The following is a 143,357-nucleotide window of genomic DNA, read 5'->3' as shown; positions in this document are numbered from 1 at the left end:
ATGTTTTACGCTTGTCTGATGTCTTATTTATTCCCCCTGGGATGTAAATTATTTGAGAACATTAACAGCCTGAGGTAAAGAGCTAAGAGAGAAAGAAACGCTGAAGCCTCAAGAGAGAAGAATAAAATGAAAATGATGCCAGTAGGCAGGGGAGGCTATGGAAAAGTCAAGATTCCCGAACGAGCTCTGCACACCCCCCATCCTCCACGGGCCTCTGAGAGACTCGCTCATCAGCCAACTGTAAATCCTGGGAGTTTACAGCCCTTTTGAGAATTGTAAAAATGGGGAACTTGGAAAATGGAAAGAACTGTAAAAATGGCTGTTCTTTCAAGTTTGGTATCTGTGACCTCTTTCATGTTTACCATTGCTCATGAGATGGGACGGGTTAGCATAGGTAAATAGCAATTCATATATTAATCTGGTTTGCCTGGAAAAATTCAAAAGTCAGTGAGAACTTTATGAAAATCCTCCTATTTCAAAACCAAATCAGGGACTTCCCTGGTCCAGTGGTAAAGAATCTGCCTTCCAATGCAGGGGACGTAGGTTTGATCCCTGGTCAGGGAACTAAGATCCCATATGCCACGGAGCAACTAAGCCCGTGCGCCACAACCGCTGAGTTCACGAGCTTCAACTAGAGAGAAGCCCGTGCACCACAACGAAAGATCCTGCATGTCTCAACAAAGATCCCGCATGCCGCAACTAAGACCCGATGCAGCGAAAAACATAAATAAAATAAATTTTTTAAAAAAGCAAATCAATACTTGCTCTATGTGTCCCTTTTTAGGGGATGGCAGCTTGGACACCCTCTACCACAGAAAGTCGACAAAGAAGGGGATGTGGTTGGAAGATACAGTGGAGGCAATACTGAAAGGACATCAGGATCTAAACTACAACCCAGGTTAGTCTCCTTCTGAATCTAGTTGGCTGAACAGCCCTTGCATTTCATTCAATTTTCCTATAACATAAATTTGTCAGGCCGTCTGTTCTCATTTTATTTCAGCGCATATGGCTTAAATAGAAATAGGATTCTCCTTTTTTTCTACATTTCCATCTAAATGAAATTCTATTTTTATTCAAGTGAAAATTCATTGGTGATCAGAGTATGTCTGTTCTAAAGATAGAGTTCATTGCCTAGCGATTCCTTAGGTGGCCTCACCTCGGAGTGGAGCCTTCAGCCGCTATGCATGTGCGACAGTGGGTTTCTGCTGCGGGTCTCTGAGCCATCCAGTGCTACTCCTGAGGCAGACTTCATGGGTCGTTTCATTTTAACAACTGGAAAACAAGAGGTCCTGATTAACAGAACAAAATATTATATTGGGACCACCTGCTTCGTTAAATTTATGTTAACATTGTCTCTATTTTCTGATTCAGCTGTACAGTTTTCCTTTCAGCAAAAATGCATTCTGTTTGCCATACAACATTGTATGGGGGATTCTCTGGTGGCGCAGTGGTTAAGAATCCACCTGCCAATGCAGGGGACACGGGTTCAAGCCCTGGTCCGGGAAGATCCCACATGCCGCAGAGCAGCTAAACCCGTGTGCCACAACTACTGAGCCTGCGCTCTAGAGCCCACGAGCCACAACTATTGAAGCCCACACACCTAGAGCCCGTGCTCCGCAACAGAAGAAGCCACCGCAATGAGAAACCCACGCACCGCAAGGAAGAGTAGCCCCTGCTCGCCACAACTAGAGAAAGCCCACGCCCAGCAACGAAGACCCAACGCAGCCGAAAATAAACAAATAAAATCTATATTTAAAAAATCGCACATATAGTCAACAATAACGTCTTGTGCACTTAAAATTTTCTTAAGAGGGTAAGTCTCATGCTAAGTATTCTTACCGCAATAAAATTTAAAACTTTAAATGTTATTTTTTTCAACTCAACAGGAATTTCTACCCTTCTCTGGCTTTAAATTTTTTCAGAGTAAACTCAGGAGCAACACATAGTTTTAGCTTTTTTTTTTTTTTATGTTCTCAAATCTAAATTTTTAACTCTATCCTATAAAAGTGAGATTTTGTACAATATCTTAATATGACAATTTCTTTAGTTAAGAAACAAGACCTTATTATCATCATTATTAATTTTATAAAATCACTAAGTTTCCTCATCTGCAAGTGAACATGCATTTGTTTGGCGATTCCAAGACGAGTGCCTTAAAGAAAAGCAACTGAAATTTTATGCCAGATTGGTGGGAAAGAAGAGTTACTTAAATATAAACTGTGCCTTTGGGGCCCATTATTCCTGCAGTATTTCCTATTTTACAAGCTCCACAGAATGCCGAGATGTGAAAGTGGCTGAAATGGGTTAACACAGGCTGAGGACACTGTCCTCTCATTGTCCTGCAAAAGCCCTGATGCTTCCTACCCTCCAGGAAGCATCAGCATAGGTGTACGTGTGCGGAATAGGTAATTGGACCACAGGAGATGTTTCAATATTGGGGGGAATCTATTGGTCCTCCCAAACCCCAATATTACTTATTAAAATAGTGTTTTGGTTAATGACACATAGCCTAACGACCACAACTTACATTATTCAATCTACTCTGTGCCAGACAAGTTAAAGTTCTTTCCCAAGTTCTGACTTACTAGTTCTAGTTGAATAGGTAGAGTCCTGATGCCACAGAGTTCTCAAGTGTAGAGACGGAGACAAGGGCAGAGGTCTTTCATGCTCTGCATGAAAAATGAGAGAAATGTAGAGAGACCTGAGGTGTTGGGACTGGATGGTGGGAGGGGCCGGGGGAGGTGAAGATGGTGCCCTGTGGGGCAGTGCAGACACAAAGCTCAGCAAAGGGTTTTTCACTCTCCACCTGTGAAATCAGGTTTATTTATGTTAATGGAATGATCTCAAGGTCTTGTTGGGGGGTGCACCTCGTGCTCACAAGGACCAGAAGTCACCTGTTGTCCAAGGAAGCTGGAGCGGCAGATGGTGGGCCACTTTGAGTTTTAAATGCTCTGGGCTCTTTACTGTGCATCTCATATAATAAGCACCTAACAATTATATGCAGATTGAATAAATAAAAAGTAAACAAATCTATGAAAAGACTTAGGAAAATGTATATCAAAACATTGCAGATACGATCCCTGAAAGATAGAAATGTAGACAGTTTTAATTTTCTTTGAGTCTACCAAGTTTTCTACAATGAACGTTTATTATTTTCATGATTAGAAAAAAAAAAAAGATTTAAAAACAGCATCAACAACAAACTCATCAAGTGAAAGTAGCATCAGGGTAAGAAATGATGGCAGGCAGGGGGACAGAGGAGGCACCGAACACACCAGACTCTTGAGCACAGGTGTCCTGGGTGTGCGGGGCTCTCAGGGCAGAAACTCGGTGCTCCGAGGTGACTGCTCCTGGCCAGGTGCAGCTGCTGGGCACTTGAAAATGCAGATGTGCTGTACATGCAAATTACACACCAGGCTTCAAAGAAAAAATGTAAAGTATTTTATTATGATAATCCATGCATTTATGGCTTCTTTAATTCTCTCTGCATGTTTTGTAGTTTTCACTATACAAGTCTTTCACCTCCTTGATTAATTCCTAAGTATTTTATTCTTTTTGATGCTATTGTAAATGGATTATTTTGTAATTTCCTTTTCAGATTGTTCATGGTTACTGTATAGAAATGTAACTGATTTTTGTATGTTGACTTTGTGTCCTGCTACTTTGTCGAGTTCATTAATTCAAACATGGGTTTTTTTGGTGGAATCTTTAGGATTTTCTACATATAACATCATATCATCTGTGAACAGAGATAATTCATTTCTTTTTTCTTTTTTTTTTTATATAGCAGGTTCTTATCAGTTATCTGTTTTATATATATTAGTGTATACATGTCGATCCCAATCTCCCAATTCATCCCACCACCACCACCACCCTGGCCACTTTCCCCACTTGCTGTCCATACGTTTGTTCTCTACATCTGTGTCTCTATTTCTGTCTTGCACACCGGTTCATCTGTACCATTTTTCTAGATTCCACATATATGCGTTAATATACGATATTTGTTTTTTTCTTTCTGATTTACTTCACTCTGTATGACAGTCTCTAGGTCCATCCATGTCTCTACAAATGACCCAGTTTTGTTCCTTTTTATGGCTGAGTAATATTCCATTGTATATATGTACCACACCTTCTTTATCCATTCATCTGTCGATGGGCAGTTACGTTGCTTCCATGACCTGGCTTACTGTAAATAGTGCTGCAATGAACATTGGGGTGCATGTGTCTTTTTGAATTATGGTTTTCTCTGGGTATATGCCCAGTAGTGGGATTGCTGGGTCATATGGTAATTCTATTTTTAGTTTTTTAAGGAACCTCCATACTGTTCTCCATAGTGGCTGTATCAACTTACATTCCCACCAACAGAACAAGAGCGTTCCCTTTTCTCCACACCCTCTCCAGCACTTGTTGTTTGTAGATTCTCTGATGATGCCCATTCTATCCGGTGTGAGGTGGTACCTCACTGTAGTTTTGATTTGCATTTCTCTAATAATTAGTGATGTTGAGCATCTTTTCATGTGCCTCTTGCCCATCTGTATGTTTTCTTTGGAGAAATGTCTATTTAGGTCTTCTGCCCATTTTTTGACTGGGTTTTTTTTTTTTTTATATTGAGCTGCATGAGCTGTTTATATATTTTGGAGATTAATCCTTTGTCCATTGATTCGTTTGCAAATATTTTCTCCCACTGAGGGCTGTCTTTTTGTCTTGTTTATAGTTTCCTTTGCTGTGCAAAAGCTTTTAAGTTTCATTAGGTCCCATTTGGTTATGTTTGGTTTTATTTCCATTACTCTAGGAGGTGGGTAAAAAAAGATCTTGCTGTGATTTATGTCAAAGAGTGTTCTGCCTATGTTTTCCACTAAGAGTTTTATAGTGTCCGGTCTTACATTTAGGTCTTTAATCCATTTTGAGTTTATTTTTGTGTATGGTGTTAGGGAGTGTTCTAATTTCATTCTTTTACATGTAGCTGTCCAGTTTTCCCAGCACCACTTATTGAAGAGACTGTCTTTTCTCCATTGTATACCCTTGCCTCCTTTGTCACAGATTAGTTGACCATAGGTGCGTTGGTTTATCTCTGGGCTTTCTATCCTGTTCCATTGACCTATATTTCTGTTTTTGTGCCAGTACCATATTGTCTTGATGACTGTAGCTTAGTCTGTAAGCTTAGACTGTAGTATAGTCTGAAGTCAGGGAGTCTCATTCCTTCAGCTCCGTTTTTTCACTCAAGATTGCTTTGCCTATTCAGGGTCTTTTGTGTCTCCATACAAATTTTAAGATTTTTTGTTCTAGTTCTGTAAAAAATGCCATTGATAATTTGACAGGGATTGCACTGAATCTATAGATTGCTTTGGGTAGTATAGCCATTTTCACAATATTGATTCTTCCAATCAAGAACGTGGTATATCTCTCCATCTGTTTGTGTCATCTTTGATTTCTTTCATCAGCGTCTTATAGTTTTCTGAGTACAGGTCTTTTACCACCTTGGGTAGGTTTATTCTTAGGTATTTTATTGGTTTTGTTGCAATGGTGAATGGCATTGTTTCCTTAATTTCTCTTTCTGATCTTTTGTTGTTAGTGTATAGGAATGCAAGATAGTTCCGTGCATTAATTTTGTACCCTGCAACTTTACCAAATTCATTGATTAGCTCTAGTAGTTTTCTGGTGGCATCTTTAGGATTATCTATGTATCATATCATGTCATCTGCAAACAGTGACAGTTTTACTTCTTCTTTCCCAGAAAAAGTAAAAGAAAATCTTTTAGGATTTTCCACATATAACATTATATCATCTGCAAACAGAGATAATTTATTTCTTCCTTTCCAGTTTGGATGCCTTTTTTTTTTCCCCCTGTATAATTGCTGTGGCTAGAACTTCCAGTACCGTTTTCCTCACACATTCTTTTCTTGACTTTCTTCACATCTTCTTTTAGTTCTTTGAGCACCTTTAAGGCAGTTGTTTTAAAGTCTTTTTCTGGTGTATCTGCCATCAGGTAAAGGTACAGTACATTCAGGGATGGTTTCTGTTGAATTTTTTTCCCTTTGAATGAACCATACTTTCTTGTTTCTTTGTATGTCTTGTGATTATTTTGTTGAAAATTAATTTGAATCTAATAATCTTGTAACTCTGGAAATCAGATTGTTTTCCCCTTCCCTAAGGTTTGCTTTTTTTGTTACTGTTTTTGTATATTGCTTTTGTTTGGTTTGCTTTGGTTGTTATAGGCTGTCTCAGTGCCAAAGATCAGCCTGAGGTGTAAACGTAAGATGTTCTCAGCTCTCTTCTGAGCCTGCACCTTTCCCAGGCATGTGTGGTCACTTTCTAACTTACCCTGTATATGCAATTGTTTTTGAATGTCCTAGTCTTAATGTCTGGCTCCCAAAAAGTGAAAAAGAGAAAACTGTTCAAGCCTTCAATAGGCCCAAGAGAGTTACATCAGACAGATTCTGCCAGTTCAGCTGTGGTCTAGGTGGGGGACAGCCTCCTGCTGCTCCTGCTTCACCAGTTTCCTGGAGCCCCCTGCAGTCAGCTCTGATGCTTTCTGCCTTTCCAGGAACCTGTTCATTTCACCCGAGTTATCAGCTGCTCTTAGTACTTCCTTGTACCGCCTTTCATTTCATGAGGTCAGTAGTGATGTCCCCTCTTTCATTCTTGGTTTCAGTAACTGGAGTCATCTTTCTTATTCACCTGGTCAGTCTAGCTAAAGGCTTGTCATATTGATATTTTCAAAGAACTGACTTTTTGGTGTCACTGCTGTTTCTATTGTTGTCCTATTTTCCATTTCACCTGGTACTGCCTTAATCTCTGTCATTTCTTTCCTTCTGCTTCCTTTGGGTTTATTTTCTCTTATTTTCCCAGTGCCTAACAGTGAAAGTCAAGGTTATTGATCTAAGATCCTTCTTCTTTTTTAATATAGACATTTAGAGCTATAAACTTCCTTCTAAGAAGCATTTTAGCGGCATCTCATAAATTTTGGTATCTTGTGTTTTCATTTCCATTAATCTCAAAGTATTTCCGAATTAACCCTCTGACTTCTTTCTTGATCCATTGGTTATTTAGAAGTGTGCGGTTTCATTTCCACACATTTGTGTGTTTCCCAAATTTCCTTCTGTTAATGATTTCTAATTTGATTCCGTTGTGGTTGGCAAAGATACTTTGTATAATTCAATACTTTTAAATCTATTTAGGCTTGGTTTGTGGCTGAGCATATGGTCTATCCTGGAGAATGTTCCATGTTCTCTTGAGAAGAATGTGTATTCTGCCGAGGTAAGGTGGAGTGTCTTAAAGATGCTACTAGGACCCATTGATTTATATTGTTGTTCAAGTCTTCTGTTTCCTTGTTGATCTTCTGCCCAGGAATTCTATCTAGTATTTAATGTGGAATTCTGAAGTTTCCAACTATTATCCTTGAATTGTCTATTTCTCCCTTTAATTCTAACAGTTTTTGTTTCATGTATGTTTGGAGACATGTTGCTAGGTGCATATATGTTATAATATCTTCCTGGCTGGTTGACACTTTAATCATTATGCAACATCCCTTTTTAATCTCTAGTAACTAGTTTTGTTTGTTTTAAAGTTTATTTCATCTAATATTAGTGTAGCTATTCCAGCTCTTTTATGTTTGTTCTTTGCCTGGTATGTTTTTTCCCATTCTTTTACTCGCAATTTGTTTGTATTTTTCAATCTAATGTGTGTTCTTTTGCACAGTACATAATTAGATCTTGTTTGTTTGTTTTTTAATCTAATCTGACAAATTTTGCCTTTCAACTGGATTATTTAATCAATTCAGTTTGAATGCTATCATAATATTGTTGAACTGACATATGCCATTTTGTTTTTTGTTTTTATATGTTTCATATTTTTTGTTCAAGTATTCCTCCCTTATTGCCTTCTTTGCATTTAGAGAATATAGTGTAACATTTAAATTCTTTTTATTATTTTTGAATATAATTTTTGTGTTATCGTCTTAGTGTTTGCTCCAGGGCTTACAGAATACATCTTAACTCATCGAAATCTACTTCAGATTTACACTAATTTATTCCAATGATGTATAGAAACTTTATTCCTATTTAGCTCCTTTCCCTCCCCTTTTTGTGATATTACTGTTATATATGTTCCAAGTCCAATGATACATTTTATTAATTATTGCTTTATATAATCTTATGTCTTTTATCAAAGCTAAGGAAAGGAGCATAAGTATGCATTTGTGGCATCTGTCATATTAACCTTTTTAATTAATTCTTTTTGGTTTTCTTAAGTTATTTCTGTGGATTTGAATTAGTCTGGTGTCACTTCCTTACTCCAATGCACTTTGTTCCCTCCCAGTCCATTGTACAGTTATTGGCCAATATATTACATTTCAGTATGTTATTGGCCCCCAAATTTATTATATACATATTGTTTTATGCAATTATTTTTAATCAAAGGAAAAATGGAGAAGAAATGTGCAGTGTTGCTGTATTTTGTAATTGGCTACATAATGATCTTTTCTGGTGTCCCTTTCATGTGTGCATGGATTTGAATTACTGTTTTGTGTCCCTTGTTTTCAGCCTGAAGAACTTACTTCTTGCAGGCAAGTCTTCTAGCAAAAAAGTCCCTCCGTTTTTCTTTATCCAACAAGGTCCTTGTCCTGACTTTATTTTGAAAGATAGTTTTGCTGGACGTTTTTTAGTTTCCACCCTTTGAATATGCCATTTTGCCTCCTCTGGCCTCAACTGTTTCGGATGAGAAGTCAGCTGTTAATTTGAATGTTTGGGGATGAGTCGGCTTTCTCTGGCTGCTTTCAAGCTTGTGGCTGTCTTCAGCTGTCAACATTTCAGCCATGATGTATCTATTTGTGGATTTCTTGGCTTTTACGCTTCTTTCTTTTCCTTTAATTTTTTTGATGGGTAGATTAATAGTTTTCCTCACGTTTGGGAGGTTACCAGTTATCGTTTCTTTGAATAGTTTTTCATTTTCTTTCTCTTCTCCTCAATTGCCTCCTTTGCACATATGTTGTGCACCTAATGGAGCCTCGAATTTGTCTTCAGCTTCCCCCCTCTGTTCTGCAGTGTGTGATGATCTTTCTTCAAGTGTGCTGATTCTTTCTTCTGCCAGCTCAGATCTACTGTTGAGCCTCTCTAGTGAAGGTCTGATTTTGCTTATTGTCATTTTCATCTCCAGAATTTTTACTTTATTCTTTTCAATAATTTCTCTCTTTATTAATATTCATATCCTCTGTTTAACGAGACACTGTCCTCCGACTCGCCTTGAGTTCTTTAGGCATTTAGTTCTTTGAACACCTTTATTATCGCTGCATTGAAGTCTCTGCTAAGTCTACCATGTGGGACCCTTCAAAGGCAGTTTCTCTTGCCTGCTTTTCTCCCTGTTTATGGATCACACTTTCTTGTTTCTTTGCATATCTCAGAATTTTTGGTTAAAAACAGGATATTTCAGATAATACATTGTAGCAACTCTGGATACTGATTTTCCCTCCCTGGTGTTGTTGTTTGCTTGGTTGTTTATTTGTTTAGTGCCTTGGCTGACCCAGTTCTCTGAAGTCTATCTCCCCACCAGTTTGGCCCGCTGATATCAGGTGCAACCTCTAATATCTCCAACCAGATTTTCCCCCCATTTATTTTTATTTCTTCTAGTCTGGCTACCTAAGTTTCACCTCTGGGTCAGCACAAGTCACTTTTTTTGTCAAAGGCCGTGTTTAAGCCCCCTTAGGGAGATTTTTCACCCTTTAACATGCTATGTGTGTGGGGCTTGGAAGCAGCTAACACAGCTCAGAAAGTTTACCTTCTTTACCTCCTATTCATCCAGACAGCGGTAGCTTGTGCTTTCCCTTTCTGACCTCTCCTGAGAGACACTGCATGAGGCTTGAATACGGTCTTTCTGCTGCCAGGGTTGACTCACTGTTACTTACAGGCCTGGCTCCCTAGGAGTTACCACTGGGTCAGAACAGCTTACTGTTTGCAAAGTTTTGATCACAAGTCCCTTGTGCCTGTGTGACTTTGCCATGTGTTGATGGTCTGTGTGTGGCTGGGAAGTGTTTTCAAGTCTGCTGTTCTTGAGGTGTGCACAGCCTCATCGATGCCCAGAATTGATGTGAGCCCAGCAGAGCCCTTGCTGTCCCTGGTTGTCTCCACGAAACTTCTGGCTGCTCTGCCACTTTGCTTACAGCGTGGAGCTACCAGCCCTCTTCTTAGTTTCTCTCTACCAAGATGTCTATAATTGTTGACAAGGCGCTTGGGCGAGGGGCTCCCGGTGAAGTCAGGCCATCGCGCAGGCTGCAGGGCTCCTCCAGGTTATGTCCTGCCTTCCTTCTGCACCACTGCCGCAGAGTGGTGTGGGGAGGGGGCCCTCTTCTCCTGGAGTGACACTCCTGCTCTACAAGTGGGTGCCAGGAGGGGAGAGGGGGCAGCCCTGATCTTCTTGCTTGGTTGCCCTCCCAGCATGGAGTCTCTGCCCTCGAGTGGGTTGGGGTGCAGATCATGGGACTCAGCTGCTGGGGAAGAGCTTCCCTCCTACAGATGGGAACTGAGGAGAGGAGAGACTGGTCCCTTCGGCTGCACCTGCTTCGGCCACGTGGTGCAGGGGGAGAATGAGACATGGCGGCAGCTCGTCCTTCCTAGGATGAAACCACAGCCCCAGCCCGGGAGCTGGAGGAGAGGGAGCCCATGTGCTCAGCTGAACCTGCCCAGGATGAAGCCTCTGCAACGCAGAGCCTGGGGGACGGGAGGAATCGGCCTGGTCGTGGCTCAGATGTCTCTACATTAACATGGTAAGAAGCAGGCAGAGAAGTTTTAAATCATCGTGGCCAATGCCAGTTGAGGCTCAATCAGAAATCATGATATTAAGTCACTATAGACGCTTGTACCTCAGCAACGAGTGCTTTTGCAGAGCTTTAGTAAGCTAGTCTCAATTTCCTAAGCAGATGAGAGTTTTTGACAGGGCCCCCAAGAGGCAAGAGGAAACATGCAGGGCAGGGTGGGCTTCCCTCTGGGACAACCCAAGGCCCCCAGGCAGCTCAGTGTGCACAGGAGTCCCAGACAGCTCGGAGAGGAAAGGTAACAGAGCCAGAAGTCACGATGACCTGCTCAAAACTGTGCCCACAATTGACTCGAATAAATCAGGAGCCTCCTGCATTCCTGGATGAAAAATCTGCAAACTTTAAGAAGCTAGAATTTCTTCTGTCTGGAAAATAAAATCATAAATCCTGGTCAGGCAGGTCAGTCCACCCACAGGAAGTTCAGAAGCACTTTCTCTGGCTTGGTGTGTAGGAGTTTCTGGCTTAGATGAGGCACCCAGTAACGTACTGCTTTTCAGGGAAGATGGAAACTAGCAGGGCCCAGGCCCCTTGTTGTATTAATGAGGCCCAGAGAGGTGAAATGATTTGCTGACGATCCCCCAGGCGTGGGGGCCAGTTCCAGCTGCAGTCCCTCTCTCTGATAGAGGAGGAGCTTGAGGACCCAGCATCCCTCCAGCAGCAACTGGGCCAACAGGCTTGAAAGTGGAGACGTCTGCTCTCCAGCAGAGACTGTGTCGGACTCAGGAGGGCTGGTTGGTAAGAGAGGCTTTCCAAGATTAAAGTGAAATTTTAAAGCTTAACACGTTAGCAAGTCTAGCCTCTCCCATCTCCACTTACTTTCTTCCTTCAGCTTTAATTTTTTAAAACTCACTCCTTCGGGTTAAAGCCTTGGAAGCTGGTATGAAAAGCCAAAAGCAGGTCACCTGAGTGGCTGCCATTGGGACCACCATTAACAGCTTGATGTTTAATACTTTGTTGGATTGACGCTTGCCCAGTTGAGGAACGTTTGGGAAAAGGCTCAGTGTGAGGAAGACCCAGGCTGGTCAGTCCACATGGGAGCCCCCGGGCAGGTGGGGAGGACGCAGGTGGGGAGATAGACCAGGGCCGTTAACAGAAGCAAGACCACCACGAGCAACTGCTAACTCCTGCCAGGTCCTTACTCTGTGCCTGGCACCGTTCTTATTTATGTTTCATCTTATTTAGTCTTCACAGCAACCTATGTCAGTGATATTATTATTATCTTCATTTTGCAGCCCAGTACCTCTACTGCCTTGCACACAGTGATAGCATTGGGATAAACTCAGGTTACGTTCTGGGTCAAAAGCTATGCTCCGCTCCACTGCCAAAGCAAAGCAAACACGATGATTTTCCCTAACACCATCTCCATGGATTATTGTCTCCCGGGGGTAATCTTTATAAATGACTCTCAGTGACATCCCAAGTTACATCCAATGCCATAGGAAAGGCAAGGTGAAGGAGTACTTGCCAATGTGCAAATCCATCTCCACCGCTAGAAGAGTGAACCTAAGTGCCAGGCTTAGCATCAGACCCCTGGTTGCATTTAGTAAAGGGCATGGAGCTTTATATGTTCCCTCAGTTTATTCCAGAATGTGACAATATCAGTTTTGAAATAGGCAACGGTAAATCTCCCAGGGCCAACAACTGCATCTCTACGGTTTCCAGCCACCCAAACATCTTCTGGAAATTGGCCTGAAAGATGTAAACTTCAGAGCAGTTGCTTGTATTTCCTGGTCTTTTGCGGTTGGTCCGGCTCCCTGCCAGACCTCCTGCGATGAGGGCTGTGGTCTACACACAGCAGGCTTTTGTGGACTGAACTGAATTCTGGCTGTTAAGAGTAAATAGAAAAATTTTTTGAAGTGTTGCTCTCTCCTGGAAATAAATAAAACTTGAGCTTTGGAGGTCTTCACAGAGTCCTAACGGCTTCACCTTGCTGTGCGAAGCACTGGGGACTCTGTGTGGAAGGAAGACCGTGAGAGAAGCGGCAGACGCGCCCTACACCCCCCACACACCCCGTAAATGAGACATTCAGGAAAGGACTTCATTTGCACCAAAATCTCTTAATTTTTTATATCAGGAGTAGGGAGATATTGCCTGAAATACCTGAGTAATTATCTCCACTTCACTTTAGTTTTAAACCACAAATTTGTGACTTAAGAAAAAGTGACAAAGGTAAAAAGAGGTTTTTTTGTTTTGGTTTGGTTTTCATGTGGGCCATTTTTAAAGTCTTTATTGAATCTGTTACAATACATCTTCTGTTTTATGTTTGGGTTTTTTGGCCGCGAGGCATGTGGGATCTTAGCTCCCCGACTAGGGATCGAACCCGCACCCCCTGCATTGGAAGGTGAAGTCCGCACCACTGGACCGCCAGGGAAGTCCCAAAGGGAGTTTATTTTTATTTTCAGCTGTAACTTAGAAGCAATTCTGATGTCTGAGCACAGGGTGCATTGGAAATGCTCTCACGACCTCAGCATCCCCATCTCCAGGACATGTCCACCTCAGGCAACCCCAAGCCTCCACCTGGGACCTGGGGCAGGGGGAGCCCCAGTGGCACGTGAGAACTGGAGGAGAAAGGCCTTGGCATTGGTGCCCCTTGGATGGGACGACCCTGGGGCCTCTCCCAGTCATCCACAGTGATACTCTGCTTATTAATGACCTTCTCCTCCCCACGGCCCCACCAGTGACTTGGGGGCCACCTCCCAAATAAACCACTTGCTCAGAGTTAGCTGCAGAGTCATTTGTGACATAGAGAAAAAGCTATAATTTCCTACTGATGGAACCAAGAAGGGCATTGTTAAGAAACAGTGCCTGCTATTTGCTTCAAGAACTGTTTTTGATTGGCTTTTGTAGTATTTTCACTGTCTCTCAAAGCCATGTGAATGTATAAAAATATTAAAATATTCTTAAAATCCAACTAACTGGCTGAAAAGTATGCAAAAAGTTAAATGTTAGAGTCCTCAGTCCTTCTCCAAGTGGACTTGAGTGGACGCCATGATCTGGGCAATGAAGCCACTTCCCTGTGACGATAAAAATTGCTGCTTCAGGGGCTTCCCTGGTGGCGCAGTGGTTGAGGGTCCGCCTGCCAATGCAGGGGACACAGGTTCGTGCCCCAGTCCGGGAAGATTCCACATGCCACGGAGCGGCTAGGCCCGTGAGCCATGGCTGCTGAGCCTGCACGTCCGGAGCCTGTGCTCCGCAACGGGAGAGGCCGCAACAGTGAGAGGCCCACATACCACAAAAAAAAAAAAAAAAAAAAAAAAAAATTGCTGTTTCAAATTTCTGGAAAAAAGCACATAAAATGAGCAAATTGTAAGTACATAAGTCAATGAATTTTACACACACATACAACCCCATGTATCCAACCCCCAGATCAACATATAGAACCTTTCTGACACCCTCGCCACTCATGATTCTGACCTCTATCACCATAGTTAGGATCTTCTGTTCTCAAACCTGGTATTGCTGGGCTCACCCTTTCTAGACTCTTGTGTCTGGCTTCCTTCCCTTTCTGGTTTTCCTTTATGAAAATTCTTAGGGTGATAAGCTGACAATGAGCTGTCCTGTGCCTAAATGATCCCAGATGCTGAGCCACTGAGTCCCACCCACGAGAGTTCGCATGAAAATGACACATACGGGGCTCAGCCTGGTCCTACAGCTGTAGAGTCCTTGGTCCTGTCATCTGCGTGACTGCGGTGGGTCACGTGGACATGCAGGCACAGGTTCTGCCTTGTTGAAAGTTCACAGTTCGTGGCTACTGCGCTTCACCTACAGACACGAGCTGGGCATCCAGGTGCCCCCCGCTCCCCTCCCGTCCCTTCTGTCTTCTCAGAAAACAGCCTCGACTCCCATTTCCATAGCACCGTGCTGTCTAAATGCAGCCCCATCATGATTTGATTTGTTCCCGTGGTGACCTTTGAGACAGATGACGGGCATGACACGGCTGATCTCCATGGTGAAGCCGCGTCAGAAGAAGAGCGGGTTCCTGGCCGACGTGAGGCTGCGGGGCCTGGAGGCAGGGCTGCGGAAGGGCCATGTCTCTAACCCTGGCAGCTCTTCCCTGCCCCACGCGTCACCAGGTGGCACCCACTCCTCCAGGCACCGCCCACCAGGTCACAAGCAACGGAGCCCTGAGGCCACCTCCCCTGCTGCTCAGGGGCTGGGAGAGGCCCCAGGTAGGAGAGGCCACGTGGAGAGACAGGGAGGCGGACACACGAGTGAGAAGCCGCGTGAGGAGTGGCTCCTCCGGCCTCAGCCAAGAGGGTCAGACAGAGGCCCCGTCCTTCCTGCACTCCTGACCCAGAGTCACGTGCAAAAGAAAACGGGTGTTTTAACCCCCTAAGTTTTGCAATAACTTGTTACAGAGCAATAAGTAACCAAAACACACCCTGGTGGGGAGGGGTGCTGCCCACCTACGTGCTCTTCTGAGCACCCGATGCAGCAGGGAGCAAACACCCAACCACTGATTTCATCCCAGAAAAGGCACTAAGATCTCTGCCTGGGGCTCAGCGACATCGTGTCTTCTGCGCTCTTCCCGTCTCGTCTTCAGTGACGTAAACCTCAGGAGTGGACATCGTGGAAGCTGAGAGGGGCTTCCGGTCAGGCAGCTGTGGGCTCTGCCAGCTCCTCCAGCAAAGTGAAGACAGAGGCTCGAGCCTCCTTCCTTAGGAACAGCCGTGCAAGTGTGCAGTGAAGGGCTTGGTAAATGACACCCTGGTAACCAATGGCTCTAATTACGAGCCGGCGACTCTTCTCTTTTAAGGACTTCTAGCTTGAGGCCTAAGGATAACATCCCTGGGGCTGCGTCTGAATCAGAGGCTGACCGGAAGCCTTCAAGGAAGGTGCTGGGTTTGTGGTCCCCGCTCACCTGGAGGCCTTGTGTTTGAGGCCCGAGCAGGACCCCTCCCTGAGGATCAGGTGAGGAAAGGGATCATCTGTCAAGTTCCTTTTGCAGCTGCAAGATGTTCGACATCACTAGGACCTGTTTCGGCTACTTCTGCAGAACAAATCACTTCACAACTTAGTGCCTTCAAACAAGCACTTTATTTTGCTTTTACACAAATCTGGGGAGCCAGGAATTTGGCAAGAACGTGGCTGTGCCGTTTTCACTTGGGGCCTTTCACGTAGTTGTGGCCCAATGTCAGCAGAGGCCGCAGTTGTCCAAGAGCCCTGGGGCCGGACACCCGGGGGGGGGGGGGGCAGGGAGCTCACTTCTGGGAGCACGGCTGGGCACGGAGCAGAGACCCTCATCCACACGGGTAACTCCTCACACAGCCTCCCAGGCTGGCTCCCCCACTGAGTGTCCCAGGAGAACCAGGTGGAAACCATGGTGACCCAGCTTTTAAAAAGTGAAAAATTCAGAGTTTATTTTTAAGGACAAATTGGAAGACTATATAAAAATACAGTGAATAAAATAAATTTAAAGAGCAAAATATTTCATGAACTTTAACTTCAAAAATAAGTTACAATTTCATTGGTTATTAAATTTACTGTGAAATTATTTCTTCTCGTGTGGACCTTTCCCAAGCTCATCCAGACCTGCCGGAGGTGCGTCACTTTGCTGGGCTGTAACTGCCTGGGGGGCCGAGGGAGGGCAGACGAGAGCAGAAGCGATGGGGCCACGTGGGCTTGGTCACTACAGGGTGATTCTGAGTATTACTAAGGAAGGAACAGAGAGGAAGGAATGCCAGCATGGGAAATGGCTCCAGAGAAGTTGTGCCGGGTGGGAGTTCACTACTTTTACTTGGACTGAGCAGAGGGTCGGAGTGAGAAGGTAACAAAAATGCGTAGCGTAGTGGAGAAGTCAGGAGAGGGAAGAGGCCAGCTCTCGGCACTGAGCCATGTGGCTTTGGGGAAACACTCAAGGAAGAGCCAGCAGGGCTCCCCAACCCCCGTCCCTCCACCATCACCACACCGACCTCGCGAGTCCCCAGCCTTGGTCTCCAGCTCGAGACATGGCGCTTTCGTTTTCTATTTTCCTAGGAATTAAATTCTAAGAAGATGGCATTAGAATTGCATTTTCAAAAGGGCATTTCATAAACGGAACTGTAAGGAAATGGGAAATTAAAAGACACATTTTCTTATTCAAAGGGAAGAGAATGAGAGCGGTGAAATTGCATTAATAAAGGTCACATGGGCCTGTTTCTCATGGATTCTTCAATCTCTTTAATTTGTCCTTACTCTGATTCCCTGTCCAGAAATTAAGGGCTTGCTACAAGCCTTCTGGGTGACTATACACTTTGGCAGCGAAATCAATAATTAAAACTATATATATAGGGCTCCCCTGGTGGCGCAGTGGTTGAGAGTCTGCCTGCCGTTGCAGGGGACACGGGTTCGTGCCCCGGTCCAGGAAGATCTCACATGCCGCGGAGCAGCTGGGCCCGTGAGCCATGGCCGCTGAGCCTGCGCGTCCGGAGCCTGTGCTCCGCAACGGGAGAGGCCACAACAGTGAGAGGCCCGCGTACCGCAAAAAAACAAAAAAACAAAAAAAAAAACTATATATATATATATATATTCCTTTTCCACCTAAAAAGCAAAGAAAGAAAACGGGTCTACAGTATCTGCATCAGTGGCTGGCCTGGGCCTTGCCTCCAGCTGCGCAAGTCATGCGGCTTCTAAACGATAATGACCGTTTCTGGATAACTGAGGTTTTCTTCTCCGACGAACAAGCAAGGGCCCGAGCGTGGAGCCGGGGAACCCTCTCTGCTCGAGGACGAGGCGAGGTCGGCGGCCCGCTGAGCAGCGCGGGTCCCTCCGCCCCAGTCCGCCTGCTGGCTGCGCAGGCCTGATGCGGCTCCCACCCCGGGCCGGGCTTCACTCCGGTCCGTGAAGGGCAGAGGCTCAGCTGGTGCCAAGTTAAATCGCCAGGTCCTCCTTTCTGAACCCCAGAAACGAGGGGCCTCAGGAGGAGGAAGCATGAGGCAGACGTTAGTTACGGCCCGAAAATCAGACGCTGGGCCTCCACATCGGGCTCGCCTACCTCCCTTTTGTTTCCTTGTCACTGAAACGGGGCCACTGAGGTGGGGCTGAGGGCGTTTCCTAGGACAGTCACCGGAAGCGCCTCACAGTAAATACTAGCCGACGGGCCTCTCGGGCGGGACCAAGGACGGAGCCCTCCCTCGGGAGGGGCCGCCCCCGCCCGGCTCCAGCATCTCCCAGAAGCCGGAGCCGGACTGAACGCCAGCCCTGGGCGCCCGAGGCCTCTCCCTTCTTCCTGCCCTGACGGAGGCTGGTCATCCAGCGCCGTCCTGCCCTCCGGGCTTGGCCCCCAAATCCTTGCAACGTGCGTGGCCTTCCAACAAGGTTCGACCAGCGGGTCACAGCCAGCCACGGCCTAGGAGGCGGCCTGGGGGGCTGCGAGGCCGCTAAGCGTCCCCGCCCGCGGGTGAGGCAGGCAGCCCTGCAGCAGGCCGCCCTCCGCCGGCCCGGGCTGCACACCAGGGCTATCAACACCCTGGTGGTGCCGAGAAAACACCAGCTGCTGCGGAACCCGCGGGGAAGCTTACCCGGTGACGACATCACCACGTCCGCCGGTCGCACACAAGCCGGATACAGCCGCCCACACGCAGTGCGGAAATCGCCTTCCGCGGTCCTCCACGCAGGCGGAGGCGGGCGATGAACCGTCCTGCCCGCACCGTGCCTCTCGGTCTCCTCTTCCGGTTCCCAGCGTTCTCGTACTTTACAAGCTGCAGAGAGAGCGCACTGCAGAAAGAGACAAAGCAGGATGTGAACCTCTGAGGGATGAACACCTTAAAGCAATCAGCTAAAGTGCCCTCAGTTACAACAAGGCCCATTCTCAGGAGAAGCGTGGGTTGCTTGTGGGTTTAACGCAGCTTCGTTTTCTGCAGTCACATCACGTCCAACTTGGTTGTTGACTCATAAAGGCATTTGAGTTAAAGCTCAGTGTTTACTTCATGTATAATCATCTGAGTTCTCTGGGACGGGCTGGTTGAGTTTACCGGAACAAAGCACAAGGACCGCACAGCTCTTCCTGTCTCCCAGCAGACAGTAAACCCTCCGAGGCCCGTGATAAGTCTCCAGTTCTCAGGGTTGTTTCTCCTCAAAGGTCGAGCGCTGCCTTGCATGCACTGGGCTGGTTGCTAACCAGTTGGACATTCAGGTTTTCTAAACGGCATGCTCCTCCGAAGATGGGCTGGGGGTAGAAAGTTGCACATCGATATGCAGCGAATACTGCATATTTAAGGCTTGACCCTCACCGTAGGGGGTAGCAGAAATGTGGGTCACGGCCCGCCCCTGATGACTTTTCAACCCGGCTGAGAGGGGCGGACCTAAAGCAATCAGACAGCTGAGCAGATTGGCGTGTGATTAACTGTCAAAATGAGTGGGACAGACTCCAGCCATCATCTCTGCTGGACGGTCAGTCAGACCAGGTCCTAGCAGTGTTCTCCTTGCTGCCTTGCAGCTTCTGCACAGCTATATGGGGCGGTGAGATGGGACAGTGATGGGAGGGGGACAGCGGAGCCCCTGGGTTCTGGAAATGCCCTTGATCTGGTTCCCCAGCTGTTTACATACGCAAAACTCGTCAGCTGGACACTTGTGCGTTGTGCCCGTAGCTGTGTGTGATTTATGCCTCAATTTTTAAAAGTAAAGAGGGAAATGGTGTTTTTAAAGTACGGCCACGTGCACCATTTAGTTCATTCTGGAAACTTGTATATTCCTGCCGCACAAAAGCCTTGCTGGCGCCTGGCAGTATCCCTGGGGAAGTGACTGGCCACCGCCATACTTTTTCTCTCAGGTGAAGGGCTGACACCAGATTGCAGGTTGTAGGTCACATCGCACAGTGAGGGTAAGACCCTGCTTTGATAACAGGCTGCTTTCTCTGCTTCCAGGTGTGAAAACAGCCCTGAGCTTTTGTCTTTTAAAGATGCATAATAAAATAAATTATAGTAAAGGAAATTTTTTCCAGCTTTGAAAGCAAAGAAGGTAAAAAGCCGCATTCTGTTCCATTAAAGACTTTAAATAAATAAGAAAATGCAGCTGAATCTAATTTTAAGTATCGGTTTAGCTCGCTTCCAGAGTGTTGGAGGTATTCAGAATAACCTATGAGCCTGTCTACCAGCTCACTGTACAAGTGGGAAGGCTTATGTCCAAGAGGTAAAATGATGATACCATGGTCACGTGGCAGGACCGAGACAAAATTCCTGGATTCCAAGGCCCTTTTTGGTCAGCTACCACAGCTTACTTAGGGATTGGGCAGCTTTGTCCTTAGTGAGAGGGAAGCTCTAAGTAGCCACTAGCAGTACGAGGTCTCGGGAAAGCCTTATGTAGCTGTGGACAGTGACTGAGAAAATATTCTGTGTTCAGCGCGTGACTCGCAGGACCCTCTCCCCTCCCTTTGCCAAAGTGCATCTGGAATTATGGAAAGGACCTCATAACAGGAATTAGAGAATAGGAAAAAAGACTAAACAACAGCAAATATACAGAAATATTTTAATGAAAGGAAATAGGACCAAACTTTCCGATATTTTTATTAATACCTCTGGTTTTTTGTGTAAAAGGAGTCAGGGATGGAGAATCATTAGGCAAGAACATCCTGCACTTTCACGTGGTGCTTCAGATGCTCCTGGGAGAATATTGGTAACCATCCAAAGGGACCTTGAGTCATTAATTATCCTCCACTCTTCACTTTAGAAGCAAACTTTTAAATTTAGTCCCATTTGCCAGTTTACTCCCCAGAGTCTCATTTCTGCTGAGTATGCTGTTAAAAACATTTCTTTATTTCGTCTTCCTTTAAACTTACTCATGTTCTTCTCTTCTCCCTAAAAAAAGACAGAAACAAGTCATTCGAAAGGCAGCACCATCTCTCAGATCCTGCGCGTGTGCGGTCTGTCCACGCCGCGGTCAGAGCTGCCCCTGTGAAAGAAACACCAGATGGGGCCCTTCTCAAAACCTTCCAGCCCTTTGCCCGTGGGGCTCAGCAAATCCCACCCCGCGGTGTGGCCCCCGGGTCCTCCAGATCTGCTCCCCGGTCCCAGCCCCACGCTCCGCCGCCCCCCGGCCCTTCACTGCCCAGTCCCTCATCTCTGCCCTCCCCATCTCTCCCTTTTCTCCTTCTGGCCCTCCTCTCTAGACCTGTCACCCCGTCGGTGCCCTCTGGGTACCCCCCCCCCGTCTCCCCGCCAGCCAGCTCTAAGGGAAGGACCCTGCTCTTGCACAGAGCAGACACGTGACCAGCCAAGGCTCCGCCATGGACGTGGATGGAGTGATGAGCATCCCCCCTCCCCACCCCCCAGGGCCCTGTGGCAGGGTGCTCGCTGCCCAGGCTTCTCCTCTCAGAGAGGAAGGGTCTGAGTTACCAATTCATGTTAGACATGGGTGCTCTAACATCTGTCACCTGTGCCCCAAGGCCGGGGCCTGGCGTAGACCACAGCTTCTCCTCGCAAGAGCTGCCGGCTATGCCTCTGCAGGTCCCACCCAGCCTGGTGAGGGAAAGCTGGCACAGGGGACACTCCCCTGGGCCCCTTCGTGCCCAGCTCCCCGCTCTGTTGGGTGAGGACCCCGGCCTGGCCTGGCACTAAACTCTGCTTAGATGGGTGGAGGGTCTCCATTTTTCCCTCAGCAAGGAAAAACAAGATTACTTGCCAAGCCTGGGGGTCGGGGCAGCCTCTCCTGTAGCAGGGACCCTGGAGCTGAGAAGGGAGGAAGGCGAGGTGCTCACCTGGGGCTCGGTGGGACCTCAGATGGCCCAGTCAGAAGGAGCAGCTGTTAGACAGCAGTGGAGAAGGGGGTGAGGGTAGGGAGGGACCAGATCACCTGTGGCCTTAAAGGTACGGTGACTGTGGAATAAGTACAAACCAGGACAGGTCTGAGAATGCAAGGGGCACTGGTAACGGTGGTGCTGGGGCAGCGGGAGGGGCAGGCATGGGCTCAGCTTGTGGTGCTGAAAGGCGTGTAGGTGGGCAGTGTAGAAGGGTGCTGGGCTGGGAGGTGTCGTGCGTGGTCACTGTGCATTTTGAAAGTGGGTTTGGCGGGTGTTCAGCAGCGCCTGTGTCTGCAGACCTCCCCCTGCCCTCCGCCCCATCCCTGCAAGGAGCTCATCATCAGGGCTGTCCTTCGAGCTCTGCAGGGACTCCCGTCTCACGCGCTCTCCTGTCACGGCCCCCGACCACCTGCGCGGTGCCTCCCCCGGTCACACCATCAGCACCTCTCACGGTGGCCTCGGGTAAGGTCCCCACGTCACTAGATCTTAGCTTTCTAAGCCGATGATGAGTTTCCGTCGAAGGCTGTGCCTCTCCAGCGGCTTTGTTGACGGTTTTGGAGGGTAGGTCTTTACGGTGAGGAACTGTTTGCTGCATCTCAGGGTGCTGTGCCCCGGCCTCACTGCGCTGAGGCTCCCAAGCCCCGCCCTTGCTGCACACAGCCTGGCGGGACGGCTCCACCGAGACAGCCAGTGGTCTGAGGCCTGCGCCCCCTCCCTCACAGTTCGTCATCCTGGCGGCCAGCGAAAGCGAATCTGCCTTCCCGGTGGACCCTAGAGCTGGGGCTGAGGAAGAGAGTGCGGGGAGGACGGTAGTCGCGCAGGGCAAGTTCTGCCTGTCAGGACGTCAGCTTCGGAAAGGCTGCCCCGCCCCGACCCAGCGTCCTGGGTAGAAGCGGCCCTGAGCCCTCGCCGGTCCCTTTACAGAAATATGTGTGACTCAGGCACCGGAGACGCTAACCGCCACGGAGAGGCTTGTGAAAGAAGAGCTGAGGAGATGACAGCTTAACGTGGAAGCAGCTGCCTCGTGGGGCAGTGACCGGCAGGCAGCAGAGGCCCTCGGAGCCCCCGGGGCCCCTCTGACGGCTGACCAGCCTAGGCAGCTCGGGCGCGAGCAGGCAGCCGCGGGGCAGTCACGGCACCGTTCGGGGTCATTTAGAGCAAGAGGTGACAAGCACGCGTCCAGACTGCAGAGCCTGCGTCTTAGGAGGTGCGTTGGAAGCTTTGCTCTGCTCTCCCCCTTCCCTCCCGCTGGGAGCGGTGCAGTCTGCGCTAAGTCCTGAGGATTTGACCGAAGGGAGTCGGCGGAGCGGATGCAAAGGGCACCGTTCAGTCGAGGTCCCTACGCTCTCCAGGCTCTTAATCTTCAGCTTTTTTCTTTAATTCATCAGCCCTGGAAAGTCAGCCTGCCATGTAAAACGTTAAAGCTACAACTACCAAGGCTTTCCTGGTCTTAAAAAAGTACGGAATATCTCATCGCTTTGTCACTTAATCTGCTGATTGGTTAATCAGTTGATCCGTTTTCTCTGAACTTAACCAAATGTTGAGTAAAGGTTGGAGTCCATCTGATTTATACTCTGGAAAGCACTTTGAAAGGTAATCCAGTACATTTATGAAAATATCGTGCTATGTTCCACCCACCTCTGGCTTCCATAGGCTTCCAGTTTCTAATTCGGGGTGTGGGGAGCTTGGAAGCCATTGCTCCTGCCTGCATAGCAAGAAAGAGCTGAACAACCTGGACATCAAAAACTCATCTTAGACACATCAGAAAATTGAGGTCAGAGGGCAAACCACTGGCCCCCCCAGACGAGAGACAGACCTGCTTGTACAGAGAACCACAGCTAACCAGACAAAAGCTCAGGTGCAGACACCTTCGTGGGAACCAGGGCTGGGGTGGGAAAACCTAATCTGTAATTTATTGATTGATGAAGGTTCACTGTGGACGAAGTTGAGAGTTAAAAACTCCGGGGGGCCGGTACCAGGGGGGCCTCACACTTTTGTGACTTTTACCTTCCGGAGTGGACCAGGTGCTCACAGTGAAAATCCCTTCGTGCTTCCAGCAGCAGGTGGAAAGAAGGAATCATTTTTCAGTACTCCAGAGCACCCTGTTCCTAACGAGGCCTGCCTCTGGGGGAGCTGGTTAGCCAGAGCCTGACCTACCTGCAGGCAGGGAAATACTCAACTCCAGCCCCCTCTGGCCGCCCCAGCCTGCTTAAGGGGAAGAAGAAAACTGAGAAACACTTGTGAAGTTCAGTCCAGGGACGTGGGCTTCTGTAAAGACTGAGGCCTCTCACAGGCCTGTAAGCCCCCTCCCCACACCTCACCTCTGCCTCATCAGTAGGACCCCTGTACAACAGCGGGGAAATACACTGAAAGACCTGCACACCTCAGACCTTTTTAAAAAAAGAGATCTCTAAGGAAAACCAGAGACAACAGAGGAGAGAAAACCAAGGGCACAAGAGGAAATTTTAGCCTCCAATACCCACAGCTATAGCAAACAGTAAACATAGCCCAACTCCTAGCCAGATGATCCTAGAAACTAACACCAAAGGCCAGTTTACCTTAGTTGTTTTTTTGGGTTTTTTTGCGATACTTGGAACTCTCACTGTTGTGGCCTCTGCTGTTGCGGAGCGGACGCGGAGGCTCAGCAGCCATGGCTCACGGGCCCAGCTGCTCCGCGGCATGTGGGATCCTCCCGGACCGGGGCACGAACCCGTGTCCCCTGCATCGGCAGGCGGACTCCCAACCACTGCGCCACCAGGGAAGCCCTACCTTAGTTTTTTAACCAAGTACATCATGTCCAACTTTTAACCAAAAAATTACAGGACAAACTATAAGACAAAACTCAAAGTTTGAAGAGGCAAAGCGAGTGTCACTGGAATTATCAAACGTGGAAATTAAGACAACGTGATTAATATGCTAAGGACTCTAAGAGAGAAGAGGACAACATGCAAGAACACACAGGCAATACGAGCAGAGCGTGGAAATTCTGTGAAAGAATCAAAAGGAAAGTCTGGAGAATTAAACACCATTAACAGAAATGAATGTCTTTGATGGGCTCATCAGTAGTCTGGACATGGCTGAGAAGGAATCAGTGAGCTTGAAGAAATGTCCATAACAATGTCCCCAACTGAAATGCAATGAAGAAAAAGAATGAAAGAGATGGAACAGAAGCTCCAAGGACTGTGGGGCAATTACAGAATGTGTAACACGCACATGACGGGAAGAGCAGAAGAGGAAGAAGAGGAAAGAGAGAAATGAACAGGAAATATTTGAAGCAGTTAGGGCTGAGAATTTTTCAAAACTAATGATGGACACCAAAGCTCCAGGAAGCTCAAGAACAGCAAGCAGAGTGTGTACCAAGAACGTCTGCACACAGACTTATCACATTCGATTGCAGAAAATCAGAGACAAAGAAAAAATCTTGAAAGAAGCCACAGGCAAAAACTCTCTTACATATAGAGCAGCAAAGACAAGAATTACACCTGACACATCTTCAGAAACCATGCAAGGGAAAAAGCTTCATTGTGGACTCAAATCAAGATGGCAGAGTAGGAGGACACGGAACTCGCCTCCCCCTACAAACACACCAAAAATGCATCCATGTGTGGAACAATTCTCCGTGAAAACTAACTGGAAACCGTACAACCAAGGCTGCAAGAAAGATCCTCATGGAATCAGGTTGGGAGGGAAGAGAAGCGATCAGGCCAGGACCTAGGCCCCTAGAGAGGCTCAGAGGGAAGGGCAATCGCTCAGGCAGAGACCCTCCCTGGGGCACGAGCAGATCAAGCCACGTACTGAGCACCTCAGTCCTGGGGTCCGACTAAGGAAAGACAGCCCCCTTGGCTGGGTGGAAGACCAGTGGGACAAACGGGAGGGCTGTGGGAAGCCTGGACTCTTGTGAGGAGCTTCTGGGGGGGGGCATATGAGTGCTGGCTCCTGAAGCTGGGGCCGGGGGGTGGGCAGAGAGGGTGGGTTGAAACAGTGGCTAGCTGACTGCCCAGGCGCGTGCCCCAGCCCGAGCCCAGCAAACACTCCAGCACCGCTTGCCTCACATGGCAGTTCCACACAGCAAGGGCCGCCATGACCAAGGAAGAAGCCTGGCTGAAAGATGCAGAGGAAACCCTATTCAGCGTCTGGGCAGGAAGGGCACAGCCATTGCTGGTGTTGGCACAGGCAGTGACCAGAAGCAGACCAGATCGGTGGGCAGACCGCCACAGCCCATGCCCAGACTCTCGCGGAAAACCCACAGCAGACCCTCTTGCTCCAGCACTGCCCCCCCTGGGCTCCCCTCTGGTGCCAGTGCTGGGAGGGGGAAGAGCATACGTTTAAAGGAAACTGAGCCAGCTCAGACCTGAACCTCAGGGCTCCTATGCCAGCAACCTGGAACCTGACCCTAGCCCTGATAGAGTGGCGAAGCCCCTGAGCAGAGGGAGAACGCTGCCTCACAGCTGGCCCCAGCCCTAGCCCCTCCTCTCCAGCCCCACCTACCACCAAGGGGACAGCTGCCAGCACTGCCTGAGGGAAGACATGACGTGTTCACATCAAATCCAGCTCTCCCACCGAAGCCACTGGGCACACGCAGACTCTAGAGGGATGCTCCCACATAAGGACACCCTTCAAGACTGCCAGAGGAAACTGTTTCACCTAATTTCATAGAGAGAGAAAGATAAGCAAAATGAGAAGAGAGAGGAATTTGCCTCAACTGAAAGGACAAGAAAAAAACTCTGAAGAACAACAAATGAAACAGAAATAAACAATTTACTAGATAAAGAATTCAAAGCATTAGTAAGAAGAATGTTAATTGAATTAGGGAAAACACTAGATAAACACAGTGAGAATTTTAACAGGAACTAGAAAATATTGGGTGGGCCAAAATGTTTGTTCGAGCTTTTCCATAAGATGTTAAAACCCAAACGAACTTTTTAGCTAACACAATATTAAAAAGAACCAATCAGAAGTGAGGAATACAATAACTGAAATGAAAAACACACTAGAAGGAATGAACAGCAGATTGGGTGATACAGAAGACCATATAAGTGATCTGGAAGAGAGAATAATGAAAATCCCACAATCAGAACAGCAGAAAGAAAAACAAGTTTTAAAAAATTAAAAGTTTAAGGGATCATTGGGATAGTATCAAGCATACCAAAGTTCACATTATAGGGGTCCTAGAAGGAGAAGAAAGAAGGAGGTCAAAAATTTATCTAGTGAAATTATGGCTGGAAGCTTCCCAAGCTGGAAGGAGGAAACAAATATCCAGGTACAGGAAGCACAGAGGGTCCCAAACAAGATGAACCAAAACAGACCCACACCAAGACATATCATAATTAAAATGGCAAAAGTTAAAGAGAGAATTCTAAAGGCAGCAAGAGAAAAACAAAGAAATATAAAAGGGAACCCCCATAAGGCTATCAGCTGATTTTTCTGCAGAAACTTTACAGGCCAGAAGGGAGTGGCATGATATGCTTAAAGTGCTGAAAGGGAAAAATCTGCAACCTAGGATACTCTACCCAGCATGATTATCATTTAGAAAGGAAGGAGAGATAAAGAACTTTTCAGACAATAAAAAATCTAAAAGATTTCATCAATACCAAATCTATCCTGAGAGAAATGTTGAAGAGTCTTCTCTACGTAGAAAAGAAAAGGCTATAGGAAGAAGTGTCTACAGGAAAGGAAAAATTCCACAGTAAAGGCAAGTATATAGTAAAGGCTGAGAATCAACCACTTAAATAAGTTAGTATGAAGATCAAAAGACAAAAAAATGTAAAATCAAGAATAGCTACAGGGACTTCCCTGGTGCTCCAGTGGCTAAAGCTCCACGCTCCCAGTGCAGGGGGCCCAGGTTCAACCCCTGGTCAGGGAACTAGATCCCACATGCATGCCGCAGCTAAGAGTTCACATGCCGCAACAAAATCCTGCACGCAGCAATGAAGATACCACGTGCCACAACTAAGACCCGATGCAGCCAAATAAATTAAAAAATAATAATAGTAACTATGAACTGTAAAGGGATAAACATGAAGATGTATAAAATGACATCAAAAACACAAAGTGTGGGGGAAGGGAGTAAAATATATAGAATTTCAGAATGTGTTTGAACTTAAAGGATGACCTGTTTAAAACAAATAGTTATAGGTCAGGATATATGAACCCCATGGTAACCACAAATCAAAAACCTATAATAGATACACAAAAACAAGAGAGAAAGGAACACAAGCATACGACTTCACCACGAAACCACAAGAATAAAAACAAAAAAAGAAGAAAAGAAAAGGGAAAAACAAAAACAACTAGAAAACAACTAACAAAATGGTAATAAGCAGATACCTAGAAATAATTGCTTTAAATGTTGTCAACTTTAAAAAAATGCACAACGTGAGAGGTGCGAGTTAAGTATTATCTGGGGCAAAATGAGGACTGCAGCCCGGAAGACAGCATCCCAGATAGCTCTGAGAAACCGCTCCAAAGAGGCAGGGGGAAGGTCAGTATATACGTGATTTTGGTGAAGAGGGAATACATGCAATCAAGCACATATTTTTTACAGAAGATTTCTGTTAGTCTCGTGCAGGTTACTGCTAGTCACGAGGACCAGGCATCACCATGAAGGATTTTAGTGCTTTTCTAGATATGAGGAGATACAAGAACTGGGCTCATAAAGTTGGCTCCTGAAAATATATAACTATCTGAAGACCTGTTCTGCCAGTTTTTCCCAAGCACAGAGGGCCTCATTTCAGCTCTCCACGCTGAACTCCTTTCAGGGGGTGTTGAAAGTCAGCAGCTGCAGCAGCACATGATTTAATCCTTGTAGATGAAGGTGGCAAATGCCAATGGAAAATGCCAGTTTGTAGTTGACAATGTCAATGGACTAAATGCACAAATCAAAAGAGATAGGGTGGCTGATTGGATAATTATTAGAGAAACGCAAATCAAAACTACAATGGGGTATCACCTCACACCAGTCAGCGAGGCCGCCATCAAAAAGGCTACAAGCAATAAACGCTGGAGGGGGTGTGGAGAAAAGGGAGCCCTCCTGCACTGCTGGTGGGAATGTGAACTGGTGCAGCCACTGTGGGGAACAGTATGGAGGTCCCTTAAGAAACTACAAATAGAACTATTGTGTGATCCAGCAATTCTCCTCCTGGGCATATATCCAAAGCAAAGGAAAACACTAATTCGAAAAGATACAAGCACCCCAATCTTCATAGTAGCATTATTTACAATAGCCAAGATATGAAAGCAACCTAAGTGCCCATCAACAGATGAATGGATAAAGAAGATGTGGTATATATATGCAATGGACTATTACTCAGTTATTAAAAAAAATGAAATTCTGCCATTTATAACAACGTTGATGGACCTGGAGGGTATTATGCTTAGTGAAATATGTCAGACAGAGAAAGACAAATATCATATAATATCACTTATATGTGGAACCTAAAAAAGTAAAGCAAATGAATAAAAAAAAACAGAAACAGACTCACAGAGATAGAGAACAAACTAGTGGTTACCAGTGGGGAAAGGGAAGTGGGGAGGGGAAAATAGGGGATTAGGAGACACAAACTACTAGGTATAAATTATGATAAGCAACAAAGATATATTGTACAGCACAGGAAAATATAGCAATTATTTTGTAATAACTTTAAATGAAGTATAATTTATAAAAATATTGAATCACTATATTGTACACCTGAAACTAATATGATATTTTAACTATACTTCAATTACAAGAAGAAACCATGCAAGCAAAAAGAAAGTAGAGGGAAATATTTAAAGTTTTGAAAGAAAAAAAAAACCCATCAATCTAGAATTCTGTTTCCAGCAATAACTTTCAAAAGTAAAGGAGAAATAAAGACTTTCTCAGACAAGCAAAATTGAGGGAGTTTGTTGGAAACAGTCCTGCCTTGCAAGAAATGTTAAAATAAATTCTTCAGAAAAATGACAAATTATAGGTTAGAAATCTGAATCTCCATAAAGAAAAGAATAGTGTTAAAGAAGGAACAACTGAAGGTAAAATAAAATCTTTTAGTTATTTTTATTTCTAATTGATCTAACAGGTAACAATTTGCTCAAAATAGTAAAAGAAACAGTGTATTTTGTTATAGCTGATGGATGAGTAAATTGAATGACAAATTATAAAGGACAGAAGGATTTATGTGGGATACTTCGTTATAAGGTACTTGTGTTATTTTTGGTTTACTGTTGGGTTTTTTTATATATATATAACTTTGTGAAATAAAACTTACTCAGAAGGACACTTCTATACTTTAACAGTTTCCCCCAAAAGACTTGTTAAAATTTCAAAGTGTTAGAACCAGAGTAGGGCTTGAGAGGTTGTCTTGGCCAAATTTCTTATGTTACAGATGGAGACTCCCAGGCCTGAGAGAGAAGGGCCACACAGTAATGCCAGTCCCCATCTGGGATGCAAACCCAAAGCTCTTGACTTCAGTGAGTTTTCTTTCCCTGTGTTTTGACCGTCTTGTGGTTACACCTATGCAGGGATGTGTCCTCTTTCATAATATAGCATTATTTGAAAGTGGACTTGAATAGTTGTAAATGTACATTATATACTCAGGGCTATCACTAAAAAGTAATTTTAAAAATGTGTAATTGACATACTAAGAGAGGATAAAATGAAACCACATAAAATGCTAAAATAAAACCAGAGAAGAAGAGCGTGGAAGACCAAAAAACAAAAACAAGCAAAAACACCCAAAAAAGGCAAGGAATAGAAAACAGTAACAAAAATGGTAGATTAATCCAACTATATCAATAACCACTTTAAATATCAATGATCTTAATATACACCAATTAGAAGGCAGAGATTGTCAGAGTTGATTAAAAAACAAGGCCCAACTATAGGTTGTGTACAAGAAACTCCCTGGTGGCACAATGCTTAAGAATCCGCCTGCCAATGATGGGTTCAAGCTCTTGTCCGGGTAGACCCCCCGGGTAGACCTCAGAGCAGCTAAGCCCGTGCGCCACAACTACTGAGCCTGCGCTGTAGAGTCCGTGAGCCACAATGACTGAAGCCCGCGCACCTAGATCCCGTGCTCCGCAACAAGAGAAGCCACTGCAGTGAGAAGCCTGCGCACCGCAACAAAGAGCAGCCCCTGCTTGCCGCAACCAGAGAAAGCCCATGTGCAGCAATGAAGACCCAACGCAGCCAAAAATAAGTAAATAAATAAATTTAAAATAAATAAATACATAAAGATACAGCTAGATTAAAAGGAAAAGAAAGGAGAAAGATACATCTTGCTAACACTAATCAAAAGAAAGTTTGAGTAGTTATTTTAATTTCAGACAAAGCAGACTTCGGAGCATGGAAAATTATCAAGAATAAAGAGGGGCATTACATAATCATTAAAGGGTAAATTCTGAAAGAATATATAACAATCCTGAATGTGTATGTGCATAGCAACAAACCACCAAAATACATCAGGCAAAAACTGATAGAACTGCAAGGCGAAGTAGCTGAATCTGCTATTTCTGTTGGACTTCAATACTCCTCAGTGAGTGGTTGGCAGATCAAGCAGGCAGGTAATCAGTAGAGACATAGTTGAACTGAACAACACCATCCATCAACTGGATCTAATTGACATTTATAGAATATGCCATTCAACAACAGCAGAATACACATTCTTCTCCAGGTTACCTGGAACATTCACCAAGATAGATCACATTCTGGGCCATAAAACACACTTTAACAAATTTAAAATCATAGAAATCATACAATGTGTGCTCTCAGACCACAGTGAAATTAAACTAGAAATCAGTAACAAAAAGATAGTTGGAAAACCCCCAAATCTGGGGAGATTAAACAACATACTTCTAAATAACATGTGAATCTAACAGAAGTTTTGTGAGAAATTTAAAAATATTTTGACCTAAATGAACATAAAATCCAACTAATGAAGTTTTCAAGATACAGAGAAAACAGAGCTTAGAGGGAAATTTACAGCATTGAATGCATACATTAGAAAAGAAAAAAGCTCTAAAACCGGTCATCTAAGCCTGCACTTTAGGAAACTGGAAAAAGAAGTGCAAATTAAACCCAAAATAAGCACAAGAAAATAAATATAAAATTTAGAGCAAAAATCAAAGAAATGGATACAGGAAATTGATAGAAAAAAATCAATGAAACCCCTATGCTTTTTCTGCAAAGATCAATAAAATTGATAAGCTTCTAGGCAAGTTAACTCTGTGAGTTAACTAAGGAGAGAAGACACAAATTACTAATATCAGAAATGAAAGAGGGGCTATCGTTATTGATTCCATGGATATTAAAAGGATAACAAATATTATGAACAACTCTGTGCCCACAAGTTTGATAACTTAGATGAGATTAACCAGTTTCTTGAAAGACACAGTCTACCAAAACTCATATAAAGAGAAATGGATAGGGCTTCCCTGGTGGCGCAGCGGTTGAGAGTTCGCCTGCCGATGCAGGAGACACGGGTTCTTGCCCCGGTCCGGGAAGATCCCCCATGCCGCGGAGCGGCCGGGCCCATGAGCCATGGCCACTGAGCCTGTGCATCCGGAGCCTGTGCTCCACAACGGGAGAGGCCACAACAGTGAGAGGCCCACGTACCGCAAAAAAAAAAAAAAAAGAAAAAGAGAGAAATGGATAATCTGAATAGGTCTATAACTATTAAAGAAATTGAATCAATAATTAATACCCTTCCAATACAAAAGCACCAGGTCCAAATGGATTGATTGGTAAATTCTACCTATCATTTAAGGAAGACAGTATACAAATATTCTACAATCTCTTCCAGAAAATAGAAGTAGAGGAAATATTGCTAACTCATTCTATGAGGCCATCATTACCCTAATAACAAAACTAGACAAAGACATCGTAAGTAAAGAGAATTACAGACTAATATCGCTCATGAACACAAATGCAAAAATATTCAACAAAATATTAGCAAATCAAATTCAACAGTGTATAAAAAGAATTATGCACCACAAACAAATGAGATTTATTCCAGGTATGCAAAGCTGGTTCAACATTTGAAAAGCAATTAATATAACCTTTCACATCAACAGGCCAAAGTAGAAAAATTATATTCTCACATAAAGTAGATGTCGAAAAAGCATTTAACAAACCCAACTCCCATTCATGATGAAAACTCTTAACAAAGTAGGAATTGAGGAGATCTTCCTCAATTTAATAAAGAATATCTAGGAAAAAAATAAAAACCTACAGCTAATATTATACTTAATGGTCAGAAACTAGGTGCTTTCTTGCTAAGATCAGAAAAAAGGTAAGGATGTCCCCTCTCACCACTCCTATTTAACATCATACTGGAAGTCCTAGCTAATGCAACAAGATAAGAAAAGGTATACAGATTAGGAATGAGGAAATAAAACTGTCTTTTTCACAAGTGACATCGTTGTCCATGTAGAAAATCCCAAAGAACCAACAAGAAGAAAAGATCACTTGAAACCAATAAGTGATTACAGCAAAGTTACAGGAAAGAAGCTTAGTATATAGAAGTCAATTGCTTTCTTATATACCAGTAACAAACAATTGAGACTTGAAATTAAAACACAAAATACCAGTAACATTAGCACAAAAAAATCTTGAACTACTTAGATATAAATCTGTTTATCAAACAAAATATGCACAAGATTATATACAAGGAAAACTACTGAATTCGGATGAATGAAACCAAAGGAGAACTAAATATCAACAAATGGAGTGATATCCTATGTCCCTGGGTAGAAAGACTCAATATTGTCAAAATGTCAGTTCTTCCCCACTTGATCTGTAGATTCACTGCAATCCCAATTTAAATCCCAGCAAATTATTTTGTGGATATGGACAAACCGATTCTAACATGTATATGGAGAAGCAAAAGACCCAGAATAGCCAACACAATACTGAAAGAGAAGAACCAAATCAGAGGACTAATGCCACCAGACTTCACAACTTACGATAAAGCTACAGTAATCAAGACCAGATGATATTGACAAATAATTATCAAATAGATCAGTGGAACAGAATAGAGAACCCAGAAATAGACCCTCACAAACACAGTCAGCTGATCTTTGACAGAGAAGCAAAAGCAATTCATGTTGGTCTTTTCAGCAAATGTTGCTGAAACAACTGGACATCCACGTGCAAAAAAGTGATTCTAGACACAAATCTTATACCTTTCACAAAAATTAACTCAAAATGGATCATAGACCTAAATGTAAAATGCAAAACTATAAACTCCTAGGAGATAACATAGGAGAAAATCTTGGTGACCTTGGGTTTGGTGATAACTTTTTAGATGTAACACCAAAAGCACAATTCAGGAAAGAAAAAATTGGTAAGTGGAACTTTATTAAAATTAAAAACTTCTGCTCTGAGAAAGACACTGTTAAGAAAATGAGAAGATAAGCCACAGACTAGGAGACAATATTTGCAAACCACTTATCTGATGAAAGACTAGAATCCAAAACGTACAAAAAAATCTTAAAACTCAGCAATAAGAAAACAAATGACACAATTTTTAGAAATCAATAAAAGATCTGAATAAACATTTCACCAAATTAGATAGACAGATAGTAAATAAGCATATGAAAAAATGTTCCACCTCATATGTCATCAGGGAAATGCAAATTAAAAGAATGAGACACCACTATACAAACATTAGAATGTCCAAAATCCAGAGCACTGACAACACCAACTGCGGGCGAGGATGTGGGGCAGCCGGAACTCTCATCCACTGCTGGTGGGAACGCAAAGCGGTGCAGCCACCTTTGAAGAGTTTGGCAGGTCCTTACAAAACTAAACGTACTCTTTGGGGCTTCCCTGGTGGCGCAGTGGTTGAGAGTCCGCCTGCCGATGCAGGGTACACGGGTTCGCGCCCCGGTCCGCGAAGATCCCACATGCCGCGGAGGGGCTGGGCCCGTGAGCCATGGCCGCTGAGCCTGCGCGTCCGGAGCCTGTGCTCTGCTACGTGAGAGGCCCGCGTACCGAAAAAAAAAACAACTAAACGTACTCTTACCATACGATCCAGCGGTTACCCCCCCTAGGTTTTACCCACCCAAATGAATTGAAAACTTTTGTCCATGTAAAAACATGGTCACAAATGTTTTTAGCAGCTTTATCTTTTTTTTTTTTTTTTTTGCAGTATAGTTAATCTACAATGTTGTGTTTGTTTCTGGCGTACAGCACAGGGATGCAGTTATACATACATATATATATTTCTTTTCCATTATATTGACAGTTTATTACAAGATACTGACTATAGTTCCCTGTGCTGTACTGTAGGACTTTGCTGTTTATCTTAGCAGCTTTATTCACAATTGGAAGAAACCCAGACGTCCTTCAGTAGGGGAGTGGATAAATAGACTGTGGTCCATCCAGATACTAGAATATTATTCAGTGCTAAAAATAAATGAGCTGTGAAGCCTCCAAAAGACATGGAGAAAACTTAATTGTATTTTATTAAGTGTAAGTAGCCAATGTGAAAAGGCGACACGCTGAGTCCAGCTTCATGCCATTGTGGAAAAGGCAAACATGGCGACGGTAACCACAGACTTTAGTTAATAATAACATTGGCTCATCAGTTTTAACAACGTGCCATGGTAGAGCAAGATGTTAATAAAGGGAAAATGTGTGTGGAAGGGTGAGGGATACGGGAACTCGGTACTTTCCACTCAGTTTTACTGTGAACATGTAACGCTCTAGAAAATAAAGTCTGCTTACAAAACCACAACTTGCCAGATGCGTCTCATACACCACGACCTTGCTTCCTTTCCTCTTGGGAACCCCTGAGGACAGGTCTCTCTCCAGATGTCTCTGAAGGCCTCCGGGCCGCGGGCCTGAGAGTTAATGTAACAGACGTCGGGACAGCTCAGCCAGTTATGTCAGTGTTCAAGCCCAAAGGCCAACACAGTTATGATCAAGTCCCCCACATCCAAGTTGAGGGGCTAGACCGTCAACAGCGTATTGCCAGGGGCGTGAGCCCGAGGGTCTGTGAGCTCCGTTCGGGACCCACCTCCAGGCTGGTCAGAGAAGGCTCTGGCGGGGGGGATTCTCCGCAGCAAGTGTCCACGGGGCTCAGCATCTCCCTTCTCCATAAAGGTGCTGGGGGTACTTTCCCGCCCTCAAACCAAGTGGAGGGGCCTCAAGATCCATTTGGGGAGTTCGGCCTGAGTCCTCTGCGGGCGGAAGGGATGGCTCTGACTCTGGCCTGGGAGTCAGAAGGAGAGGCCACAGCTGGCAGGCTGCCCAGCTGCCGCAGCCCGCTTCTCGTTTGGCAAAGCAAAGGATATGCTTTTCTTCTCATTAGCCAGATGCCGGCACCGGGGACCATCTGAAAGTCTTCTCCTGAGAGGACTGTCTGGGGAGGGAGGCTGATCCCGACGGAAGGGAAACCTCTGGGGGCAGCAGGCATCCTAAGAGGCATCCTCCCTCTGCATTGAGGGGCTGCAGGACGCTGGGTCAGGAGAGGCCTGAGGAACTCACAAAAGCAGCCCCAGCTGTACCAGTAAGTAGGGCGTTCTGACGCCTCCCACCCTCCCTTTGACCCTGGAGGACGCCCAGCCTGCGGCAGTGGAGGGGGCAGAGGAGAGATGCCCCACCTCGCGCTCACACCGCTGTCCACAGCTCCTAACCGCAGTTTCAGGGCCTGCGGCAGGACTGGGTTGTGGCGAGAGACCTTTCACCTTTAAGGAAGTCAAGAGCTTTGCCATCCCTAGTACTGGGCTTTTTCATGTCTGGAAGAAAGACTGTCACTAGAAAAGGGCCCAGGACCACTGGGATCTTGCAGGGATGCAGCTGTAAGGGAGCTTTGCCCTAGTGAATCCGTCTCACTGGACAGGTCGGTTAGAGTTGAAAACAGAAGGGGCTGGAAACCACACAGGGCAGATGAGCAGGTCAAGCGGGTTGCTGACCTGTCCTGAGGCCAGAGCCCAGGCTTAGCCTGTGAGTGCCGAGGCAGGCACAGAGCAGCAGTGGGCCAAGAGGGGCCCATCCCCAAGGCAGTGCTTCACATCTGTATACTTTAAAAAATGTTTGTGAAGCCTTTCCATGGCTGGTATTTGATTTTATCTTCATAATCATCTTGAGAAGGAGGCCAAGCACGTATTAGGAATTCTGCTCCATGGCGTGGGGATCTAATTCAGTCGATGTGACAAGCACGCGTGGGACACCAGCTCAGTGCCACAGTGTAGCGCGAGTGCTGGGGCCACTGAGGGGCCAGGATGCCCTGTGCCTATAGGAACCAGGACACAGCCAAAGAAGACATGCTCTAAGTTTTCTTCCAGGAACCCACAAGGCACAAGGCCAGAGTCCAAGCTCAGAAGAGTGCTCCCCCGACCGCGTGCACATCCCCCCAATCACAGCTGTGAGTGGGCAAAGGACTTAAAGCTCCAACTCCCCTGTCTTTTTTAGGGGGAGGAAGAAGTAAATTTTTCATTGAAGTCTGGTCTCCCAGCTTTCAAAAGACACGAAAAGAGGGACACAGGCAAATGCTGTGTTTCTTCATAGTTACAAGTTAAAGATGTACCTGGGGGCTGTGGGCATGTCCCCTCCCTTCAAGCTGATGTGGTCCCAGAATTACTCATCCAGACAGAGCAGAGGGACCAGGCGAACCTCAGAGAGTCATGTGAGGCTTCCGTCCTCTTTTGGACAAAGTATAAAGTACCAGCAAGGCATTTATTTCTGAAGCGATTTCACTCTCCTGATCACGAAGGCCCAAGGCTTCTCTCACTGAATCCATAGGTTTCCAGGCTTCTGACATGTGGGGTCAGCTTCCACCATCAGAGATTTGGTTCTCTCCCCTCAAAGCTCAGCCTGGAAACCCGGGGAAGCCGCAGGTGTGGGAGCGGAGAGGGGCGAGGGTGTCCAGGCAGGAGGGTGAGGAGGGCAACTGACAAGTGCCTCACAGGGTCCGCCCCACCTGGGGCCTCAGAACACAGGCAGGCAGGTGCTGGTGTCCAGGGCCGCGTGGTCCAGGTCAGAAGAGGCCGCAGAAGCAGGAGACAGAAGTGGGGTCCTTGGGACCAGAGAGGGGGCAGGGACCCACGCTTCCGCAGACATCAGCACAGCACAGCCAAGGGGCTGCCACACCTTAGGGGGCCAGTGACAGAGGTCCAGAGACAAGACCACCAGTCCCACCACATCAGGCACCCACAGAGGAGCCCTTCTCCCAGAAGCCCTGGGTACACACAGACCACACTCCCTGCAAGGGGAAGTGGAAAAATTCTTGGAAGAATGGCCATTTACCCAAAAGAAACAGAGTAACCTTTAATTGACAAATATAAGTACCACCCATCCTAACATCCATTCCGAACAAGGAAAGAACAGTCAGACTATAAAGAACCTTGTGCTGTGCATTCTCAGCGTTTAAAAGTTTCTACTCTCATATAATCCAGATTTTGCTCTCCACTGAGTGAAGATTGTCTTTCAGGGCCCCAGGCCGCCGGAGTTGACCATCTTTCTTACTCTGATGCGCCCAGCACAATCCTTGTCCCTTGGGCTTCTGTCCAGGTGCTCCATCTGATTGAGATGCCATCTCCCTCCATTCTGATCTCTCACTCTTAACCATTTTTCAGTCCCATTTAGACATTCACTCCACCAAGCTCCTCCCAGGAAAAATGGACTTCTCCTCCCCCTCCCCTCCCCTTCCTCCTCCCCCTCCCCTCCCCCTCCTCCCCTCCCCCTCCCCCTCTCCTTTCCCTTCCCCTCCTCTTCCTCTCCCTCCTCCTCCTCCCCCTTCACCCCTCCTCCTCCCTACCCCCTTCCCTCCTCCCCACCCATTTGCCTGTATCTCGTTCTTACCACACTTTTTCTCGCAATCACACACCCCCATCTGCTGGACTAGAGCACAGTATTTACACACACATAAAGAATCTAGATTCTCACTGCAACCTGACCCTCGAGGTGAAGAGCAGGTATCGCCACTCTCATTTACACAGGCACTTGGCTCAAAGTTCATTGCTTGTCCGGCTTCAAACAGTGAGTAAAAGAAATATTTGTCAAATTGGATCCAGAGTCAATAAGCTTCCAGATCCCAAGCTGCATACCCAGAGTCCAGATCTCAGCCCGAGTCCAAATCCTGTCTCTGCTACTGTTCCCCACCAGACAGAAAGACAGATGATAGGTGATAGATAGAGGATTAATGGCTGATAGAGAGATGACAGACAGACACAGTTATTGATGGATCTATTGGGGGATGAGTGTGGTCAGAGAGAATACAAACGACAAAGCCAGTGAGGTAAAACTTTAATAGCTGAATCTAAATAAAGGGTGAAAAGATGTCCTTTGTCCTAGTCTTACTTTTCTGTTAGTTTGAAATTATTTTCAAATAAAAAGTTAAAACCACAACAAAATTTCCTGTTTTATTTTTCATTTCCAGCGCTTCTCCTCGTGCTGGATAACTACTGGCTTTTACGCCACACTATCCTTCGGGAGGTTCCGAGGCAGGTGTGGGATGAGGCCGGGTCCAAGGCCCCTGCAGCCAGCGCCACCCATGGCCCACCTCTGCAGCAGGGGGAGACACGGGCAGGACTGAAGACCAGCCACCGCGCCAAGTCTGCCCCCACCAAGATGCACTCCACGCGTCTTTTTCTAAGTTTTCGGTTGCCCCAACCAACTCCAGTGGCTTCCAAGGCAGCCCACATGCTCTTCCTGCCACCTTCTTGGGGGTCTTTAGGTTGTTTAACAAGGACACAAGTAAGGACCGGTCTCTGACCCCAAAGTGGGTCCCCCCCGAGTCGCTCTCCCGTCCACCTCTTCCTCCGAGTTGTGCTGGCCCAGCACGCCCACCTGTTCGCACCCCTCACCCGCTGCTGAACTGTCGTGGGGAGCGAGCCCAGCACGGGGGTTACGAGGGAGGGGCCAGGGGCGCGGGGAGGGGATACCGACGGGGGGGGCGGTAAGGGAGCGGGGCGGGACGTGGGGCGGATACCCGGCGCCGGGACGGAAGGGAGCTCGGGGGCGGGGGGCGCGGGGAGCGCGGGGCGGGGACGGGGTACCGCGGGGGCGGAGCGGCAGCCTCGGGGCACAACCCGGGCAGGGGACTTGTCGGCAGCCGCCGGGCGCCGCGCAAGCACCTCGGGAGGCGGGAACCGCGTCGCTGCGCACGGGCTGCCCGGCCCAGGTCCGTGCCGCGGAGCCGGGATGAGGGCGCCCGCGCTGCTGCCGCCCGCGCTGCTGACCTGCTGCGGCTGGCTGCTCGCCCCAGTGAGTGCGACCCCAGCCCCCGCCCGCCCTGCCCTGCGCGCCGCCCTCCCCGGAGGGAGCGCCCCCGCGCCCGGCTGCGCTGCGCTCCCGAGTCCGGCCGCGGGCTGGGCTGGGGGCGCGGGGAGCGGGGCTGGTCTCGGGGTCCCCACCCGCCCGCCGGGCTCGCGGGAGGGAGCAGGGCCGCCGGGGACGCTCTGGACCCTCCCCGCCGAGCGCGAAGAAGCGAGCTCCCCGCCCGGCCGGGTTGGAGACGGGCTGGGAGGATGCGTTTGCTCTGTCGCCTCCACCGTCCCGGGTTCGCTGGGAATAAGATCCAGTTTCTTGGTCGACGCCCTTCCCAGCGGAGCGGGTCCGACCGCGTCCTCCCGGAGGCTGTGGCCGGCGAGGACGGTTCTCGGGCCCAGGGACGCCCGAGTCGGGTGGTGGGTAGGGCTTGGTCACCTCCGCAGGCCTCACGTTTCCGAGGGAAATTGCAGTTAGCTTTGTCTTTAACTACTTCCCCTTCCGTCTCCTAGTACTGTTGCTGCTTTTTGTCTTGCTTCAGTGTGTGTCAGGGAGACGCGATGTAGCTTCAGAAAGTTGATTTTTTTAATCATTATTTAAGAGCACCGGAAGAAACGATATGCTGAATAGAAATTTGTTAAATGAGTGTATTTGTAGATTATTTAATTCTCAGCAATTCTTCCTTTTATTTGAAGACCCTTGAAAAAAAAACCACAAAAACTGTGAACCCTATTTCTTGCTTCCCTCTCTGACAGACTGGAGTCAGTGTTGGCGTGTGTACACGTTCGCATTTTCTATCGCGGCCAGATCACTGTCTGTATTGACTCATATCCCCCTTAAGGTTGTGGAGCCAAGGATGGAGCTATTTAGAGAAAGTTGTCATTGCTGAGGATATTTTGGGTTCCAGGAGGGCATGAACCTAGCCCACCCCTCAGGGTTGCCAAACTCCCTTGTCTAGTGTGAAGGCAGACCAAGTCTTTCCTCCCTCAGAGGGATGCTGTGAGGATAAGAGCCTCCCTACTAATTTTAGTGCTTTGAAAGAGCTAGTTCAAAGTACCAGGAATTATTACGGTTAATGCTGCTTTAACGTCTAGGATGTCCCCAAATAAGTCATTGCTGTGCATATTCCAAGAATGTCAGATATCATGGTGTCTTTTAATACCTTAACAGAAATCCATTTTTCTTTTTAAGGCAAAATAATTTCCCTAATTCTGAAATTTAAGCTGTTGACTTGTTCAGGTGTGAAAAATACAGCCTGAAACCAGGAGTTTGTACAGTGGTGGCTGCCCAGTGATGAGCCGGGGGGGGGGGGGGGGGTGAGGGGAACCCAAGCTTCAGGTCTTTTTAAAAATGAGGGTAAATGTGGCAAAAGTATTCAGCATTAAGTTTCTTCTCTTAATTTTGTTAGGAAATGTTATTCCTGGTTAGAATTCTGTTGACTTATTTCAATAGTAGGATAATTAAACATAGATGGCCATAATATACGCAAGAGTATGGTTTTCTTTAGTAAAAAGTTTGTTCTTACATGAGAGCAGGGGGGCACAGCTCCAGCCTACAGCGTATTTGTGGGCAGTGGGAGGTGGCCAAAAAAAAAAAGAGAAAGTTGGACCTTTGTGAAAATAGAGACCAGAGAATATTATCTTCCAAGACTGAAACAGTATGTGGCTTTGTCTTTTGCGCACGTTGATGGACAATGTTGTTCACCGTTTGTGTCACATCTTTAGTTCCCGTGATGGAGCCTGACGGGAAGTCCCCCACGTCTTGCTCAGTGGAAACCTCAGTGCTGTGACTCTCACCCAGGCCTCTCCCTACTCACCCCTTATCTTTTTGAAAAGCTCCTTCACACCAAATTCTAAAGTTCAGTTTTGAATGTGACCTGCAGCCTCTAAAAATAAAGTTATCCTATTAGGGCTTTCCAGGGAACGCAGAGCCTGGCCTTAGATGAAGCACGCTGGCGTCTGGGGTTGTGTGCAGTCATTGAGAATGGGCTTAGGAGTAAACATGTATTTACTTTGATTAAATCAAGGGCTATGAAGTGGAGGACTCGAATATTGAAAGATTATTGGATTAAAGAGCTCTATTGCCACCAAATTAGTACTAACAACATAAAATGTATTATGTTAGTAAGTTTGTTTTCCTGCCCAGAAAAAAGATGCTATCAGGTTTTATATTTGTTTACTAATTCCTTTACAAAGTAAATAGTGAAGCTTTTTTTCAAATAACCATGCCAAAATATGAACGTGATTGCTTTTAAATGAGTGTTAGTTTGGAAGCAGTTTAGAACTGTGAAGTTTTGAGGGCTTTTATGTAGAAATTTTACTTGACTTCCCCATTATAGTGGAATTTTCAGTTATTTCTATCTCTTTTAACCTTGAGCAGGTGAACAGCATTCACCCGGAATGCCGGTTTCATCTGGAAATACAGGAGGAAGAAACAAGATGTGCAGAGACTTTAAGGGCCCAAACAGAAACATTCAAAGGTAAGGCAGGTCCCTGGCGAGTGAGCCTGTGCCCGGATGGTGCGCACGAGCCGACATGCAAGTAGCTTGCACCTCACTCGGAAAACTGGTGTTTAAGGTCACCTGTGTGTTTTAAAAAAAGTCTGCTTCCACTGTCGTTTAATGAACTGCTGGCAAAACTCATAGCATTGTGAGTAGTGGGCAGCGGGGTGTGTTTGGGGCGGGGGGATCATTCACACAAACCTTTTAAAAGAAAGCCTCACCCTTAACAGTGATAGTTTCCGTGGTCTGAGATAGTAGCAGCAGTTACTGAAGTAATTTAATGGGCGTTGTTACACTTTGCAAAAGCAACTCCATTTTCAATGGAATGAGTATTCATGCGATTTCTTGCATTTAAAATTCTTAAGTTACATCACAGATGATTTTGATCCAGTTAAGAATGGTGGGAATTTATCAGAAACCAAACAGGAAAATGAGACTTTTGCTTTCCTGAAGGACAGACCGGTTATGAGTACAGTGAGCTTGCTGACTTTACTTCTCTACGTCCCAGAAGCAATGCCAGGACAACGTGCACTCACCCTGGGCACCATCTCGTATCTGTAAACTTTGAAGGCTCTGGGATAACATCCAGATCATAAACAATAGCAAAAACCTCTTATCCTTCCGTTTTCTTTTTCTCTGTTCTGTGTCATCATTTGTTCTCCTCAAGAAAAAAAAAATTAAAATCAAAGTACAGCCATGTGTTCAAAGTCTGGTGTCCTGCGGAGGCCTCAGATGGGAGTCACAGACATGGGCGTGTTCAGACCTGTGCTGCCCAGTAGAAGCAGGGTGCAAGCCTCACGGGTGATCTTGAACTTTCTAGTAGCCACGTTAAAATAAGTGAAAAGAAACGTGATTTTAATTTTTAAAATATATTTTATTTATCCAAATATATCTGAATCATGATCATTTTAACTTGTAATCAATATAAAACATTGATGAGAAATTTTTCTTTTTTTTTTTTTTTTTTTTTTTGTGTTACGCGGGCCTCTCACTGTTGTGGCCTCTCCCGTTGCGGAGCACAGACTCCAGACGCGCAGGCCCAGCGGCCATGGCTTACGGGCCCAGCTGCTCCGCGGCATGTGGGATCCTCCCGGACCGGGGCACGAACCCGTGTCCCCTGCCTCGGCAGGCGGACTCTCAACCACTACGCCACCAGGGAAGCCCAAATTTTACTTTTTTGTACATTAAGTCTTGGAAACTCAGCGTGCATTTTGCACTCACGGTGCATCACAATTCGGACCACACATTTCAGGTATTCATAGGTGACCAGCAGCTCTGGTGTGCCCCTTCCTGTGCCCCTGGAGCCTCCACTCCCTCGGCTGAAAAATGAAGACTCTGGCTGTAGGGTTCCTTCCAGCCTTCAAGACCTGTGATTCTGCAGTGTACACGAGATCCCGAGAGCCATGTGTTCCAAAAGGTCTGCTCGAACTCTGTCCAGAGGAAGGCAAGCAAGGTGGCTCAAACGTGGCCTGAGGATCTACGCTGTGCAAGGCCACGTGTGACCACTAGCCAGCTACTAGGATCCATGAGGCCAGGTCTTGCCAACCAGGGTCTCAGGACAAGACAGTTGTCATGGCCACTGAGGTCTGTTCCCTCAGAGAAATTTAAGAGACTTAGGGGAGCTAAATGCCGAGAGGAGACAGGCTGAAACCCTTGGGAGCACCTAGTCGGTGGCAGGGACCAGGTCCAGTGAGCACAGCACACTGTCCACGAGGCCTCCTGAATGGGGGTGGGGCACTGTCTGCCACATCCGCAGTGGGTGACCCTTGGCCTCTGTTGGGAGACTCCCGAGGGAGGGGCCTCTGCCCCCTCACGCCATTATCAGGCAGTCTAGTTGTTGGGCTCTAAGGCTGCCCATAAGCGGCGTCCGCGCACTGGCATGAATTGGGGGCAGCCGTGAACAGAACCCCTTCTTCACGTGGGGCATCTGCGGGCACTGAGCGGGCTCACAGCTCTGCTTCCTCTTCCCGGGGCTGAATACCTCCAGTTCCTACAGCTGTCACCAGACACGCTGCCGGGCCCTCGGCCACAGGCTCCGGACACATGCAGACACTCTCGGAGCAGGAAGGGAGGAGAACTTTCCCACTGACATAATGGAAGGCATACTGACTTGTAGTCAGTTGATGACTGTTGATAAATCCTCTGCCCACAGCCCACCTGTCCCTCACGTTCACCTGGGAACTGCTCCCCTCCCCTCGCCCCTCTCATAACTGCTGTTTTGGGGGAAATCTCCCGAAGTGCCATCTTAGTGTTTCTTTCTTGTCACTCTTCACTTCCCATACTCACCAAGAACGTTTTGTTAACACGACAAAACTGGCAGAGCAGGCGGCAGGGAACACGTAACTTTTAAGGAATGGAGTTTGGCCGTGACTTTCCCTTGGAGGAGACGCCCTCGCGCTGGGTCAGGGTTGACCGGGCATCGGGTGCAGCACCTGCACGTTTGTGTCCACAACTCACCTTGACAGACGTGGCACCTGGGGGAACAGGGCGAGTCCAAGGAGGCTAGTTCTGTCCATTGTGCAGTAGGGTGTGTGGTCCTTGATCAGGTTTCTTTAATAAAAAGACTCTTCATCTCTGGTTGGCTCCGGTAGATGGAGTGTGGCCTTAATTAGCTCAAAACAGTGTCCTTTTAGTTCTGCTCCTTCCAAGGGCTCGGGTCTGTCCCTGTTCCCTGGCCAGCAGTGCCCGAGTGTGAGCCGTGGCGTGTGGCTGGGCAGGGTGGCGTTTGGCCGCAGGGATGTGGGGAATGTCCCTCACCACCTACTTCTTGCTCTGGAGAAATGCAAGCGCCGAATTGCCCAGCTTCCTATTTTCACAGGACGTCAGAAATGCAAACTCTAGGTAAAATGCTCCAGTTCTTAAAGTTTGCAACGAGTACTTTTTAAAAAGTTCTTCAGGAGCAGGCAGACCTCCTGTGTGGTCGCTGCCTGAGCTGCCAGGTTGCTCTCTGCGTGGCAGCTGGGCCAGGTGGGCCCCAGTTGGGGAGCCCCTCGTGGTGCAAAGATGGGCCGGGACGTTTAAAACACTCAACAGGGCTCCCTCGCAGGCTCTGCTGCCTGGTTCAGCGTTCCTCAGGGTGACCTGTGGGTGACCCACACAGACGTGCTGGACAGTGGACGGCACAGCCTGTGAAGATCTTGGCATCAGCTTGAGCAGAAAGAACGTCTTAGGTAAAGGCCATAAAACATCTCCCCTGTTTGGAGCCATAGGGAAAGGTGTCATTCACTCTTTGCAATGACAAGTATCAGTCCTTGGACGTTTTCTTATATTGAAGGCTCTTATTTTAATAATAGCTCGACAGCAAAAATACCTGCCCCTGAGCCCTTTCACCTTTGACCCGTGGCAAGAGCTCGCGGATGGCAGCCGCCCTCGGGAAGGAGGTGACGCCACGGTAGCCGGCCTGGTGCCCTTGGCTTTCTGTAGAAAGGCAACTCGTGTTCTAAATTCCCGTTTTTCTTGTTGCTCTTTGAGATCTGCATGGCTCGAATACCAAGGATATAAATAGTACTGAGTTACCAGAACGAAGATACTATAGATGAAGCGAGCTGGGAGCTGAGTGAAGGCCTTGCAGCTGGATGGGGTGCGGGCGATTCCAGGGCCAACAGTGTGCACCTGCTTCACGAAATTGAAAGTGAGATGAGATATTGAGGGTCTGTAGGAGCTACAAGCAGTGGGTGTGAAAGAGCACCAAAGACGCAAGAAAACAAGTTTTCAGTTCTACTGAGATAATTTGTATAAGTCTAACAAGGAATTCTTTTTATTACATGTTGAATCCAAATTCAAACAAACCAACACATAAATCTAGACAAAACCAATTTTAATTCTAAACCCCTTTAAGGGATTCACTTTGTAAAAAAGAAAAGCTTAGGAGGTATTTAGAGCTTTGTGAGTTAATACTGATTCATAGCTAAGACTAACTTAATCCTGCCAATGAGGCAGTCAGGCCACGGATGCCTGAGAGTATAGCTCAAGGCAGCTCTGTCCCCGCACGGGAGGTGCTGACCGCGGTGGTAAGCAGTGACTCAGCTCTCCAGCTCTGCCCGGTGTTCCTGCCTGTGCGTGGGTCACATGGGAACTTTCCTGTGACTTCACATCATTTTTGCCCAGATCGGGGCGGGGAGGGGGGGCGGTGGTGGTGGTGGTGGAATGTGACCTATATTTCGGAAGGACAAGGAGGTACCCATGTTTCTTGACAGCTCCACAGTCTGGGCCAGGTCCTGAAGGACCCACGGTCCTGGGCCGTGGCTGAGGTGGGTATGACAGTGAACATTAACTCAAGACCGGGGCCCCGGGAGGTGCTAGACGAAAGAACTTACTTTTCTCTGACGTTTCGCAAACAAAGAATACTGGACTAACTTTGATCCACTTGTCAAGGAGCTGTGGCGGGCATGGATACTGCCCCCTTCAGGCTAACAAGTCACCCTGCCACGGTTTCCCGGATGCCCGCAGAAGGCACGGGCCCTGTCAGACAGCATCATCAGAGGGAACCTGCCCCTGGCAGCGCGGGCAGTGTGGGCGCCACGCTCCCACTCCTGTGGGTTCCCTTTTCCCCAAGCCCCTCAGGACCTGTGTGGAGAGGCCCACGGTGCGTTTGTGTCCTGGCTGAGGAGCCTGAACTTGGGAGACCCCAGTGTCACAAGGAGGCTGCTGGTGTCCTGCCCAAAATTCGCTCCAGAGAAAGAAGCATTCTTGGTTAATGAGATCAGCCTGAGGGCCGCACTGTCTGTCTGCCAAGGCTGTTGCTCTACAGACGTCCTCAAAAAGAGTCCGGAGCAAAGCTGCCAGTGCCTTTTCCCAAGACACGCCCATGCAGTGGGCGTGCTCCAGCTCCAGCTCCCAGCTCCAGGAGGGCGACTCTCAGGAGGCGTGGACATCCTGCTTCTCTTCTCCAGGGCGTGCTGTGGCCTCTGGGCCATAACTCCCCACTCTGTGCTGTCGGTCCCTCTACGACGTTGTCCACTGTCCTTGCAGCCACAAGATCCTGCACAGCACTTGGCATTTAAAAAGGTGTCAAATAAGCTTTTGCTGAACAAATTAATGAAAAACTTCATATTAAAAATTGTGATATATGCACATAGAAAAAATGCCATACATACACAGCATGTGTCCCTCCCTCTTAGAATTCACGTGTGCACAGTGTATGTGCATCCCTCCCCATTTCACTGTGCAGATGGAAGCCAGCTCTGGTCTGTACTTTGTTTTTCTTTTTTTTTTTTTTAACTTTAGCAATGTATTTGGCAACCGTTCTGAATTGGTTTATACTTTCCTTTTAAGAGCTATGTAGTATTCTAACAGATTTCCTTAGTCTGTCCCAGGCTCCTGGACTTTTAGGTAGCTTACAAGCAATACTCTAGTGACTGCATTTCTTCATGACAGTAAAATATTTCACCAGCAATTGAGGGTTGACTATGCATGAAATCAGAACGTCCTTCTCATATGACTAGATAACATCATTTTAAGAGACTTGCTTATTTCTGTGATGGTTGTGTCACACAGAATATAATTAATTACATCCCACTTTTCATCTCGTCTTTCCTTCCTGCATCTCTTTGTCACAGAGGAAACTAGGCAGCTTCATGAGCGTGTTCTCTTCAGAAAGTCCCGTGGCGGAGTGACCCTTGTCTGCAACTCTTCTCTGACCCCCCGCCCCGGCCCCGCACCGAGGCAGCGCTGCCTCTGGCCCAAGGGCAGGTGGTGGTTGCCCCTCTCCCTGACGAGCGTCTGTTCCTGGTCCTTAGCTGACCTGCGAGTGGGACTTGTGAGCAGACTTCCCTCCATCTTACCTCCTTACATCCATGTGGGTCAGAGGGCGCCTGCTGCCCTTCTGAGGTCAGCGTGATGTGAGGCCCATCATTCCCTTTCAGTTTTCTCTCTGATGTAGTACGTTCTTGTTCTCGTCCAAATAGCTCTTTGAGCTGATAAGGCAAACAGCCTGATCTGTTTTTTTCCTTAGGGTGGGTCTTTTCGTATGCAATGTCTTCTAACTTCTAAACTCAATAAGGTCAGCTACCAGCCTTGGATATTTAAATAATAATTACATATTGGTTTGATTTTCTGAAAGTAATGGCTTTAACTTTACTTTTTATAGGAAACAAATCTCGCTGAAAAAATTTCTACTCTGAGTTAAACTTTTATGCTTAAACTCATGAAAGGAATCATGCGCAAGAAGTCAATTACTAGCAGGTAGAGCATCAGCACACCTGGAAGCCACAGGTGAGGAGGCTGTAACCCGTGCTCTGCTGGGTCACAGGAAGGAGCTTGGTGCCACTCGGCATTGCTGCTGTTGGGCCCCAAGCTACTTCTCCCGCGCATCTTTCTAAGGTGCTGGTGACCCCAAGACACAGCTCAGCCAGCTGCTCGCAGCCGCCTCCCCCGCGAGCACCTCTCCGCCTTCCATGCCCCCACTTAGTGTCACGCAGGCCGCGTCCTGAAAAGGTCCCGTCACTCTTCCCGCCGGTGGGGCTGGTTCTGAGGCTGCGGCTCCCTGTCCAGAGGAGCCTGCAGTGCAGGTTCAGGCTGTTGAGTGGTTTCCTGCAGTCCACCGTCTCGCATCCTGTGATGTGAAAGCGCAGGGTCCCTTTCTGGGGTGGGGGAGCCTGCAGGAGGCTCCTCGGCACACTGCACTTCAGTCACAAGCGGCCAGTGAAGCCGCTGCCCCTGCTGCAGCCCCCGCCGTCTGGCGCTGGCTCATGGGCGCACAGCTGGTGCTGCCACGATGGGGGCAGAGTTACAGGTGTCAGCCACGCGCCCCCCCAGGTTCCCGGGGCTTCAGCTGTGCATGTTTTGGTTGCTTGGGCCGGTCGCAGCCCTTCCCAGGCACCCATTCACTTGCGAGTTTTTGTAGAGTTTTCTGGGTCAAGCATCCATTCCAGTGGTTGTCTCTGAGCCCTCGTAGCTGGCCTGTTCTTGGGGGGTCGCCTTGGATCATGGAGTGGACTGTCATTGCTGGAGCCTTGGCTGGCTCTGTCGTTCACTGATTTTTCCAGCATGTTCTTATTGAGCAGATACCAGGCTAGAAGGGTGATGAGAAATTGGGCAGGACACGTCATCCCCTCTGGGAACTCCAAATCAAGCCCCCGATGGCAATGCACAGGGCGGGGAGCAGGGATAACGGGGCTTCGAGTCAAAGGACTGAAGGGTTTCTGGGGGGAAATTGGAGAACCTGAACATGGAATAACGCCAGTCTACTCTGAACGAGAAGCTGACAGTGACAGAAAAATGGCTGAGGGCTTGTTTTATTTTCACTCGGAGATTACGGCAGGAAAAACGTGAGTGGGGAAGCCACCAATAAGAATGGGAGCTTTTTGATCATAAGCTAATTGGTCATCGGTACTTTGGTAATTGACTATATAAACTTGCTGTGTGTTCGGGGACGGCGGTCTCGGCTTCCATGTGTGTCCTGTGCTCGGCCCTGGAGTGGATTCACTCCATGCAGCCCTGTCCCACCTGCAGCTGATCACCACCACCCAGCCCCAGCCGCCTCCTTGGCCTCTGCACTGGGTGTGGCCCTCCTCATGATGATGAGCGCACCCCCTTGTACTCCAGGGTAGGGGCCCATCTTGGTTCCTCAGCCTCTTGGCACCAAGGCACCTGCCAGGGACCCTCCTGTCCGGCGTCTGTTGACCCAGGAGCAGACATACGGACCTTCCCAGTGCCCAGGACGGAGGGAAGGCTGAGAGTGTCCACTCTCAGGACAAGGACGGGAGATGTCCACAGAGCAGGCGTTGGGGGGTCCCAATCTTGATGCTGGAAGGTGGTCGTCAGCCCATCAAGGTGAGGAAATGGGAGTGGACTTTCCAGTCTCTCATCCAAGCTGGTGGCAGAGCCCAGCTCCCTGGACCCTAAGTCAAGCACTCTTTTCACAAAGCCATACTTGGCATCTTAGAAAGAGAGGCATGCTTTAGATGAAGGTCTTCCTCTCCAAAGCCTGCTTCAAAGTTGAGGGGCCTCCTCTGAACTGCCATGGCTACAGAGAGATTGGGCTCATGTCCATCTAGTTGTCTGCACCTTCCACTGAAGCTTCCCCTTGGGGTGAGGATCCCCACCAGTTCACTCACTTTGTGACAACAGCCCCTTCTCTCCTCCGGCCCACGGCGAGGGCTTTGGGGCAGCACGTTCATTTGGTGAGTCCTCCTTGACTTCCTGGCCGTCAGCTTCCTCATGACACGCCTGGTTCTCTGTGTATCAACAGGAACCATCAGAGGCGGCCGGGGTTCAGCTGCAGGCGGAGGCCCCGCAGTGCAGGATGTTGAGTCAGGGCCCAGAGCGCCCCAGATGTCTGCACCTTAAACATCGCCCGGGCTGTGACCTGCCCTGGGTAGGGCTTCCGCAGCTCAAGAACTGACACTTTCAAGGCACCTCTTATCCACCCCAGGGAAGGGCTACTACTGCTTTGCGAGCAGTCTCTGACTTCTTACAGCTACTTCCTTCTCTGCAAGGGAAGGACTGAGGCCTGTGTGAGGGGACACAGGGTGAGGCCAGGCCTCCTGGCTGCCCACTGGGCCCCGGCGACAAGGACAGCACGTGCCTCCTGTGTCCCCCCGGCAAGCGCTGTCGCTCTGCTCCTGTGTGGCCCCGTGCAAGGCACCCGAGCTCACCAAGTTCGGGGGGGTGGGGAGCGTTTGCTCCTGGGGCTTGTTGCAGAGCTTGGAGCTGGTGGGCTGGCCGCGCGGGCAGGTAGGAGAGGTGTGTGTCGGCACCCAGAGCAGCCGGGTCCAGCCGTCGGGTGGGCTGGGGGCGCACACAGGGGATGCGTGGGTGAAGGAAGGAGCACAGCGTTGACCCGCAGCCTGGAGCTGGCCCCAGGGGAATTCTGAAAAGCACGCTGTCTGCTATGAGCTGTTTCGGGACGGTTCACGGAGCAGACACTTCTGAGAGGAGCTTGGGGGGGGCTCGCAGGCGGGTCACGTTTCAGGTGGAGGTGACGCAGGCGTGCTCCACGGCAGAGGACGGGAGGCTGGCGGAGCAGAGGCCAGGCCGCAGGGAGAGGGTGGCTGAGAAGGTGCCGCGGCCACATGGTGGTGGGGGCAGCCGCCCCAGGAGCGCAGGAGAAAGGAAAGCACACAGGAGGAGCTGGGGCCCGGGGAGGGCGCCTTCGGGGCTGTGGTGAGCAGCGGCTGCTTCTGGGGAGCCTAAGCAGAGGCAGAAGGAAGGGCTGGGAGGGAGGCTGGAGCCTGCTCACCAGTGGGACCATCTGGGGCAGCAGGTCCTGGAGGCAGGGGGAGTGGCCAAGGGCGGACCTGAGGGGCTCGGCCCAGAAGGAGGGGGAGAGAGGGGACTGAGCGCCCGGCACAGCTCCCGGGGTGGACGGGGCTGGAGGGGCCAGCAGGATGGGACCCAGGGCACTGAGCTGTGGACGTGCCAGGGGCCCCTGGCCCCCAGCCCTCGCACACAGCCTGGGAGGATGGTCCCGCAAGAGGCCGGTCTGGGCCAGGAGCTGTAGACGCCACAGCCAGGCGTCCTGCCCTGGGGGGCACGTGCAGCTGTGCGTCTGCTGTACTGTATGAGGACGATTTGTCTTGGCGCTGGTAGATGGATGTCCCGGCCCGATCCCAAGACACCGCCCAAGTCCTGCTCATAAATCCACGCAAGATTACCCTGGGAATAACATGGCAGGACTCCCCACGCATCCAGTCCCAGCCCGTCAGCTGAGTCCAGACGTCCCCTCGCGGACGCGGCTCGGCTCTGCTAGCCTGGGAGCTCATGTGACACCACCAGCAATGCCCCAGGTGGTCACAGACATTGGAGGGAAGGTTGTTGAGAATGTGTACACAAGACACCAGCAGACATCTCGACGGTGAAATGCACAGCATCTGCACAAATTTACCTCCCCAGCAGTTTTCCTAAACTGACCCCGTAGCAGGACCTCACCGGGACTCCCGAGGGCCCCGTTGTACGGATGTCGGAAGAGAGGCGTGAAGGTGCTGGGCCCGTCTCGGAGGGATCTGCAGTCAGTCCTCGGGCAGCCGTGCTGGCCGGGACGCCGACCGCAGGCACTAGGTTCACCCAGTTTGGAGGACATTTTGGTGTTTGGGGTTTACTGGATTCAGCGTGTTCTTTAGACAGGTTCAAACTGGATCTCCGGATGTTCCTTTGAAAAACTCTTCTGTTCAGTTAAGAGCTTTGGTTAGTTCTGGGTTCTGAGTCTTGGTTTAACGTTAGTTCAAGTCCCAAAATACGACTCCAGCTAATGGAATCCGTCTGAACTGAAGTTAAACTTCGCTACTTCCACATTCAAAGCTCCAAAGTGATTTGATCGAGGTGCCGTCTGGTGGCACTGCCCCCCCAGGTGGTCCTTCCCAGGCCTTGGTTCATAGGTCGCCTCTAGCCCAGCAAGGGTGGGATCATTGTAGCACCCTAGTTAGGATATTGGGGTGTCCAGGAGTTGTCTGAAGGATGAGTTCCCGGTAAAATACTCCTTGCAGCCCTCTAAGGCACTTGGAGTCGGAGCTGTGTCGCGGCGCCTGGGTTTGCCCCTGTGTAAAATCCAGGCTCTCACGCAGGGGGCCTAGGGAGCAGCATGGCCCTGGGCCTCGGTCCACACCCGAAGGCTTGACCTGCTGTGTGGACTCAGTTACAAGCAGGGGGATGTTGAAGAGCCAGCCCGCCTTGGTGCCCTGGTCGGCTTGTGCACTTGCAGTGTTCCTGCTGCAGGAAGACCTGGTGAGGCCCTCCCGGCCCAGGGCCTCCATCAGGTACCTCGGGCAGCCTCAGACCAGTGGGCGCTCGGTGAACATTTGTTGGAGAGACGAATGCTCGTCACTGCAAGTTTTAAGAGAGCATGGCTGCAGCGGTCCAAACACTGTGCCGAGTCATGAGGAAAGGACAGTCTGCTGTTTCTGCTGTTTGGAAGATGAATTGTTCCATCTCTGTCTGCACGGGCAGGGGTTTGTTATCAAACGCCCTGAGCTTGTTCTGTAAGTTGCTTTTGAGTCCTGATTGCAGCAGCTCCCCTCCCAGCATGTGGCCGGATTTCACCTGCACTGACTGTCTCTGAGAAGCGCGCAGCCCAGACGTAGGCTGTGATTAGTTCTGGTGGGTTGTCACTCGGGGTGTTTCCCCTCAAAAGGCTCCTTTCCACTCTGCTTCTGCCACTAGCAAGTACTGTCATCATGCCTGACTGCAGCATTACTAGAAAGGCATTTGGCTCAGTACCCAGCATGCCTGTAGCTCTCCTTATCTCACTACATGTATTTTAGGAATAAATGATGTAGATATGCATCCTTAGAGCAACAGAAAGAGAGATTCCTCCATTTGGTAGAGTTTGATCATCACTGTTAGTGGAGAGATTAGCTGGACTCTGTAGGACGCAGAGAAACAGGATATTTGTAATTGGACCCCTGAACAGGAAGCATCAAAGGTGCCCAAAGAGCAAATCCAAAGCTGAGGGCGGGGCTGATGGGGATGTGGACCAGTGTTGCAGAGCTTCCAGGTCCAGGGCAGGGTTCGCAGCGATCGCGTCACCGTCCGCAGGGCTGGGGGTCTGGACCCGCTCAGCATCATGTCTGCTTCCGCGGTGAGCCCTGAGACGCCAGGATGCAGCAGGTGGAACAGTGGGGCTCCCTGTGCCGCCGCTGCGGGGATAACGTCCGCATCTCGACCCTGCCAACCCTGAGGTCAGGAAACAGACCCCCGGGGTCCTTCTTGTGCTGTATGGCCAGCTCAGACCGCTGGGGAACAGGGACTTGAGTGTCCAGGAATGGGAGTATTTGGAGGGGTGGTCTCAGCAGAAAGTCAAAGCAAGGTGATGGTGAGGATATGGCGAGATTTCTGCCGCTGCCCTTTGAAGGATCCAAGCGCAGGGCCAGGGCTGAGAGGAGAAGTTGCACACAGCCCCGTTTTGGCCGTGGGGCATAGGACAAATTTGACAGTGACCGGAGCCCCAAGGGGATGGCTGCTCGTGGCCGCGCTGCTCTCGCGGCCCTGGGAGAAGTGAGAGGGTCGGGGCCGCCCCGGGCCACCTCTGTGGCCTTTTGAATGCGGGGCGCCCACTGGTCTGGGAAAGCATGTTTGTTGGTCAGAGTCCTCCTGGCCCCGGGGGCCTCAAAGACTGGCTTGTGTACTTACCTGCAGAAAACAGTAACTCACGTCCCCCTCCATAAGCCTGAAGCAGGGCCCTCAGACAGGCAGGTGGGCAGGAGGCAGCCTGTCCGGTGATTCGGGTCAGAAAAAATGGCTGGGTTCACAGAGAAGCACCCTTTTAAAAAAGGATTTTTCCCAACTCAGTTGGTGAGCCTGTCCATCAAGTTTTCAGTCTTTTAAAGTGATACTAGGCACGGGGGCGCTGGGCACAGGAGATGGATCAACGGCTTCGAGGGCCACAGTGAAGATAATTCCTCTCTTTAGAACTGTTAAAGCAGAGTTTTAGCGCTCAGAGGATCCATGGAAATCTCCTGGATCAGCACGGTCCCCTCACGGGAGGAGAGGCAGGCGGCTGCCTGAATGTCAGCATTCTGGTGCCCGTTATGGCCCACAACATCCCATTATGCTGTTTGGTCACCGCTTGAAAGTGACTCCAGGATCTTGAAAATGAAATTCTTCTTTCCCTTTGCAGTTGGCAGGTGGTCTGTGGGGCTGCTGGGCTTTCCCAGGCTTTCCCACCTCCTGGCTTTCGTGCCCTGTGGATGATTCACGCTCGGTCAGCCAGTATTTAAGGTCCAAAATGTCAGCTTTTAAAATTCTAGCCATTCTTTACATGTATTAATTAGCGTTCTCTTGAAAGAAGAGCTGTTCCTCATCATTTGGGAAAGAACTACAGTCCCTTCTGCAAGAGTGGGGTAAAAGTCCAAGCACCTCGGGGGCATCTATTAAGTACTTAATAACTAGAATTCTGATCAGACAATTATTTCATCACTGCTATTCACAGCACAAGTAAAGTGGGTGTTGGAACATGTAGCCATTAAAAAAGATGGCACACGCCACAAATGGCATGAAAAACACGACATATTGTATATTGTTAGGTGAGAAAGCAAAGGATACTCCAGCATATAGGGCGCCCTGTGTTTGTGGGAAGAACGCACGTGACGCCCCTGTGTATGCGGTGTATGGGCAGGTGCATAGGATGCCATCGAGCCCTGTAGGGGCAGGAGCCAGACGCCCATGAGGGGCCAGGAGGAGGCCGCTGGGAGGGGGTGTTTCCCCAACACTCTCAGCATGGAAGGCAAAGGGGGCGGGGGCAGGACTGTTTGGGGAGAGGGTTTCTTTGGGGAGAGTCCTTGGAATGCTCTGTGATGTCTGCTCTCCTGTGGAGGGGAGGGAGGTCCCCCACCGGTGAAAGGACTTTCATGTTGCTGGGGGACACAGGGATGAGAGGTGGCTGGCAGCCGTCTTGGTGCAGCTGGGCAGAGAGGTCCACTGGGTCTCTAGTTGTCCTCTACTCAGGAGGACAGCCACCAGGGCGAGGGCCAAGAGGGGTCAGGGGCCACAGCTGGGGGGAGGCGGCCCCTGGTCCATGGGAGAGGAGGTGCTGGCTTCCACCACGAGCACCTGTGCCAAGACCCCTGAGTGCCTCCAAGCCCCCTGGAGCCCCGAAAACCACCACCAGCAGATCCGAACCCAGTCTGCCCTCCACTCCCACTAGCCTGAAATAAGTCAGGTGGAGAAGGCATGTTAACTAAGCAGACCAGGCTGTGCCTTAGACCAGAGTGATCAGAAACACGAGGGGCCTAACCTGAGTTTCCTGCAGGACAGAGACTGTGCCCTGAGCCAGTGGGAAGGGCCCAGCTCCACCTGCAGCACAGACGTCTCTCCAGGTAGTCCATAAACATGAGCGGGTTCACCGCCGCTGCAGGCTGCACACGGGCTCGCAGCACGGGCCACACCGCCTCGTGCCTGGACTGACGTGCTGTGTGATTGCACGGTCCAGGGCGTGTGCTGCTTTCGCAATTTAAGATCGCACGCCTGGAAGAGTCTGTCGAATTTTAAGGGTGTCTCAGTGAGGGGTTCGTATTGTTCTCTTAGGTACTGAGAAGTTCTTAGTGGACAGAGGCTGGTGTAACAGGATGTGGCGAAGGCTCTGATGTGCATGTAATGGGTCTCAAGACCTTGGGGGGTCATTGAGCCTCTTTAGGTGTGGACCCCCGCTGTGAAGCAGCGTGTTCACCGAGAGCCAGAAGGTCCTTCCCAACTCTGAAGTTCTGCGGTCCTTTTTTTTTTTTTAATTTTTTTTATTTTATTTTTTATTTTTGGCTGCGTTGGGTGTTTGTTGCTGTGCACGGGCTTTCTCTAGTTGCGGTGAGTGGGGGCTACCCTTCGTTGCGGTGCGCAGGCTCTAGGCGCGCGGGCTCAGTAGTTGTGGTGCATGGGCTTAGTTGCTCTGCGGCATGTGGGATCTTCCCAGACGAGGGCTCGAACCCACATCCCCTGCACTGGCAGGCGGACTCTTAACCACTGCGCCGCCAGGGAAGCCCCTCTGTGGTCTTTTGAATGACCCCCAGCTGGCCCTCTGCCCCGAAGTCCTTGTTCACCAGGCAGAGCCCCAGCACTTACTTAAGGGGCTCACGAGGAGGATGACAGATGGAGTGAGGAAACGTGACATTGCTTCTTAAAGTGCTTTCTTCCTGTTCAGAGATGTCCAGCAGTTAGTGTGGCCTGAATCAGTGCAGACGGAAGCACAGGAAACAAGAGCAGCCCTGACAACAGCCCCTGCCCCCGAGGCACCGCCCAGCCGGCACGTGGCCTCTGCGTCCTCGGCCCAGCAGTGCGCTCTCGGACCCCACAGCAGGGAGAGCAGCCCTCACCAGGGGCTCCAGGGTCAGGGGCCCCTTGGGGCCACACTCCACCCAGGAGGTGCAGGTGGGTCGGCGACGTTCCATGCTGCCCAGCCCCAGGCCGGGCTCAGTGCTGCCAGGGACGGCCAAGGGCGAAAGCGGCCTGGCTGGGCTGGGCCCCCGCTGTGTGTCTGTGCCCCACCCAGCCCGGCCCACAGCACAGAGGCGCTGTGGGCAGGGCTGGGGAGCCTCCGGCAGCTCAGCCAAGCTCCGTTCAATGCCTCGTTTACTCGTCTGTGCGATGAGACTTGGGGACACCCCGGGCCTGCGAGTTTGGGGGATGAAATGAGCTCATGAGGGTGGGACCCAGCCCCGCTGCTGCTGTCACTGCCCGTCCCGAGAGCAGTGCTTTCCTCAGTGGGCTCGCGGGATGCACTGGTCATCAGCACTGCCTTCTGGGTCTGTGGAGGTGCTGGGGGCCGTCGGGTGGAGCGTCCAGGGACGCCCGGCCCTTCGGCGGCGGCGTGAGACCGGGAGTCACCCCGCCGGCCAGACAGGCCTCCCTGTGCCAAGCAGGCCCCTGAGGAGCCGCCCGGTTGGCTCACCAGCACTCACCCGCCCTGCACGGGAGGAAGCCAGGCTTAGCGAGGTTGGGGCTGTGGCCTGGCGAGCTGTGGGCTCCGAGCCCACCCTCCTTCCCGTGCCAGGTAGGGCGTGGCTGCCATGAGCCCCTGAGCGGTTCAGCACCACCGCAGGGACGGGGGTCAGCCTGGGTCTCTGGTGCAATGGCCTGGGGTGGGGCACGGGAACTTTCTAACAAGTCGCCAGGGGCTGCTGCTCTGGGGCCCCGTCAGCACCGCACTCGTAATCCTTGAGGTCCCTCCAGCGCCTGCACCCCAGGACTGTGGGTCTCAGCCCTGGGTACACGTTGGAACCTCCAAGAGTCTTAAAAACTGAGAAGTGCTGTCCAGGGGAATCAAACCAGAACCCTGGGTATGGGTACTAACAGCGGGCCCCGGGGGCGTGTAGGAAGGACCCGGCACACCCTCCACTGCCGCTTGGCTGCCCCATCACCAGCCTGGGCTGAGGGGCACTGACCTGCCCTCTGACGGGGTCGTCCACGGGCACACGAGGTGCTGCCGGTCAGGTGAGCCTTGGAGACCGCGTCGTTCTGGCCACGGCAGATTCTATACAAGGAGTGGCCGGGGGGCAAGAAGCGTCGTTTCTCTGCTTCCTCTCGAGCAAAGGTTAAAACAATGAAACGCAAATAAAAATCTCCGTAATGAAGGGGCTTGGCCTGGAGGGTGTGCTCATCACGGCGGGGGAGGCCAGTCGAGCTGAGCTGACCCCAAGCTGAGGCCTCTGCGTGGCTCTTCCTGCCGTCGAGCAGCAGCCACTCTTCAGTGTCCCTCGCCATCTCCCCTTGTGTCGTCTTCACACTGACACCCGCGCTCGGCCGCCTGCCCACCGGGGTCGGAGCCAGGAGACAGCAGAGGAGGTGATGGGCCCTTCTTCCCATCTCGCTGCGCCTGTTCTCACCTGTTCACCGACACAGGCGTGGCTGATGCACAGAAGCGCCTGGAAACAAGTAAACGGTGTCCAGTGCTGTGTCCACCACAACCAGCAGTTGAAAGTCCTCTGACGGGACTGGACTGGGCTTCCCTGGGGCTCCGGCTTCATCACCAGGGGCAGAGGAAGTGGGATTGTGAGACCCCCCACCCCAGGAGCTGCGGCTTGAGGGGCATTTACCCGCCCGGTGATGAGGTCCCACCAGCCCATCCCAGAGGAGGACGGGTAGACCAGGTCAGCACCTGCTGTCTGCGGGCTGGGGATCCAGTGACCAGCATGGCTCTGGCCTCGGAGCCCAAGAGCACTTCCTGGGCTTCCCTGCAGCTTCTGATTCTGGAAGAAGCTTTGCCACTTATGACTTCAAATTTAAACTAAACTTTTGAACGGAAGGTGTTATTGGTAATGTTAGCTGTCGCCTGGCCTCGTACGTTAGTGCCAGAAACAGTTTTCTTTCTCCTTTTCCTTTGCCCATGCCTGCTCCTGCAGCACTTCCCCTGCGCTCCGTCTTGAGCAAGGTGACCCAGGGGACGAGGCCTCCCGCCACTGGATGCCCAGGTGCTGGTCCGCCCACCCTCTCCTCACAGGCCGGGCCGCAGGAGCGGAGACCCCTCCCTGGAGCTCCTGGTCACAGTGGGAAGCACCTCCATCACACTGTGGCCACCGTCAAGAGTCAAGCCTGCCTGGGTACCTCCGCTGTCCCACTGCTGTGCTGTCTCTCTCTGTGCGTCGGTGCTGGTAGGGGACTGGATTTCTCTCTTGGTAAAAATGTGGACAGATCGGAGCACAGCCACTGCTGGGGATGCCCCAGGAGCCTCACCCAGAGAGGGCGGGAGACCACGTCAGTCGTGGTCACAGCCTCGCCTGAGACGTTAGCCCTGCATTCGCTGGACGAGTGCTCAGAGCCGTCTTAGTCTGCTTGCGCACCTGGACTCGGTTCATGCCTCTGGCTCTGTGTCCAGGGCTTTCATCATAAAACACCTTGAACGTGGAAGACTGGAGTGGTAGGAGCACATCTCCCCAGGTCCCAGGAGGTCACAGAGGGCCAGTGGGGACAGTGGTCTTCCAGGGAGAGGGCAGTGACAGCGAGACGGGTTCTGGCCCCAACCTTGCTCTGCGAACCCATGAGCAGGAAACATAGTGTTTGTAAAAGCTCTGCCCTAGACGAAGTGTAACACCTAAGTAGTGACTCACCTGATTTTCTTGAAAACGAATTGCTGTTTATATCATTGAAATAATGAGAAAATAAACCCGGGACTCAAAACAACACGTGTACCATCATCTGTGAGAGTATGACTTGCCGCGGATATTTTGGAGAGAGAGTTGGTTTTTCGGGTACAAGTTTCTTTTCCATGGTGGTCGGTTCCTCCCCCTTCATAAGACTGCTTCAGGGGCTTCCCTGGTGGCGCAGTGGTTGGGAGTCCGCCTGCCGATGCAGGGGACACAGGTTCGTGTCCCGGTCCGGGAAGATCCCACATGCCGCGGAGCAGCTGGACCTGTGAGCCATGGCCGCTGAGCCTGCGCGTCCGGAGCCTGTGCTCTGCAACGGGAGAGGCCACGACAGTGAGAGGCCCGCGTACCGCAAAAAAAAAAAAAAAAAAAAAAAAAAAGACTGCTTCGGGCCAGGTGAACTGCAGCTGTCTCCTCTGAGTTCCAGAACACAGACACGTGTTCTAATAGCAGCCTTTCCTGAGCACAACTCATCCATGTCCCGAGTATGTTCCGTTCAAGTTGCCGTGAAGTTTAAGAAATTTCTGGAGGCTGCACCGTGCGTAAGACAAGTTTTTCTGAACCTCTTGATCTAGAATGTTCCTTTCAGGGGACTAAGCTGCCTTCCCAGGAGGAACTTAGGAAGCCACCCCCGCCGGTTTACGCTGGGCTCCTGTGCGCTCTTTCCTGCGAAGCCTGGCGGTTGGTTCACGGAGGCACCTGGGTCAGGCCCTGGTCGGGGCTCCTCCGCCACCTCCTCTCTGCAGCTTCCGGGACACTTTGCCAAGTGTACAACGTGTCAGTGCCTCCCGAGTCTGTTACTCACCCAGGTGCTAATTAAACAGTATGGAAGCTGAGGAGTACAAAAAAAAGCACTTGCTTCTGGGAAAATCAATTTGTGTGCTTTGGAAAAACTGAAAAATTGAGTTGCTAAGCAGCCGTAGGGTTGGAGGTGAGCATGACGGCTAGGATTGAGTCTGGAAGCCTAGCTTTGCGGGAGCCTAAGTCAGCCCGCTTCCAGTGCTCTGAAGTTGGAAATCACGGAGGACAGGTCAGAGTATGATTTACACAAGAAAAGCGAAGAGGAGCCCAGTCAATAAGCCCACACGCAAAGGAAAGGCTTTGGCTGTGTGTTCTGTGTTGAAGTGATAGAAACACACTTTGTATTTCAATCAATGGAAGATACTTAAGGTATTAAGCACCTACCGTGCTTTTCAGGTCCCCAAGCCACTGACCCCCACTTTGGATAAGAGACCTCCTCCTCCTTGTTTTGGGTTTTGAAAGACGGAGAAGATTTGTGTGATAAGTGATGAATAAATTTTTACCAGAAAATTCTCATTCTTGTTTATAATTTATTCATAAAATATTTCAGGTGATTTATACGGCCATTTTTAGCTGAAAAACCATGACTGAAGAAAGTTGCATCTGTTTGGGCTAATTTACCCCCAGCGATAGTTTATGTACAGTAATGATGGGTTTGTTATTCTCTCTCTTTGCTTTGTTTCCTGATAGTTTGTAAGAGTGGCTTTTTAGTTTTACTTTTTGCTCGTTTTAGCTACAGCTCGAGGGTGACGCTGTCCTGGGATGATGGAAATGTGTGTCTGAGCTGTGAGACGAGAGCCACCAGCCACATGTGGCTGCTGAGCATTACAAGTGTGGCCACTGCAGCTGAGGAGCTGAATTTTCAATTGCATTTAATTTCAGTTGATTTAGGCTTAAACGGCCACATGTGGTGACCACGTTGCAAAGTGCAGTTCTAGGGTTTTTCCTCTTCTTTATTTTAGCGAATCTGTTCAGTTCATTTTATCTATTGTTTTAGCTAAAGCGGTAATGTATCGTTGAAGCATGATGGTGACCGCAAGTGCCCAGTAGGGTCCTGGTTTGGGTTGTACACTGTGCTTAACCGTTTCTAATAATAGCTACTTCTTTTAACAAATGGTCTTTGCTACGTTAAGGCAGTCTCAGTATTTCGTTATTCTATTTAGAGCTTTTAAAAACTAGCAATGGCTGCTGAATTTCGTCAAGTAACTTTTCAGTCGATTGATGTGAACAAAATTTTCCTGTTTTCAGACTGAGACTTGATTTTATTATCACCATCTCAAATATCTAGGTTGCTACGATAGTGTAACAAAAATAAATTCTCACGCAGACCCTGCTTGCCTCACCCACGCCACTTTTTCTCATGCAGTCTGGACTATTCAGCACTTTTCAAACAAGCCTCCTCTCCCCAGTTTGTCCTGGGTCCAGCTGAACTCTGCTGGGAGTCGCCCCTGCCTGGCAGCTCTCTCCCCTTTCTCCAAGCTGCGCCCCCGCCCCCGGCCCCGCCCGCCGAGTCCCTTCACGGTTGTGGTTTACGTTATTATGACCACAGTTGACCCTGTAACAGTTCCAGGCTCCTTTCCGGTGTAGCTCTATGTTATTCCTGGAACTATAAGTTAGTTTTCCACCTCTCTATCAATAATTAGCATCAAACTTTGTACCAGAACAATGGCAAGACACTCTCGCAATGATCTAGTACACAGAGTGGTCACCAAGTGCTGTTCTCGGAGCCACTCCTGTGCCCTCCATCCCGTGCCAGGCGGCCTGGTTGGTCCGGGGCTCCCTGGTGCTCCTCCAACAGAGCTTCCAGAAACACCCAGCAGGGCAGGGAAGTCTGGAGTTCTCAGAGTTCAGAATTCAAACTCGATGTGATTCTCCCAAACGTAGGCCCCCTGTGCCCTTTAAGGGCACCCCCATTGCTCACCTCCTGCGGGCTGGGCTGCCGCCCCCTTTGCTGCACCAGAATCTTTAACACACATACATGCTGTCTGTCTTCAGTTTTATGACATCTCTAGGAACTGCCATTTCAAATTTCTCAACTGCCATTTTCGTGAGACTTGGGAAATGGAGCGAGAAGCTCGTATGTCCCCAGTTGTCTGTCTCTTGCCCTCATCGCGTAGGCACATCCCTCCTTACCACCCTGCTCATCCGTACACTCCCAGGTCTGCAGGCTGCACTGCCCACCGGCCGGAGGTGTGTTTCTAGTGATGTCTTTGTGCTTGATGATGTGTCCTAAGTAGTTTTTCAAAAAGCAACGTTTTCTTTAAATATGTAAGAATGTTAATATAGTATGAATTTATGTACTCAATCTTCGGTAGGTAATTCAGTTTTTAGGATGAATGTATTTTCATTTTATTTTAAAAAGCCTTTAGAAAGTATTTTCATGGTTTTTTTGTTTGTGTTTTTAGCCGCACTGCGTGGCATGCAGGATCTTAGTTCCCCAACCAGGAAACGAACCCAATTCCCCTGCAGTGGAAGTGCGGAGTCTTAACCACTGGACCACCAGGGAAGTCCCTATTTTCATCTTTTTTTTTTGCAAAACTTGGTTTGTAGCCAACTTTTCATTACCTCTGTTCTTAGAAGTAAAACATTCCCGTGGTCAAACCAAAAATGCATAACTCCATTGATGTGTTTGCACAGTTATCGTACAGTTGCGCGTGGCGTGTCAGAGAGCAGAACTGTTGTTTCTTTCTTTGTTTTAATTGAGGCTAGCACCCTGCTCCTCCAATACTGAAGTTTAAATGAAGTATAAAAGTTTAGAGGTCACAAAATACAGTAGAAACACCTTGGACTTGTGATAAAAATTTCCGGGGTTCAAACGTGGATTCACTTACTGTCTGTTTAATGTTGAGAGGCCCCTGGACCATTCAAACCTCAGTGCTCTTTGTCAGTGAGATGACTAATACAGTGTTGGTATGAATTACTGTCGTGGGGTGGTTATTAAACCGAATAAGAGATCTGAAAAGTGTTTTAAGCTATAACATAATGCAAATTAAGTTTTGATAACTCCATGAGGGTAGCCTAAGATTTCACCGCTAATATGTCATCTTGACTGCTGAAATCAACTAAATCTTTTCAAATATTTAAATTTGCAAATTGTCCTGGAAGTCAGAATCCATAAACGCACAAGTATATGTGCATCTAGGGGACCCTAACCTCCAAGACTTACACAATACTCAGTGTTGCCCATTTTATCACATGGGGGGTGGGCGGGAAGCACTTCAGCAGGAAAAAGCAATGATTCTACTATAATTCGAAAGTGCGCAGTGCATGCTGGGTTCTCAGAAACGTTCTACCGCAGATCTGCTTATTCATCCAAAGCTGATTACAATGAACCCATGCCAAGTATATTCTCAATAATATCGTGGTGCGAGTTTCACAGAAAAATAATTTGCAAGATAATTACCTAATTAACAGGCTTTCTATTTGAAAAGCTTCTGAGCAGATCCGGTCCCACCACCCTGGGCACCCCACACGTGGCCTGAGGGTGCTGCCCTTGTGCTGGGCAGAGGGCCCTGCTCACCCCCGTCTCCCCTCCAGCCTGCAGCGGCCTCTGGGACAACATCACGTGCTGGCTCCCCGCGGATGTCGGCGAGACTGTCACGGTGCCCTGTCCAAAACTGTTCAGCAACATTTATAGCAAACCAGGTACTGTTGTCTGTGTTGTTTCTGAGCTGTGCGGGGGGCGGGGGGGGGGCATACGAGGGGCCGGCTTCTCCATGGAGGCACAAGAAGCAGGGCGTCAGTTTCTTTGGCCCAGTGAGTCAGGGAGCAGCTGTGCTGAGCTGGCCTTAGAGACTGGGAGCACAGAAGGCTTCCTGCCAGGTCGTCCACCCTACAGCAACATGGCGGGGCGGACAGGAGACCCTGGGCAGGAGCCAGACACACAGGCGCCCAGCGCAGACGAGGGGCCGCGGCACCAGGCAGGGAGAGACTAGAAACACCTGCCGCACTTGGGCACCCGTAACCCCCAGAGAGCGTCCTCCAGGGTGTCCCTTCTCGGCCGGGAACGCACTTTCTGCTTCACGGGAATCCTCTCCTTTCCTGGACCGACTCTCTGGGTTCTCAGCCCCACCCTTGACCCGGCCCCCTGTCACCTGAACACCTGCAGTCGCGGAGCTTCCAGCCTCAGAAGGTGCTGACCGAGATGGGCCGCCCCCTCCTTCCGGGGCTTGCTCTGCACACAGGCCCAGGAAACCCAGATGTTCGAGAAATAGACCCGTTTTTTATAAAAAGTTGTAAGTGGGAAATTGGGGGGTGTCTCTACACATCAGTGCGTGTTGTCATGGCAACCAGCACGTTGCTCTGCTGTCCCCATGCGGGTGAGCCCTGGGGCCCACGTGAGGTCCCCCTGAGCCAGGCTAGGAAAGGGGATGTGAACAGGCGGGTGGGAGACTCTACTTCTGTGGGAGGGGAGAGCTGGGGGACTGGGCACAGTTCCGAGAGCAGGTCTTTGCAAGGGACAGTATCAAACCATCAGGTGGCGGAGGGCCAGGTTCCAGGACTCGGAGGTTTATTCTGACGAACTGGAACCTTAGGGCATCATGGATGCCGTCAAGTATCAGTGTTCTCTCAGCTGGGGAGAAGGCGCCTATGCTCTGCGTCCAACAACGACACAGCCAGGAGCCCGTGCCCTCGGCCAGGCAGCCCAGTTCTGAGTTCTGCTCCCCGTCTTCTCCAGAAGCCACCTGGCCAGTCCCCAGAGGGCTGCGAGGGCCCTGGCCCGCCCCTGACTCGTAGCTGAAACGGCCCGCAATGGGAGCACATCCGGTGGACCGGCCTCAACCTGGAGCCTGCCCATCACTCCTGCCTCGGCCCAAGCCAGGACCCTCCTGACAGGGTCTGAGCCCAGGTGGCCGTGCTCAGGGCCAGACGTGTGACTGTGGCCTTTTCAGGACAGTCCCACTCAAGCATGCACTTAAGGACTGAGGACAGGAAGGAGTGTGCAATCAGCTTTAGGGAGCTGGGGTGGGGCTACCTACACCACTGTGCTGAGGCCCCTGCACTGCAGCTAAATTGGGGCCACAGTGGGGAGAGGCATGGAGATTGCGGGGTCCTCACAACAGCTGACCAGACTCTGAGTCCTAAGCTGTGCCCCACTTTTGTTCTCAGGTCCCTCTCTCACCTCCCCTCACCCTCTCCCTGAGCGTCCCCTCACTTCCCTGCCCTCACCCCCCGCCCCTCTCCCTCACCTCCCACACCCCTCTCCCTGAGCTCCCTGGCCCCGCTCTCACCCCTTTGTCCATCTCTCCCCCGATGCCTCTCTCACATCCGTGACCCGTCCCTCACCTCCCTGCCGCTCTCTCATCTCACCTCCCTGACCCCTCCATCACCTCCCCAGCCCCTCTCTTTACCATCTCAGGCATTTCCTGGAAGCCCACCTTCCACTTTTGCCCAAGGTTTCACTGAGGAGTGTGAAGCCAGGAAGATGACAACCCTGTGGGCGAATCTCGACTTCGTAGGATGAGGTTTATTTAAATGTCCTCCTTAGTGTTTGCCATATTATAAGTGAGGAATGGCTAGCTCAGCACTCCTTGCCCTTCCACAGAGCTTAGGGTACAGGTCCCAGGAGCAGGTAGGCAGCAGGTGGGCTGTGCAGGTGAGGAGCTGACTGCCCAGGTCTGCAACGGGCGCCTCGCTTGTAATCTGGTAGCTTTGGGCGGGTGACCCAGCTTCTTTAAGCCTCAGGTTTCTCACCTGTAAAATGGGATCATCAAAGGGCCTCCTCATGTAGCTGTCAGGATTGCATGAATTAAATACGGAAGAGCCGGGAGGAGCCGGTGAGCCCTACGCTGCCGACACCACTGTTGTTCTTGTCCTTTCTTGTTCCCGACTCTGACGGGCAGGTCATTCCCTTCTGTGGGCCTCGGTCTCCCTTCTGTAACGTGGGGCAGGGGAGCCAGACCTCAGCAACCTTGCCCCTTTCAGGTCTCTGTCTGGCCCACTGCACTGCAGTTCCTGTGCCCGAGCTGCCCGCAGGCCCCCCGGGAGCTGGAGCAGGAGGTTTCGGGTCTGGAATCGGAGGACCCAGGGGATGGCGGTGTTGGAGTGAGGCTGGGCCGGGAGAGCCCAGGTGCTCTTTTCCAGGGGCTTTGCTGAAACCGACCCAACCCACTTCCTCTCCAGCGGGTTGGGGTCTGGACTCCCCCGGCCTCTCTCCCCACGGGGAGCAGAGTGGCTTACGCTTATCTCCTCCCCAGGGCGGACACACCGCACTCTTGGTCCCACCTGATTCATCAGTCAGAGCAGGTGAACCGCTGCGCTGCCCTGGGGTAGAAGAAATGAGGGATTTTTAAGCACAAAACTCAGTTGTTACTGACCCTCAGAGCCTCACTTTTCCATCTATAAAATGGGAACAGTGATGCCACCAAGTGTGCAAATAAAAAGAGATGGTGTGAGGAAACGTTTGCTATTCTGAAAGCCCTGGGCCTGTGGTCCCAGCAGGAAGCAGAGACAGCAGGGCCAAAGTCGCCGCGCCAGCCTGGGTCCGAGCTCCCGAAGCCCACCCAGCAGGTCCATCCCCTTTCCCTCACCACCCTGTGTGTCATCTGCTAAAGACGCCTCTTCCTGTGCAGGGGACCCTGCATTGCTGAGTCTGACGTGCACGTTAGGTTCCTAGGGGCAAACAGTGGGGCTATAAAATCAAAGCTGTCTATTTCATGCCACGTGAACCTGACGTCCACGGCCTTTCCTGCAGCCACAGCGGCCAGTGGTGCCTGCCCTGGCTGCTCTGGTCACTGTGCCTCGGGGCCGCGAGGTGAGGACTGGCCCAGGGGAGCAGGAAAGCGCAGGGCAGAGCAGGGCAGAACGGCCAGGGTCTGCCCACGATGCCTCTCAGTGGACGGAACAGCCTGTTCGCTTCCACCCCGCTCCGTAGTGAGTAGAACACACCGGCACCTCTGTCCCATCATAATTGCCCCGGACACCGCGCCCGTGCTTTGGCACCGAATCCGCTCCCTCCAGCCGCCGAGGCCCCGGGGATGCAGGGGCCACTGCCCAGGCTTCGTGGGCGAGGATGCCAAAGAGGGGGACGCACCCTGAGCAGCTGCCCCGGGTTCAGGCCCCTAGCCGGCCCCGAGGGAGAGGGAGCCTCTCAAGCCAGCGTAGGTGCAGGCGGGGACCCTGGCCACCAGGCCAGTCCTGACGTGCAGATCAGACACCTAGCCTTTACCTTCCAGGAAACATAAGCAAGAACTGCACCAGGGACGGGTGGTCAGAGACGTTCCCGGATTTCATGGACGCGTGCGGCTACAATGACCCCGAAGATGAGAGCAAGGTAAGGGCTGCGCGGGCCTCCCTTTCTGGTCGTTTTTCCGAGGTGCCTGGTAAACTGCGACCATTTGCTGCTCCAAGCCTAACTCAGGTGTTCTTTCACTTCTGGCCAAATCTGGCCAATGAGGTCCCTGGTTTCAGTTCAGCCACCCAGCCTTTGGAATTATGTGCTGGTTCCGTAGTCTTGGAGCTGGGAAAGGCTGGTTTTCTCCACCTGCTGTGGTATATCTGGAAGGTGACACCAAGAGTGGCTCTACCTGCCGGACTGAGCTTAGCCAGTGTCCCTTCTGCCATGAGGGTTTCCTTGTTCCCTTTAGGGTGTTGCCACCCGTGGCTGTCGAGAAGCCACGCGGTTGTTCTCTTAGCCCTGAGCCGGCAGCGGGGATGGAACCAAACTTGGAGCAGCTCTGCAGACTTAGAGCCCGCGTTGCTGGTTGGGCTGCCCAGGCTCGGCTGGCCGCTGCTGCCTCTCTCGGGCCGTGGTGGAGACTCGGCGTGGGGCAGGCATAGTGTGAGGAGAGCCTTTCTCCGGGAACGCGGTCCTTTAAGCGGTGGGCATCCTCAGCCCGGCACCCGCACCCGGCCGTGCCCCGTGGTGGGGTCTGTTTTGTTTGCCACCGGGAAGCCAGGTCAGCGTCTCCCCTTGAAGCCCATCGCTCGCCCTGTGACCCCGTGTGGATGGGTAAGGGCCTTGGGAGCCGGGAGCCGGGCTGTTTCAGACGTGCTCCCTGACGACGGGTGTGAGGCCCTGGGGAGTGCCTGCCCCCGACGCCTGAGCCCACACGGTGCGGGCAGACCGTGTCTGTGCCGCCGAGGCCCATCTCCTGCCCCCCGCCCATGCCACCTCACCTCCGCTGCCCCTGGGTCCTGCCCCCAAGTGAGGCCCTTAGGGATGTGGCTGTCCCATCACTTCTCCTGGGTAACAGAGGGGCTTTCTTTGCTCTCCTCACTAAGAGTTACAATTTAAAGCCGGTTCTTTTCCTACCAAATTAGTAAACCCTAGGAAAGGAAGTTCATTGTATTTTAGCTGGTATCCCTCTAACTGGATGACAAGTGACCTGTCACCGGTGGTCAGTGAGGGTAATCATGGTGGTGCAGCTCTGAGCCCTGCATCATGTGCTTCTTACTGATGGACGTGGTATATATTTAACGTACACGATGTGATGTTCTCACATGTATACAATATGAGATGATTCCCCAGTCCATCGCCTCACAGATTCCCTTTGCTTTTATATATATATATATATATATTTTATTTATTTATTTTTGTCTGCGTTGGGTCTTTGTTGCTGCGCGCGGGCTTTTGCTAATTGCGGCAAACGGGGGCTACTCTTCACTGCGGCGCGCGGGCTCCTCATGGCGGTGGCTTCTCTTGTTGCGGAGCATGGGCTCTATGTGCGAGGTCTTCAGTAGTTGTGGCGCACAGGCTTAGTTGCTCCGCAGCATGTGGGATCTTCCAGGACCAGGGCTTGAACCCATGTCCCCTGCATTGACAGGCGGATCCTTAACCACTATGCTACCAGGGAAGCCCCTCCGTTTGCTTTTGGTGAGACACAGAACCTATTCATCTTATCACTGCAGGTTTGTGCTTGTTGACCGATGCCCCCGCCTTTGCCCACCCCTCATCTCATTTAGTCTGGGTGACAACCCACTTTACAGATGGAGAAACTGAGGTTTAGAGAAATGATGTGATGTGGCCAAGGGCCCCGCCATTCTGACGAGAGCCAGCCTCTTTGACCCCCTCCTCAGGGGCCGCTCCCGGGCCCCCCGCTCTCCCTACACAGGTGGAAGCAACAGCAATGGGCCTGGGACACACCTGGGCGGGCAGCCAGGCCAGGGCTGTGCTGACTCTTCCCAGCCATTGTCTCCCCCACCACCGCCCGTGGACTTGTGCCCCTGGGGCATTCTGCACGAGCCCCTTTTGTTCTACAGGATCCCACAGAGAAGGCCCAGCCTTTCCCCATGGGCGTGGCCAAGAGGCAGGTCTCGCAGGGCCCCCATGACAGCAGCACAAATGGTGAAGCCCCCCAACGCTGGGCCCGAGGCTTGGGCAGCGTTTAGCCTCTTCCGCCGTCAGCCATTCCCCGCCCCCACCCCGCTCCCTGGAGGATGGGCGTAAGTGCCACTGCCCACGTGCTTGCCGGTGGCCGGGTGCACAGCCAGGTCAGAGGCCACTCGTGGAATCAGGGTCCAAGCACGTTTTCATTGGACAGTGAGGGGATCTCAGGTTCCAGACTCGTAGCAAACTGCTGTTCAGCTACTTAAATGTGTCCAAACCAGGAAGCCGTCCTATTGGTGTCTAAGAATAAGACCTTAACTCGTGTAGAATTTAACCCCAGTTTCAGGGCTGTTTCCATAAAGAAAAGCGTCCCAGGCCCTGTTCTGAAAACCCTGAACTCTGACCAGGGGTGATGACAGACCCACGGTGGCCGGGACCCTGTCACATCCCACCTGCCTCCCAGGTGGCCCTGCAGGACGGGGGCAGCAGCTGGAGAGTGTCCAGACTTCTGTAGGGGTGGGTGGGGTGGGGCCCCAGCAGCCGCCTTCCATCACCCACGTCTCCCTTCCACCTCGGCAGCCAGCCCAGCGTTCGTAACTCCGAGGCCTCAGGACACACGTCAGGGCGAAGAACACAGCGTCCTGAGGCCTCGCCAGCAGCATTTATTCAGAGCCTGTACTTGTTCCACAAGTAAACATTTCCCGGAACCGTAACGATCCGACTCTGTCCTTGGGTTACAGAGAGCCCAAGGTGGTTGTAAAGGACATCGTCGTGGGAACCATGTCAGCTCAGAGCCCACGAGGACAGAGCACCTGTGATCTCCTAATGCTTTTCTGTCCAGTGCCAAGAGCTATTTTTCTTCTCAATTAAACATTTCAGAGATTCTGCAGTTATCATGAATGCATATTCTCTGCCAATGGATTAGAAACTCAAAATATTTTAACGTGCGAAGGTGAGGAGAATGATGGCACAAGACCAACATGAATAATTTTCTTCCTGGTTGCAGCTTCCACTGCTCTCACGCTTCGAATTCTTGGTTGTTTAAGGAGTCGCTTGGAAGATGAAAACCGCAGCTCGCTGAGCTGCCCAGAGTGAGGCCGGGATGGTCTTCCCCGGGGGGAGGGAGGGAGCGGCCCCTCGATCCACGGGGCCTCCTGCTTCCACGTCACTCTTCATCTCATCAGCCACTCTCTTCCTTCCCAGTTTTACGATTTTAATTGGATTTCCTGTGCTCGTGCAGCCAAACTCTGCCCTGGGCGCTGTGTGTGCAACCTTTGTTGGTTTCAAAATTAATTAAATTCAAGGGAAAATATCAGCTTCCACAAAAGCCACATACAGTGAGGGAACTGAGAGACAAAGCAGTTGGGAATGGGAGTCCCGTGAAGGAAAAAAGAGTTTGAAGACCCCAGAGGACCCCTTGGATGACACGGGAGCTGTGATTGCGAAGCTGCTCCTCGTTTGGACCATGGGAGCCCGCAGAGTCGTGGAGGGGGGGTGGCGGTGGCCCAGACCTGCGTGTCCTGGTGCAGTGAAACCCTGACGCCAGCCAGGCTCGGCTCGGGGCGCCCCGTCACCACATCCCGCTTTCCATAAAGCAATGTCTCCCCAGTCTGTGTCGCTCTCCCAGCAAAACCTGCCTCAGGTGTGCGCATCTTCCTCTTAGGCCTTTTTTCTTTCAATCATTGGATAAAGGGTTTAATCCCATTAAGAGGCTCTCAGGACCCCCTGCCAACCCCAGACCCACGGGGGCCACACCGGCAGCTCCTCTCCCCCTTTTGCCTTGTCCCAGCCTGCTGAAGCCTGCAGGGAGAGCAGGCCAGCCGGAGACCACGAGCCCCTCTCGCTGCCCCCACCCTTATCATGGGAGCCTACGGGTCTCCGGAGCCGAAGAGGCTTTCCTGGCATCAAGGTCTCAGCCTCAGGCGGGCGGTCGTTCCACCTGCTGCCGTCTGCCTGGTCACCTGACCCCCCAGGCCCCCTGACCCATCATGCCCCAGACCCGGGGACTCTCCTGACCCGGTGGCTCCTACTGCGGCCCGTCGGGTGGACCCTGGTATCCTGACCTCCTTCCTCCACCGACGGCTGTCTGGAGGCTTCTGGTCAGAGCACTCCCTGGCCAGCCTCCCTGCCTCAGTGTCCCACCCGCTGCCCAGTGTTCCCGTCTCTCTGACCTCCCAGGGATGCTGAGAGATGGCAAAACATGAAAAGTGCTAGAAATGAGCACGCATGACAAGTCTCGTGGGCCCAGGGTGGTCTCCTTTTCCCTGTTATTGGGAGTCTCCCAGATGAATCTAGAAGGACCCCAGGGCTGTCCCCACTCCATGGCCACCACCCACGACTCAGTCACCACATAGGATTCTGCGCCCGACCTGCTGCCGCGCCGCCCTGCCGAAGAACAGCAGCGTCAGTGACATGCAGGCACCCTGTGCTGGGTGGACACACCAGGCAAAGCGGTCCATATGTCTCCTGCATTATATATTTGCTACTATCGTTCTTAAATAAAGAGCACTTCTGCTAAATTTAGCCAAGAGAACTGTTTGGCATTTCAGCCTTCCCATGCTCCGAGTGAACACATCTCTTCCACGTTCTGCCATATTCCCGTGCTTTGAGTGAACACATTTCCTCCACGTTCTGCCATGTTTTCCTAAAAATAGTTTTGCAGTCTCTTCTCAGCTTTCGGACCATTGCAGTAACTCTTTGCCACTGACCGCTAACGTCACCTCCCCAAGGGTCCCCATCCCTGGCGTGCTCAGTCCTTCCATGTCAGGCGCCCTCGAGCTCTCACTCCCAGGCCCTGCAGGACCCCTGACGTACCCATGTGAGAGGACGGTCGGGCAGGGACATGCTGAGCAGCCTGTGGGAGGTGGAGGCCAGGACTGGAGCACCTGGAGGTGCAGGAGGGCCTCACACTTGCTTCCGTTTCGGTGGCCGATTGCGTTCCGCTTCCGAACAAGCACCAAGGGCGGTGGCTTCGCTTCATTCTGCATCAAAGGGCGGGAAGGAGCTTCGCCGTGGCTTTCAGGGGCACGTGAGGGGCACACTCCCGCGTGGACCACTCGTCGAACGATGGCGAAAATCCATTTTCCTCTGACCCGTCCGCACCAACAAAGGAGCGCTCCCCACAGTGACTGAAGACAGGGGCAGGTTGGGTCAGCGGCAGCGAGGCAGGCAGGGCAGAACCTGGGGGTTCAGGACGGGGGAAGCGGTGCCAGTGGGACTGGGCGGCAGCCATAACCAGCACCACATACCACGCCGCCCGCTGACGGTCCAGGCAGAGATGTGACCGCCGGCAGAAGCGTGATCAGAAGATTCGCGAGACAGACGCGATTACTGGCCAGTTTCACCTGAACCTGTAAGCGTGATGCTTAGCACTTGCCCGATAGAGGAGTGAGTCTTTCCAAGGCCAAAGGAGAACCAGGGCGAGGGAGAGGAGGTTAGCCAGGACATCTGCAGAAGCGGGGTAGGTGCCTGGCTCCGGGAGGTTCTCCTACAAGAAAGGAGAGGAGGGCACAGAAATTAGGGTCGAATAATGGAGAAGAAGCTCAGGAGCGCGTAGGAAGCAATGCAGGTGTCCAGGGAAGTACAGAGAAACAACCCGTCTTCGGGGAAGGAGACACAGGGTGCCTGCAAGTCAGGCAGCCCCAGCCTTGCAGGGGTGAGGGGCCGAGCCAGGAGCCCACCCCACTGCGGACACCAGGCCGTTTCTGTAAGACAGCCAAGGGGGCCAGCCATGTCCACAGCCCTGGGGCATCAGGCAGGACTCGGGGCTGGGGCCCCAGCACAGCACTGGGGGCACCAGGCCGGTCTCAGCCAGGAACAGGTCTCTGAGGGAGGGTCCGATCTCCCTGATGACCCCCTCTTCATTGGGCTTGTACATGACAGCCTTGCCTGGGGAAAACAGACATTTGGGGCCCAGGCAGCTGGCAGTCGGCAAAGCTGGGCTCACCGGCCGTCCCAGCCAGGCGCTCAAGGTGGGGACGGGAGGGAAGGCACCGTTTCTGGGGCAGGTTGGGGGCAACCAGGACATTCACTGGGCGATCCGGTCAGTTTCTCCATGTGACGTACAAGTTCAGGACTAAAAGTTTGTGGTCCTAAGAGATAATTGAAGAAGATATGGCAATTAGCAATATTTGCTTTACTGGGTACTCGCAATCTCTGTTAAAGACCTAGAAAAAAAGAAGACAGAGTTTTGGAAAGGTTCACCTACCAATTGTCAAGTTGACACTACCTGTCACATGGGTGTGATCTGGGGAATTCGAGCGGCTGGACATGGGCCTGGAGAGGCCGCAAGCCAGGAAATGTGCTGATGAAGGACAAACAGTGGCCTCGTTACTGCAGGTTCCCTTTAACAGTTTGCCTATATTTTCTACTTTCTCAAAAATCAGCAAATACTTAACTCTTGTGTTCAAATAAAATCAAATTTTAGGTCCCCCCCAAATCACTTAAGTTTATGCTGTTTGACAAATCATTTCTCAGTGACATTTGCTTCCCACCAGGGACCCTGTCAGGACAGCGAGGAAACTTCCCTCTGTCGTGCGTTTACTGAAACCTGTTTTGAAGCGATGTAGTAGCCGGGTTGGTGCAGGGGAGCCGACTGGCCGGGGCGCCCTGCGGCCTCCGCGATCAGTGCGCGGGTGCGCGGCGGGCGTGAACGCGGACATGACGCCCGAGCTGCACACATGCACCTCCTCAGCTCGTGAACGGCAAGGCCGTCCTTCCTAAAGGGGCGTGTGCTGTGACGTAGCCTCAGCACCGGTACCAGACCTGGGAGCTTTCGAGTTTTACACAGCTGCCATCTAACCCGCCGTCTGGGTCCCAGGACGGTTCTCAGGGCATGTCTGCCAGCACAGGCGGCACTGGGGCACGTGACCCAGCCTCTTCCCACCCCTCAGCCTTGCTCTTTCATGTGTCGTGTTTGGAGAACATCGGCCTCGACCTCGCAGACGTCACAGGCTCTCGGAGGGGTTTGTCTGATGTTTCTAGAATCAGATGCGCGTTATCTGCCAAAGGTGAGGACGCTTGGTAGCAAAACAAAGTCTCCCAATCCCTCTGTCGGTCGCCTTTTCTTTATCATAAACTCTGTGCTGTAAGTAGGTCTCAGTGGGAGAAACTGCTCCAGAATATCTGGAGGTTTCTTTGCCTCAGAAACGTCGTATTTGGGTTTTTAAAAGAAAATCCATTTTCCTCTAACACGTTCACACCAGCAAAGGAGTGCTCCCCGTAGCGACTGAAAAGAGGGGCTCTTTGCCAGCCGGTCACACAGCCCTGGCGACTGTGCCGACAGCTCCAGCCCCGCATCCCCAGAGCCACCTCCTCTGAGATGTCACCGCCGGGCCCACGGCCAGAGCTGCCAGATGCCCTGCTCCCAGCTACACAGCAGTGCAGCTTCCATGGGAAATCAGCCCTGTGGCGAGTGGGCGTCAGTCACGATGAGCATCCGGACGCCCCCCCCTCCTGCCCCTCCACGAAGCATCAGACACCTTCCCGACATCTCCGCTCGTCCTCAGGAGAGAGGTGATCTCGGGGACAAGGCGAGCAATGTCACCTGTGTGTCACCCAGACTGGCTGTGCCGGGTGCCTGGTCGCTTCCGCCCGGGGCAGTGCTGTCCAGCGCCCTCTGACCTGAGAGCCCAGCGGCCCCCTGGGGTCGGTCCACTTCCTCAGACGGCCCTGAGGCCTGCAGCGAGACTGGAGGAGGCCCCAGCGCAAAGCCAGCGTGCTTGCGTCTCCCCTTTGGGTTCCTGCAGTGCCTCTGACCGCCCACAGACTGAAGGGGGCGCCGCCGTCAGCAGGAGCCCTGCCCATCCGCCTGTCCTTGCGTCCACCCGTCCCGTCACCTTCCACCGCAGCGCTGGTCAGGGCCGCGCGGGCGGCGGGAACCACGCCGAGCGTAGGGGTGGGGGACCCCAGGTCCTCTGCGAAGCAGACTGTGTACAAAGGAGGCTTGACTCAGGAGGACTTGGGTCGTTGGACTTAATAACCTTGAAGACCTCTTTCGTCATAAAAATGGTTTTCATTGTAAAATCAAACCCAGTCACATGAGTCACTTAGGGGCATTTACTAAGAGTGTTTACAAGCTCCTTGCATGGATTATCTCGTTTAATCCCCCGACAAGCCCATGAGGTAATGCGCTGGTTTTCATCATCCTTTTATGGTTGAGGGAAACTAATCCACAGCCTCATCAGTGAATAGCACTTACACCACAAGCCCCAGAGTCCTCGCGCCCATTCGCTGTGGATTTTACTCTTGGTTGCGTTAGACCAGCCTGATGATACCGCGGGCTGTGCTTTGGTGTGGAGCACCTTTTCATTTGCCTGTTTGCCATCCGGTCTGTTCTGTGGTGAGGTGCCTGTTAAGGTTTTTGGCCCATTTTAAATTGGGTTGTTTGTTTTCTTATTGTTGAGTGTTAAGAGTTCTTTGTATGTTTTGGGGGGTTTTGTGTTTTTTTTTGCGGTCTCTCACTGTTGTGGCCTCTCCCGTTGCGGAGCACAGGCTCCGGACGCACAGGCTCAGCGGCCATGGCTCACGGGCCCAGCCGCTCCACAGCATGTGGGATCCTCCCGGACCGGGGCACGAACCCGCGTCCCCTGCATCGGCAGGCGGACTCCCGACCGCTGCGCCCCCAGGGAGGCCCCTTTGTCTGTTTTGAACAACAACCCTTATCAGATGTGCGTTTGCAGATATTATGTCTTCTCATCCTCTGCATTTCTTTCACAGGGCAGAATTTTTTAATTTTATTGAAGTCCACCTTGTCAATGATTTCTTTCATGAATGGTGGTGCCTTCAGTGCTGTATTTTGAAAAGCATCATCAACTCAAGGTCATCTAGGTTTTCTCCTATGTTATCTTCTAGGAGTTTCATAGTTTTGCACTTTACATTCAGGTCTATGACCCATTTTGAGTTAATTTTTGTGAACGTGTAAGGTCTGTGTCTAGATTCATTTTTTGCATGTGGATCCAGTTGTCCCAGCAACATATGTTGAAAAGACTGTCTTTGCCCCATTGTATTCCCTTTGCTTCTTTGTCAGAGACCAGTGACTATTTACATGAGTCTGCTTCTTTGCTCTATTCTGTTCGTTGACGTGCTTGTCTGTCCTTTCAGCCACACCAGTGTCTTCATTCCTGCAGCTTAACAGTCAGTCTCATGACTCTGCTCTGGGAACCCCCAGCTCCTGCTGCCACCTGTACCCCACTGTCCTGGGGCAGCTGTTTGTCCTGTGTCCTCCCTTCCCTCGTGGGCCCAAGGAGATGGTGATGTTCCAGTCCTTTCAGAGTTCCACTCATCGTTAGGATGCAGTGGTGACGTCCACGCTCCTTACATGCAGAACCGACCGATTCCTCTTAAAGGAAGAGAGCTGAAACAGACAAGTAACGTTCCCCAGGGAGGGCGGCCTCCGAGGGAGGGGACGCTGGGGTGCGGGTGGACTCTCAGCCCTGCACCTTGGTGGCCTCGTGTTCTTAAACTGACCTGTCACCCCCAGACTCAGGTCCCCCATCTGTATAAGGGGAACGTGGCAAAAATACTCCGTCTGCTGCTTCACAGGCTGTTGGGAGGAGTGAATGAATTAACTTCTGTGTTATATTTTGTAAATTGCAAAGCACCCAGCACTATTAGGTTATCATTACAGTCTCCTAAGCAGAATAAGTGGGTCTTAAAAGATATTTGCCAACGACTTTCAGGCAGAAAAATTCAACTCATAACATTGTTGCAAATGTGACAGTGAGCCTCACTCGTCCTGAATCTGAGATGGTGCCTGAGTCTGGGGAGTAGCTTTGATGACTGCGTGCGCTTTGGACCACATTCCCATGAAAACAGGCTGTCATTTCTGATGGTCTCTAAAACATCTGCTTTAAAACAAAGAAGCCTCAGCCTTCCATTTTTCAGGTGAGAACAGGCACCTCCTTGCACCTGAGACAGAGGCTGTCCCTTGGCCCTGGCGAAGGCTGCTGGTCCAGGGGCTCCGAGGTCCTTCCGCAGCCCTGCTCCAAAGCCACCACGAGAAAAGGCCCCGGACTGGCCACTCCACTCGGCACGCTCTGCTGAGTGAAGCAGACGCTGCCCACTCGGCCCTCTGCCTGCTGCCACACAGGACATGGCGTGTGTGGGCCCCTGCAGCGCCTTCTCGGAGGAGCCCAAAGACCTGGCCGAGGAATCAGAGCTGAGGTGCTGCCCTGGGAAGCCAGGGGGCCGGGGAGAAGCAGAGTGAGCATCACCCGTGACTAATGTCTCCACGGGGAGCCCAGACGACCCTGCCGCACCGGCCAGTGACGTCGCCCGGGTCCCTAGCACTTGGCGCGTCTCCTCCGGGCCACCCGCCCATCCGTGCTGCCCTTCAGCTACTAGGTGCCCCTGCTCATGCCTCAGCCACTCGCTCTGAGTTCAGAGTAAGAGACGCGGGTCAGCATTTTTCGGGGTCTGTGTTGGTCTTATTTACCCAACAAGACCTACATACCCCGGAGACAGGGGCTGTGCCTTCTGTTCCAGGGGAACCCGTCCTTAGACAGATGCTGGGTAGCAATGGTGGTTTCACTCGCATTCCCTCAGCCCTTCGTGCGAAGGTTAATCGTTACTAAAAGGTCTGGGAGGAGCCACTGTTTCCCAGACAGTGATGCACGTGGCATCAGCAGGTTCAGAAGAGACCACGTCAGGGTGTTTCACGTCAGCCGAAGAGTGAGGCGTCGGGCCGCGCAAGGTTCTAATCAGAAAGTTTCCTGAATCAGGAACCTCTGGTCTAGCCAAGGGGCTTTCAACTTTTTTTAACTAAAATCCACAGTTAGAAATGCATTTCACACTGTGACCCAACACAAACGTTTCACAAAGCCACATTTTCTGTGCTACCTTCTTTAAATATTGGTTGTTACCTAGGAAATTGATGGCGTGGCCACTACTGAGTTATAAATAGGGTCATCGTTTAAAAAGTCAGCCAAACCTGGCCTTTCAAGAGAAAAAGGGGAGCTATTAATAGTCACTCCGGGACAGCAGACATAAACCAGGCCTGGCCCAGGCAAGCGGAGGCTTCAGTCGCCTAGTTATATCTCAGTGTTTGGAAACACTGGCCGGCCCGCAGTGTTCCTTGAGGAGGGCTATGCGTGTAGCTCCAGGGCCATGTATGATTATGGAAAGTTAGAGCTGGAAGACGACTTGCACGTCACCCAGTCCCACACACTTGCTGGGGACTAGGAAGCCGCCCTGGGTGACAGCCAGTGGGGAAGGGCCGCCATCTCGTCCCAGGCAGGACCCCCCACGGAAGGCTCAGAGTGGCGGGTCCTGTGTTTGCCCACCGCAGGCCCCTCAGAAGCGTGGAGAAAGGGGAGCGTTCCTGACCTGTTCTCCTCACTGCCGGATCACGTGATGATGGTGACACATGTTCAACTCCTTTTTTACAAGTAAATCCAGTCTCAAACTTGCGATTGTAACGTGTGACTGTTTGAGAACATCTTCCCTGGTAGAACCTTGCGGTGACAGGAATCCTGGTACGTGTGCATCCAGTGTCGGTGGGGGGCTCATGCCGAAGCCCTGGAAATGTGTCCCCCGGCTGCCCCTCGGGCGTCCCACTGGCGACATTCTCAGGCCCACCATTGCGGACCGGTGTTCGTGGACACCTGTCATTTAATCATCTTCGGGGGCAAGCGCCCCCCACCCAGGTTGTCCTCTGCTCTCCACACTGAGTGAGGCCACAAGCCCAGGAATTGTCCTGTGGGCCCCACGCTTAAACAGTATGAGGACTTTCTGTAAGAAAAAGAATACGACCTTAAATATAAAAGTGAATGTTTATTCAGGATAAGAAAGGAGGTGGCAGGGTCCTTTTCATGGACCTCAAGCATAGGGGATGCCCAAAATACTTACAAAGAAAAGAGTTAAAAACTGCAGAGTGTCCAACGTGTTCTTTGATCACCTTTTGTTGGCTTAAGGAAAACAAGCCCTTATAGATGTCTAGTCCTAAGACTTCTATAAACTCATAAAGCTCATAAGAATGAGTGTTGGGAGGATGTCATCCTACTATCCTGATAGTGTCAAAAATGAATATTAAATTCGCCAGACATTTGGAATAAATCTTTTGTGTATCAAAAAATTATCACAATGGAACATTTAAATAAGTCCCCCACCCTGACAGGGAGCAGCACATTCTAATCTCAAAGAAGTTACGAGGGGAGAGTGAGCCCTGGACTCACTGTGTTTCCCCCAAGGACTTGCGCCTTTAGTTCTGTTTTGTGAAGTTTGTGGTGCAGATTATGGATGTTACAGGTGGTAAAGAAAATAGGTATTTTCTCCCTTAGGGACTTGATAGTAATTTTACTAGGAACTGAAGACTGAAGGCCCTGTTACAAACCCGTGAACAGCGGACTGTTCTCGTGTGGTGCGTGCGTAACTGGTTCCCGTTTCTGCCCCTCTGATCATACATGCACTAGTGTGAACAGGAAAGGGGGGGACCTTCCAAGAGGAACACATGAGCAGTACACCACCCCCGTCTCTTCCCCGTTTTTATGTATTTACTTCAAAATTACCATTGTACTTAATGTACACTCTGCTTGTTTTGTTTTATAAAATATATCATGAACATTTTCTTAAATCAGTCAGTATCCTTCGAAAACAAGATTTTTAAGGGCAGTGTGATATTCTATTTTATGAATATGCTGAATTTACTCAATTGTTCACAAATTAGGTTTTGTCTAATATCTTGTTATTTTAATCAATAAACAAACCTGTGCACAAATCTCAAATTCCTGGTTAAAGGATGTGAAGTAAGACAAGGATATTTTTCATCTTTTTAATTATACTGTCAGACAGCTTTCCAAAAAATGTGCCAGTGCGTGTTTCCACTAGGAACAGATGTGATGCCCATTTAGCTAATACCTTCACCAGCAGTTTCATATTTTTTCAGTTATCACCAATTTTATAAAACAAACAGAAATGCTCTCTTATTATTTTAGTTGCACCTGGTTCACTGCTGATGAGCTCAGGCTTTTCCTGGTCATGATTAACTTGTTTGCTTTACCAGCTCCCCTGCTGAGGTGTCTTCCTTCCCATCTACCAGGCTTTCCCGAGAATCTGTCGCGACAGGTGTGCCTTCCTCCAAGTTGGGTTTTCTTGTTATGCTGCCCAGTATGGAAACTCTGAGCTGAGACATCCAGGTAGAGCGTTCCTGAACTGGTAGCACTGGGGAGCCTGGCAGATGCAAACACGGGTTCTTCTGGAGAAAATCCTTGCCCAGGCCTCCCAAATTCCCATAGATCAACCCCAAAGATGAGCTCACACCTAAATGTACAAACTACACAAAGAACCAGTCAGCAGATGACGATCAGTGAAATTACATCCTCGAAACTGGAGACAATGGATTCATCTGGCAAAGAATACAAATAAGTGCGTTTAAAATGTTTTGTTAGGGCTTCCCTGGTGGCGCAGTGGTTAAGAATCTGCCTGCCAATGCAGGGGACACGGGTTCAAGCTCTGGTCCAGGAAGATCCCACATGCCGTGGAGCAACTAAGCCCGTGCGCCACAACTACTGAGCCTGTGCTCTAGAGCTCATGAGCCATAACTGCTGAGCTTGCAAGCCACAACTGCTGAAGCCCACACACCTAGAGCCTGTGCTCTGCAACAAGAGAAGCCACTGCAATGAGAAGCCCAGGCACCACAACGAAGAGTAACCCCTGCTCTCCGCAACTAGAGAAAACCTGTGCACAGTGACAAAGACCCAACACAGCCAAAAATAAAAATAAACAAAATAAATAAATTTATTTTTTAAAAAAAAGAGGAAATTGAAAATAACCAAAAATGAGATACTCTAAAAAGGACCTGATCTGGGGGAAAAAATAGACCTTAAAAAAAAAAAAAAGAAAACTAAAACATACAGAAATCTGTTGCATTCATTTACAGTAACAATGAAATATCAGAAAGGGAAAATTTAAAAAAGACCCCTTTAAAAATTGCATCAAAAAGAAAAAAATACTGAGAAATAGGCCTGACCAAGGAGTTAAAAGACTTAAATGCTGAAAACTATAAAACATTCATAAAGGAAATTACAGATGATTTTAAAAATGGAAAGCTATCCCATACTCTTGGATTGGAAGAATTATTATTGTTGAAATGGCATACTACCCAAAGCAATCTACAGATTTAATGCCATCCCTATCAAATTACCCATGGCATTTTTCACAGAACTAGAACAAGTAACCCTAAAAATTATATGGAAGCATAAAAGACCCAGAATTGCCAAAGCAATCTTGAGGAAAAAGAACAAAGGGGAGGCATAACCCTCCCAGACTTCAGATGATACTACAAAGCTACAGTAATCAAAACAGCATTGTATTGGCACAAAAACAGACACATGGATCAATGAAACAGAACAGAGAGCACAAAAATAAACCCACACACCTACAGTCAATTAATCTTCGGTAAAGGAGGCAAGAATATACAACGGAGAAAAGACAGTCCCTTCAGCAAGTAGTGTTGGGAAAGCTGGACAGCTGCATGTAAATCAATGAAGTTAGAACACTCCCTCACACCATACATAAAAATAAACTCAAAATAGCTTAAAGACTTAAATATAAGACGGGACACCATAAACCTCCTAGAACAGAACATAGGCAAAACATTCTCTCACATAAATCAAAGCAGTGTTTTCTTAGGTCAGTCTCCCAAGGCAATAGAAATAAAAGCAAAAATAAACAAGTGGGACCTAATCAAGTTTATAAACTTTTGCACAGCAAAGGAAACCATAAACAAAATGAAGAGACAACCTACGGAATGGGAGAAATATTTGCAAAAAAAGCACCCATTAAAGGCTTACTTTCTAAAATATACTAACAGCTCATACAACTCAATAACAACAAAAAAAACTCCGAACAACCCAATCAAAAAATGGGCAGGGACTTCCCTGGTGGCACAGTGGTTAAGAATCCGCCTGCCAATGCAGGGGAAATGGGTTCGAGCCCTGGTCCGGGAAGATCCCACATGCCACAGAGTAACTAAGCCCGTGTGCCACAACTACTGAGCCTATGCTCTAGAGTTCATGAGCCACAACTACTGAGCCCCCGTGCCACAGCTACTGAAGCCCATGTGCCTAGAGCCCGTGCTTCACAACAAGAGAAGCCACCACAATGAGAAGCCCGTGCATCACAACAAAGAGTAGCCCCTGCTCGCCACAACTAGAGGAAGCCCATGCGCAGCAATTAAGACCCAAGATAGCCAAAAATTAATTAATTAATTTAAAAAAAAAAACGGGCAGAAGACCTAAATAGACATTTCTCCAAAGAAGACATACAGATGGCCAATAGGCATATGAAAATATGCTCAACATTGCTAATTATCAAAGAAATGCAAATCAAAACTACAATGAGGTATCACCTCACACTGGTCAGAATGGTCATCATTAAAAAAAAATCTACAAATAATAAATGCTAGAGAAGGTGTGGAGAAAAGGGAGCCCTCCTACGCTGTTGGTGGGAATGTAAATTGATACAGCCACTATGGTAAACAGTATGAAAGTTCCTTAAAAAACTAAAAATAGAATTACCATACAATCCAGCAATCCCACTCCTGGGCATATATCCAAAGAAAACTATAATTTGAAAAGATACATGCACCCCTATGTTCATAGCAGCACTGTTTACAATAGCCAGGACATGGAAGCAACCTAAATGTCCATCGACAGATGAATGGATCAAGAAGATGTGGTCCATATATACAATGGAATATTACTCAGCCATAAAAAGAATGAAATAATGCCATTTGCAGCAACATGGATGGACCTAGAGATTCTCATACTAAGTGAATTAAGTCAGACAGAGAAAGACAAATATCGTATGATATCACTTATATGTGGAATATAAAATATGATACAGATGAACTTATTTACAAAACAGAAACAGACTCGCAGACATAGGAAACAAACTTATGGTTACCAAAGGGCAAAGTGGGGGAGGGATAAATTAGGAGTTTGGGACTAAGATATGCACACTGCTATATGTAAAATAGATAAACAAGATCCTACTGTGTAGCACAGGGAACTATATTCCGTATCTTATAATAACCTATAATGGGAAAGAATCTGAAAAAGAAAATATACGTGTGTGTGTGTGTGTACACACACACACACACACACACACACACATAACTGAATCACTTTGCTGTACACCTGAAACTAACACAACATTGTAAATCAACCTTAATTTTAAAAAATGAAAATCAAGTAGGTATATCAAACAGCACATCAGATACAGATGAAAAGAGAATTCTGGAACACGGAAGGTAGAGCCAAAGAAACTGCCCGGATGCAGCAGAGGGACGAGGGGGTGGGAAATAGAGCAGTTTCTGGGCATCAGGTGGTGGCCCAGCATCAATCGGATCACAGTCTCAGCAGGAGAAACGGAGACCCCGACCACCGCAAGCACCGTGAATAAAAGAAAATGCACAGCCAGGCCACTGTGATGAAACTAGAACACACCAAATTGCGGAGAACCTGAAAGACAGACTGCGCGGACGCAGCCGCCTCCCAAGTGGGGGCCTCGCCGTACCCAGAACCCACCCGCTGAGCTGCTGCTCAGAATTGAAAGAGAAACAAAACCCGATGGGTCCACAACCAGCAGACCCCCACTAAACGTGCGTAGGGAGTGTGCTTCAGGGGAAAGAAGAAACCAGAAGGAAGAACTGAGAATCAAGAAAAATGTAAGACAAAAGGGTAAACATGGGGAAACCCAGCAAAGACAATGGAAAGCAATACTAAAGGGCGGGCAGCTAAGAACAGGGGGAAGCGGCACAGGACGGCAAGCAGCGCAGACACACGCGTGAAGGTGTGAAGGCTCACGGGGGGCGGGGTCAAGCCGCGGGGTCGGCAGTGGGCCCCCCGCAGTTTTACTCAATGGCCGGTCCGGTTCTGGCGTCTGTCTGCAGGTGCGTGTGCGGTCATCACGTTGTTTTCTGTGCTTTCAGTGGGTTTGAAATATTTCATTTTCCAACTGTTTAACCTGAACTGTTGCCACAGGTGACGCGGTGGCAGCTGCCCCGAACACCCCAGTCCTGCCTGTAATCCTGCGTCAGGAGGCGAACAGGAGAGGGACAGAACCTGAAATCAGGGTTTCCAAGGACGGTTGAGAAGCCCAGCTCGCCCTCTGCTTTCTCCCCCGCAGGCTGGAAGCCACGAAGCGACAAATCCCACACGCCGACCTGCGAGGCCTCAGACGGGGTCGCTCGAGGCAGGATTTGCTGTTTCTTCACGCTTAGCTCCGCCGTCTTCGCTGCCTTAAGACCCAGATCACACCAGGAATTCACTGGGGGAGGAAGAACGCACCCTGCGGGAGGCAGGCGGCAGCCCCTACGTAGGGCGGTGTCTTCCTGGTCCAGACCCGCTTGGTTCTAGCGGCAGCTGGCAGGGTGGCCTCGGGGAAGACCGCAGGGCTGGGCCAGCGCCCACCTCAGCGGGCTGCTCGCTCCTGGAGGTTAAGACGGGCTCAGTGGTTTTCCTCTCTCCCACCCGGAAGGCTGAGCGCGTCCAACCTGCTGCTTCGGGGCGGCGCCTCGAAGCCTCCTCCGAATGTGGTCCCCACGTCCTTGCTTCCTTTGCTTCCCCAGGCGGCTCCCTCCATGCAGGTTTGCTTTATGGAAACCATCCCAGGTTGTTCACAATGAATTATAGGGGAACAGGTTGGTGTTTAGAGTGCCATTTTGGGCTAGGATGGAGGTGGAACTCCAAGACAAGGCTGCCTCGTGTGTTCCAGCATCAGCAGCCCATAGCCCGACCTGAAGGGAACGCACGGTGGGATCAGGAACCCGGCCCGTTGTCCAATGCCGGCCACCAGTAGCTTACAGATGCACTTTCCTCTCTTTCAGATCACGTTTTATATTCTGGTGAAGGCCATTTACACCCTGGGCTACAGTGTCTCTCTGATTTCCCTTACAACCGGAAGCATAATTCTTTGCCTCTTCAGGTAAGTGGCAGAAATGAGCAATCCTGCCAGAAACGTGAGACAGGAAATCACCCATTTAAGCCGTCTCGGCCCATCAGAGGAGGGCAGAAACCACTAGCTCCAAGCCCTCCTCTGTGCCGAGCCAACCAAACTCCCTGGGAAAATGCCAGCATGAAATATGATGCTAATGTTGACATTTGTATTTAAATACTCTGCATTGCTCATATGAGGAGACAGTACTGACCATGGATAAGAATGCAGTTCAGGGGCTCCCCTGGTGGCGCGGTGGTTGGGAGTCCGCCTGCCGATGCAGGGGACACGGGTTCGTGCCCCGGTCCGGGAAGATCCCACATGCCGCGGAGCGGCTGGGCCCGTGAGCCATGGCCGCTGAGCCTGTGCTCCGCAATGGGAGAGGCCGCAACAGTGAGAGGACCGCGTACCGCAAAAAAAAAAAAAAAAAGAATGCAGCTCAACTGTTATTTACTAAACAGCAATATGCAAATGCTTTGAAAATACAGAGGCACCCTGGCCTTCCCCTCCCACTCAGAAGCACCCACATCTGGGCCTCACAGTGGGTGCTGTGTTAAGAGACACTGTCATTTGTTCAGGAGCATGAGGACAGGTTCAAATCCTGGGTCAGTCTCTTAGCAGCTGTGTGACCTTGGACAAATTGCTTAGCTTCTCTGTGCGTCTACATGGAGGCTGATGGAGCCTGCATGGCATGTGGGAGGTGCTCTCTGAACGGCGCCTGTTTTTCCCCTGCTCCTGGACCCTCCTAGGTCTGTGCTAAGTCTCTGGGAGTTAATGACAGACGTTGTGTGGCTGGTGGTCAGGGTTCAAGGATGGAGGTCGACGCTTCTATCTGAGAAAAGGTTCTAGTTTTTAGGATTAAATCTGTGTCTTAAGCATCACTAGCCTTAAGTAAAATGGGTGATATCCAGCTTATTTTAACAGGGTTTTGATCACCTGTCAAAAAATAATCTGTAGAGAACAGAGAGCATTATTTGGGGTCTCAGGAATTGCAATTCGAGAAACACAGACTCAGGTAAAGCTGAGAGGGTTCCAGGGAAGAGAAGGAGTCGGGGCTTGTAAAGGCAAGAGCCGCAGGTTGTTGAAGTTGTCTGGCAAGAGCTAGGATTGGCTCTGATGCAGAAGGAAATATTGTCCTTAAGGGACAGGCTGCCGCAAGTTGTTCAGGGGGTGGGGTCTGATATGTACCTGAGTTTCTGGAACACTGTGCAGACCTTCTGGACGCCTCGTCAGGACAGTGAGTGGTCAGAGCTTAGATCCCGTCCGGCTGAGACGTGGTGGCCTCACTTCCTCGCGGCCTCTGGCTCCATCTGGAGGTTCTCTTGGCAACACCAACTCCACATTTATTTTCCTCCCACACACCACATATCTTATTTCCCTTTGCTAAAGTATAGTTCAAATGTTAGCCGGTCTTCATATAAAATCAGTGATATAACAAATGGAGTGTTTCTAGAACATTAGGAGGTCCATACTTGGAAGAAAACTGAGTGAGTGGAGGTGATGGAGCGGGTAGCGGAGATCTCAGCAGACGTTAAGTGGCGCTCCTCTAGTTTCAGGCATCTTGGCTGTGAGGTAGTTGATAATTCTCAGAAAGAATGAGGCAATGCCTTTAACCCAGAACTGCACTTTGAAAAGTGTGGGGAAGACCTATAATATTTTATATGATAAAAAAATTCTTAAAAAAACACTGGTATTATATTAATATTTGTTCTGCTATCTTCTGCATTTTATTGTACATTTTTAAATCTTGAAATTGTTAAATATAAAAAAGAAAGGAAACATTTAGGGAGGTAAGCCAGCACAGGGTAACTTGAATTAGAAAATTTTCAGTTTGTTTTTAAAGAGCTCCCATGTTGAGCAATCCATATTCTTGACCCAGCAATCTCCCTCAGGTTTGCACTTCATGATGTATTTAACAACTAGCCAGCAATAGCATTCTGGAATTATTGCAAATACGGTCATGATCCATTAAGAGAGTCTCCAATGCTTTTATGCATATCACAGTCTTCTTTACATGGACATCATTCTTCAGCTGCAGGTGACACTTCTTAGTTAGAAAAAGGACGTGTCTGCATTGGCTGTCATTCTGCTGGTTCAGTGTGTAATGATCCCAGGAAAAAGTGCCCAGAGCCCAGGGATGGAGTACAGTCCCAGGCTCTGCCTTCAACTCGGGCACCCTTCCCACTTCCGTCTGCTGATGCCACCTCCCTGGAGAGCTGAGAGACTGAGTTAATTCTAAAATCCATGTTATAAAAATAACATGCTCCATTGTCATGGTGATTACACCCAGGAAACAGAATTCTTTGCAGTCATCGAACATTTATTCTCCAAAATATAGCCCATAAGCTACGAAAGCATCAAGCAACCATGTTCTTTTTTTTTTAACATCTTAATTGGAGTATAATTGCTTTACAATGTTGTGTTAGTTTCTGCTGTATAACAAAGTGAATCAGCTATACGTATACATATATCCCCATATCTCCTCCCTCTTGCGTCTCCCTCCCACCCTCTCTACACCCATCTAGGTGGTCACAAAGCACCGAGCTGGTCTTCCTGTGCTATGCAGCTGCTTCCCACTAGCTATCTCTTTTACATTTGGTAGTGTATATATGTCCATGCCACTCTCTCACTTCATCCCAGCTTACCCTTACCCCTCCCCACGTCCTCAAGTCCATTCTCTAGGTCTGTGTCTTTATTCCTGTCCTGTCCCTAGTTTCATCAGAAGCTTTTTTTTTTTTTTTAGATTCCATATATGTGTGTTAGCATACGGTATTTGTCTTCTTCTGACTTACTTCACTCTGTATGACAGACTCTAGGTCCATCCATCTCACTACAAACAACTCAATTTCGTTTCTTTTTATGGCTGAGTAATATTCCATTGTATATATGTGCCACACCTTTATCCATTCATCTGTCGATGGACACTTAGGTTCTTACTTTACAGTGGAGAAATGGAACATCTCATTTCTTCGTCTCTTTCTTTCCCGAAGGGCATGCAGACTTGGGTATCAAACGCGGGGCCTGGTTCTGTGTGGGAGTCATGGGCGGTCACTGTTGCTGGCGTCCTCGAGTGTGGCCTGTGGTCCAGGCACTGACGAGGCAGCCCCGGTCCTCACAGGCCCAGGAATAGCAACAGTAATTGCTAACACACTGTGCCATGCATTTCATAGGGGCTTGTTAATTTGGTCCTTACGACACCTCCACCAGGTAAGTGCTCTCACGTCCCAGCTTTACCAGTTAGAGGAGGAGGCCTCGGAGGTGCCATGTGTCCCAGGCTGCTGAGCGGATGAGCGCAGGGCCCCGATCCACCACCACCTTCACCCCGTTCGCCTTCGGGAGTCCATTCATGCCACCATCAGGGGGCGGATTCCAGCCTGGCTCATCTGGAGACACACTTTCAGTTACATCCATCATCCGTTAGATCAGTACCTGGAAGTGAAACTTTAAATGTGTGGTGAAGGCGTCGCTGAGAGACCCGGCAACGTGACTCGTTTGGACAGCTTGCTGACCTGGAGGGGCTGTGCTCCCCTGGGGGACAGCAACAAACCCCAGCCCCACTCAGTGGAGAGACATGGGGAGAGGGAAAGGGAAGGGGAGTGGAGAAAAGAAGAAAAGAAAGAAAAGGGTTTGGAGAGATGAGAGCTCCCAGCACGAGGAGCACGCGAGGCCGAGGCAGCGTTGAGCCTGCAGCCGTCGGACCACAGCGCAGGGTCACTGAGCTTCAGAACTGCTCCTGTGTCGTATTTAATGTCGTCATTACCGAGGTCTGGGGTCACGCTGAATACACAGAAATGGACTTTTCTGAGTGAAGTGTGCATGCAGGGACGTGGGCAGGGCTCCACATGCAGCGTGATGCTTGTCCCCAGGGAGCACAGCGCCCAGGTCGCCATCCAGCACGGTTAGCACCAGGAGCCGATGTCCAGGCCGCTGTGTGTCCGTCACCACCCACTTCCCAGAAGGTGACCGCTATTCAGAGTCCTGACACCACGCACTGCTTTTGCCTATTTTAGGATCTTACAGAAGGAACGCCCCAGTCTCCCCAGTTCAGCGTTTTGCAGGGAGGTTCATCCGAATTGTTGCGTGCAGTTATCCTGTTCTTTTTTATTGCTGTGTGAAGATAACACAACTCATTTCTTTGTTCAGTGTCCACGGAGACGTGGGTGCCTCTCGGTTTGGGGCGACCACAAGCAGGGCTGCTGTGGACATTCTTGTGAGTTCTCTCCAGCACGCGCGTACACAGTTCTTCAGACGTGCGTGTGTGTGTGCACACTTATATTTATATTCACGTTTACTTTACGTTCATATGTGTCTCCTGTCATAGGCCATGCACAGGTGTAGTCTCTCCAGGTACTGCACGTGCCCACCTGCCTTGCGGAGACTCCTTCCACTCCACCTCCCACCCCCATTGTCTATAGTAATATAGAATTGTGTTTTTAATGTGCATTTCCCTGGTGAATAATGATATAATGTGTTTGGAAACTTCTTTTTCTGCAGGACCATTTCAAGTGTTTGCTCATTTTTCTATTCAGCTGTCTGTCTTTTTTTAAGTTAATTTTTAGGAGTCCTGTAAGAGCAGCCTTTCGTCAGATATGGGTATCACAGATTTTATCTCTAGCACTGTGGTTCGACTTTACACCCCCCTAATGAGTCTTTCGATCAGCGAAAGTTCTTCATTTTAATGAAGCCTATTGACCATCTGTCTTTATAGTCAGAGCTTCCTGAGCCTGTTTAAAATATCTCTGGCATGTTCTTCTTTGTTATCATCTAGAAATTTTTATTATTTTAACTTCTCATGTACAGGTTTATGATCCACTGGTGATTTATTCTTGTGTATGGTGTGAGGTAGGGGTTAAGGTTCATTCGCTTTCTCTGTATTCAGTTTCTCCAGGACCATTACCTGGAAAGCCCACCTGTGCCAGTGCGTTGCAAAGGCATCTTTGTGACTGTGTATCAAGGGACTGGATGCCCTGCTCTGTCCTATTTCCCTCTTTATCTATCACGTGCCGTTTTTACATTGCTGTCATTGCTGTGCCTTTACACTAAGCCCTGACTTCCAGCAGTGTAAATCTGTCAGCGCCTCTTTCTCACTAGGAAGAGGTTGGTCATCTGCACTTACATGTGAATTGTTTTAATCAGCTTGTCAGTAGCCATTAAAAAAACTCTCCTGGGATTTCATTTTGGATTGCATTGGATCTGTAGATCAGCTTGATAGACTGGACATCTTTACAGTTTTTAATCATCCAACCAGTGATTACAGTAGATCCTTCCATTGGTTTGGGCCTTCTTAATTTCTTTCAGTAATATTCTGTGGTTCTCTGAGTAAACACCATGGACGTCTTTTGATAGTCATGCTGAGGTATTTGTTTATGCTGTTGTATATATTTGTGTGCACATAACGTTTAGAAAAGGAATTGACATTGATACATTGATCTTGCTTCAGCAGACTTGCCAAACTTATTTATGAATTTTATAATTATTCTGTAAACTCATCTGGATTCTTCTTATATGCAACTCAAGTTTTTGTGAAGCACAGTATGAATAGAAGTGATGGTAGAGGACCACCTTTTCTTATTTTTGAGCTCAGAGTGAAAGCTCTCAATATTTCACTTGTAAGCGTGACGTTTGCTGCAGATACTTTGAAGATACTCTTTACCAGATTAAGAGCATTCCTTTCAATTCCCAGTTTTCTGAGTTTTTAATCACAAATGGATGCTGAATTTATGATGATTTTTCTGCGTATATTGAGATGAGCGGATGGTTTTTATCATTTGTTCATTTAATGTGAAAAAATACATAGGTAGATTTTCTGATATTAAATCTACCTTTCGTTCCTAAAATTAACCCTAGTTGGTTGTGATATATTATCCTTTTACTATATAACTGAGTTTAGTTTACGAGTGTCTTGTTGAGGATTTTTGTGTCTACAGTCATGAATTTGATATAATTTTCCTTTCTCGTAAGATAGGCTTTGATATGACAGTTGTGCTGGTCCATAGGTGAATAATAAAGTGCCCCCCTTTCCTATCCTGTGGAATGGTGTGGGTTAGATAAGGTGCTATTTCTTCCTTAGCGTTTGTGGAATTCACCAGTGAAGCCATCTGGGCGGAGAGTTGTCATGTGGGAAGGTTTTCTTTTAAGGTTCAAGTTTTTAAAACAGACATATGACAATTCAGATTCTCTATTTCTCCTATGTTAGTTATAAGTTGTATTTTTCAAGGAAGCTATTCATTTCACCTACATTTCTATATCTCTTATTATATTTTTCACGTATGTAAAAGCTATACTTATATCTCCTTTCTCGTTCCTGGTATTGGTCATTTTTATTTTCCTTCTTTGTATCTTGATGAATCTTACTGTATAAAGCTTTATCAGTTTTATCAGTGTTTTCCAAGAACCAACTTTGGACTTTAATTTTCTCCCCTGTATGCTGATTCATTAATTTACTGACTTGTGCTCTTATCTTCACTGTTTCCTTCCTTCTGCGTTCTCTGGTTTCTATGTGGTAGCTTTTTCTAGCTTCTTAAGTTAGGTGTATGTTCAGCCTTCCTTTGTTTAAAATGCGTTTATTTATACCTACGCATTTCCCTCTCAGACCTGCTTTAGTTCCATCTTTTACATTTAAATATGTGTTTTCCATTATCATTGAGTTCTAATTTTTCTAAACTCTTTTTTTAAATTATTTTTTAACTCATAGGCTACAGGAAACTATAGATTAATTTCTAAGCTGAATAGAAAATTAGTAACAAGTTGGATTGTGGCTTAATTCATGGTAATCTGGCTTAATTCATGGTAATCAGAGAGCAAACCACATGAATTAAATCCTCTACAATTTGTTGAGACTTGATTTATGACTCAGAATGTGGTCTATTTTAGTAAAAGTTTCATTTTCATTTGAAGACAATATAATTTCCACAGTTGTTGGTTTGTATGCTACATATGTCATTTACATAATTTTGACGATCATGTTATTTAAATATTCTAAATTTTACTGTTTGTTTTAACTACTTGTTCTATCAGTTACTGACAGACATGTATTTAAATTTCCAACCATAATTGTGGACTTGTCTATTTCTTCTTTTATTTCTTTCACTGTTTGCTTTATATATTTTAAGGTTATGTTATTAGGGGCATACCCATTTAATGTTTTATTTTCCTATTAAACTGTCCATGTTTAGTAATGTCCCTTGATTTTAAAGAAGTCTACTTTTATATTAACGTAGTTATATTAGCTTTCCTTCATTTGATTTTTGCAACATATATTTTCTGTGCTTCTACTTTGAACTTCCCTGTTTTATATTTAATCTGAGTGTTTTACAAGCGCCATTTAATTGAGATTTGCTTTTTATTTCCAGTCTATTTTTATTTTTACATACAGTATTTTACACTCACATTTAGACTAGTTACTGACAACTTGGAGTTTTAATCCGTCTTCTATCTCTTTGCTTTCAATTGTCTCAGCTGCTTCATTGCTCCTGCAGTCACTTCGTGTTTCTTTTTAAATTGTCAAGTATTTTTATTATTCCAATTTTCCCCTTTCAGTTTGTTAGTTATATATTCTATTATTCTTCTTCTGGTTTTCACCCCATATTAACAACATGCATCCTTGTCTCATAGGTGTTAACCTCCAGTTACTATTTTTACTGCTTCCCAGTCAACTCAAGACTTCACAGCATTTTATAAGTACCACAAGGCATGATTACGGTTGTTGTCTGGAAGTCAGTGTTTATTTACAGTTGCCTGTCTGTCTGTCCTGGTGCTCTTCATTCCTCCTTCAATTTTCATGTTTCCATCCAGGATCATTTTCCTCCTGCCTGAAGATCTCCTTTTAGTGTTTCCTTCAGCACAGGCCTCCCAGGAGTGAATTCTCATGATTTTTGATTGCCTGAGATCATCTTAATTTTGCCTTTTTTTTTTTTTTTCTGTACACGGGCCTCTCACTGCTGTGGCCTCTCCCGTCGCGGAGCACAGGCTCCGGACGCGCAGGCTCAGTGGCCATGGCTCACGGGCCCGGCCGCTCCGCGGCATGTGGGATCTTCCCAGACCGGGGCACGAACCCGCGTCCCCTGCGTCGGCAGGCGGACTCCCAACCACTGCGCCACCAGGGACGCCCTGCCTTCATGTCTGAGGGTGTTCTTGATAGTATTGCATTTTTTGTGGGCAGTTGTTTTCTTTCCTCACATTAAAGATGTGCATCATTAGTTCTTTTGAAAAAGTCAGCTGCCAGTCTCACCATTATTCCACTGAAGGATGAGTCTTTCTCTGGGTGCTTTGAAGACTTTTTTCTTTGTCTTTGGTTTTTAGCAGTTATACTATCATGGGCTCTAGTGTGGTTTTCTTTGTAATCCTCTTTCTTGGAGTTAGTGGAATTTCTTTAATCTGTTATTGTATTTTATCAATTTCAAAAATTCTTGGCTAGTATCTCTTCAAATATTGCTTCTACTTTATCCTCTCTCCTCTCCTCCTGAAGCTCCATTTTCAAGTGTGTTTAACATTTTCATCATTTCCCATATAGTTCCTATTTCTTTATATTTTACATTATTTTGTTTCTCTCTATTTTCGTCTAGACATATTCTACTGATCTATTTTCCAACTTATAATACTCTGATTTACAGTGTCTACTCTAATGTTAGACCCAGCTATTTAATTCTTAATTTCAGGGTTATTTTTTAAGTTTTCAATTTTCCATTTGATTTTTACAATTAATTCCATCCTCTAAGAAGGTTCTCCATATCTTCACCAATTTTCTTGGCTATATTAATCAGAGTAATTTTACAGTCCATGTCTTAAAATGCCAGCGTCTGGATCTCCTTCTGTTCTCTGTTTATTTTTGTTTTTGTTTTTTCCTTTTTAACTGTATTTGATCACTTGGTACTGTTTATAGCATACTTATTAATTTATTGAAATTACATATAATTAAATTGTAGAGACTTTAGATGATCTCTTACTACAGAGAGGATTTAATTTTTCTAGCAACATGGGCAGACCAGCCTGAGCCAGGCAGGGACTGAGTTGACTGGAGGCTGTATTTCAGGCTCTGTGAAGGCTGTTTTGTCATTATTCCTACGTCATAGCCTTTTAGGGGTTTCAGATGAAGGCCTGGGAATCTTTCTACTCATCCAACACATGAACACCTTAGGAAATGGAAAAAGGAAAGGAAAACCTCAGTAGATAACTGCGTGCTGAATTTTGGGCTCTCTGTGTTTTCCTTTTCTCCAGAATCATTGCTCCTGGAGTCTGTTAACTTGAAAGCCCTTAACTTCCTTTGTTGTCCATTCTGTCCAGTAACGATGTTACAAGCTCTGGGCCCCTGTTCTCTAATTGGCTGCTGTGCCCTGAGACATAGGTTAACCAACAGCCCAGGAGACAAGAGGAGGTGGGTGCCCAAAGAGCCTCAGTGCCTCCCTCCTCACCAGCACCCTGTCCTTCGAGTCCTAGCTGCTTCCGCTGCTCTCCAAGTAGATAATTTTTTAAATCACATTGACCCCCTAGTAGGAGGGAAGTCAGATAAGCTTCCCTTCCTAGCCACAGGTGGAAGTCTATTTTAGTATACATTTTTTAATGTTCTTCAAAAATTGTAAACTTTACTTAACCCTAAGGAGTTAATGTTTAACAATGTTGGAAGTGCATCTGTGTGGGACAGCTTGTTTCTTAAAGACTCCAGACAATTAAAAGTCAGAGTCAAAGCAAGTATCCAATTAAGTCTTCTCCAAAGCAGAATTTAAGTGTTGTAAAATAACTATAAACAAAATGTTCTGAGCATTTTTTAGAGAAGCAAAATATCACATAAAGTTAAGTTCAGAGACAGGTCCTTTGATGTGGGTCTTGCCGGAAATTTGCTGCAAAGATGCACATCTGTGAAGTGGGGGCATGCCACTGCAGGCTCAACTGAGCACGGCTTTGCTTTATACTTTTATGCTGAACTCCTGTTTCTAGGACTCTGATCTAAGGCGCTAAGTCAGAAATAAGGGAAAAGGTTTATGCACAAAAATATTTATCATAATGCAAAGCTGCAAACATCTTAAATATACAATAAGGAATAGTTAAATAAATGATTAACTTCCATAAAAAAGAAGCCTTAAGATTAAAGCCAGGGGACTTCCGGGAAGATGGCGGAAGAGTAAGACGCGGAGATCACCTTCCTCTCCACAGATACACCAGAAATACATCTACGCGTGGAACAACTCCTACGGAGCACCTACTGAACGCTGGCAGAAGACCTCAGACCTCCCAAAAGGCAAGGAACCCCCCACGTACCTGGTTAGGGCAAAAGAAAAAACTAAACAGAGACAAAAGAATAGGGACGGGTCCTGTACCAGCGGGAGAGAGCTGTGAAGGAGGAAAAGTGTCCATACACTAGGAGCCCCTTCGCGGGTGGAGACTTCGGGAGGCGGAGTGGGGGAGCTTGGGAGCCGCGGAGGAGAGCACAGCAACAGGGCTGCGGAGGGCAAAGCGGACAGATTCCAGCGCAGAGGATCGGGCCGACCGGCACTCACCAGCCGAGAGGCTTGTCTGCTCGCCCGCCGGGGCGGACGGGACTGGGAGCTGAGGCTCCGGCTTTTGTCGGAGCGCCGGGAGAGGACTGAGGTTGGCGGCGTGAACACAGCCTGCAGGGCGTTGGTGCGCCGCGGCTGGCCGGGAGAGAGTCCGGGGAGGGGTCTGGACCTGCCGAAGAGGCAAGAGACTTTTACGTCCCTCTTTGTTTCCTGGTGCACGAGGAGGGAGGATTGGGAACGCTGCTTGGGAGAGCTCAGGGGATGGGCGCGAGCCGCGGCTAAGAGTGCGGAGCCCAGAGACGGACATGGGACGCTAAGGCCGCTGCTGCCGCCGCCAGGAGGCCTGTGTGCGAGCGCAGGTCACTAGCCACACGCCCTTCCGGGGAGCCTGTGCAGCCCGCCGCTACCGGGGTCCCGGGATCCGGGGACGGCTCCCCTGGGAGAGCGCACGGCGCGCCTCAGGCTGCAGCGTCACGCCGGCCTCTGCCGCTGCAGGCCCGCCCAGCACTCCGTGACCCTCCCTACCCCCCGGCCTGGGTGAGCCAGAGCCTCCGAATCAGCGGCTCCTTTAACCCCGTCCTGTCTGAGCAAAGAACAGACGCCCTCCGGCGACCTACACGCACAGGCGGGGCCAAATCCAAAACTGAGCCCCTGGGAACTGTGAGAACAAAGAAGAGAAAGGGAAATCTCTCCCAGCAGCCTCAGGAGCAGCGGATTAAAGCTCCACAATCAACTTGATGTACCCTGCATCTGTGGAATACCTGAATAGACAACGAATCATCCCAAATTAAGGAGCCCTGTGGATGAAAGGCTCTTGGTGCTGCAGCCAGGACTCAGTGCTGTGCCTCTGAGGTGGGAGAGCCAACTTCAGGACACTGGTCCACAAGAGGCCTCCCAGCTGCACATAATATCAAACAGCAAAAATCTCCGAGAGATCTCCATCTCAACACCAGCACCCAGCTTCACTCAACGACCAGCAAGCTACAGTGCTGGACATCCTATGCCAAACAACTAGCAAGACAGGAACACAACCCCACCCATTAGCAGAGAGGCTGCCCAAAATCATAATAAGTCTACAGGCACCCCAAAACACACCACCAGACGTGGACCTGCCCACCAGAAAGACAAGATCCAGCCTCATACACCAGAACACAGGCACTAGTACCCTCCACCAGGAAGCCTACACAACCCACTGAACCAACCTTATCCACTGGGGACAGACACAAAAAACAACAGGAACTACGAACCTTCAGCCTGCAAAAAAAAAAAAAGGAGACCCCAAACACAGTAAGATAAGCAAAATGAAAAGACAGAAAAACACACAGCAGATGAAGGAGCAAGATAAAAACCCACCAGACCTAACAAATGAAGAGGAAATAGGCAGTCTACCTGAAAAAGAATTCAGAATAATGATAGTAAGGTTGATCCGAAATCTTGGAGATAGAATGGACAATAGAATGGACAAATTGCAAGAATCAGTTAACAAGGACCTAGAAGAACTAAAGATGAAACAAGCAACGATGAACAACACAATAAATGAAATTAAAAGTACTCTAGATGGGATCAATAGCAGAATAACTGAGGCAGAAGAACGGATAAGTGACCTGGAAGATAAAATAGTGGAAATAACTACTGCAGAGCAGAATAAAGAAAAAAGAATGAAAAGAACTGAGGACAGTCTCAGAGACCTCTGGGACAACATTAAACGCACCAACATTCGAATTATAGGGGTTCCAGAAGAAGAAGAGAAAAAGAAAGGGACTGAGAAAATATTTGAAGAGATTATAGTTGAAAACTTCCCTAATATGGGAAAGGAAATAGTTAATCAAGTCCAGGAAGCACAGAGAGTCCCATACAGGATAAATCCAAGGAGAAATACGCCAAGACACATATTAATCAAACTGTCAAAAATTAAATACAAAGAAAACATATTAAAAGCAGCAAGGGAAAAACAACAAATAACACACAAGGGAATCCCCATAAGGTTAACAGCTGATCTTTCAGCAGAAACTCTGCAAGCCAGAAGGGAGTGGCAGGACATATTGAAAGTGTTGAAGGAGAAAAACCTGCAACCAAGATTACTCTACCCAGCAAGGATCTCATTCAGATTTGATGGAGAAATTAAAACCTTTACAGACAAGCAAAAGCTGAGAGAGTTCAGCACCACCAAACCAGCTCTACAACAACTGCTAAAGGAACTTCTCTAGGCAAGAAACACAAAAGAAGGAAAGGACCTACAATAACGAACCCAAAACAATTAAGAAAATGGGAATAGGAACACACATATCGATAATTACCTTAAATGTAAATGGACTAAATGCTCCCACCAAAAGACACAGATTGGCTGAATGGATACAAAAACAAGACCCATATATTTGCTGTCTACAAGAGACCCACTTCAGACCTAGAGACACATACAGACTGAAAGTAAGGGGATGGAAAAAGGTATTTCATGCAAATGGAAACCAAAAGAAAGCTGGAGTAGCAATTCTCATATCAGACAAAATAGACTTTAAAACAAAGGCTATTAGAAGAGACAAAGAAGGACACTACATAATGATCAAGGGATCGATCCAAGAGGAAGATATAACAATTGTAAATATTTATGCACCCAACATAGGTGCACCTCAATACATAAGGCAAATACTGACAACCATAAAAGGGGAAATCGACAGTAACACATTCATAGTAGGGGACTTTAACACCCCACTTTCACCAATGGACAGATCATCCAAAATGAAAATAAATAAGGAAACACAAGCTTTAAATGATATATTAAACGAGATGGAGTTAATTGATATTTATAGGACATTCCATCCAAAAACAACAGAATACACATTTTTCTCAAGTGCTCATGGAACATTCTCCAGGATAGATCATATCTTGGGTCACAAATCAAGCCTTGGTAAATTTAAGAAAATTGAAATTGTATCAAGTATCTTTTCTGACCACAACGCCATGAGACTAGATATCAATTACAGGAAAAGATCTGTAAAAAATACAAACACATGGAGGCTAAACAATACACTACTTAATAATGAAGTGATCACTGAAGAAATCAAAGAGGAAATCAAAAAATACCTAGAAACAAATGACAATGGAGACACAACGACCCAATACCTGTGGGATGCAGCAAAAGCAGTTCTAAGGGGGAAGTTTATAGCAATACAAGCCCACCTTAAGAAGCAGGAAACATCTCGAATAAACAACCTAACCTTGCACCTCAAGCAATTAGAGAAAGAAGAACAAAAAAACCCCAAAGCTAGCAGAAGGAAAGAAATCATAAAAATCAGATCAGAAATAAATGAAAAAGAAATGAAGGAAACAATAGCAAAGATCAATAAAACTAAAAGCTGGTTCTTTGAGAAGATAAACAAAATAGATAAACCACTAGCCAGACTCATCAAGAAAAAAAGGGAGAAGACTCAAATCAATAAAATTAGAAATGAAAAAGGAGAGGTAACAACTGACACTGCAGAAATAAAAGAGATCATGAGAGATTACTACAAGCAACTCTATGCCAATAAAATGGACAATCTGGAAGAAATGGACAAATTCTTAGAAATGCACAACCTGCCAAGACTGAATCAGGAAGAAATAGAAAATATGAACAGACCAATCACAAGCACTGAAATTGAAACTGTGATTAAAAATCTTCCAACAAAGAAAAGCCCAGGACCAGATGGCTTCACAGGCGAATTCTATCAAACATTTAGAGAAGAGCTAACACCTATCCTTCTCAAACTCTTCCAAAATATAGCAGAGGGAGGAACACTCCCAAACTCCTTCTACGAGGCCACCATCACCTTGATACCAAAACCAGACAAGGATGTCACAAAGAAAGAAAACTACAGGCCAATATCACTGATGAACATAGATGCAAAAATCCTCAACAAAATACTAGCAAACAGAATCCAACAGCACATTAAAAGGATCATACACCATGATCAAGTGGGGTTTATTCCAGGAATGCAAGGATTCTTCAATATACGCAAATCTATCAATGTGATAAACCATATTAACAAACTGAAGGAGAAAAACCATATGATCATCTCAATAGATGCAGAGAAAGCTTTTGACAAAATTCAACACCCATTTATGATAAAAACCCTGCAGAAAGTAGGCATAGAGGGAACTTTCCTCAACATAATAAAGGCCATATATGACAAGCCCACAGCAAACATCATCCTCAATGGTGAAAAACTGAAAGCATTTCCACTAAGATCAGGAACAAGACAAGGTTGCCCACTCTCACCACTCTTATTCAACATAGTTTTGGAAGTTTTAGCCACAGCAATCAGAGAAGAAAAGGAAATAAAAGGAATCCAAATTGGAAAAGAAGAAGTAAAGCTGTCACTGTTTGCAGATGACATGATCCTATACATAGAGAACCCTAAAGATGCTACCAGAAAACTACTAGAGCTAATCAATGAATTTGGTAAAGTGGCAGGATACAAAATTAATGCACAGAAATCTCTGGCATTCCTATATACTAATGATGAAAAATCTGAAAGTGAAATCAAGAAAACACTCCCATTTACCATTGCAACAAAAAGAATAAAATATCTAGGAATAAACCTACCTAAGGAGACAAAAGATCTGTATGCAGAAAATTATAAGACACTGATGAAAGAAATTAAAGATGATACAAATAGATGGAGAGATATACCATGTTCTTGGATTGGAAGAATCAACATTGTGAAAATGACTCTACTACCCAAAGCAATCTATAGATTCAATTCAATCCCTATCAAACTACCACTGGCATTTTTCACAGAACTAGAACAAAAATTTTCACAATTTGTATGGAAACACAAAAGACCCAGAATAGCCAAAGCAATCTTGAGAACGAAAGAAGGAACTGGAGGAATCAGGCTCCCAGACTTCAGACTATACTACAAAGCTACAGTTATCAAGACGGTATGGTACTGGCACAAAAACAGAAAGATAGATCAATGGAACAGGATAGAAAGCCCAGAGATAAACCCACGCACATATGGTCACCTTATCTTTGACAAAGGAGGCAGAAATGTACAGTGGAGAAAGGACAGCCTCTTCAATAAGTGGTGCTGGGAAAACTGGACAGCTACATGTAAAAGTATGAAATTAGATCACTCCCTAACACCATACACAAAAATAAGCTCAAAATGGATTAAAGACCTAAATGTAAGGCCAGAAACTATCAAACTCTTAGAGGAAAACATAGGTAGAACACTCTATGACATAAATCACAGCAAGGTCCTTTTTGACCCACCTCCTAGAGAAATGGAAATAAAAGCAAGAGTAAACAAATGGGACCTAATGAAGCTTAAAAGCTTTTGCGCAGCAAAGGAAACCATAAACAAGACCAAAAGACAACCCTCAGAATGGGAGAAAATATTTGCAAATGAAGCAACTGACAAAGGATTGATCTCCAAAATTTATAAGCAGCTCATGCAGCTTAATAACAAAAAAACAAACAACCCAATCCAAAAATGGGCAGAAGACCTAAATAGACATTTCTCCAAAGAAGATATACAGAGTGCCAACAAACACATGAAAGAATGCTCAACATCACTAATCATGAGAGAAATGCAAATCAAAACTACAATGAGATATCATCTCACACCAGTCAGAATGGCCATCATCAAAAAATCTAGAAACAATAAATGCTGGAGAGGGTGTGGAGAAAAGGGAACCCTCTTACACTGTTGGTGGGAATGTAAATTGATACAGCCACTGTGGAGAACAGTATGGAGGTTCCTTAAAAAGCTACAAATAGAACTACCATATGACCCAGCAATCCCACTACTGGGCATATACCCTGAGAAAACCATAATTCAAAAAGAGTCATGTACCAAAATGTTCATTGCAGCTCTATTTACAATAGCCCAGAGATGGAAACAACCTAAGTGTCCATCATCAGATGAATGGATAAAGAAGATGTGGCACATATATACAATGGAATATTACTCAGCCATAAAAAGAGACGAAATTGAGCTATTTGTAATGAGGTGGATAGACCTAGAGTCTGTCATACAGAGTGAAGTAAGTCAGAAAGAGAGAGACAAATACCGTATGCTAACACATATATATGGAATTTAAAAAAAAAATGTCATGAAAAACCTAGGGGTGAAACAGGAATAAAGACACAGACTTACTAGAGAATGGACTTGAGGCTATGGGGAGGGGGAAGGGTAAACGGTGACAAAGCGATAAAGAGGCATGGACATATATACACTACCAAATGTAAGGTAGATAACTAGTGGGAAGCAGCCGCATAGCACAGGGAGATCAGCTCGGTGCTTTGTGACCGCCTGGAGTGGTGGGATAGGGAGGGTGGGAGGGAGGGAGACGCAAGCGGGAAGAGATATGGGAATATATGTATATATATAACTGATTCATTTTGTTGTGAAGCTGAAACTAACATACCATTGTAAAGCAATTATACTCCAATAAAGATGTTAAAAAAAAAAAAAAAAAAGATTAAAGCCACACAGGCAGCTATGAAAGTGTGCCCCAAATCAGTGTTTGATTATCTATTTCCTCCCCCTTCCCATCCCCCTCCAATTCCCCTCCAATTCCCTTCTGTCCCCATCCACGCCTCCCCCTCTCCCCCATCACCCTCTCCCCGCCATTCTACTCCCCTCTCCCCTCCCACCACCGCCTCCCCCCTCCGCAGGAAGCTGCATTGCACCAGGAACTACGTCCACCTGAACCTGTTCCTCTCCTTCATCCTGCGGGCCATCTCGGTGTTGGTCAAGGACGACGTTCTGTACTCCAGCTCAGGGACTCTGCACTGCCCCGACCAGCCGTCCTCCTGGGTAAGGCTGTCCCTGTGGGCGGGGTCCTCTCATGGGGGGCGGGTGCCTGTGTGAACTCCAGCCCCACCGACCTCCCTCCCCACCGCCCGTCCCTTTACTCCATCCCCACTTGGCATCGGGAAGAAGTCCCAGAGCCGGTGGTCCCCGTCAGGGCGCGGGAGCGGGCCTGAGCTCGGAGCAGGCCCACGGTGGCCAGAGACACAAGGTGGGCACGTGGGCACTGCCCGGTGGGAGGTCACGGCCGGAGTGCTGACCCCAGGCAGAGCCGGCCTCCGAAGAGGCCGCTGCCCCGAAGCACCAGCGGCAGCTCGAGCCGGATGTTCCTGGCACGGGTGGGCATGCACGACGCCGTTTTCTCCGCACACGTCCGGGATTCTGAGCAGTAGATGCTTCCCCTGACTGCTGGGTGGAAATCACCTGCGCGGTGAGTGCGTCCCGGCAGCACCTGCTGGGAGCGCAGTGCGCGCCCGTGACCCGCGGGCCCAGCTCTTTGCAAGAGGATGAATCACCTTAACTGTTAGTTTCTGCAGTGCAGGCTTGGCTTGTGGTGGACATTAGTAGGCCTTTAAGGCATAGTTGAGTTTAGTGCGTTTATATTGAGCTCCTCTGAGATCAAGTCCTTCTACCCAGTCTTCCGACACCCAGTCGCACCCTCCACCTGGGTTCTACACGGCACCCTAGTCCGGTCACAGCTCTCCCGCACTAGCCGGAATGCTGTTCTCCACCCGCCTCCCAAGCGGATGCATTCATGTGCTGGCACCGTTGCTCTGGGCTGAGCAGATTTGAGTCAATGTCGTTTTAACATAGTAAAGCCTTTATCACACCGAAGAACTTCAGCTGCTTCTTAGGTCTGCAGGTGCAATAAATATCAATATACTCCTGGGATAATCTTGACCAGGAGGCATGTGGACTGAATATAATAAAGAAATTAGCAACAAGATCCTCCACCTGGCAAGTCCCAGCCGCAGGTGGAAGTGCGGCCCCTGGGCTCTCGTCCCTAGATCGAGCCTCCACTGCACAGCTGGGGGTGCACCCGCAGGCCTGGAGCAGGGGTGCCTGGCTGTCCTCCCGCTGAGGAGCCTTCGGTCCCGTCTCTGTGTCTCAAAGCTCTGCTCGAAGCAGCGCTCCGTACTTAGCTCTTCATTAAAGGACGTAGTGACCCTGACGGACCCACAGACAGCAGGCCCTTGACCTGGAGCGGTGCTCTCAACCTTCTCCTGCTGTGTAGACAGAGGATCTGGCTGAGGGACGGGCAGCAACGGGGACCTGGGTGTCCCTGCCCTGAGTCCCACCTGCCTAGGGGTAAGCTAGGAGGCCCTGGGCTCTGCAGTGAGGCTGACGCATCTGAACAGGGATGCACCCGGCCCAAAGCTGAATGCTGACCAGCTGCTTGCTGTCCCGGGTGGGTCGGGGGGAGGCGGAGAGCCAGAGACAAGGGCTGGAGGCTGGGCTGGGGTCTGCACATTGCAGAGAGTCCTGGGCCCACTGAGCTGCCATGTAGGTCCACAGCCCGGGCCAGAATGGCAGAGGGGGCAGGAGAAGGGGAAGTGAGAAGAGCCCGTCAACACACACAGGTGCACAAGTGCACACACACGCAGAACACATGCACACAGAGGTGCACAGGCACGCAGAAACACACAGGCATGCGTACGCTCACACAGAGACACAGGCGCACAGACCCAGCCACACACACCCCCTTCAGACTCTGTCCCATCACGAGTTTGGCTCCGTCCCTGGAAAGACGGCTCCAAAGGAAGGGGCTTTGCATGGTGCTGGGGGAGCCCACGTCCTCGAGTGTGGAGCAGCTGTGGACACAGGACGAGTGAAACTACACACGTGGATAGCACCACGCCATCGCCTCTGCCGCTCACTGTGCACTGAGGGCTCCAGGCATGAGACCCACAGAGGCACCAAGGCCCATATCCCCAGCCCTGCAGCTGCCATCTTCACATGTTTAAACAAAATATCCTGTTGACTTGCTCTTAGCCAGCACCTACAGATGCTGTAAGTCTTCCCAGCACTCTCGGGAAGTGCCGTCTGGCCCCGTAGAGCCTGAGAGGACACGTATCTCCAGGTGTGACACCTGATTTTGCCTTTGACAACCCTCGTGGTAGGTGCTGTTTTCTCGTCCTTTTCAAGGAGTTGGGCCTCAAAGAAGCCAGTGTCTTTATTGGATCAAAACGTGGACCAGGAGACAGAACCCCTGCCTCCGTCCCCACCTAGGCCAGCCCGCACATGTGTGGGCGCCTCGTTCTCTGCACTTGTTGGTCTGGGTTTGATCTAAACCTGTGGAAACAGTGCTCCAGTCTAGAGAAAATGAGCGCCCAGAGGGCCACCTGAAGCCGACCGTCAGGACCCCCACGGACAGTGGAGATCGGCCCCCTGGACATCTGGCCGTGTGCAGTGACGGAGGCTCTGAGACAGGGGACGGGGCTGGCTGAGACCCTGCTGGGGTCTGTGCGGGGCGCTGTCCCGGCCACATGGCCATCGGCCTCTCCACGCCAAAGAAGACGAGGTCAGCCGACAGCCCATCAACCCCCAAAACCTCCTGTCCTCAGAGTGTGTCGATGGTGGATGAGCAACAGGAAAGAAATGCAGACATGGCGTTTTAAACATTTTATCAAGAAAATGGAATTGGAATCATCTTAAACACGCTGTGTCCTCTTTCCTCCTCCAACAGGATATCCTGGAAATCCTCTGAGTCTAGCGGTGTCTCAGGGTCTGCTTTGAATCTACCGTGCAGGTGTGACGTAATCTGCGCGACACCCTGTTTTTGTATCTTCTGTCCCCACAAGCGTCAGTGTACGTGTATCTTCGTGCACCAGTGCTCTCACCTCGGTCAGGTGGGTCTGGAGAGAGACTGGAGGGACCAAAGGGCACATGTGTTTACATTGCGACAGATAGTGCTAGACAGCTTTCCAAAGGCAGAGATGCCACGGGTGCTACGGATGCTGCGTGTGCAGGACGTGCCCTCTGCGCCGGCCAGCAGGGCTCACCACAGGTTCCCTCCACCCGTGGGTGTGGAGCTCTTCCCTCCTCGACACCCAGCACACGCCTCTGTCACTGTCCCAACGAGGTCTTGGGTCGCTTCTCCTGTCTCCACAGCAGTGTTGTCACGTGCGTCTTTCCACTTACGGCGGCCCAGCCCCGATGTCCAGCGGGCCGCCTCCACATGCAGACCCCCTCCCCGCCCTCAGCATCAGTAAACCGTAACCACCTTAGAAAGAGACGGAACCGCACTCCACTTAGGCAAGAGAGACCTGGTGCGAGGTAAGGGGCTGGAGCGTCCTGGAGAGGATGGAGCCGCTGTGAGTCCAAGCGCCTCATGACCCCGGGGAGCCAGCTGAGAGGCTGCCGTGCATTGCCTGCAACTCTGTCCACCCCATACACGTGTATGAGTGTGTCCACATATATGGAAGGACATCCACCCATCATCCACATACACATATTAGCGGAGGCGGCTGCAAAGATGCAGAAGAAGGATAGAAGTAAAAGTGCTGTTCTTGTTTTCAGCTCACTCATGTAAGCTTAGTGACTGAAAGCCTCAATTTCATGTTCGCTCATGACGTGGAAATACCTGATATGTTTACTTATATGAAGGTCTGAGAGATTAAAAATTCATTTACTTTATGTAATACATAATTTTTCCCTTTCAAAACTCCTGGGGAAATAATTTATTTGGTGGGTTTCTCTTGTTTATTCCTTTATTTTTCCATCTCTTGTTAAGAGTGCACAGTGAGGAAGAACAGAGGAGAAAAAGTGGAAGTGAGTGGAGGGTAAGGATGCAGCGAGGAGAGGGGATGCAGGGAGGAGAGGAGGATGCAGGAGGAGAGGGGGATGCAGGGTGGATGAGGATGCAGGGAGGAGACGGGGATGCAGGGAGGAGGGGGAATGCAGGGAAGAGAGGAGGATGCAGGGAGGAGAAGGGGATGCAGGAGGAGAGGGGGATGCAGGGAGGAGAGGGGATGCAGGGAGGAAGGGGGATGCAGGGAGGAGAGGGGATGCAGGGAGGAGAGGGGGATGCAGGGAGGAGAGGGGATGCAGGGGGGAGAGGAGGATGCAGGATGGATGAGGATGCAGGGAGGAGAGGGGGATGCAGGGAGGAGGGGGATGCAGGGTGGATGAGGATGCAGGGAGGAGATGGGGATGCAGGGAGGAGGGGGGATGCAGGGAGGAGAGGAGGATGCAGGGAGGAGAGGGGGATGCAGGAGGAGAGGGGATGCAGGGGGGAGAGGAGGATGCAGGAGGAGAGGGGGATGCAGGGGGGAGAGGAGGATGCAGGAGGAGAAGGGGATGCAGGGAGGAGAGGAGGATGCAGGAGGAGAGGGGATGCAGGGAGGAGAGGGGATGCAGGGAGGAGGGGGATGCAGGGAGGAGAGGAGGATGCAGGAGGAGAGGGGGATGCAGGGGGGAGAGGAGGATGCAGGAGGAGAGGGGGATGCAGGGAGGAGAGGAGGATGCAGGAGGAGAGGGGGATGCAGGGTGGATGAGGATGCAGGGAAGAGAGGAGGATGCAGGGAGGAGAGGGGGATGCAGGGAGGAGAGGAGGATGCAGGAGGAGAGGGGATGCAGGGAGGAGAGGGGATGCAGGAGGAGAGGGGGATGCAGGGTGGATGAGGATGCAGGGAGGAGACGGGGATGCAGGGAGGAGGGGGATGCAGGGAAGAGAGGAGGTTGCAGGGAGGAGAGGGGGATGCAGGAGGAGAGGGGGATGCAGGGAGGACGGGGGATGCAGGGAGGAGGGGGGTCAGGAGGAAGGAGAGGGAGGTCAGCCAAGCGTGCCAGGCCCCACATGGTCACTCTCAAAGTTACATGTCACCCTCAGGGACACTGTGTGCATCTGCCTGGGCCCCATGCTACCCTCCAGCGAGTTCCAGGGCCTCACCTGAACAGGCACACACCTCCAGGCGGCACCTCTGTGTTGGGTGGCCACGTGCCTCGTGCAGCACGGGCTCGCGTTGGGACCTGGAGCCGGCTGCCCGCCCCGAAAGTCCTCATCCAAACGCAGTGTGCTCTCTCACTCTGTCTGTGGCATCCAGGTGGGCTGCAAGCTGAGCCTGGTCTTCTTCCAGTACTGCATCATGGCCAACTTCTACTGGCTCCTGGTGGAGGGGCTGTACCTCCACACCCTCCTGGTGGCCATCTTCTCCCCCAGCCGGCGCTTTGTGGCCTATCTCCTGATTGGATGGGGTAAGGACTCCCCCCGACAGCCCACTGCCACCCCCAAACCCCCCAGGTTCCTGATTGCTGTCCTCTCTGACCTATAAATGCAGGTGCTTTCAGCTCAGAAAAATGCTGTGCCGCCCCTGTAGGAAGAGCTTTTCTAGAGCCAACAGCTTAGTATTTCTGGGAGCCAGGACCTGATTTAAAACTGCTCTGCCTCTCATTCCTGGGGCAAACCCTGATGGTGGGCAAGTCAGAAGGAAGGGGCCTGGGAGGAGAAGAAGCAGGGAGGCCATCCATCACGAGGTCCCACTAACGTGCCCATCAGCAGGGCTGTGCGTCAGCTGCGGGACCCCCACCTTCACAGCGAGGGACTCCCCTGCAGGTCTTTGCCAAGTCTGAACACAGCCTCCCCAGCACGTTGACACCGACACCCAGAAACACAGAGATGCGTTTCAGGACCGTGAAGCCTTCAGACACATACTCAGTTATCTTCACTGCTTAGTAAGGCATGAGCATAAGCCTGTATGTATTTATGAAGAGTTTCCACTTGATCTTTTCATCGGAAGGCCCTTGTCCCTGACCATCAGGCTAATGAAAGCTCCCACGTGTGCCCCTGCTGGGCTGGTCCAAGTAACCAGCACGGGGTTGTGGTCACCAGGTGTCTTTCTGCAGGCATCCCCACCGTCTGCACAGGTGCGTGGACTGCGGCCAGGCTTTCACTAGAAGACACAGGGTGAGTGCCATGCCTGTAAAGAGAGGTCAAGCAGCACTGAGGTCCTGGCATCACTAGTCTTGGGAAACCAGAGAGAAGCTTCGTATCTGGTCAAAGGCAGCCTTTGGACACGGATGGGGAGGACGTTGAACTGCACGGGGAGGAACATGGGTTGGAGTGCTTGGAGAAGAGCCCAGGGACAGGTGGGGCTGAGCTGGGCCTGGCAGCGGAGCTGAGGTTGGGGTCAACCAGGCAGAGACGGAGCAGCCAGCCCAGCGAGGAGGCCGGGTTGAGAGGCCAGCTGGGGCGCAGCTCTCCGAGGTAGCGCGGTTGGACCAGGGCCCAGAGCACTTCTGCTTCGTGTGCACAGTGAGCCAGACCGTGGCCCAGACCCAAGCACCAAGAGCTCCCACCAGCGGCGCTGTGCCTCATGCGGGACCCAGGGTCTACCAGTTGTCCACTACCAGTAACAAACCACCCAAAGCTGGGAGCTCACATAGTCCCAGTTGATTTGGTGTGTTTCTGTCCCTGGAACTTGGGGCGGTTCTCCTGGCCTCAGCCTGGCTCACTCACACGCCACAGGCACCTGCAGGGGCAGCCAGGGCCGTGGGTCTAGGCAGCGTACGCTGGGTTCCAAGGACTCCACATCCTGCTGTCAACCAGCTAGGACCCAGGACGAGGGTGGTCTCTGCCCCTGCTGGGAAGGGGTGTGGGTAACGGAGTGAGCTGGAGGCATTTTACAAGCCGCCCACCCCAGCTTCCTGCTGGAGAGAGCGCGTGGCAGTCAGGAGGGACCCCCTAAGGAGCCGCGTGAGTGAGAGGGCTCACAGCCGGGGTGCTTTGTTTCGCAAGCCCCGGGGGAAAGGGTGAGTCTGCAGCGTGCTTATCCTCCTGTGCTTGGTTTGTAGATGGAATTGGTGGTAACGTAATTTTCCTTCTCTCTTTTCAACAGTTGCTGGGATACCAATGACCACAGTGTTCCCTGGTGGGTTATACGAACACCAATTTTAATTTCTATTATAGTAAGTCATTTCTGTATTGCAACGTGAGTTGCCTGCCGGGTTGCACACTTGGGCAGAGAGCGAGCCCACTGTCTGGTAGTAACTATAAGGGGCCCGTTCTACTAGGTCTTCTGAGACAAGTACCCTGAGGCTGAGCTCTTGCATGGTGGGCTTGGCCCACCTTCAGGACGAATTCTCAGTGAAGCAGAGGGCGAGAAAGAGACAGTCCTCCAGGGGAACCTCGGGGTGGGGTGGGGGTCAGAGTCAGGTCCCCCAGGTGTGCAGCCTTAGAGCAGAACTGGATTTCCACCTGCGGATTTCACGTCTCAAAATTAATTTTCTCAACTCAGCTGCCGCACCCTGGGGTCGGAACGTATGTGATGCAGCAGAGAGACACTGTCTGGCTCTGACTCAGGGGGTGGGGCAGGGAAGAGCAGAACTAGGGGGCAGGGCCCTGGTGCTTCTGAAACAGCAGAGGCACACACATCCCGGCCACACCACCCCCCTTGCAGGGGGACTTCACACACAAACGTGTCGTCTCTTTTTCGTGCAGGTCAATTTCATCCTTTTTGTTAGTATTATACGAATTTTACTGCAGAAGTTGACATCCCCAGATGTCGGCGGCAATGACCAGTCACAGTACAAGTGAGTATTTGTTTAGCTCCAGCTCTGAGCCACCCTCACCAACCTCAGGCAGCCTGGAAACTCTGAGTATATGTGTGGAGAGCAGCAAAACTGGGGTGCGAGGACCCTGCAGATTACCCCAGCTTTTCTCCTTTAGTCACAGGAGTGTGCTCTTGGCCACTTTACAGGGACCCCCGGAGATGGACTGTCTTGTCCAAAGGCCAGCGTTGCCATGGCAATTTTTCAAGCCGTGTTCCTCTCCTTCATTCCAGCGTGGATGTCCTCTAGAGAGCAGCTTATTGAAGTGTTCTGCCCGCTCTCCTGTTTTATAATCTGACTTTTCTCTCCTTGGCCACACGTTGTTTGTATTTTATATTTAGTTCTTTCTTGCCCATCAGACCACAGGGTCCAGGGGACACCTCATGTCGCGCCCTGTACTTAATAATAACTCAAGTGATGTTTGTTGCCTGGATGACAACATGAACATGGCTGTCATCATCTCCCTCGTGGGGAAGAGAAGTTAAGTAAATCACTCCCCATCATCCAGCTGATTAATAAGGGTCTGAGAACTCCGTAAAGGAACTTGAGGGTCATATGAATTTCTATCAAGAATTTATAAAGAAAAGATAAAGCCCACAACTCGAGTATAAAATAAAGCCAGTTTAGTGTGGAGTGGTTGGTCCAGCTGATAGGAGCCTTGGATACAGGCAGATTGGGGTTGGAATTGCAGCTGCAGAAGCTGCATGACCCTGGGTGGGTTACCTGACTGCCCCTGCAGGGTGGGCCCCCCCTCAGCTGTCTCCTTCCCTCCCCTCCTTTAGACAGCAGGGTGGACCTGAGGAGACAGGTGGCATCCCCTGTGGTCAGCAGCCCAGTGCTGGGTTATGTACCAGCTGGAGGCCTGGGGGAGGTAACTGCACTGCTCTGCCTCGGTTTCCTCACCTGTGAAGTGGAAATAATAATAATACTTGTCACAAGGTTATAAGGACTGATAGAGTTAATATTCAAAAGACATTTAGTGGCTGGCACGAGCAAAGTGTTGCGATAGAGTTTGGTAAACATATACATATACCTGTGCCCTGAGGTGTGACAGTCTCTGCCCAGCCCACATCAGAGGTCAGGCCTAGAGATAGGATTCCACGTCAGACCACAAAGGATAAAGTGGTTTCAGCCAGACCTCCCAAGTAGCATTTTTACTGCTCAGGTGAGAAGCCGGGCTGGTTCCTGGACTCACCCCATGCCTGCAGCTCAGGCTGCCCTTCCAACTGAACTTCCAGTTTCTGCACGTCTTATTCAGGGCCACGCTGACCTTTCCTCTGGGCTCTTTGGGAGCGTTCCTAAGCGGATCTTAGAGATGCATGCTTTTATTTTGGAAACAAAATAAAGTGGGGATGATAGAATCTGTTCTTTTTCCAGGATAACAAAAAGGCAGAGCACATCTTTTCTGTGTATCTGTCTCGTAACAGTAGTGGCAGATGTCCAGGCACAGGGCCCCAGGGGTCCAGCTTCTAAATCCCTTTTCTAGAAACTAGCACAACAGCAAATTCCAGATGGATCAATAGTGAGAATCCAGGCAGGTTCTCTCTAACATTTAAATAAAGGGCAGCTCCCTGCAGAATCCCAGCCTTCACTCACTGGGCTGGCAGAGACCCGAGGTAGTGAAGGCAGCAAGTGCACCGTGGGTGTTGCAAAGTCAAAGGTTCAAAGCTGCACATGGTGGCAGCTGGGTGGTCAGTGAGGCCTTCCCTGCCCACCAAGGCCCAGGGCGTGCTCACATCTGGTGCAGAGGGGCTGGGATTCAGAGTTTGTGCAGATTGCCCAGTACAGAGGAAATCTTGTTGTAAGTGCCACAGTGCCTCAAAAATATGTAAAGCAAAGGGTGACTTTTTTCCGAGTGTGGGCTGGGGTCCACCAAGCAGAGGAGACGCGGGAGGAGCACGGAGTTGCCTCAGTTCCCACCACTCAGAGTTGCCAGGATGAGGCGGGTTGTTTTCTGAGTGTGGGCTGGGGTCCATCAAGCAGAGGAGACGCGGGAGGAGCACGGAGGTGCCTCAGTTCCCACCGCTCAGAGTTGCCAGGATGAGGCGGGTTGTTTTCCGAGTGTGGGCTGGGGTCCACCAAGCAGAGGAGACGCAGGAGGAGCACGGAGGTGCCTCAGTTCCCACCGCTCAGAGTTGCCAGGATGAGGCGGGTTGTTTTCTGAGTGTGGGCTGGGGCCCACCAAGCAGAGGAGACGCGGGAGGAGCACGGAGGTGCCTCAGTTCCCACCGCTCAGAGTTGCCAGGATGAGGCGGGTTGTTTTCTGAGTGTGGGCTGGGGTCCACCAAGCAGAGGAGATGCGGAGGAGCACGGAGGTGCCTCCCGCCTCAGTTCCCACCGCTCAGAGTTGCCAGGATGAGGCGGGTTGTTTTCTGAGTGTGGGCTGGGGTCCACCAAGCAGAGGAGATGCGGGAGGAGCACGGAGGTGCCTCCCGCCTCAGTTCCCACCGCTCAGAGTTGCCAGGATGAGGCAGGTTGTTGGAGCGGCTGCCGGTTCTGGGGTCACCCAGGGGCCTGGACATGCACACGTACCACCTGGGGGCCCAGGCCCCTGCATTCCTGACCAGCCCCGCAGTGGTCCCAAAGCTCCTGACCCTTAGAACGTGCTGGGCTTGCTACACCAAATGTGGCCAGGTTGAGTCATCTGGGAAGGTGCTGGGCCACCTGCAGAGACCTGATTTAACTGGATGAGGGGCAGCCTGGACTTGAAGAGGTTGAAAAGCCCCCAGATGATTCTCATGTCAGAAGTGGCTTATAGAAGTGGTCCTCAAAGTGGGGTCCCGACAGCAGCCTCGGCATCTCTGGGCACCTGGTAGAAGAATTCTCAGGTCTGCGTTTTAACACGACCTCCAGGTGGTTCTGGTGCAGGTAGGGCTGAGAAGCCCTGACTTAATGTGTCCTGTACCTGCTCGGGGAGCGGGAGGGGCTTCGAAGGCGGGGGGTGGGGGAGGATTGAGGTCAGGTATTTTATTTTCAACACAAATGCAGTGAGAAGAAAATCTGCTCTTTGATTAGGGAGGGTAAGAGCTCTTTGATAGGCAGAGAAATTAGATCTGGTCCAGGTTCCCTGATTCCTCAGACTCTGTGCGATCCAGAGCAGGGTCGCCTGCCAGGACCCATAAACAGCCGTCTGTGGGAAGACTTTCTGTCACGCTTGTGCTCAGGGGGCCACCCCTGCTTTTGATCTGAAAGTAAAACTTGCCCCCATCCTCCAAAGGCTGGGGATGGTCTCGGCTATTAAAGCCAGTGGCACACGGGGCCGTCAGACCCGCTCAGAGCAATGTCATCCTTGGCAAACTCGTCAGGATTTCTTGGAAGAGCTTTGCTGCTTTATGAGGCAAAGTGGTGGCCATCATCGCGTTTGCACACTCAGTCCATACGGGGTGGGGTGGTGTCAAAGCTAGGGGGCCCCTGGGCTGGCCAGCAGGCGGCCGTCGGGTCACCTCGGGAGCTCGGGCCCCCCCCCCTGTGGTGCAGGAGGCTCACCAAGTCCACCCTGCTGCTCATCCCTCTCTTTGGAGTCCACTACATGCTGTTCGCCGTGTTTCCCATCGGCATCTCCTCCAAGTACCAGATACTCTTCGAACTGTGCATCGGATCCTTCCAGGTGCGTGGCAAGGGGCTGGGCATCCCGGGGAGGGGAGGGTGTGAGTGAGCTCTGACCCACCGCCCTTCTCGCTTGCTTGCAGGGCCTGGTGGTGGCGGTCCTCTACTGCTTTCTGAACAGTGAAGTAAGTCCTTTGACCTCCTCGGGAAGCACAGGTTCTCGGCTTGTGAGGGAGTCCCTGAAAAGCCCCTGAAACCCCTGGGGAGGGCCCGCCCTGCTGTGGGGTCAGTGCCGTTGCCCGGCGCCCGCGGCGCTCGGCTCCGTCTTCCCGCACACCTCGACCGCCCCCGCCGACCCGTAGCGTCCCAGAGCCTGTCCGCAGGCGAGCGCCCGGACAGCCCCGCCCCCGGACAGCCCCGCCCCCCAGCCAGCCCACACCCCCGGCGGCCGCGCCCCGCCCACCCGCCGCTTTGCCTCTGCCGCGCCCCGCATATAACCTCGCCTCACCTGGGCGGCGGCTGCGTCTCCAGCGGCTCGCTCGGCGCCTCGCGCGTCTTCCTTGTCGCCCCGCGCGGTCCTCAGGGTCCCCTCCCTCCATCGCTTTCCTCGCTTCTTTCGGGGCTGCCAAGCGGGAGCGCCAGGCAGCATCGGCGGCGGGAGTAGCAGGAAACTCCAGGCCGAGGAAAAGCGCCGGCTCTGCTCTGTAAACGTTTCCCATCCCTAAGCAGCACCTCCGCGCAGAGTCCTCAGATAGGGGAGGGTCAGCCTGGAGACCCCTCCGCGCCCAGAGCCCCGGCTCTGGACCGCGGGCGGCGGGGAGGCGGGCAGGGGACGCCTGGCTCCCAGCCGGCCCCGCCCCCTGCGCCGGGGCGTCCCAGGTCCCCCGTCCGGGCCCCACCCCGGCTGTGTCCAGCCCTCTCCGCTCCCCCGGCCGAGCCGGCGTCTGCTGCGTGCTCCGTGCCTCCCTGTCCCGTGTCGTCTGAGCGACTCCTGCACCTCCCTCCCCTCGTTCTTTCCGGACCCCCCTGACACCCCCGCCCCCCGGGAGCCAGGGAGCAGAACCAGGACTGTAGGGCAAAGCGCTGGGGCCCCGGCTTCCACAGGAGGTCTTTTCTGAGAAGGCGAATTAGCCCTCTCGGGCTCTCGGTGTAGCGGCCGCTGCCTCTGGATTGAAGCCTTGGGCTCCGTAGTCTGACCTCCTTTCTCTTGGTCCCTCGTCTGGTCCCGCATCCTTCTCCGCTTCTTCATTCCCAGGCCCGTCTGTCCCCGCCCCGCGCTCATGGATATCACACCCTCCACACCCAGAAAAGGGCCGAAGGGGAAGCGTTCATCCACGGGCATTCGCCCTAGGGGGAAGCTGGGGTCTCGGTTCCAGCTTGCCCACCGCCTGAGCCCCGCCTGCTCTCGCCCCCGCCCCAGGTGCAGAGCGAGCTGGGGAGGATGTGGCGGCCGACTCTGTGCCCCAGCCGGCCCTCCGGCCGGGACTGCAGGCTGCACAGCTTGTCCGGCTCGAGGAGCGGCTCGGAGGGCACCCTGCAGGTCCCCCGCGGCTCCCGCGCCCTGTCCTTCCTGCAGACAGAGACCTCGGTCATCTAGAGGTGCCTCCACACCGCAGCCCGAGCCCCCAGCCAGGGGTGCCTGGGGTGAATCGGCTCGGACCCACTGGAGCGGGCTTGGCGTATCCCCCCCGTGGAACCGGCTTACCTTGTAACCGCCCGGGGTTTAAACCTAACGATTGTTACACTCCAGCATTTCGGTAGTTTTGTGCTTTGTGTTGTTTGGCCGTGCAGACAGACCCATTTTCAAAGAGACCAGGAAAGATCAAGGTGGCAGTAGCCCAGGACTTGGGTCCAGCGACTGTGGAAGAAAACGGGGGATTTTCTGATCTCAGTGCCTGTTCTCAGGGGGCACAGGCCTGGGCTGGGATGCTGGCCCTGAGTGACGTGGTCACCCTTCCTCTGCATGACCTACATCGCCGGCCTCAGCCCCCAGGTCCCACAGGGCAGCCCCTTGTGTGCAGGACACACAGGCACCCGCTGAGGGCTTCCGTGGAACCCTCCCGCAAGCCCAGGTGGGCCCCGCCTGGCACAGTCATGCTCACACTGCCATCCAGGCTCTTCTTTCTGTGCCGCTGCACTCGGTTCTCCAACCCCTTTATGATACTGGTCCCCTTTAACAATGAGGCCACAGAGTCTTCGTTCTGAGGCATCACAGACCTGAGCGCAAGTGCCAGCCATCGGGATGACTGGCTCCAGGGGGCGGGGCCTGGCAGGCAGGGCCAGGCTGGGCGGGGGTGGTGGCTGGACGTCCGGGGGCGGGGGTGGGGGGCGCCGCGAGGCCATCGCCCTGCAGCGTACCTCTGGGGTGTGCACCCAAGCCCCCTGTGAGAGGAGCCTGGTCAAAGAGTGGCAGCGTCCACCCGGAGCCCCCGGCAACCCGGCTCCCCACCTCAGACGATTTGCTGCGACCAGATCTGCACGACCAACTGAAGAGCCAGCTCCCAGGGTGCCCGGGGCCGTTGGTGGAGCGTGGGAGTCAGATGTGCACCTGGAAGTCCGTCAGCTGCCGGGAGCCAAGGCCGCGGGCCTGGAACGGGGAGGCCTGGCCTGACTGACAGCAGAGGGGAGAGTGAATATCACTCACTGTTAGCCGAGGAGGGGGTGACCAAATAAAATGTTGTAAACGCGTGTGGAATGTCCTCAAGCCGCCATGTGTGACCGCTTGAGTAAAACCCATTTCGTGTCTGTTCGCTGGGTGACCCTGGCCAGCAAATGCTGAGGCCCCAGGATCTCAAACTGAGGACATTCGGAGGAAATCTTCCCGTGTCTAAAGCGGAGCCTGGATGGCGTACGGGGTGGGAAGCGGGGCACGTGGCAGCTTGCGGCTTTTGCAAGCAGCCACCTTCCCCAGGGCACTTACGCCGCCTGCCTGGACGTGCTCCTTGCAGCATCCGGTCAGCGGTGGGGGTGATGCGCGGGGCGCCCGGCAGCCCTGCAAGGGTTGGGGGGGGCACCTGCGGCTCCCAACACACCCACCCCACAGCTCCACAGAACCTGAGAACCTGCTAACTAGGGCCAGGGCTGAGCACATGCATGCTCGCATATGTGCACGTATGTGTGTGTGCCTTCTGGGAGCTAACCCCTAACTGCATTTGTGCTACAGACAGATAAAATCTATTTCTAGTAAGCTCCATGTTCAACCAAACTGCTTCATTCCAATGCCGCACACTGCTAAAGGTCAAGTTCTCCAAAAGCTGACTTAGAAATGAGCAGACGGAACAGCGTCCTGTGAGTTTCTGAGAGCCCCAGGTGCCAGGTGATGGTACATTGTCAGCTGTCCACTGGTGGACAGAGCTTCATGAGAATTTGCTTAAGGTAGGAATGCGTTGCATTCGCAAGGAAGGGAAGTGAATAGGTGATGTCGGGACGGGGCAACAAGCACCTTCCTTTCTTAGCAAGAATGGCGTTTTTTCAATGGTGCTTTTTATCAGGTTTTCAGGTTAGAGAAATTATACAGAGGAGTTACCAAACCTCAGATATTATAGGCAGATATTACCCAGAAGGTGAAAAAGCTCTGAATTTCGCCCTCCATCTGGCTCTTACTGCTTGAGAAGTAAACATCAAGGTGAATCATCTTCTTCCCAATAGTTTCCTCTACGTCTACGCAAACCTCTCCCTCCCTCCCTCCCGCGCTTTCTTCTTTTTCTTCGTGGAAAGTAGGTCCTATTGTATAGAAGTTTCTGCTTTTTTAGTTAAGACGGGCTGTGTGGGTCTTGCCTGTCTGCACACAGATGTGCTTTACTTGTAACAGCTGCGTGAAGTTCCATGGCACGGACGCGCTTGGTTTATTCCACACCCCCTGTTGATGAATGTTTGAGCGCTTCTGCATGTGCTGGAGCATCGCCACAGAACAACGTCCCAGAAGTGGGAATGGGTTCCGGGCCTGCGCTTTTGGCTCTGGGCGGGTACGGCCCTGGAAGAGGTGGCCTCAGCGCCGCTCTCACCAAGCTGCGGTAGACACCAGCATCACTGGGGTTCCCATCTCTCTTCGCCCCAATCTGCTGTCTTTAGTCTTGGAGACAGCGAACGTCTCTTCTTTACAGAAAGCTTTCTCTTTAGTTCTGAGCCTCAGCCTGACCCACGGACGTAGACGTCAGGTAGCCAGGCCCCTGCTTCTCCAGTCAGCGGCCCCACCTGGATGCAGGTCCTGCTGAAAGTTTACAGATTAACTTCCTTATTCGTGGAAATGGGGACAAGACTCCGCAGAGGTCGTGAGCGGTGTGTCATCGTCACCTGTTTGCATCGCCGACCACCGGGCCCTGTAAGAGGCCCTGCTTAGCTTGGGGACGTCACAAAGGATTTAGGGCATCGTTTATACTGAAGAGTGTTCTTTGCAAGATGGAGAGAAAAGGGCCTGTCACTTCCATTATCTTCTCTAAAGGTTTAATGAGGAAAGTGGAGCAGGCACAGGCGGTGGGGGCCCCCACTCGTGACAGCAGTCCCACCTCCCCCTGCCCAGGGGCGTCCCGGACTGAGCCCTGGATAGCAGGCCTCAGCACCAACAATGACCCCAGAGCTGTCACTGGGATCTTGGTTAAAGCTACTTATATTCATTATATTCAACCCCTGACACTGAAGGACCAACAGGGGGAAATAAACTATTGGAATATAATTACAAAATAATGAGGCCAAGTAGCACCAATTTCTCTTTTGGAGATTTAGGACTTTACAAATCCTTATATGCTGAATGCTATAGATAGCAAAGTATAAGAAGCAGCAAGTGAACTCAATACACCTGAAAAACACAAGCTTTCCTGGTTTTAATCATTATAATCATGAATCTAGAATATGCAAAATTTGTGATTTTCAAGTCATAACACAAATAATTACAATTCAGACCTCTCAGCCTGCTGTGAAAACCACGTACCATCTGTTCTGGGCTCTGTAGGAGCCCCAGCTCTGTAAGTTTAGTCCCAGTCTCTGTGCGCGCATGAAACACACTCATGAATGCTGGACTAGGCGTTTCCGGAAGCAGCCCCGGCCGCCTCCCCGGGGCCTTTGGAAAGGGTTTTGGCTGTCTTCCCTCCCCACCCACAACCGAAGAGAGTCCCTCCTTGTCAGACAGGCTTAAGGCTGGGGGATGGAGAAGCTGAAGGAAGAGGAGGGGGGCGGAGAGTGTTTACTCTTGGGGGGGCGATGGGGCAACTTAACAGAGCAGCGCTGCAGATAGCACGTCGTGCGCAGAACAGGGGTGCCGGGAAGGGGAGCTCGGGAGTTACCGAAGCCACCAGGCGCCCACTGGTACAGAAGGCAGAGAGGGGGCTTCCCTGGTGGCGCAGTGGCTGAGAGTCCACCTGCCGATGCAGGGGACGCGGGTTCGTGCCCCGGTCCGGGAGGATCCCACATGCCGCGGAGGGGCTGGGCCCGTGAGCCATGGCCGCTGAGCCTGCGCGTCCGGAGCCTGTGCTCCGCAGCGGGAGAGGCCACAACAGTGAGAGGCCTGCGTACCGCAAAAAAAAAAAAAAAGAAAGTAGAGAGGGACCCAAGTTATTTAAATTACCTTCGTGGACTTCACTGTGGCTCACGGTCCTCGATCGCAGCAGGTCTGCATTGTGTCTCCTTCTCCATCCCTCCATTTGTCCATCTGGCCGTCCATCTGGCCGTGAGACCATGCAGGGCTTTGCGGACAACAACGCCGAGAGCTCAGGAGGGGAAAGAAGGGTCAGAGTGCAGGGCAGAGGCAGTGAGGGGCTTCAAGCCCACAGGAAGGAGAGGTGGCGGGTGGGGACAGCTGTGGCCTGAACGCAAGGCTGTGAGGGCTCAGCAGCCCCACACCCTGTGCCCAACTGGCCGCTGCTGAGAAAATCTGTGAGGCCGGAGCTAGGCTCGTGCTCAAGAACCATGACTGGGTGTCCACTCTGTGACCACCAGCCAGGCAGTTGGAAAGCGCATCCTGGGGCCACCTCTCCTGGCATTCACCTGCTGGCCCGTGCCCTTGCAGCGCTTGGAGCAGGGGTCAAAGCAGACTGTCGGTGATGCCACCGATCCCCACCCCACGTGGCCCCATGCCGACCCCGGACCTTGGCTCCCAGCCTCGCCGGCCTGACGACAGCCTTGCAACGGCAGAGGGAGGCCACAGCCCAGGAGGGAGCGCCTTTGGCTGAGGCCACGGGGTAAACGGGCCGAGCTGGCCCAGGGCAGCCCCGCCCTCAGCAGCCCGCGGCATGCCGGTCACTGCAAGCTGCCTAGGCTCTGTGTCAGGTGGGATATCCATAAAGCACCAGCCCCCCTGTGTGCCCAGCCCCTTGCTCTGGTCCCCAGGCCCTGCCCAGGGTGAAAACTCAGCAGGGAATGAGAAAGACAAGTGAGGGGGCCTTGAGCTTCTTCAGCGTCTGTGCGGGGTCACCTTCGGGCAGACCTGAAATCAGATGATGTGAGTGGCCTCTGCCAACCTGCCTCTACAATGTCCCAGCTGCTCCAGAAATGCCAGGGCTCAGGACGCAGGATGTCACCCTCCTCTGCGGCTTCGGGCAAATTTCTTGAATAATCTGGGCTTCAGCCATCTTCCCTGCAGAACAGGAGCGGGGGAGGAGAGGACACAGGGCAGGTTCCCCTAAATGCCCCAGCGCCTCCACCTGCCCCGCCTGCTTCCAGGGCCCTCCCATCCCTGCTCACGCCCCCCGGCCCTGTCCCCACACTGATGAAGCCCCCGTGGAGACCAGTGGGCAGCTTGCCCACCAGACCAGCGAGGGCTAGACCAAGCCCGGCCTGTCCTGCCGGCGACACTCGAGGCTGCCTGGTAACTGAACCTGGGTCAGCGAGAGGGCTGCTGGGAGGCGTCACGTGCCCCCCCACTGATCCTGAAGGCACCGTGGTGGGCCGTCAAGAGGGTGACCAGGAAAGGAGGACGTTCCCCACGGCACCTGCTCAGTCCCGGGTCAGGGGGCACCTTTATCCCTCGGAAGCGCAGGGTGACCCTGCGGCAGGCGCCCCCCAGGAGCGGGAGGGCAGGTGACCTCATGTCTCCGTCTGCCCACCTGGGGCTGGGGAAGCATCTCCGAGAATGTTTTCTAAATAATGTTTAAGAGCAAGTTGAAAGGACGCTTGTTTGCAAAATATACCAGAAGAGTGAATGGTGTGCCAGTGGCGTTTGACTGTGATGTCATCTGAGCAAAGTTCCCGATGGGCTGGGACTCACCCAAGCCTCGGCCCCCTCTACGCCCCCTCCGGATGGTGCAGGGGTCCAGGCCATCATGGCGGGGACGGCATTTGCCCCCCGGCAGCCCCGTTCTGGCCCTTGGCTCTCAGAGGAGCCGGGATAGGACGGGTGCCCAAGCCCACTCCCTCCGTCATCCGGGGACCTCCCCCAGGCCCACCTCCCTCCAGCTGACCAGCAAGGGGCCAAGTAGGGAGCACTTCCTGACAGGCACGTGAGGGGCGCGCTCTGGCTCCTCCCACACGGGACGAGGACCGCTGTGCTTGTGTGCTGATGCGGCTCCCTCTGAGCTGCAGCCTGGGTGTGGGGGACTGGCAGGCTGGGCCCCGAGCCCACTCCCAGCCTCATGACCTCTGTGGGGACAGACTGTGTCCACTGCAGATGCCCTAGAACCAGCCTGATGCCAGTAAGAGCTAAATAAGTGTCAGCCAGTCCCGACTTCTTCTTGTGGCAGAAACTCCATCTCCCCACAAGGAGCTTCTAAGTAAGAAAAGTATCAACACTTAGAAAACCGACTAACAGAAACAGATAATCAATGGCCAAAAATTATAAAAGACAGAAAGGATGAGGAAAAGGTTACACTCCCCATAAGTAAAATAAAAAGCTGGATGCCGTAATTGCCTATAAAAATGGCACTGTTCAGAGGTTACAGCTGTATTATGTGGTGTGACATTACAAACTTTATATTTAGTGGCTTTATTATACCATAGTATTATCATAATACAATACAACTCATATCATATAGCATGTTATTATTCCATATTTACTCTATAAACCTTAAAGATATTCTAACTTTAAAATGTTCATTTCATTTGGCCCAGTAATTCCATTTCTAGGAATTTTTCCAATTTAAGTATTCAGTTGTGCACACGATTTATGTGCAAGAATAGTCATCACGATGTTATTTATGATATCAATGTCAAAGAGAAACAATAGAAACATTCAGTCATTCCAGAGCGATTAGATGTTGCGACTGGACCACAGCGAGGAGACTGAGATGGAAGGCACAGGTGGGAAGCCTCACCACGTCAGCCAGGAGCCGCTGGGTGCTCTTCAAAGAGGCCAGAATCCTGGGAAGGAAACAGCTGCATAATCTGAGAGGCCATCAGAGGTAGCCCTCAGGGATGGTCAGCTGCAGTTCCCACCACCATGCACCCCTGCAGTAATTAACTCGATCAAGCAAACCATTAATAGTGCGACACAAATTGCATGGTCCAGTTACTCACCTAGCAAGGGTATTTAGGGATAAAGTTTACAACAGCCATGTTTTGATCAAACAAACTGGGGAAAGGAAACGGCCAGCTCGTCTCGCACAGGTGGGGTCACTTATAAAGCAGAGACGGGTGTGTCTTCCCTTATGGCTCGGTGTCTCTTCCTGAGATCCAAACTCAAATTTCCACTTGCACATCCGACATCATCCCCTGTACACCCACATCTTCTTCCCCTTCATGATGATGAAGGGTCGATTCATCAGGAAGACGTAATAGTCCTAAGTGTGCCAGCACCTGGGGACAGAGCTTCAGACACACGAGGCAATGGACAGAGCTAACAGAAGAAATAGACGCATCTATCACCATAACTGGAGATTTAAACACACTTCTCTGTGACTGATAGAACAAGCCTGCCAAAAAGTCATTGATACAGAAAGTGTGAACAAAACATTAACCAAAATATCACCCAACTTGGCCTAATCAACATATATAGAACATATACATAGAGAGAACATATATATAACATACAAAACACATAGAGAACACATGTGTAAAGAACACACATAGAACATATCTACGTATGTAGAACATATATACGGAACGTATATAGAACACGTCAGCCAACAACTGCAGATTGTGTATTTTTCAAGTGCACATGGAATGCTCACCAAATAGACCACATGAAAGTCTAGACAAACTTCACAGAAATAAAACCATACAGAGCAGGTTCTCTGTACGAAATTAAGCTAGAAGTTGATAACAAAAGTTAACTAGAAAATATCCAGTATTAAAAGTTAAACAACACATGTCTAAATAGATCTGAGAAGAAATCACAAGGGAAATTATAAAATATTTTGAACTGAATGATAACAAAAATACAATGTATCAAAATTTGTAGGACTGAACTAAAGCAATCCTTGGCGGAAATTTTATAACTTGAAATACAGACAGAAAAAAAAGAAAATTAGGAAAATCAGTGACCTAAGCTTCTACTTCATGAGAAGAACAGATTAGTGTCTTCCTCCCAAATCGGTTTGTCCCATTACACTTTCAAGAAGAAGCCCTGGAATCACCCCGTCCTCACAGCCAGGTCATCAGGGCGTCTCGTCGGCTCCAGCCACCACCTACCCTACCCCATCCCCTCGTTTACAGCCTCATTTTGTGGGTGTTAACCAGCAGCTTCCTAGCTGGTCTCTCCGTGAACCTTCTCCCCCCATATTCTTCCCCAAACCAGCCGCAGGGTGACCTTCCTGAAGTGCAGCTCAGCTCACGCTGTGCCCACCAGCACCTTCCAGGGCCTTCACCCCCTTCGGGGGCTCTCGCCGTCATGAACACTCTAGTCCCGTTTTCCGCTGGACTCTAAGTCTCCTGGGACAAATGATGTCTTGGTCACCTCTGCACCCTCCGAACTGAGGCGTCACTGCAGAAAGCAGGCCCCTATTAACTTGCTCTCTGTTAATTTGCTGGTGGTGGCCGAGGCCGCATGCTGCCTACAGAAGTGTGTAGGGATCTGGCCCAAGTTAGAAGTCACCCCTCTCTGCCCATGTCATCAGGACTTGTAAACCCAGGAGGCAGATACTTTGGGACACAAAGAAACAAACGGGCCAAGGGTCTCCTGCCCCTTCTATTTCCAGTGAAGGGCAACGTCCAAAGGATCCCTAGACGTTGACCTGCTAGCTTTCTCTCTGCTTGGAAGTAGAAAACCTTAACTCAGTCACAGAATTCCTAGACACTGGCCCTATTAGATCTTTCCAGGGAATAAAGATCCGGGGGACTCTTAAGCCAGTTCCTTATAAATCTGTCAAAGTCACAGCACACCCGGCACTGCCTGTCTGCACACAGTGGTGAGTAGATGAGGCACCTGAAGGCTTTGAAGGGCCAGAGTAGGGGCGGCCTGGCTGGAGCGGGGGAACAGAACCCTGAGGACTCGCCCTGGGGGCCGGGCTTGATCGCCGCCTCTGCTTCTGCGCCCATGGGGTTCTGGGGCGTCATCTCAGTTCATCCACAGGCGCCCCATCTGCCTCGGTCTCTCTGGCCCTGGACAAGCTGGTAAAAAAGATGCACTTTAACTGAGCATCATTTAAAAAGAGGTGGAACACTCCCAGTTCGGCAGGCTCCACATTCTAAAAGACGCCAACCAGAACCTAATAAATCTAACGGCGTAATTCCAAACAAAAGGCCAGAGGGGCGCCACTCCTGCAGGCTGGACAAAACAAATCTGACGCTCGCCTGCAAGAGTAAGTGCACGAAAGACTGGGACGCGGCTCCAGCTTGCAGACAAAGGAGCCAGATCATCAAGGGCCACGCACTTAGGTTAACAGCGGGGCTGCGTGAACGCTGTTTCCAGTGTTGACGGCTGAGTCACCCGCCGCGCTCCTCTCCTCCCACCCCAGCGGTCGGGGCAGGATGCCGGGGCCTGAAACCTGCTCAGCGGGAGGAACTCGCCCCAGAAATCAGCAAGCCCCACCCATCTCCCGCCGCCCGGCGACCCCTCCCCGCCCTGGGCCAGCCCGGGAGCCCCGGCGCCCCAGTCCCTCCGCGCCTGCACCCCAAGCCTCCAGGCCCTGACCCGCTTCCCAGGCCCGGCCCCTCCACGGTCCTTCTCGAAGTGCCCTCCACCAGCACCTGTCAAGAGCCCACATCATCCACGATATTTGCAAAAAGATCCTAGGTTTGGGATTGGAAAACGTGACCTCCACAATATTTACGTGGCTTATTTTGCAAGGAACTTCTCTAAACTTTCAGCGACATAACGATGGTGTGGAAACACGCAGGTGCTCACCGCGCCCACGTCCTGGTCCCCGGCCCCAGGCCCACCTGCACATCCCTCCTGCTCCTTGGGGGCGGCCCGGGGCTGTGCGGGAGGCGCCGAGGGCCCCCAGGAGGGCCCGCACCTCAGGCCCCTCGGAAGGCTCAGCGAGGGCAGCAACTGGCCCTGCTGGGGGCTGACCCACTAAGTAACGCGGCCCGTTTGCATTTTATAAGCGAAGGGCCAGGGACGGAAATGCACGCGGTAACAAGGGTTTGAGGAGAGGAACTTAGAGGAAAAGCCATCTCCATTAAACCTCTCAACCCGCCATACACCTTCACCGCCACCGACTCAGCCCCTGTGACTCTGATGGGGACCCAGGGACACAGACGTGCCCAGGGACCCGCCACTGTCTGGCCCCTGCCCTCCGAGCTGCTCCAGGAGGTTGGGGATAAAAGGACATTAGCACTGCACACACACAAACCCAACAGACATCACTGCTGCGGCGATAATGCGTAAAGCCAGGAACAAATGGTTTTACTCACAAATAAACTTTCTTTCCCCTCAAAGACTAGGACCGAGCAGGCCTCCAGGGAGCCAGTGACCAAAGGAGCAGCACAGACCGGCTGGGCCTGCTCTGGGTCGTGCCCCAGCCTGAACGGCCGGCGGCCTGGAGCTCGGAGGGGAATGAGGCGCTGAGCTGGAGACAGCAGCCAGGGTCCTTGCTGGGGGGAAGCAGAGAGGCCGGGCTGCCCCCAGACGGAGACTGGGCCACCCTGTGGGCCGAGGGGGCATGTCCGTCAGAGCAGCTCTGAAGCCACGCGGACCAGACTGGGGCCCCGGCCTCCCCCTCTGAGGCTATGCTGCTCGGGGCTCATGGCTTGGGCTCCCAGAGTCACGGCAATGGGGAAAACCCTGCCTCCCTCTGTGGGAGCAGCAAGTGTTCAAATGGAGGGAGCGGCACATTGCGGGGCCCAGTGCACATGGACTCCATGCTACCCCTCATGGCCACTCAGACTTCAACACAGAGAAGCTACAGAGGAAAAGATAAAAGTGCTTCAGTGCTGAAACTGTAGCTGGCAACTCAGGAAGGAAACAGCCACCATCGCCCTTAGATGCACAAAACAATGTCCCGTGGTTGAAGGAGACCATCGCCCGCCTAGGGACCTCCAAGCCACTGTGGGACCCACCTGTGTGAGTCCACTCAGGACAGTGGGTGACAGACCACAGAAAGGCGCTTCCCAAGTTCTGGAGGCTGGAAGGCCAAGGCCAAGGCCCAGCAGACTCAGTGTATAGTGGGCCTCTTCCTGGTTCACAGATGCGACCTCACGGGGGGTGGGGGGTGAGGGACAGGGGTCTCTCTGGGGTCTCTTCCTCTAGGAGCTCTAAGCCCATCATGGGGGCTCCACCCTCCTGACCTCACCACCTCCCCAAGGCCCACCTCCTGACACCATCGCATTGAGGGTTTGGTTTCAACATATGAATTTGGGGGCACAGACATTCAGCCCACAGCACCAACAAGTGTGTAGGGCTGTTAAAGAGAAGGTTCAGAGCAAGCGTGTAGTAAGAGGGAAATGTTTAAGTTGTGGTGTCAAGTGTGAAGACAGATCAGTGCACATGGTCCTACGGGCGCCATCGTGAGAAGCCCAGAGGGGCTGTGCGGGACACAGCGGACACCATGCCCAGCTGCGAACCCAGCACTGTCAGGCTGCCTCTCCTGTGGCCTCTTCTCTTCTCTCTGCCGTTCTAAACCTTCTATACTTATGAGCACGAATTATTTTTATAACAGAAAAACAGATAGTAAACTTTTAAAAATAAGTTACAATTACAAAGAAAACAATCAGCTTAGTAAAGAAGTCTGGTTATATAATGAAATGGTAGGTTTCTCACCAAGAAAGTCAAATGGGGCTGTTGTAGAAGAGATTCCCCTTCCAATGTTAATATTCTGAAATTCTAACGTACTTTACTTCCCATAATCAGAAAACTCTCCAATGCTTAAAAAAACTACTGTGTAAATTAGAAACCTCATTTCCAGGCCGCGGAAAAATTAACTGGGGACATCATTTTTTAACATATGCTGCTAATCTGGGATACAAATGCCTTTAATTTGGCATTTCTCTTCCATCAGCTAATCTGTTTCTCCCACAGTGAGAGTGGACGTTTGCCTTGTGGAGAGAGTTTACATTTACACCAGCTGACAGGGAAGCCTCACCTCAGGGCCAGGAGGAGCCAGAGCTGATATAAGTGTTCGGTGCCGTTCTTAATACAGAAGTTTCTATTATTCTTAGTAGAAGGAGCGTACTTTAAATATCAACAACAAAATTACCAACATTAGCATTTTCTCTTTGAGATTTACGCACGGTTGTCTTGGCCCTAAACAACGCATTGCTTTCCTCTTTCAAATCCCATTTCATTTCCTGCCTTTTTTCCCACACTACTGCGTTTTCAGAATAAGTTCTCTGACATCTCAGGCCATCGAAGTGAAGAAACCAGTGTAATTGATTGGTCTGCCTCGAGAAATGACGGAGATCCCAACTTCCTGAACTGAGTCCCCAGACACTGCCTCTGAGACGTCGGAAGGTAAGAGGAGGGACGGTCCGGTGGTTTAAGGGATTTTCCTTCATCTCGTATCAGTGGGTTATTCACGCACAGTATCACACATGCCTGTGTACATACAGCGACATGCATCTCGTATCAGTGGATTATTCACGCACAGTATCACACATGCCTGTGTACACACAGCGACATGTTGCTTCATTGTGGGGGTCCTGGACTCCCTCCTGAAGACTCGCTGTCCACACTAAGGCCCTGAAGTCCAGCAGTCAACAAGCTCTCTGTCTTTAGTCCAGTTTTTCCAAATGCACTGTATCTCATTGACTCTAAGAAGCCATTGTTCGAAAACCTATGACCAGTTTATGTACTAAGTAAGAAAGAACAACTAATCACTGCTGATAAACTATGACACGCTTGCTATGAATGATAAAACACATCATGACTCTGAAAACGTTAAGACGTTCAAATGCGCGTCTTAGGATCTACTGAACTACGTTCCCTCTAGGTGTATATCGCTTACCTACTGCTGCCAAGCACAGCACCCAAAAGCGGCTGGCGTAAACAGTTGCTTTATTTGCTCAGATTCCATGGGTCTGCGTCGTGGGCTCCACGGGGTGGCTCCCTTGCCCTCTCCAGGCTCTTCTTACAGCCACGGACACGTGCAACCCCGCGGGGACGGCTGGGCCCAGAACGCCCTCCCTCACGCGTCTGCTGGGCGGCCTGGAAGAGGCAAGCTCAGGGCCATTTCCGCTGTGGTCTCAGGGCTCCAAACAGCCGAAAGAGGGGGCCCCGGCGTGCGGGGAAGAGCCGGGATGAAGGGAACCCTGTCTAAAGGGCTTCCAAGGCCGATGGAAATCGAGGGGATTCTGGAGGAGAGAAGGGTGAGGAGCCCCCAAGTCTGAGTTTAGTTCTCTCAGACCCTTGCTGAGCCCTGACCTGCATAACAGGGAGGACCCCGCAGGGCGGGGGAGAAGGGGCCCTAGAGACCTGGAGAGCTGAGTGGACGGCACCTCCGCCGGGGCCACGGGGTGTGGATCCGAGTCTCACCAAGCTCAGAGGCTGGGCGCTCACTCCCCACTGAAACCCTGGGAGAAACACGCCTCACAGCAAAGATGACCAAGCGGTGCTCGAACCAAGGGGAAACTAAAATAGATCTGTCCTAGCAGGATGTGAAGCCAGCCTCCACAAGTTCAAGACCCTCCAGAGCACAGCCCAGCACTCTTCCAAGAAGTTCAGAGAAGCCAGCCTCCAGGAGGTGTCCCTCACAATGCCAAGTAAACAACCCAAAAGTTCCTGCAGAAACAGGGACATGTGACTTATAGTTAAAAGTCAGTCAAGGGCTTCCCTGGTGGCGCAGTGGTTGAGAGTCCGCCTGCCGATGCAGGGGACACGGGTTCGTGCCCCGGTCCGGGAAGATCCCACATGCCGCGGAGCAGCTGGGCCCATGAGCCATGGCCGCTGAGCCTGCGCGTCCAGAACCTGTGCTCCGCAACAGGAGAGGCCACGACAGTGAGAGGCCCGCGTACGCCAAAAAAAAAAAAAAAAAAAAAATTCAGTCAATAGGAAACTCACCAATGACTCAGAGGTTCTAACTAGTAAAAGGGGGCTTTAAAATAACTGTGATAAACGTGTTAAAGATTCTACAGGAAAAAGATAGATACAATGAGCAGGAAATTTCAGAAGAGATTTAGAAACTTTTCTAAAACGATATTCTAGACGTGAAAAATATGGTGTCTAAAATAAAAAATTCATTGATTGGGATCAACATTAGATTAAACATATCAAAATAAAATATTGGTGAATTTGAAAACAGGTCAATAAAAAAGATTTATTTAAAAATGAAGAAAGGGCTTCCCTGGTGGTGCAGTGGTTAAGAATCCGCCTGCCAATGAAGGGCACACGGGTTCGAGCCCTGGTCTGGGAAGATCCCACATGTCACAGAGCAACTAAGCCCGTGCGCCACAACTACTGAGCCCACGTGCCTAGATCCCATGCTCCACAACAAGAGAAGCCACCGCAACCAGAAGCCTGCGTACCACAACGAAGAGTACACCCTGCTTGCCACTACTAGAGAAAGCCCGCGTGCAGCAACGAAGACCCAACGCAGCCAAAAATAAATAAATAGTTAATTAATTTTTAAAAAATCATATTTTAAAAAGCTATAAAAATAAAAGGAAGAAAGCCCAAATGACCTATGGACAATATCATATGGTTTACAGATGTGCAGCTGGAGTCCCAGAAAGAGAGAGACAGAGACAGAGACAGATAGAGACAGAGAACAAGAGAGGGATGGTGCATAAAAATTACTTAAAGCCAGTGTTGAAGAAAAGACTATTCGATGACACTTGCTAAAGATGGTGAGGGTCCGTCCAGAGGAGCCGACAAGGAACGTCCCCAGACAACAGCTCCCCTCCCAGGGGGCCAGCAGAGGTGCCTTCAAAGGACAAAGTTATCTTAGGCTTTCGCCCATTTCTGGGTCAACGTTTGCCCTTCCGTTGCTGTGGCAACACCCAAACTCTGGACTTTGTTTGACTTAATGAGCAGATTTCTCATTCACGACCCCAAGCCGGAACATGCCAGGGGACCCTGACTTTCACTGTTTCACAGTAAGTAACCATACTCAACCCTAACTTACCCACGTTACTCAACCATCACTTATCCAGGCACTCAGTTGTCCCTCAGAACTGACTCAGAATAAGGCTCACATTTATTCAGTTCTTACCACGCGCCAGGAACCGTGCTAAACGCCCCACGTGGAAGGTGAATTACTTCATTAAACTTGCCCGTCAGCTCCACGCAGGGGGCGTCATCACATCCCCTGTGCAGAGGGGACAGGAGCACAACCAGACCAGGAGGAGCCCCCAGGCCTGAGAGCAGACGCCAACGCACTGTCTAAACGCCATTTAAATCCATGCTTCCTACAAGAACCGAGTGTTGGAACAAGACAGAAAACAGGCCAAAGCAATCACGCTGCTACTTCCCTCAGGAAGTCTGTCTGTCGCTGGTGTCAGAAAGAAACCCGGGTTGGGGGAGGCTCATCAGGTGCCCCATAATGAAGGTACAACTCGGGGCCTTGCCCAGCAGCCGACCTCAGATAAAACACACACACACACACACACACACACACACACACACACACACACGTCCACGTGTACAAATCCATACAAAGGGAACCATGAAAGTCCCTGGAACCAAGCAGGGTTCAAACATGGGAAAAGCCGTTAAACCCAGGCAGGAAGGTTGGTCACTTCCCCCAAAGCTGTCTAGACAGAACCTGCTCAAGGGCCAGATTATCTAAGAGGAGCTCTTATTCAGAAAACCAGTCATTCAGTGGTCACCACGTTGGAGCACACGAAGAGTCTAGCTCTGCCCACGAGCGGGAGACAAAGGGCTCTGGGAGCCCCAGCAAGGCACAGGCATGCACACACACATACACATACACATGCACACACGTGCACACACATGCACCTCTGGGCAGGGTGTTGGAGCTGGCTCGTAAGTGACCAGAACATCTTGGCATGGTAAGCAGTGTGACTGATTGGGGTCCTCGGGGACCCCAGGACCTGGGATGTGCACTCACCGGGCAGGTGCTTCACACACTGCTAATTATACCAAGCTGCCCGGCAGCCCACGGGGCCACTGTTCCAATGTCCCCTCGGTCGACACATGGCGTGGACGTCACCTGAGCATGGCCTCTTTTAGGGCCCAGGGTGCCTGTGATGACAGAGGCTGGTATTAATGACCAGAAAGGCTGGCCTGATGTGCTGCTAGGCCCTAATTTAAGCACAAACACAGTCTTGGCCTTTTGTTCCCTTCCCTCCTGTGTTTGAAGTCTGAGAGCCGGGGCATCTGCCCCGGGGGTCTTCCAGGCTGGGGACGGCAGACAGGGACATGCAGTGGGCAGAGAGGTAAGATGACTTCCCTCAAGAAGTCAGGTGAGGGGACTTCCCTGGTGGTCCAGTGGCTAAGACTCTGCACTCCCAATGCAGGGGGGCCCAGGTTCAATTCCTGCTCCGGGAACTAGATCCCACATGCTGCAACTACATTCCCACGCCACACTAAAGATGCCGCATGCCGCAACGAAAAGAACCTGCATGCCGCAACGAAGATCGAAAAGCCTGTGTGCAGCAACTAAGACCCAGAGCTGCAAAATAAATACATAAATAAACATCTTTTTTTTAAAAAAGGAAGTCAGGTGTGGACAGCCAGCGACCTGATTTCACAGCTCAGGATCCGAGCACGTCTAGGCCGGGGTGAAGCTGCCTCTAGGGGATCAGGCTCACGGCTGGAAGCCCCACGAGCTGACCGAACACTCAGCGTATTCACCAGGACAGATGCCAAATGCACCCCAACGCACTTCAAAAGCCACATCCCCTTCGGAGATACGGATTTCCCAACCATGTCCAAAGAGACAGTCATTGGAAGCCGGGAGGGGCCGCTCTCCTGCCACTGGGGTCCCTCCTCACCATGGCCAGCAGGGAGGGCAGCAGCCCCAGGAGGCCAGTCCATGGCTTTGGGGTGACTGGTCACAGCCACCTGGATGTGAACAGCCATCCTAAGGGGCCACACTCCGTAAGCTGGACGGGGTGGGCATGGAGAGTCTCGGTTCCAATGGGCAGGCAGAGCCCCTCGGGGGCCTTCTTGGAACCTAGGCCCTTGGCCTCGCGGCCTTTTCATTCCTTGTGTGTTTCAGGTTGTTTCTAAACACAAACCCTGGCCCCTCCTGAGGTGAGAGGACCTGGGATTCGCCTCCCTCAGGGGACGGCAAAGGATCGGAGGCTGAAATCAAGAGGGAAAGCATTTATTGTTTCTAGATTTTTTGATGATGGCCATTCTGACCGGTATGAGATGATATCTCATTGCAGTTTTGATTTGCATAAGAGTCATGTACCAAAATGTTCATTGCAGCTCTATTTACAATAGCCAGGAGATGGAAGCAACCTAAATGTCCATCATCGGATGAATGGATAAAGAAGATGTGGCACATATATACAATGGAATATTACTCAGCCATAAAAAGAAACGAAATTGAGTTATTTGTAGTGAGGTGGATGGACCTAGAGACTGTCATACAGAGTGAAGTAAATCAGAAAGAGAAAAATAAATACTGTATGCTAACATATATATATATGGAATCTAAGGGGGAAAAAAAGGTCATGAAGAACCTAGGGGTAAGACGAGAATAAATATGCAGACGTAGAGAATGGACCTGAGGGCACGGGGAGGGGGAAGGGTAAGCTGGGACGAAGCGAGAGAGTGGCATGGACATATATATACTACCAAATGTAAAATAGATAGCTAGTGGGAAGCAGCCACATAGCACAGGGAGATCAGCTCGGTGCTTTGTGACCACCTAGAGGGGTGGGATGGGGAGGGTGGGAGGGAGACGCAAGAGGGAGGGGATATGGGGATATATGTATACGTATAGCTGATTCACTTTGTTATACAGCAGAAACTAACACACCATTTATACTCCAATAAAGATGTTAAAACAAAAAAAAAAAGAGGGAAAGCAGCTCCAGGAATGGACAGGCACAGGCGTGGGCGTGACGCAGCTTGGCCCCGCCCCCCCAACCCCCGCTCCTCCCAGGAGCCTCTGGGCTGTGGGAACTCTCCCTTTGAAACGGCTGGTTCTTCATCCTTCTACAGAACACAATGGCCTGAGTTGGAAATGAATAATCACCACTTACAGTGCTGAAGAAAGGGATTTGAAATCCCAAACAACAAATTTAAAGGAGGTTTGGAATAATATCCATTCATAAATCCCAGATTATTTGCGTATAAATGAATGCATGATTAACTCAGAAGAAAAGAGGCTCTAATCTTGATAGATTAAGAAAAAAGACACCTAAAAAGTTAAACTTCAGTCATCCAGTTATTTGGAATTGGGCAGACAAGGTAAAAGAACCTTTCAGAAAACACAGAAGCTGAGTCTGATGAGAGGAGGTTATCCTACAAGACGATATGTAACACTGAGAAGGAAAATGAGGAAAATCAGCTAAAAAGTCATTAATAGAACCAAGTAATCTTAGAGATTCATTCTCACTGAGTAACTTTCATGCAAAACCTGTTACCCAGACTTTTGGGAATTCCATGACAGCCCTCAAAGAACCTACGCATCATAGATCAGGGCTTCTGTAAACTCTGCAGGGGAAAGAGAATCCATTTCCACACACAGTTTATTGCAAAACAGCGGAACAAGAATGTTGGTTAACCAGAAAAATTATGACATTAAATAGCGATAGCCACTGCTCATTTACTTCCATTGTCACTGTGCAGACGGCGGCAAGGACAGGATTTCTCACACCCTCGTCACCCGCTTCCGCCCTTAACAGCCTAAACTCTAAGGGCCTCCACTGGGAGAGGTCTTCACAGGAATTCTAGTCTAAAAACCCTGCAGTTAATTCAGTGCTGCTTTGCACATAAATTAGAAGCAATCTAAATACAAAAGGTTCTGCCTGTGGTGTCTGGGAAAGAGCCTGCTGGTCAGATTCCTGGTGGCTCCTTCCTCTAAGTTTTGCTTTTCCTCTGGGGCCCTCTTCAGGGTATTTATGAAACTGCCCCAATCTAAGGCCTCCGGGCCCATCTCCGTGGAGACCAGGTCCTGCTCCCTGGATTACTGACACAAAGCCGGGGCAGTTGCCAGCCTTGGAGTGTAGGGAGGGACACGCTCGCTGCCTCGGCCGGTGCGGAGCTGGGCCCCGGGGAACCGCAGCCACCCCCAAGGGGCAGACGGGTCCTGATCAGAGCCTGCGAGTCACCTGTGCGCTAATCAACACATCTCTCTCCTTCGCTTCAATCTGAGGCAGCTGGGATGCGCTTGCTGGGGGTCCCTCCTTCAGCAAACAGGAAGGTAAGAGGCACCGTCCGTGTGAAGGTCCAGCGAGAGGCCACTTGCAGACCCCAGGGCGCCGTGTTCGTTCTGGGAAAGGCCTGGCTCTCTGCTCGGCAGGACTGGGCCCCTCAGCGAGAGGCTCCCGGTCTCTGCCCGCGGTGGCCTGCGGTCCGGAAACACACAGACCCGTGTTGCGTGGAGGAGCCTGGTCGGGATCTCCCACAGAGGAAAGGGTTTAGTTCATCTTCAGTGTATCTCCCTCAGGTGCTCCAAGGTGTCACAAAGCACGCGGACTGCCCACAGGATGGTGGTCTCGCGAGCGGTCTAAACAGTCGTAAATCACAGGCTTTTTAGTCAGAAGAAAGCTTGGAGCAACTACGCTGTGTTCAGTGCCTGGGATTTCATGCCGGGGATGCTCCCTGAGGGCCGGGCCCCCCAGGATTCAGCAGGAAGGGCTCCAATCACCAGGACAAGCCCAGAGGTAGGGGAGGATCGCCCTTAGCGTGGCAAGAGCTGCAGGAAGAAGTTTATGTGTAAACGTTTTTACAAGAGGCGGGGAGGCCTTTGGGGATGGAAGCAGTTACCGTACAGGTTTTTGGGGGTGGGATTTACACACAAACATGTCACCCACCCCAGATTATTCTGAGCTTTCTAGACGTGTGAAGCCAAGGAGCTGATGGGAGCAGGACAAGACGGGCACGACATCTGGGCAGCCTCCTGGGACGCCGGCAGCCACTCGAGGCAAGAGGACTCTGACCAGGAGTCCTGGAGCCAGAAAGGAGGCCCAGTGAGGAGGGAAGAGTGACCGTGTTGTGGGTCTCCAGTCGGCAAGTGGTGAGGTGATGCCACGCCGAATTCTCAGGCAGGACAGGCACAGACGTGCTTTCTGAGCCACAGTGTTTGCTATGCTTTGACGTTTCTGGAATCAAGATGCAGCTCGTAACCAATGTTAACAGAAATCAAGCAGGGTCGTGTTCACACTCCCAGCACCAGCCCCTCGGCCTCTCGGGGCCTCAGCTCCCTACGTCTGTCACACCACACACAGCGTAACTGTAATTTCAATTTTAATCCCCAATTATGACTTTAAGTAGTCTCAAAACATCTTCAGTCTGATGCGTTAAAATAAAAAGTGGGTATACAGTTGGCTACCTGTCGTCTGCACAATAAAATTAAAGAAAATTTTCCTGATCTCTCAGAATACGTCACAAAATTTTCAAAATGAAAGTGCTAGTGTGACAAGTTCCTGTAACACAAAACGCATATCCCGACCGCTGAGCAGCTGATGGAGCTGGCGGCGGATGCTGACAGGAGCCATGTAACCCTCCACCAGTTCAGCTGCAGAAACGCGTGGACCTGCAGGACAGACCCCGGAAGGCAGGTGACACCCATCCCCAGGCAGCATCACCCTCTCCATCCTGAGGGTGCCAAGGAGGCCGAGACTTTCCAGAGACAGCAGCCAAGGCAGGTTCAGGGGGTTCAGAGGGCAGGTGTGTGACACTGGGAAGAGCGCTCCCAGGGACGATGACTCGGAGAGGTCGGGGCTGCCTAGAGGGGACACAAGCCGGCCCTCATCAAGGCTGCGGGAGCCCAGACTTTCTGGAAGACTCCACCTCTGAGAGGTGACAGGGCAGACGGGGGCTAGGAGCCAGAGGAGAGAGGCTGGGGCAGAGACATCTGCCCCTCCCAAGGGCCCCCAAACTTTCGGGGCCTATTATTATTAAAGCAGTAGCTGTCCAGCAGAGTGAACTCAGGGCAGCTGTGGGTGCAGAGCGAGCTCCCCAGCCCAGTGGACACTGGGTGAGCTGAGGCGCTTCCGCAGCAGACAGAGGGGCCCCCGGGGACGCACAGAAGCGGAGGTGATGGTTGGCGAGTACGGCAGCAGGGGTTCGAAACAGTCCATCTTACTGGAAACCCGGGGGGCAGAGAGGTGTCCCCGGCATCTAAGTTGCCACATACAGTGTCTGTTCAAAACGTGTACATGTGTTGTTTCCTTTCCCCCTGGGATGAGGTTAGTGTGACCCACAGGCCGTGGGGGGCAGGGGATGTGGTGTCGGCGCCTGGGCTGTTGGTGGTCACTGACTCCACTCCAGGTGCTTGCAAAGTCTCCAGTGACCCCTGTGTGGCTCAAGGCTGGTGGGAACGGCTGGGAGCAGACAGGCAGGGGCCGCAGCTGTCATCCTCCAGGTCAGTCCCATCAGTTGGAGGAAGAACAGCTGGTGACCGCTGGCTCATGGGATGCGTTGGGACGGCAACGCTGATCACGCGTGTGCCAGCCCAGATCAGGGTCGGGGAGAGACGAGACGGCCCCGCAAGAGTCACCCCTACATGAGCAGGACCCCCAACATTTGGGAGCTTCAACTGCAGGCGACCCCTTGGAAAATGGAATCACGAGAGGACGTTATTATCCCTAAAACTGTAATAAAAGTTTGGATGATATGAATTTGGGATTGCCTATTTTACAAAAGCATAGATTTCTTAGATTTAAAGAAGACAGCAAAAAACTCCGTTGAGTGGGATTAATATGGACCAGAGATAACAAATATAGGACAAACGGCCAAGTCTGGGAGAGGCAGGGGTCAGGGGTCAGCAACGGCATAGACCACAGCCAGCAGGACAAGCTCACACACCGGACTTGGGGGAGACACTGGCGTCAACACTGAAGTCAATAAGCACACAGGGTTTGGAACCCAGGGTCTGGAAGGGAGAGAGGAGACAAAGAAACTGGTCACAAGGAAGGACCCCAGGAACATGCCAGCAGGTGCCCTCACCTGCTGTCTGCCCCTGGCTTGGCTTGGACAGGAGTCTTGAGCCCCAGTAGAGACAAGTCCACCAGCTGGAGCAGATGAGGGAACCGAGGAGCCACCCTGCAAGCGTAATAGGCGCCCCAACATCTACCAACACTTCACAGGTCACGGTGTAGCACACTTGTGGAATCTCACGCCCACAACAAGTTAAGGAGGAAAAGTACATCACTCCCATTTCACAAGTGGGATGTAGGGTCTGAAGAAGTGAACTGACTGGGCCAATGACAGGGAAGCTGGGAACCCAGGTCTTGTGAGTCCCCACCATTCATCTTCCCATCTCACCTGCTTTGTGCACAAACGCCAAGGAAACAGAGGGAACATGCGCTTCTCTGGGTGCTGAGAGACCCCATGCTGGCTTCTGCCTAAAGGTCCCCATGTAGGGCTTTGCCCCCGCCCCAGAGTGAGAGGCCCTGACCTTCGGTGGACACATCTCTAGCTTCCCTGCAGGATGGCACGCTCCTGAAGGGGAGTGGATTATAGGACGTACCCTACCACTGTAGACGGTACACACGCTCCTGAACAGGAGTGGATTATAGGATGTACCCTACCACTGTAGACGGTACACACGCTCCTGAAGGGGAGTGGATTATAGGACGTACCCTACCACTGTAGACGGTACACACGCTCCTGAACGGGAGTGGATTATAGGACGTACCCTACCACTGTAGACGGTACACACGCTCCTGAACGGGAGTGGATTATAGGACGTACCCTACCACTGTAGACGGTACACACGCTCCTGAAGGGGAGTGGATTATAGGATGTACCCTACCACTGTAGACGGTACACACGCTCCTGAAGGGGAGTGGATTATAGGATGTACCCTACCACTGTAGACGGTACACACGCTCCTGAACGGGAGTGGATTATAGGACATACCCTACCACTGTAGACGGTACACACGCACCTGAACGGGAGTGGATTATAGGACGTACCCTACCACTATAGACGGTACACACGCTCCTGAAGGGGAGTGGATTATAGGATGTACCCTACCACTGTAGACGGTACACACGCTCCTGAACGGGAGTGGATTATAGGACGTACCCTACCGCTATAGACGGTACACACGCACCTGAACGGGAGTGGATTATAGGACATACCCTACCACTGTAGACGGTACACATGCTCCTGAAGGGGAGTGGATTATAGGACGTACCCTACCACTGTAGACGGTACACATGCTCCTGAAGGGGAGTGGATTATAGGACGTACCCTACCACTGTAGACGGTACACACGCTCCTGAACAGAAGTGGATTATAGGACGTACCCTACCACTGTAGACGGTACACACGCTCCTGAACGGGAGTGGATTATAGGACGTACCCTACCACTGTAGACGGTACACACGCTCCTGAACAGGGGTGGATTATAGGACGTACCCTACCACTGTAGACGGTACACACGCTCCTGAACGGGAGTGGATTATAGGACGTACCCTACAACGGTAGACGGTACACACGCTCCTGAACGGGAGTGGATTATAGGACGTACCCTACAACGGTAGACGGTACACATGTTCCTGAACAGAAGTGGATTATAGGACGTACCCTACCACTGTAGACGGTACACACGCTCCTGAACGGGAGTGGATTATAGGACGTACCCTACCACTGTAGACGGTACACACGCTCCTGAACGGGAGTGGATTATAGGACGTACCCTACCACTGTAGACGGTACACACGCTCCTGTACGGAAGTGGATTATAGGACGTACCCTACCACTGTAGACGGTACACACACTCCTGAACGGGAGTGGATTATAGGGAATACCCATAAATGTAGATGGTACACACACTCCTGAACAGAAGTGAATTATAGGACGTACCCTACCACTGTAGACGGTACACACTATCCTGAATGGAAGTGGTTATGGGACATACTCTACAACTTAGTCTTTACACACACTCCTGAACAGAAATGGTTTTAGGGTGTACCCTGCAACTGTAGACAGTACACATGCTCCTGAACACTGGTGGATTACAGGGCATACCCTACAATTGTAGACAGTACACACACTCCTTTGGGAACTAAGGGAAATTCTTCCTGCATCTGGATGGATTTGCTTGCTGTTAGAGGCTCTGTTTTTTGGCTGCAGACTGAAATCTTAGTACAGTGCCCGCTGGACTGCAAAGCACAGCCTGGATCACGGCAAATAGATCTGTGCGAACTATAAACACCTGTGGAATACAGCTCACAGGGCGGACCCTGCAGAGAACGGGTCAGGAGTTTCCTTCATAAATAACGGGGTTGAGCATTATGGAACGGGTGTGTCGGGTGATTTTAAGAAAAATTATGCTTCACTAAGACAACACTGCCGCCAGCATCATTTGATGCTCTTTTTCGTAAGAAAATAAAAGTAACCTTTCTATATGCCTCTTTGCGATATACATTTAAAAACACAGGATCCTTTGGAAATGTCTTCAAATCTTACTTTCCATTCTCACCTCTACCTCCTAAAATCACCCCAAAATACCAGTCTAGAAGAACTGAATGTCCCACTTGAATGGAGACCTTGGTGTAACAACACAGAACCATTAACTTTCTCTTGAGGAGAGAGGAGGCTGTGTCTAAAGATATAAGAGGGCAGGTGCTCTCTCTGGGCCTTGCGTGCTGCCGGCTGCTGAGGAGGGATGACCTTCACCAAGGACGGACCAGATACATCTTCAACAACAGAGAAAGGAACAGGGAGTTGAATTTTCACGTCATGAATAGATTTACTATACACATCCCGACTGCATCCGCGTGCGTGTATATATCTCATTAAAAAGACCATGGTATAGCCACATTCCAAAGAATGACATTGAGCCCCAGTCTCACAGCATGTACAAAAATTAACCCAAAATGGACCTAGGAAATAAATTTAAGAGCTAAAACTAGAATATGTTTAAAAAACCGAGCAGTAAGTCTTCGCAATTTCTTGTTAGGCAGAACCTCTTACATGACACCAGAAGCACATGCACCAAAGAAAAAGAAATGGATTTCATCAAGATTAGAAACTTGTGCTACAAAGTAAACCATCAAGAAAGTGAAACGACAACCCACAATATGAGAGAAAATATCTGTAAATCATATATCTGATAAGAGACATATCGAAAATTTATGAAACCACTTACTATTCAACAATTAAAAGATAAATAGCCCAATTTAAAAAATGGGAAGATGATCTGAATAAACTTTTCTCTAAAGAGAATATACAAATAACCAATTAGCACATGAAAAGATGCTCAACATCATTGGTCTTTAGGGACACGCAAATCAAAACCACAGTGAGATACCACTGCGTACACGCTGGGATGTCTATAATCAAAACATCAGATGTAAGTGTTGGCAAGGATTCCACTCTGAGGTGTGCACCCACGTGAAATGAAAACATGCACCCACGCAAAAGCTAGCGCACAAATATTCCTAGTAGCATAATAGCCCCAGAGTGGAAACAATTCAAATGTCCAGATGATGAATAAATAAAATGTGGTAGATCCATACAATGGAATAAAAAGAAATGAAGTACTGACACGCAGCTGAATCTTGCAAACGTTATTACGTAAGTGAAAGAAGCCAGTCGTAAAAGACCACATAGTATATGGTTCCATTCATATGAAATGTCCAGAATAGACAAATCTATAGAGACATAAAGTAGATTAGCATTTACCTAAGGCTGGTGGGACTGGGGAACACTGGGGAGAGTCTACTAAGGGACACAAGATTTCTTTTCACAGATATAAAAATATTCTAACTTGGATGATAGCAGTGATTGTATAACCCTGTAGTTTTAATACCCAAAGCCACTGAAGTGCACACTTTATTTTTTTTTTAATATTTATTTATTTTGGCTGTGCTGGGTCTTAGTTGCAGCACGCGGGATCTTTTAGTTGCGGCATGCAAACTCTTAGTTGCTGCAAGCATGCAGGATCTAGTTCCCCGACCAGGGATTGAACCCAGGCCCCCTGCATTGGGAGCATGGAGTCTTACCCACTGGACCACCAGGGAAGTCCCAAACTGCACACTCAAAATGGGTGAACTGCATGGTATGTGAATTGTATCTCAATAAAGCTGTTTAAAAAGTGCAAAAACAAAAAAGACACTGGAAATAAAAGTAATAAAACTAAAGAGTATTTCCCTCTGGGTGGTCCAAGTACAATTATCTTTTTCTTATATTTTTAATATAATTCTCAATTATCTTCAATATGCACGTATTACTTTTTATAATTTCAGAAATAAACCCAATTTTAAAAGAATATATAATATCCCTGATGCATGATAGGTTACGTCTTTATTCAAGTAAAACTGGGGGCGGAGTCACGATGATGGCAGGCGAGGATGCGGAGTCTGTGTCTCCCCACAACTAGGGTGCCTGCCAGACACTAGTGTGGGACCTCGAAGCCCAAGGAGATGGGAGGAACCCTCGAGCGACCGGGTAGGACGAAGGGGGATTGATGGGGGAGGAGAAGCGGAGGCCAGACAGGACCGGCGCACCTGAGGGGTGGCTGGGAGGGGGAGGGGTTCCCACGCCTAGAGGGACCCTCAGGGGCTCAGAGAATCAGGGGGAGCACAGCTAGCATCTCCCCTGCCCAGGCAGGCCTGCTGGGCTCCCAGGCCAGGTCCCCCGCCCACTGGGCTCCCAGCCTGGTCCTCCATTCTCTGGGGCCCCCTCCGGCCTTGTGGGTCCTAAGGGCTGGGAGAGAGGGAGGGAGGAGGGGGGAAGACAAGGAGAGGCAGATGGTGGTGGGGGGACCCTCCAGGACCAGAGGATCAGGGGAGGCATGGCAGGTGTTTCCCCCCATCCACTTGGGCCCCAGGAAGCCTGCTGGGCTCCCAGGCTGGTCCTCCATTCTCCAGGGCCCCCTCCGGCCTCATGGGTCCTAGGGGCATGGGAGGGAGGGAGGGAGGAGAAGAAGAAGAGAGGCCAATGGGAAGGGGCCCTCCAGGATCGGAGAATGGGGGAAACGTGCCTAGCATTTCCCCCGCCCACTCAGGCCCAGTGAGCCTGCTGGGGTCCTGGACCTGGTCCCCTGCCCTCCAGGGCCAGAGGCACACCTGGGCCCTTCTGCTGCAGCCCCTCCTGCTGCACCTAAGCCCCACCCCCCAACCCCCAGGGCCTTTTCCCACCCTGTGGGTCCTAAGCATAGGCCCCACCCAACACCTAAACCCCTCCCCTTCCTAAGCCCCACCCCCACAGCCAAGGCCTTGTCCAGCTTTTTTTTTCTCTTCTTTTTTACTCCTGTAGGTCTGTTTTAGGTCTGTTTTACCTTCTGGTTGTTGTTTCATCTATATTCTTATTTTGTTAATTCTTTCTAACATATCTCTGAGTTTTCTAATCTAATTTTATTTTTTACTCTTTGTTATTGCTCTCCTCCGTTTTTTTTTCTGCTCCTTTTTTTTTTACCCTGCCCCCCGGGGCTTGCAGGATCTTGGTTCATGAACCAGGGTTCGGGCCAGAGCTCCTGTGGTGGGAGCTCCGAGTCCGAATCACTGGACTAACAGAGAACCTCAGACCCCAGGAATATTCACCAGAGTCAGATCTCCTGGAGGTCCTCATTTCGGCACCAAGACCCAGCTCTACCCAACAGCCTACAAACTCCAGTGCTGGACGCCTCAGGCCAAACAACCAGTAAAATAGGAACACAATCCCACTCATCAAAATAAGTAAATAAATAAGGTGACAAAAAAATATGTCACAGATGAAGGAACAAGGTAAAAACCTACAAGACCAAATAAATGAAGAGGAAATAGGCAACCTAACTGAAAAAGAATTCAGAGGAATGATAGTGAAGATGATCCAGAATCTTGGAAATAGAATGCAGGCACAGATTGAGAAAATACAAGAAATGTTTAATAAAGATCTAGAAGAACTAAAGAACAAACAAAGAGATAAACAACACAATAACTGAG

General features: G+C 50.2%; 1 protein-coding gene across 2 annotated transcripts; it reads left to right on the top strand.

Annotated features, from left to right (window-relative positions):
* The first annotated feature begins 39,576 nt into the window (after positions 1-39,576).
* VIPR2 (vasoactive intestinal peptide receptor 2) lies at positions 39,577-115,931 on the top strand. 2 transcript variants are annotated; one of them, XM_082845981.1, is made up of 13 exons: positions 39,577-39,702; positions 42,085-42,184; positions 64,048-64,155; positions 67,686-67,783; positions 85,605-85,702; positions 102,866-103,007; positions 108,047-108,197; positions 108,846-108,906; positions 109,838-109,907; positions 110,440-110,531; positions 114,027-114,156; positions 114,239-114,280; positions 115,516-115,931. In XM_082845981.1, the coding sequence occupies exons 1-13, from the start codon at positions 39,640-39,642 to the stop codon at positions 115,690-115,692; spliced, it is 1,332 nt and encodes a 443-aa protein (XP_082702107.1). In that variant the 5' UTR covers positions 39,577-39,639; the 3' UTR covers positions 115,693-115,931. The 2 variants fall into 2 exon arrangements, with proteins under 2 accessions (XP_082702107.1, XP_082702108.1); XM_082845982.1 differs by lacking the exons at positions 85,605-85,702; positions 102,866-103,007.
* Positions 115,932-143,357: the final 27,426 nt, after the last annotated feature.

Source organism: Leucopleurus acutus (assembly GCF_964270905.1).
Source record: "Leucopleurus acutus genome assembly, chromosome: 9".
NCBI lineage: Eukaryota > Metazoa > Chordata > Mammalia > Artiodactyla > Delphinidae > Leucopleurus > Leucopleurus acutus.
This window is presented reverse-complemented; position numbering and strand designations above follow the sequence as displayed.

Coding starts and splice junctions, on each gene's coding strand:
- VIPR2 (XM_082845981.1), top strand. CDS start 39,640: ATGAGGGCGCCCGCGCTGCTGCCGCCCGCGCTGCTGACCTGCTGCGGC. Junction 109,908..110,439: donor CAATTTTAATTTCTATTATA/GTAAGTCATTTC, acceptor TTTTTCGTGCAG/GTCAATTTCATCCTTTTTGT. Junction 114,281..115,515: donor ACTGCTTTCTGAACAGTGAA/GTAAGTCCTTTG, acceptor CCCCCGCCCCAG/GTGCAGAGCGAGCTGGGGAG.